This window comes from Oncorhynchus clarkii, chromosome 12 (genome assembly GCF_045791955.1).
Source record: "Oncorhynchus clarkii lewisi isolate Uvic-CL-2024 chromosome 12, UVic_Ocla_1.0, whole genome shotgun sequence".
Lineage (NCBI taxonomy): Eukaryota > Metazoa > Chordata > Actinopteri > Salmoniformes > Salmonidae > Oncorhynchus > Oncorhynchus clarkii.
This window is the reverse complement of record NC_092158.1, coordinates 87986291-88115510: the sequence shown is the minus strand read 5'-3', so window position 1 is coordinate 88115510 and position 129220 is coordinate 87986291. Positions and strand designations below refer to the sequence as shown.

The 129220-nt window shown below is 43.9% G+C and overlaps 6 protein-coding genes across 13 annotated transcripts in view; 3 read left to right on the top strand and 3 right to left on the bottom strand.

Annotated features, from left to right (window-relative positions):
- Positions 1 to 13853: 13853 nt before the first annotated feature.
- On the bottom strand, positions 13854 to 14815 carry LOC139421592 (RING finger protein 222-like). Its single transcript, XM_071172643.1, has one exon. The coding sequence runs from the start codon at positions 14660 to 14662 to the stop codon at positions 13967 to 13969; it is 696 nt and encodes a 231-aa protein (XP_071028744.1). The 5' UTR covers positions 14663 to 14815; the 3' UTR covers positions 13854 to 13966.
- Positions 14816 to 15816: 1001 nt separating this feature from the next.
- LOC139421591 (nuclear distribution protein nudE-like 1-B) lies at positions 15817 to 34800 on the top strand. Of its 2 annotated transcripts, none has more exons than XM_071172642.1 (9): positions 15817 to 15939; positions 21271 to 21367; positions 26012 to 26165; positions 28004 to 28152; positions 29069 to 29205; positions 29820 to 29993; positions 30334 to 30431; positions 30672 to 30838; positions 31094 to 34800. In XM_071172642.1, the coding sequence occupies exons 2-9, from the start codon at positions 21282 to 21284 to the stop codon at positions 31182 to 31184; spliced, it is 1056 nt and encodes a 351-aa protein (XP_071028743.1). In that variant the 5' UTR covers positions 15817 to 15939; positions 21271 to 21281; the 3' UTR covers positions 31185 to 34800. The 2 variants fall into 2 exon arrangements, with proteins under 2 accessions (XP_071028743.1, XP_071028742.1); XM_071172641.1 differs by lacking the exon at positions 15817 to 15939 and adding an exon at positions 17030 to 17085 and having other exon boundaries at positions 31094 to 32640.
- A 2222-nt stretch (positions 34801 to 37022) lies between these two features.
- LOC139421589 (medium-chain acyl-CoA ligase ACSF2, mitochondrial-like) lies at positions 37023 to 51804 on the top strand. Of its 4 annotated transcripts, none has more exons than XR_011635646.1 (18): positions 37023 to 37182; positions 38399 to 38570; positions 41464 to 41659; positions 42950 to 43078; positions 43176 to 43229; positions 43438 to 43556; positions 44648 to 44810; positions 45053 to 45148; positions 45261 to 45409; positions 45581 to 45672; positions 49313 to 49389; positions 49478 to 49585; positions 49769 to 49920; positions 50039 to 50180; positions 50519 to 50629; positions 50750 to 50818; positions 50966 to 51606; positions 51652 to 51804. XR_011635646.1 is itself a non-coding variant. In XM_071172634.1 (17 exons), the coding sequence occupies exons 2-17, from the start codon at positions 38413 to 38415 to the stop codon at positions 51014 to 51016; spliced, it is 1866 nt and encodes a 621-aa protein (XP_071028735.1). In that variant the 5' UTR covers positions 37023 to 37182; positions 38399 to 38412; the 3' UTR covers positions 51017 to 51804. The 4 variants fall into 4 exon arrangements, 2 of the variants coding, with proteins under 2 accessions (XP_071028735.1, XP_071028736.1); XR_011635647.1 differs by having other exon boundaries at positions 37163 to 37257; XM_071172634.1 differs by having other exon boundaries at positions 50966 to 51804.
- Positions 51805 to 53838: 2034 nt separating this feature from the next.
- Positions 53839 to 76027, bottom strand: LOC139421590 (medium-chain acyl-CoA ligase ACSF2, mitochondrial-like). 3 transcript variants are annotated; one of them, XM_071172636.1, is made up of 17 exons: positions 75918 to 76027; positions 74518 to 74689; positions 72257 to 72452; positions 71632 to 71760; positions 71481 to 71534; positions 70940 to 71058; positions 68673 to 68835; positions 60838 to 60933; positions 60593 to 60741; positions 60326 to 60417; positions 56886 to 56962; positions 56684 to 56791; positions 56356 to 56507; positions 56078 to 56219; positions 55857 to 55967; positions 54115 to 54183; positions 53839 to 54008 (listed from the first exon to the last, which is right to left on the bottom strand). In XM_071172636.1, the coding sequence occupies exons 2-17, from the start codon at positions 74673 to 74675 to the stop codon at positions 53958 to 53960; spliced, it is 1866 nt and encodes a 621-aa protein (XP_071028737.1). In that variant the 5' UTR covers positions 74676 to 74689; positions 75918 to 76027; the 3' UTR covers positions 53839 to 53957. The 3 variants fall into 3 exon arrangements, with proteins under 3 accessions (XP_071028737.1, XP_071028738.1, XP_071028741.1); XM_071172637.1 differs by having other exon boundaries at positions 75844 to 75937; XM_071172640.1 differs by having other exon boundaries at positions 75335 to 75919.
- A 14393-nt stretch (positions 76028 to 90420) lies between these two features.
- On the bottom strand, positions 90421 to 107287 carry LOC139421588 (monocarboxylate transporter 6-like). 2 transcript variants are annotated; one of them, XM_071172632.1, is made up of 6 exons: positions 107137 to 107287; positions 104936 to 105578; positions 96767 to 96907; positions 96038 to 96653; positions 95620 to 95876; positions 90421 to 91298 (listed from the first exon to the last, which is right to left on the bottom strand). In XM_071172632.1, exons 1-6 carry the CDS (start codon positions 107203 to 107205, stop codon positions 90781 to 90783), a joined length of 2244 nt encoding a protein of 747 aa, XP_071028733.1. In that variant the 5' UTR covers positions 107206 to 107287; the 3' UTR covers positions 90421 to 90780. The 2 variants fall into 2 exon arrangements, with proteins under 2 accessions (XP_071028733.1, XP_071028734.1); XM_071172633.1 differs by lacking the exon at positions 107137 to 107287 and adding an exon at positions 106572 to 106733.
- Positions 107288 to 120632: 13345 nt separating this feature from the next.
- The window catches only part of LOC139421585 (NACHT, LRR and PYD domains-containing protein 12-like), a 219466-nt gene continuing 210878 nt past the window's right edge, over positions 120633 to 129220 (top strand). The window contains exon 1 of the mRNA XM_071172628.1: positions 120633 to 120942. The gene's annotated coding sequence lies outside the window, so the exon portion shown is untranslated. The remainder of the gene's footprint in view (positions 120943 to 129220) is intronic.

Sequence of the window (129220 nt, the reverse complement as noted above, 5' to 3'; positions counted from 1 at the left end):
TGCCTCTCCTTCTCTGCAAATATGCATGGCAGACCATACACATCCTCCTATAGAGAACATACACATCCTCCTATAGAGACCATACACATCCTCCTATAGAGACCATACACATCCTCCTATAGAGACCATGCACATCCTCCTATAGAGACCAGACACATCCTCCTATAGAGACCATACACATCCTCCTATAGAGACCATACCCATCCTCCTATAGAGAACATACACATCCTCCTATAGAGACCATACACATCCTCCTATAGAGAACATGCACATCCTCCTATAGAGAACATACACATCAACAATCATACCCATCCTCCTATAGAGAACATACACATCCTCCTATAGAGACCATGCACATCCTCCTATAGAGACCAGACACATCCTCCTATAGAGACCTACTGCAGAGTGCATACCATGTCCAGCCAGTGAGTCATCTGGTCTCGTGTTTATTTTAATTTTATTTAACCTTTATTTAACTAGGCAAGTCAGTTAAGAACAAATTCTTATTTACAATGACGGCCTACCTCGGACAAACCCGGACGACACTGGGCCAATTGTACTATGGGACTGTGATTCAGCCTGGATTCGAACCATTGACTGAAGTGACGCCTCCTGCACTGAAATACAGTGCCTTAGAACGCTGCACAACTCGGGAGCCCAACAAAGTGTCACACCAACCAGCCAGTCAGCCAGTCAGTCAGTCAACCAGCCAACCAACCAGTCAGTCAGCCAACCAGCCAACCAACCAGCCAACCAACCAGCCAGCCAGTCAGTCAGTCAGTCAGTCAGCCAACCAGCCAACCAACCAGCCAGTCAGTCAGTCAGTCAGTCAGCCAACCAGCCAACCAACCAGTCAGTCAGTCAGCCAACCAGCCAACCAACCAGTCAGTCAGCCAACCAACCAGCCAGTCAGTCAGTCAGTCAGCCAACCAGCCAACCAGCCAGTCAGTCAGTCAACCAGCCAACCAACCAGTCAGTCAGCCAACCAACCAGCCAGTCAGTCAGTCAGCCAACCAGCCAGTCAGTCAGTCAACCAACCAGCCAACCAGTCAGTCAGTCAGTCAGTCAGTCAGCCAACCAACCAGTCAGTCAGCCAACCAGCCAACCAACCAGCCAGTCAGTCAGTCAGCCAACCAGCCAGTCAGTCAGTCAGTCAGTCAGTCAGTCAGCCAGCCAGTCAGCAAAGCAACCAGCCAGTCAGCCAACCAGCCAACCAACCAGCCAGTCAGCCAGCCAGCCAGCCAACCAGCCAGTCAGTCAGTCAGTCAGTCAGCCAGCCAGTCAGCAAAGCAACCAGCCAGTCAGCCAGCCAGTCAGCCAAACAGCCAATCAGCCAAACAACCAGCCAGCCAGCCAGCCAGTCACCCAGTCAGCCAGCCAGCCAGAAGGCCAGCCAGTCAGCATAGGACAGGCCTGCTCCAGTTATCTTGAGAAATGCTGACACAGCACACATGGACCAGCCCCCTCCCCCACTAGTGAGGGTGGACCTTCCTCCCTCTCCTCCTCCTCCTCCCCCTCTCCTTATATTAACCAGTAGGAGGCTGTCACTGCAGAGGAGAGGGAGAGGAAGGAGGGGGGAGAGGGAGGGGAGGAGATGAAATGAAATGAAATGAATACAATGACTGAGAATAATTACAAAAAATATAATGACTGAGAATGATTCCTGAAATGAAATGTGTGTAATTACAGTCACCTACAACTTCCAGTTCTTAACACCAGGAAGCTGCTGACTGAACCACATTGGGGCGGCCGGGTAGCCTAGTGGTTAGAGTGTAGAGGCGGCAGGGTAGCCTAGTGGTTAGAGTGTAGAGGCGGCAGGGTAGCCTAGTGGTTAGAGTGTTGGACTAGTAACCGGAAGTTTGCGAGTTCAAACCCCCGAGCTGACAAGGGAACAAATCTGTCGTTCTGCCCCTGAACAGGCAGTAAACCCACTGTTCCTAGACCAGTTAACCCACTGTTCCTAGACCAGTTAACCCACTGTTCCTAGACCAGTTAACCCACTGTTCCTAGACCAGTTAACCCACTGTTCCTAGACCAGTTAACCCCCTGTTCCTAGACCAGTTAACCCACTGTTCCTAGACCAGTTAACCCACTGTTCCTAGGCCGTCATTGAAAATAAGAATGTGTTCTTAACTGACTTGCCTGGTTAAATAAAAATCAGGACCAGACCATTTTATGTTCCAGAGAGCAGCATTCTATAGCCTGGAATCCAAACAGAATATCACTCTGTTTCAATGTTGTTTCATTGAATCAGTGAAGTGGAACAATAGGGAAACAGTCATATTCAGTGTGGATTCCAGGCTAAACAGAAATTAATTTGGATGTAAATGACTCCCTGGGGGCAGCAGTCAGGGGTCAAGGAGGTCAACTGTCCCCAGTGTGTCCTCTGTCACCTGGCCTATAGAGTCTGGCCTATAGACCTTGTCCTGTAGACAGTACCAGAGTCTGTCCTCTGGCCTGTAGACCTTGTCCTGTAGACAGTACCAGAGTCTGTCCTCTGACCTCTGGCCTATAGACCTTGTCCTGTATACAGTACCAGAGTCTGTCCTCTGGCCTGTATACCTTGTCCTGTATACAGTACCAGAGTCTGTCCTCTGTCCTCTGGCCTGTAGACCTTGTCCTGTAGACAGTACCAGAGTCTGTCCTCTGTCCTCTGGCCTATAGACCTTGTCCTGTATACAGTACCAGAGTCTGTCCTCTGACCTCTGGCCTGTAGACCTTGTCCTGTAGACAGTACCAGAGTCTGTCCTCTGTCCTCTGGCCTATAGACCTTGTCCTGTATACAGTACCAGAGTCTGTCCTCTGTCCTCTGGCCTATAGACCTTGTCCTGTATACAGTACCAGAGTCTATCCTCTGACCTCTGGCCTGTAGACCTTGTCCTGTAGACAGTACCAGAGTCTGTCCTCTGTCCTCTGGCCTATAGACCTTGTCCTGTATACAGTACCAGAGTCTGTCCTCTGTCCTCTGGCCTATAGACCTTGTCCTGTAGACAGTACCAGAGTCTGTCCTCTGTCCTCTGACCTATAGACCTTGTCCTGTAGACAGTACCAGAGTCTGTCCTCTGTCCTCTGACCTATAGACCTTGTCCTGTAGACAGTACCAGAGTCTGTCCTCTGTCCTCTGGCCTATAGACCTTGTCCTGTAGACAGTACCAGAGTCTGTCCTCTGTCCTCTGGCCTGTAGACCTTGTCATGTAGACAGTACCAGAGTCTGTCCTCTGTCCTGTAGACAGTACCAGAGTCTGTCCTCTGTCCTCTGGCCTATAGACCTTGTCCTGTAGACAGTACCAGAGTCTGTCCTCTGTCCTCTGGCCTATAGACCTTGTCCTGTAGACAGACCAGAGTCTGTCCTCTGTCCTCTGGCCTGTAGACCTTGTCCTGTAGACAGTACCAGAGTCTGTCCTCTGTCCTCTGACCTATAGACCTATAGGCTGAATCTCAAACCGAACACTTCAAGCCCTTGATCACTCGATATATGCATTCACAAGTCAATCAAGTCAATCTCAAAGGCTAGTTGTCGAGTCATTGAGGGCTCCACTGTTTCCTTCGGAAGCCTCTTTATTGACTGGGCATCCTATGCCAACTCGGTTCCCTTGGCAGCAACGTCTTACGATGAATCTTATCATGTTACCTAGCAACAACTGTCCCTATTACATCGCCCTCAAAAAAATTCAGAATAAATCAAGATATATCAAGAAATCTGGAATTAATTTTGAAGTTTAATTTCGAGGTCTTAGTCACGCGATTTTACATCTAGCTAAGGAGTTTAGTGTATTTCTGAAGTTTTGTCACGTACACCAAAACCGTCCATTATTAACTAGCTAGCTAAGCCTGAGCCCGTCACTTCATTTGAAACCAAACAGAATCTAACCAACCAGCTAGCTAGTGCAACACTAAATTCTATGCTCCTTCCATAAGCAAGCTAGCTAGTTAGCTAGCTACTGTAGTAATTTAGTTAGCTAGCTACTGTAGTAATTTAGTTAGTTAGCTACTGTAGTAATTTAGTTAGTTAGCTACTGTAGTAATTTAGTTAGCTAGCTACTGTAGTAATTTAGTTAGCTAGCTACTGTAGTAATTTAGTTAGCTAGCTACTGTAGTAATTTAGTTAGCTAGCTACTGTAGTAATTTAGTTAGCTAGCTACTGTAGTAATTTAGTTAGCTAGCTCCTGTAGTAATTTAGTTAGCTAGTTACTGTAGTAATTTAGTTAGCTAGCTACTGTAGTAATTTGTTTTTATCACATTAACATGTTTTAATGATACAGCATCTGCCTGTTCTACCCAGAATCAGTACAGTTTTGAGTCAGCTGCTGCTGCCCCAACGTTACAACGTAGCGATTGGTGCTTTGGAAATATGCTGAAGTACGGACTGACTGCTGGGAACATGTCTACAACTTCATCAGAAAGCTGTCAGACTATCCTAAATAAGTGATAAGCTACATAATGTTTATCAGTGCAGTGCCCAACATCCTTAGCGAGCTAGCTAACATTACATCCCTGTGTTTAACAGTGCAGTGCCCAACATCCTTAGCTAGCTAGCTAACATTACATCCCTATGTTTAACAGTGCAGTGCCCAACATCCTTAGCGAGCTAGCTAACATTACATCACCGTGTTTATCAGTGCAGTGCCCAACATCCTTAGCTAGCTAGCTAACATTACATCCCTGTGTTTATCAGTGCAGTGCCCAACATCCTTAGCTAGCTAGCTAACATTACATCACTGTGTTTAACAGTGCAGTGCCCAACATCCTTAGCGAGCTAGCTAACATTACATCCCTGTGTTTAACAGTGCAGTGCCCAACATCCTTAGCGAGCTAGCTAACATTACATCCCTGTGTTTAACAGTGCAGTGCCCAACATCCTTAGCGAGCTAGCTAACATTACATCCCTGTGTTTATCAGTGAAGCTAGCTAGCAGCAGGCAGGCTACAACAAGCTAAAACCAGCTGATGGAATCAATGGTGACCAATATACTTGCAAATATTTTGTGCATGAGTAACATTAGAGAGATGTAATTTTGTTGTCACTGTCAATGGGAGTATGTGTCTGTGTCTGCTGGAGGTCCCCAGTACCCGTGTTTCATAGCAAGTGAGTCATGCTACAAGACAGGTCGCGGGAGACAATGCTCGCAAATGATTTTCGAATTTTGGAATATTGATAAGGGACAGTCGGGACATTGTACTTACATCGTCTCAATGCTCATTTTGGCCTAAACACTGTCAGACTGGAGTGATCACTATCGAACACAACAGCAAGAGGCCACTCAATAAAGGGCTTTAGGGACCAAGTGTTGGGTTTGACATTCAGCCCTCGTCCTGTAGTATTATTAATGACCAGACCACTGGGCTGTTTAGGAAACATGTTGTAGCTCATTATGACTGTGGTGCAGCGGACAGAACAGAGAGAGACACAGCGGGTTGCTGCCACAGCTCCCTGCCCAGCCTCCCTCTGAACAGCAGTACACTGTGAAGAGAATACTTGACTAGTACACACACACACACACACACACACACACACACACACACACACACTCACACACCTACACACAGATAGGGAGATTTAAAACACAATCAAATGCACACACACACTAAATGATTAACACTGAAGAGACAAGGTCAGCTAGGACCCAGCAGTATGTAGGTGATGGACATCTTTTCAGATACTGCACTAACGCTGGCCACCGAGGATGGGGGTGATAACAGCGTCTGTAAGGTAATGTAGGCTACCCCCTTAGTGGCGTGCTGAACAGCATAGGACGTGATATGATGACCACTACCCTGTGTTATAATCCCCCAGTAAGGACCAGCATGGAGCTGGGAGGAGAATGAAGAGGATGAGGAGGAGCAGCGAAGAGCGCCTTCTGGCCCGATTGATGCGATGCCTTCTGCAAGACAAGCTGCTCTGCTCTGCTCTCCCAGGAGGAGGGGAAGAAAACAGGGCGAGAGAGAGAGAGACGAGAGAGAGAGAGAGAGCGGGGGCTGAGAGCGGGGGAGAGAGAAATAAAGAGAGAGAGTGAGAGAAAGAGAGAGAGAGAGAGAGAGGCGAGAGAGTGGGAGACAGGTGAGAGAGGGAAGAGAGAGAGAGGCGAGAGAGTGGGAGACAGGTGAGAGAGGGAAGAGAGAGACAGAGAGAGAGAGAGAGAGAGAGGCGAGGGAGTGGGAGACAGGTGAGAGAGGGAAGAGAGAGAGAGGCGAGGGAGTGGGAGACAGGTGAGAGAGGGAAGAGAGAGAGAGGCGAGGGAGTGGGAGACAGGTGAGAGAGGGAAGAGAGAGAGAGAGAGAGAGAGAGAGAGGGAGAGAGAGAGAGAGAGAGAGAGGCGAGAGAGTGGGAGACAGGTGAGAGAGGGAAGAGAGAGAGAGAGAGAGGCGAGAGAGTGGGAGACAGGTGAGAGAGGGAAGAGAGAGAGAGAGAGAGAGAGGAGAGAGTGGGAGACAGGTGAGAGAGGGAAGAGAGAGATAGGGCGATGGGAGGAGTGATAAACACATAGCAGAGATGTTAAAGGTCAAATGTAACATATTCCTGTAATAGCAGGCTGTCTGTGGGAGGGGAGGGGGGGCACACCATATACACTAGTGCAGCAGCAGCTTAAGGAGGGGGATGTGAGAATCATGCTAATGTTGTTTTAATTACATGTGTATAAACAACATGATGTACCTGATATTACAGGTGGAAAAACAACATGATGTACCTGATATTACAGGTGGATAAACAACATGATGTACCTGACATTACATGTGTATAAACAACATGATGTACCTGATATTACAGGTGGAAAAACAACATGATGTACCTGATATTACAGGTGGATAAACAACATGATGTACCTGACATTTGATTGGGTTTGATTACAGGTATCCCAGCATGGGAGTAATAAGGACATATGTTGTTCAGGCATAGCAATATAAATAATTCCAAAATTAAAAAGCTTTCCATAGGTGATAATAAACACATTCCCGTGACACCAGATCCAGAACTCCTTTGCTAATTGAGTGGGGCAAAGTGTAGTTGCCAGGTAAACTATGTGGATTGTGGAGGAATATGGCACAGGCTACATCCATAGGGTTGAAGGTACCTGATGCAGTGATAAACGACCTTTCCCGGGGCATAGGAGACGATCATGATGCTGCACCTGCAATGTTTCTCATTTCTGACAGGAACCACAGCTCAGATAACTGCGTATTGAAAGCATTGCGAATTTTCCCCATTCCCCCTCGTGTCGCAGAGACATCTGTCCGCATCAGCAGTATCTAGCCTTCGGAAGGTGGGTGACAGGCATCATTTTACCCCTGATATGAAATGAGAGCGTTTAGCCCCAATTTACATGCCCCCCCCCCCCCCCCCCCCCCTTCCTCCTCGCCCAATAATAACCCCATATATTGTGACGCTGCTGAACTGAGGATATAAATATTATTATATCCAGTGGGCTGGGATAAGGGCAATGCGCCTACACGCTCTGCGGTATTCCAAATGGCCATTACGCAAAAGGAGACCACCGGCAATGCGAAATAAATGCATCCTATGCATTATCCCTGTTGGCTATATCAATTCGTTGCGGTGACTCTGTATGACAATAATCCTTATATGATTATGAATATTATCTGCTTGGTCCGGTTACCTATTCCCGTCCCATTGGAATGGGACCAAGCGCTGCTCAAGCAGATTTGCTAGGCTACGTTTCCTGCAAACTCTCACTCACTCTCACGTGCATAACAAGGTATGGAAAAGGAGGCAGTTAACCGGTTTCCCGGTTTGCTTACCTGCCCACCGTTTGGTTGGCGAGCTGTCGCATTCGATTGAATTGCTTCTTCATCTTGTATTTTCTGCGTTAACACCTATGAGGAAAAATACTCCGCATTTCTCTCAAGATAACGGCCCATACTCCGCAGCGGCACAAGAGAAAATCCACCCTCTCATACTTTCTTTCCCTCATCGCAATTGTTAAAACATTGAAAATGCGCCGAATTACATATTTTCACTGCATTTTCCCGTATCCATTCGCCCTATACACCCAGTGCAGAGATGCTGGATCAATTCGCCGCTATGGGCAGCAGAGAGTGACAGTGTCATGACACGATGCGCGGCAAAGCACTGTGGGAAGTGTAGTAAATCGTGAACAGTTCCAACTCATCTCACTCAGCATCAATTATTATGGATGACCAAGGGAATAAATAATGTTTCCAAATGAATTATCCTTAAATGACATGCTTACAGTTATGTTGTAGATAGGACATGGGTCAGTAGGTTATGATAAATGTCATAGGGCCAACTTTTCCTATGTTTAGCCTACATCAATGGGGGCAAAAATCAATGGCCAGCATGGAACAGGAAAGGCCTGACAACAAGTGTCCTATTCACATGGCTGTTTGTGTCCAACTTGGACTATTGTAATGTAACATTTTTGTTGCCTGGCACGACAAGAAACTCTGAGTGGTTCCCGAGGGGCACAAAGGTCTAAGGCACTCCATCTCAGTGCTAGAGGCGTAACTACAGACACTCTGGTTTGAATCCAGGCTGTATCACAACCAGCTGTGATTGGGAGTCCCATAGGGTGGTGCACAATTGGCCAAGCGTCGCCCGGGTTTGGCCGGTGTAGGCCGTCATTGTAAATATGAATTTGTTCTTAACTGACTTGCCTATTTAAAAAAAGGTTGAATAAAGGTTAAATTAAGGTTAAATGAAGGTTACATTTAAAATGTCAAAATAGAACTGAATCAGGATGTTACCGAGATTACACCACCATAATGTGGTTTCTGTGTGTCAGTACACCTCCATCATGTGGTTTCTATGTCAGTACACCACCATCATGTGGTTTCTATATCAGTACACCTCCATCATGTGGTTTCTATGTGTCAGTACACCTCCATCATGTGGTTTCTATGTGTCAGTACACCACCATCATGTGGTTTCTATGTGTCAGTACACCACCATCATGTGGTTTCTATGTGTCAGTACACCACCATCATGTGGTTTCTATGTGTCAGTACACCTCCATCATGTGGTTTCTATGTCAGTACACCACCATCATGTGGTTTCTATGTCAGTACACCACTATCATGTGGTTTCTATGTGTCAGTACACCTCCATCATGTGGTTTCTATGTCAGTACACCTCCATCATGTGGTTTCTATGTCAGTACACCACCATCATGTGGTTTCTATGTGTCAGTACACCTCCATCATGTGGTTTCTATGTGTCAGTACACCACCATCATGTGGTTTCTATGTCAGTACACCACCATCATGTGGTTTCTATGTCAGTACACCACCATCATGTGGTTTCTATGTCAGTACACCTCCATCATGTGGTTTCTATGTGTCAGTACACCTCCATCATGTGGTTTCTATGTGTCAGTACACCACCATCATGTGGTTTCTATGTCAGTACACCACCATCATGTGGTTTCTATGTCAGTACACCACTATCATGTGGTTTCTATGTGTCAGTACACCACTATCATGTGGTTTCTATGTGTCAGTACACCACCATCATGTGGTTTCTATGTGTCAGTACACCACTATCATGTGGTTTCTATGTGTCAGTACACCTCCATCATGTGGTTTCTATGTGTCAGTACACCACTATCATGTGGTTTCTATGTCAGTACACCACCATCATGTGGTTTCTATGTGTCAGTACACCACCATCATGTGGTTTCTATGTCAGTACACCACCATCATGTGGTTTCTATGTCAGTACACCACTATCATGTGGTTTCTATGTGTCAGTACACCTCCATCATGTGGTTTCTATGTGTCAGTACACCTCCATCATGTGGTTTCTATGTGTCAGTACACCACCATCATGTGGTTTCTATGTGTCAGTACACCACCATCATGTGGTTTCTATGTGTCAGTACACCACCATCATGTGGTTTCTATGTGTCAGTACACCACCATCATGTGGTTTCTATGTGTCAGTACACCACCATCATGTGGTTTCTATGTGTCAGTACACCTCCATCATGTGGTTTCTATGTGTCAGTACACCACCATCATGTGGTTTCTATGTGTCAGTACACCTCCATCATGTGGTTTCTATGTGTCAGTACACCACCATCATGTGGTTTCTATGTGTCAGTACACCACCATCATGTGGTTTCTATGTTTCAGCACACCTCCATCATGTGGTTTCTATGTGTCAGTACCCCTCCATCATGTGGTTTCTATGTGTCAGTACATCACCATCATGTGGTTTATATGTGTCAGTACACCTCCATCATGTGGTTTCTATGTGTCAGTACACCTCCATCATGTGGTTTCTATGTGTCAGTACACCACCATCATGTGGTTTCTATGTGTCAGTACACCTCCATCATGTGGTTTCTATGTGTCAGTACACCTCCATAATGTGGTATCTATGTGTCAGTACACCACCATCATGTGGTTTCTATGTCAGTACACCACCATCATGTGGTTTCTATGTGTCAGTACACCACCATCATGTGGTTTCTATGTGTCAGTACACCACCATCATGTGGTTTCTATGTGTCAGTACACCACCATCATGTGGTTTCTATGTGTCAGTACACCACCATCATGTGGTTTCTATGTCAGTACACCACCATCATGTGGTTTCTATGTGTCAGTACACCTCCATCATGTGGTTTCTATGTCAGTACACCACTATCATGTGGTTTCTATGTGTCAGTACACCTCCATCATGTGGTTTCTATGTGTCAGTCCACCACTATCATGTGGTTTCTATGTGTCAGTACACCTCCATCATGTGGTTTCTATGTCAGTACACCACCATCATGTGGTTTCTATGTCAGTACACCTCCATCATGTGGTTTCTATGTGTCAGTACACCACCATCATGTGGTTTCTATGTGTCAGTACACCTCCATCATGTGGTTTCTATGTGTCAGTACACCTCCATCATGTGGTTTCTATGTCAGTACACCACCATCATGTGGTTTCTATGTGTCAGTACACCACCATCATGTGGTTTCTATGTGTCAGTACACCACCATCATGTGGTTTGTATTCTTCCTAACAGCCGTTTTCCAGGAACCGTGTTTAGAGTAGTAGTGCTGATCTAGGATCAGATCCTCCTTGTCCATGTAATCTTATTAGTTATGATATAAAACAAAAACTGATCCTAGATCACCACCCGGAGAGACAATATAGAAAAATAGCCTGATATTTTCCAGGCTGCATCCCATCCGGGAGTGATTGGGAGTCCCATAGGGCGGTGCACAATTGGCCCAGCGTTGTCTGAGTTTGGCTGGGGTAGGCCGTCATTGTAAATAATAATTTGTTCTTTAACTGACTTGCCTAGTTAAATAAAGGTTAAATGAGATCACAGGTAACCTGGTCCCCAGGCTCCAGATAAAGAGCCAGGCTGGTTAATGAGATCACAGGTAACCAGTTTCTCAAGAGGGTGTGCCTGAGTAAATACTGAGAGGAACTATCCACCAGTATAACCAGTGGTATCAGAGTGGGAGAGACTTTCCACCAGTATAACCAGTGGTATCAGAGAGAGAGACTTTCCACCAGTATAACCAGTGGTATCAGAGAGAGAGACTTTCCACCAGTATAACCAGTGGTATCAGAGAGAGAGGGACTTTCCACCAGTATAACCAGTGGTATCAGAGAGAGAGAGACTTTCCACCAGTATAACCAGTGGTATCTGAGAGAGAGAGACTTTCCACCAGTATAACCAGTGGTATCAGAGAGAGAGACTTTCCACCAGTATAACCAGTGGTATCAGAGAGAGAGACTTTCCACCAGTATAACCAGTGTTATCTGAGAGAGTCTATTTAATTTATCTTGATTTCTATTTTCAAAATGTTTGAAAATGTGTTTTATAGTTTTATGCTCATTAATTCATCGTGGATTTATGGTAGAACTTTGAGAGTTGATTTTGATATGCCACATAATTTAATTTCTCACACAAGAACATTAATTAAGGGTCTGTAATAGAATGTCACTCAACCAGTCTCACAGTAAGAGTAGGTTTTATTACTCAATTATGCTGAGTCATTAACTGAAATTCATTATTACACTTCTCTACCCACCCTCCCCTCTCCCTCCCTCCCCCACCACCTCCCTCTCCCCTCTCCCTCTCCCCCTCCCTCGCTCCCTCCCATCTCCCTCTCACTGGGAAGAAAGAAGGGAGGGAGGATCCAGAACAGCTGAGGCGGTTGGTTGGTTGCTAACCAACCAGTTAAACAGGAACAACTAGACAAGCAGAGGAAAGAGAGGACACATGTAGGATGGAGACATGGATAAAGCACATTCCAGAAACCTTGTTTCTTACATAATAAACTAGTTAACATGTTACATTAAGTTTCTCTGTAACACTTTACTGTAAGTTGTTCTGTCACACTTTACTGTAAGTTGTTCTGTCACACTTTACTGTAAGTTGTTCTGTCACACTTTACTGTAAGTTGTTCTGTCACACTTTACTGTAAGTTGTTCTGTCACACTTTACTGTAAGTTGTTCTGTAACACTTTACTGTAAGTTGCTCTGTAACACTTTACTGTAAGTTGTTCTGTCACACTTTACTGTAAGTTGTTCTGTAACACTTTACTGTAAGTTGTTCTGTCACACTTTACTGTAAGTTGTTCTGTCACACTTTACTGTAAGTTGTTCTGTCACACTTTACTGTAAGTTGTTCTGTAACACTTTACTGTAAGTTGCTCTGTAACACTTTACTGTAAGTTGTTCTGTAACACTTTACTGTAAGTTGTTCTGTCACACTTTACTGTAAGTTGCTCTGTAACACTTTACTGTAAGTTGCTCTGTAACACTTTACTGTAAGTTGTTCTGTCACACTTTACTGTAAGTTGTTCTGTAACACTTTACTGTAAGTTGCTCTGTAACCCTTTACATTAAGAAGTGTATAACATTTTACTGTAAGTTGCTCTGTAGACATTGTTCCCTTCACAATAGAGAAAGCAGAGCTAACTCTCTCTCCCTGGTGTTGGTATAGCATGGCCTCTACGTGGTGTCAGTGGTAAGACAACACCTCAGTGTTCCCATGCCCCAAGTCTCTCTTTACAGCAATCAATCCCCGACCCATGCTCATCTTTACCTGCAAGTCGGTCTTGCTCCTTCAACCTGCCAGGGACTCACATGAATTATTTGCCGAGGATACTGAAGGCATTTGATAGTGCACTTTCTCTCTGTGTCTTGGTGTCTCTTTCTGTCTCTGTGCCTCTCATGTGTCTCTGTGTCAGTCTCTGTTTCTGTCTCCCTTTCTCTGTTTGCATTGTCAGAATGTACCACGTGCCGGTAGGACATAAAAAATACTTTGGCACATGATGTGTTGGTTATCTAGTCCTTCTAATGAAGTAACTGTAGCCTGTACTTGTAAATGTCACTGAAGTTCTCCTTAAACAGGTAAAACAACTTACAACCAGAAACACACAACAATGGTTTCCATGAGAGGTGCTGGGATTGCAAGCCTCACCATTCTTTATTCAGGACTTGTTGCCAACAACATATGGGGCAGTTATATGGTGAGCATCGGTCGTTATAGACCTATGGTAATGGGGTGAATATGGAGGCATGTTCACAGGGGCCTCTTTTTCTTTTGATCTTAGGACCAATATTTCAACCATTATTAACCAAACCACCATCATAAAGTGTATAAATGTAGGAAATAAGACAATGCCTTTTCCTCTCGGTCCATAAAGGATCACTTTATTTGCAGACACTGACTGAACCAGCCCTGTTTCCTTCAGTGACTTAATGAGATCCTGTCCAGGGCATTGAGTACAAACAGGAATACAAGGAACACACTGGACAAGTTCAAACTATATGGCACTACAATATATATATTGACAGAATGGACAAAGTGACACGTTTCAGTTAATTAAGTGCAATAAATTGTCTTCGTGAGAGCATGAGTGAAGAGAAAATTAGACCATACAATAACAAGAAATAGTGCGTAATGACGATCAAGTAGTGCGCAATGACGCACCATGCATATGCTCGAGCCATATGGCTCTGGCTTTGTGGGCTATGCCAATATAATCCAAGGAAGTGTGGCAGCTACCATTGCCATCAATGTGAATATCACAAGCAGAACGACCAAGCAACGTGCTGTTGTACAAATCTTGACGCGCCGTCTCCTGCGGTTGGGTTGGAGAACAACAGGCATAGTGTCCAGGCTCACCGCATCTTCATCAGCCATGGGTCGGCCCTGGGCACTGATGATGAAAATCTGAGAGTTTCTGTGGTCGGGAGTGATCAGTGACAGTATCCGTCGACTCCTGCATCTCTCTGAAATCCACCTAAAACGTCTCACAATCCAGCTCAGTCCACTTGAATCAGACGGTAAGCTACTATGCCCTGACGCGCGTCGTGCTTCATGGTGATGCTGTGGGTAACCAGGTGCTGGTGGAGGGACAGGAACCTTCAAGGTCTGCCCGCCTCCTTCCTCGCCCTCTTTCCCCGGGGCGAGAGGAACCCCAACCTCCTGTTGCTTCTTGATGAAAGTCAGGTGTCGGCAGACGGGACAGATGATGGTGTCTCTGATGACGCCGTCCCTGTTGATACTGACCAAGGTTTTGACCAGACAGTCGTGGCAGAAAACGTGTCCGCAGCTCAGGGTCCTCTCCGTGCCGGAGAGACTTTCATAACACACGGGACACTCTGAGTCCTCCTGGCTCTGCGAGTCCCGTTCCTCCGCTTGATGTCCGTCTAATGGTGTCATCCTGGAGCCTTTACGCGCTGCCTGGCAGTGCTATCCACACCGCTGGTGCACCATGGAATCACCAAAAATCCCAATAACAGCTGTGTGCGACACCACGGGATTTGACTATAGCTCCAACAGCGAGAATAAAGCTGATTTCATTAGGCTAAGATCCCGAACCTATCTGCCTGGAAGTCTGTTGCACTGGCTGAGTGAAACCAAAACACGTGCCACTCCTCCCGTACAGGGCAGTGTCTCCGTCTCAGGGAGGGCTGTCATCTATACCCATAGGCTACACCTGTGTGACTCGCTGCTCTTCTGGTGCGTTCAGTTTCCCCTGAGCGACAAAATCAGACAAACAGGATTTGGAATGTTTGAGAAAGAACACTGAAAATGTAAATCCGGTGACAGTCATGTCCCACCATTCTCCAAACCACGCAGTCTGACCCACAGAACAGATAAGCTATGTGTCATTGAGGTTGACTTCATAGAAATGCCTTGTAATTCATTGGTGCGCACCCTTACGAAAAAGATTGCAGTATAACTGCCATTGGAGTGAGTATAATTGCAGTATGCTGCAAATACTGTGTACAAAATAACACAGTTCTTCTACTGCAGTAATTCTTCCAGTGCAACTGCAGTTAGTTACAGTGCAGTATAACTCACTGCAGTTAGTTACAGTGCAGTATAACTCACTGCAGTTAGTTACAGTGCAGTATAACTCACTGCAGTTATTCTGCAATTACTGTGTCCAAAATACCAGAGTCAAATACACGTTTACTGCAGTTTCAAAACTGCAACCATTTTTTGTAAGGCCATAGCCAATAAGCTAAACATAAAATAAATACTGGCCCACTGAATACAACATTTTGGCTATATCCACTCAAATACGAAATACTCGCAACCGGCTACTATGGGAAGTGCAGTATTGCTACAACTATTAGACTATTAAATTCATTTCTAGGATGCCTGTGAATGAGGATTTGATAGGCTCTGTGCGGTCTCTATCGAGGCTACTGCCTACACATCATCTGACTTCACTGCATTACTAATTTCTCAGCATAATAGCGCCACCTTGTGGTCAGGACGAGGCAAATCAGAGGTCCAACCCTGGAGCGTCACATTTGACGTACGTATGATTTCATCACGTGCCACCGCGTCGGAAGTTACGTTACTTCCGAGAGTCGCGTTGGCGTTTTCTAAACAGAGACAGACATTTCGATGAAGACAGTCCAGGTCAGAAGATGTGGCGACTGTAACTGAATCTGGAGCCAGATACACGGATTGGACATGCCCAGGTTAGGACATTGATTTACATATTTACGTTGGTTACTTTACCAAAAGCTAGCTAGCTGGTTAACCTGTGTTTTCGACTTGAGCAGGCGGCTCACCAAACCAGTGACAGCTGAAAATAGGTTGTTGAACTTGCCGTTTGGTGCCATGTTAGTCTTGCTAGCTAATAATTGTGTATTTGATTTAGCGACACTGATGTTGACGAGCTAATGGTTTCCTTTTCTGGCATACTAGTTACACATGTTTTACTGTGTGGAAACAAACAGTCAGTATCAGACAGTGTTTGACATGTTGTGTTGTCTAGTGGTGGTTTCGTATGACAAGCAAAAAAAAGCCGGTTACTAGTAACGTTACCAGCCGGTCTCATCCCTGGAACCAGTTAGAGGTGATTAACGTTAGGACTGAGTGATTACCGGTCTCGTTGCCTGTGGATACCACGTCCTATTTATTCCGCCTCACCTTGTCCCTCACTGACCGTACATGGTCAGCCGACTACTGTAAACTAAATACAGTTGATCTTAGCTAATGTAATAATGTGGCATTTAGCCTATAATTTTTCTTACCACCAAATATTCAGGGAATGTAAATGTTGTTTATCATCATAGGGGTGGATGTGTCTTAATTCTACATAGAGTAAGAATTTCACCTAAATTGTAGCTACAGCTTTGTTCTGTGGCGTCTTAAGCTGCTGCTGTGAAAGCCAATGTAATGATGCCAGCCGGTAGCCACATGCAGTTAGCTAGTATTAAAAACGGTCTAAGATCTCTACCAAATAAGGCATTCCCCAGGGTCTCACAACCACCGTAACTCTGAGACTGGATGTCACAACAGGGAGTATGTCTGGTCTGCTGCACAGCCTGCCTACTATACACACTGCTACACACAGCGGAGCCCTGAACCCTCAAATAGCCTGTCCCAGACCTCTGGTGGAAGTGGGAGGATTTTAGTTTCCTGGAAATAACGTAACTCACAGAGAATTTGGTGTGAGCCCGCGTAGTGCGTCAGCCACTCTCACTCTGAGTAAACAGCCAGACAGAGATGTCATCTGCATCAGAGGGAAAGAGGAAGCCAAGAGGAGAGTGGACAGGAAAACCACAGACTCCACTACCTTCCTCTTTTGGCTAGTTAGCCTGCCCTGTTCTAAACCATGGGTAAATATAACCAGATGGTTCCTCTGCTGTTGGCTTGGTAGTAGAGTCTACATACTGTGGCCCAAATGGTACCCTATTCCCTATATAGTGTGCTTCTTTTGACCAGGGCTTCACTTCAGTGCACTTAATAGTGAGTAGGTTGCCATTTGGGACATGAGCCCATGTGTTCTGCACACCAGGATGCCACCCAACAAGCTGAGTCTTCTGTGCTGAAAATCACTGTCAGTGAGTGAACCTGGTATTGTCTTTCATATCCTGGTTTGTTGTTTGTAAATGAACACAAAACACTACTGCCAGCTGAGTGTAACCTAAAGATTTGTCTTATTTTTTTATCACCATGGAAACAACAGTTTGTATGTTATTGAGACTCACAATCCAGTCTTTTGCTTCTCTGTGATAAAGGGATGAATGGAGAGACTTGTGTTTTCAAACCTTCCTCTCTCATAGCTCCGACTGAGATTTCACCTCAGTGGACGTGTTGTTCACGTGGTAGCCTAATAACATTACATCATGTTGGCTATACTATCATTAGCACAGTTCAGCTACGTAGAGCTAACATGATGATCTATCATTAGCCCAGTTCAGCTAAGTATAGCTAACATGATGATCTATCATTAGCCCAGTTCAGCTAAGTATAGCTAACATGATGATCTATCATTAGCCCAGTTCAGCTACGTATAGCTAACATGATGCTCTATCATTAGCCCAGTTCAGCTAAGGTCATCATGTTAGCTATACTATCATTAGCCTAGTTCAGCTAGTATCTTAGACTAGGCTATGTTGACAGTATCAAAACCAATCCTAGTTCAGCTAGTATCTTAGACTAGGCTATGTTGACAGTATCAAAACCAGTCCTAGTTCAGCTAGAATCTTAGACTAGGCTATGTTGACAGTCTCAAAACCAATCCTAGTTCAGCTAGTATCTTAGACTAGGCTATGTTGACAGTATCAAAACCAATCCTAGTTCAGCTAGTATCTTAGACTAGGCTATGTTGACAGTATCAAAACCAGTCCTAGTTCAGCTAGAATCTTAGACTAGGCTATGTTGACAGTCTCAAAACCAATCCTAGTTCAGCTAGTATCTTAGACTAGCCTATGTTGACAGTATCAAAACCAGTCCTAGTTCATCTAGTATCTTAGACTAGGCTATGTTAACAGTATCAAAACCAGACTTCAGGACACAATCCAGTTATGTGCTAATAAATTGCATCACCATGCTTCAGTCTCCACCTTGGTGTTGTTGACATTTTCCTCAGGCCTCCTCAGTTTCCTGAATGAGTCCCAGTAGTAGTTGTGTAACGACACAGTTTCCTGAGTGAGTCCCAGTAGTGGTGTAACGACACAGTTTCCTGAGTGAGTCCCAGTAGTAGTGATGTAACGACACAGTTTCCTGAGTGAGTCCCAGTAGTAGTGGTGTAACGACACAGTTTACCGAGTGAGTCCCAGTAGTAGTGGTGTAACGACACAGTTTCCCGAGTGAATCCCAGTAGTAGTGATGTAACGACACAGTTTCCTGAGCTGCATAACACACACGCATGCTCTGCACACAATACCATACACACACCAAGAGTAATGTGAGAGAGAACAGCTATTCTCCCTTTGACCCCATGACCCCTGGGACCTGTCTAACTGACAGATGACTCTCCCTTGTTAACTGAATTAAAAGCCATTTGACATTCTGTTTAGCAGAGTGTAGTATGGAGGACGGTGCTGGTGTTGGGGTGGCTGACCCATCTGTCTGTTAGAGGGCTGGCCTGCTGTTGGTGTTGGGGTGGCTGACCCATCCGTCTGTTAGAGGGCTGGCCTGGTGTTGGGGTGGCTGACCAGACCGCTGACCCATCTGTCTGTTAGAGGGCTGGCCTGGTGTTGGGGTGGCTGACCAGACCGCTGACCCATCTGTCTGTTAGAGTGCTGGCCTGCTGTTGGGGTGGCTGACTCATCCGTCTGTTAGAGGGCTGGCCTGGTGTTGGGGTGGCTGACCAGACCGCTGACCCATCTGTCTGTTAGAGGGCTGGCCTGGTGTTGGGGTGGCTGACCAGACCGCTGACCCATCTGTCTGTTAGAGGGCTGGCCTGCTGTTGGTGTTGGGGTGGCTGACCCATCCGTCTGTTAGAGGGCTGGCCTGGTGTTGGTGTTGGGGTGGCTGACCCATCTGTCTGTTAGAGTGCTGGCCTGGTGTTGGTGTTGGGGTGGCTGACCCATCTGTCTGTTAGAGTGCTGGCCTGCTGTTGGTGTTGGGGTGGCTGACCAGACCGCTGACCCATCTGTCTGTTAGAGTGCTGGCCTGGTGCTGGTGTTGGGGTGGCTGACCAGACCGCTGACCCATCTGTCTGTTAGAATGCTGGCCTGGTGCTGGTGTTGGGGTGGCTGAACGCTGTGCTGACTCATCCGTCTGTTAAAGCTACAATATGTCACATAGCTACAACATTTTTTTTGGGGGGGGCGATCTGACCAAATTCACATAGAAATATGAGTTATACATCTGTCATTCCCATTGAAAGTCTAAGAAGCAGTGGGTCTGTTCTATCTGTGCCATTTCTATGCTTCCCGTTCTGCATTTTCGTTTATGCATCTTTTACTTTAGGTTTTGGACACCAGCTTCAAACAGACATGTATATACAATATTTTTGCTTACAGAAAATATATTTCACAGCGGTTTAGACAGTACAATGATTCTCTACACAACGACTGCTTGTTTTGTCATATAAACTGAAATTAGGCAAACTATTAGAATTTTAGCAACCAGGAAGTGGAGGAGCGATTTCTGCACAGTGTAACTTTAGAGTGCTGGTGTTGGGACGGGTTGACGCGACTGACCCATGCATGCTGGAGATCCCTCTAAACCAGAGATGATCACTAGTAGCCTTGTCTATTCCTGGAGCCACTGGGAGGGCTGGGGGACTCCCTGCTGTTCAACCTCACTCAGCACACACACACACTGGACCAAACAGACTTTAATCAGGGGTTTAATCACAGGGCAGACATCCTCCCTCTGAAGTGGCTTTGGCCCAACCACAGCTTCATTCATAACACTGCTGCTCAGGATTTCCACACTACTTCTGTTCCATGTGTTTATGATTGGCATTCAGCACAAAATGGCCGTGAATAGAAGTGAATGGAGCTTTTTGAGAACATGTCCAGTCCGCTGTGGCCCATGTAAAACACACAGGGTTAGATGTTTTAATGAGGAGGCCCTGGTCTGTATGAAGGGGTTCTGGGGGGGCCTGCTGGGGGCATCCTACATCTCCTCGCCGAGGAGTTGGTCTACCAAATGGCTGGTTGTCACCCAGGTGTTGCTGCTGGGTCAGTGTATCAGGCCCTGATTGTTAGAAGAGAGGTGGAGGGAGGCTGAATTGAAGTCAGTGGGTCTTGAATAACTGTGATGACAGCCAGGCCTCCTGACAGCCAGCCAGGCCTCCTGACAGCCAGCCAGGCCTCCTGACAGACAGCCAGCCATGCTCCTGACAGCCAGCCAGGCCTCCTGACAGCCAGCCAGGCCTCCTGACAGCCAGCCAGGCCTCCTGACAGCCAGCCAGGCCTCCTGACAGCCAGCCAGGCCTCCTGACAGACAGCCAGCCATGCTCCTGACAGCCAGCCAGGCCTCCTGACAGCCAGCCAGGCCTCCTGACAGCCAGCCAGGCCTCCTGACAGCCAGCCAGGCCTCCTGACAGCCAGCCAGGCCTCCTGACAGACAGCCAGACTCCAGCCAGGCCTCCTGACAGCCAGCCAGGCCTCCTGACAGCCAGCCAGGCCTCCTGACAGCCAGCCAGGCCTCCTGACAGCCAGCCAGGCCTCCTGACAGCCAGCCAGGCCTCCTGACAGACAGCCAGCCATGCTCCTGACAGCCAGCCAGGCCTCCTGACAGCCAGCCAGGCCTCCTGACAGCCAGCCAGGCCTCCTGACAGCCAGCCAGGCCTCCTGACAGCCAGCCAGGCCTCCTGACAGACAGCCAGACTCCTGACAGACAGCCAGACTCCAGCCAGGCCACCTAACTCCAGACAGATTTTTTTTTATCAGAAGTACTTTTTTAAATTTTTTTATTTTTGCAATGAATTAGTCTGCTACTTTTCTTGGGTAAGAATAAACCCAATGTTTTGGTTTTCTGCCATTCAAATGTTTCGACCTCCTTTCAGGATACGTCTGTCTTGAACTAGCTTCAGGTGATCATGTTGTTCTCCTCTTCAGGTTGTTCTACCATGGACACAGACATGATACCAACATTCACTTCAAAAGACCAGGAGATTGACTACTGGAAGACCTTATCCCTCAAGTATAAGAACAGGTATGTTCATGTCAGCTGATCTAGGCTACTCATAGCTCATTTAACAAAATCATTGAATGATTTCTACATGGTTAAACATTGAGTTTCAGAGGATTAGACTCAGCAGTTTGTCATTGTATCGGTTGAACTACTCTCCTCTACATACATGTTCCAAATTGAAACTCAAGCTAGTCTTCTCAGTAATATAATTATACATGACCAGAACAGCACATGGCTTGCTCTCGGCTCTGTTACATAAAGCAAGGCTTTTATGTTTGCTCATAACGCTGGAAGATGAACAACAAGGTTATGTCATAACAATCATGTGATCGTCTGACACGTGACCTGTTCCTCTATAGGCCTTTGTGTTCTAGAACACACACAGCCTATATCCAGCGGGGTGTTCTAGAACACACACAGCCTATATCCAGCGGGGTGTTCTAGAACACACACAGCCTATATCCAGCGGGGTGTTCTAGAACACACACAGCCTATATCCAGCGGGGTGTTCTAGAACACACACAGCCTATATCCAGCGGGGTGTTCTAGAACACACACAGCCTATATCCAGCGGGGTGTACTAGAACACACACAGCCTATATCCAGCGGGGTGTTCTAGAACACACACAGCCTATATCCAGCGGGGTGTTCTAGAACACACACAGCCTATATCCAGCATGGTGTTCTAGAACACACACAGCCTATATCCAGCAGGGTGTACTAGAACACACACAGCCTATATCCAGCAGGGTGTACTAGAACACACACAGCCTATATCCAGCAGGGTGTTCTAGAACACACACAGCCTATATCCAGCAGGGTGTACTAGAACACACACAGCCTATATCCAGCGGGGTGTTCTAGAACACACACAGCCTATATCCAGCAGGGTGTTCTAGAACACACACAGCCTATATCCAGCGGGGTGTTCTAGAACACACACAGCCTATATCCAGCGGGGTGTTCTAGAACACACACAGCCTATATCCAGCGGGGTGTTCTAGAACACACACACAGCCTATATCCAGCGGGGTGTTCTAGAACACACACACAGCCTATATCCAGCGGGGTGTTCTAGAACACACACACAGCCTATATCCAGCGGGGTGTTCTAGAACACACACACAGCCTATATCCAGCGGGGTGTTCTAGAACACACACACAGCCTATATCCAGCGGGGTGTTCTAGAACACACACACAGCCTATATCCAGCAGGGTGTTCTAGAACACACACAGCCTGTTACTAGATCAACATGATATAGTCCTACAGTATTAACTCTGTTACTAGATCACCATGATATAGTCCTACAGTATTAACTCTGTTACTAGATCAACATGATATAGTCCTACAGTCCTGCACATGTTCACGTGGTTGTTTTCCCAGGCTCTGTAGAGCCTGACCCTGTCAGTGTTGACACAACACATTCTAGAGTATTGGCCTAGTGTGTGTTCATGAGGACGTTCCAGATGGCACCGCTACGCTACACACACTCACACACACACAATAACACACATGCACACACACACACACAATCACATGCACACACACACACACACACACACACACACACAATAACATGCACACACACACAATAACATACACACACAAATCATTTTATATTCTAACTTACGCCTATTTAACACACACACACACACACACATAACATGCACGCTATGCACACACATGTACACATGGATTTTGTATTGTAGAGTAGTGAACTGAGTGAACACACTTAATGTGTTGCGAAATCTGGTGTGTATTGTAATGTGATGTTTTATTGTATATAACTGCCTTAATGTTGCTGGACCCCAGGAAGAGTAGCTGCTGCCTTGGCAGGAACTAATGAGGATCCATAATAAACCCCAGGAAGAGTAGCTGCTGCCTTGGCAGGAACTAATGGGGATCCATAATAAACCCCAGGAAGAGTAGCTGCTGCCTTGACAGGAACTAATGGGGATCCATAATAAACCCCAGGAAGAGTAGCTGCTGCCTTGGCAGGAACTAATGGGGATCCATAATAAACCCCAGGAAGAGTAGCTGCTGCCTTGGCAGGAACTAATGGGGATCCATAATAAACCCCAGGAAGAGTAGCTGCTGCCTTGGCAGGAACTAATGGGGATCCATAATAAACCCCAGGAAGAGTAGCTGCTGCCTTGGCAGGAACTAATGGGGATCCATAATAAACCCCAGGAAGAGTAGCTGCTGCCTTGACAGGAACTAATGGGGATCCATAATAAACCCCAGGAAGAGTAGCTGCTGCCTTGGCAGGAACTAATGGGGATCCATAATAAACCCCAGGAAGAGTAGCTGCTGCCTTGGCAGGAACTAATGGGGATCCATAATAAACCCCAGGAAGAGTAGCTGCTGCCTTGGCAGGAACTAATGGGGATCCATAATAAACCCCAGGAAGAGTAGCTGTTGCCTTGGCAGGAACTAATGGGGATCCATAATAAACCCCAGGAAGAGTAGCTGCTGCCTTGGCAGGAACCAATGAGGATCCATTATAAACCCCAGGAAGAGTAGATGCTGCCTTGGCAGGAACCAATGAGGATCCATTATAAATAGAATTACTTGTTTGTACATCGTGGTATTTTGGTCATATTGTCTGAAAACAGTGATGTTGTCAGAGCCAGAGAGAAGGTGACCGAAGTCATTCCAGTCAGAGACATAGTTGAACAGGGCTGTTCTGTGGCCCATCTGGCCATGTGTGCTTCTGGTACTGTAACTATGTGTGTTTTTGGTGTGGTAACTGTGTGGTAACTGTGTGTGGTAACTGTGTGTGGTTCTGGTACGATAACTGTGTGTTTTTGGTGTGGTAACTGTGTGTGGTTCTGGTACGATAACTATGTGTGTTTTTGGTGTGGTAACTGTGGTAACTGTGTGTGCTTCTGGTACGATAACTATGTGTGTTTTTGGTGTGGTAACTGTGTGTGGTAACTGTGTGTGCTTCTGGTACGATAACTATGTGTGTTTTGGTGCGGTAACTGTGTGTGCTTCTGGTACGATAACTATGTGTGTTTTGGTGCGGTAACTGTGTGTGCTTCTGGTACGATAACTATGTGTGTTTTGGTGCGATAACTGTGTGCGGTAACTGTGTGCGGTAACTGTGTGTGCTTCTGGTACGATAACTATGTGTGGAATGAGCAGGGAAACCCAGTGAGGCCAAGGATGGAGCAGTGGCTGCCGGTTAACTGACCCCAGAGCTGTCGAATCCTGTTAACGTGTGTGTGTCACTCAGACCTTTTCTGTTCAAGGGTCATCCCTGGTCAGTGGAACTATGTATCTGTAGCCTGGTCCCAGATCTGTTTGTGCGATCATCTCAACTCCTTGTCATGCCAAACAGTGGTCCTTTGTAGCTCAGTTGGTAGAGCATGGCACTTGTCATGCCACGGTAGTGGGTTTGATTCCTGGGACCACCCATGTGTACAATATATGCACACATGACTAAGTCACTTTAAGACAAGTGTCTGCTAAATGGCATGGTATTATTTTACATCACAAACAGATCGTGGTCCAGGCTAACATATCTGGCTACCAGGTTAGTATACCATGCCCTAGGTTCTCACACTTTAACCAACCATTCTAATTCAATTCAGTGGAGCCACCTGACTGAATGAATGGCATGGAAAGTCTGCATTCATTCAGCTCTAGCATGGCATTGGCCTTTGTCATGACAGATGAGTCAGGAGCCAGGCAGGACCATTCTAGTTGCATTACATCTATGACCAGACAGATGGTAAGTTCTAGGTGTTTTATGTCTATGGACAGACAGATGATAGACTGATATACAGCCACATGGGACAAGAGAAAGTGGTATGCTACAATCCAGGAGTCCAGCCCTTTCAGCCAGGCCCATCTGTAGATATTACTGGACTGTATTACTAGGTTGTATCTAGCACATACTGTGTGGGTCAGCAAGTCTGAACACAGTCCAGTGAGTCTGAATATAGACTGTACAGACTGGACTGAGGTCTGATATAGCTTAATGACAGAGACAGTACCTCAGCAGGTCTGATAGAGCTTAATGACAGAGGCCGTACCTCAGCAGGTCTGATAGAGCTTTATGACAGACACAGTACCTCAGCAGGTCTGATAGAGCTTTATGACAGAGACAGTACCTCAGCAGGTCTGATAGAGCTTTATGACAGACACAGTACCTCAGCAGGTCTGATAGAGCTTAATGACAGAGACAGTACCTCAGCAGGTCTGATAGAGCTTTATGACAGACACAGTACCTCAGCAGGTCTGATAGAGCTTTATGACAGAGACAGTACCTCAGGTCTGATAGAGCTTAATGACAGAGACAGGGGTTTGTCATTAGAGGATACAGATGGCTCCTATAGGCCTGCTGCTGTTCCGTGTGTTCTGAGAGGGGTGAGGGGTCAAGGGGTCTGGAGACAGGATATTATGAGTTAAGAGACCGGATGTGTTCAGACATGTTCCACTGACCACACAGGATAGTTCTAGGTCTGACTGTCCAGGGGATGTGACTACCACTCATTACTACCACAACTGATCATTAGGAGAGACCGTGTGACTGTGTGTAACAGTTCGTTCTCTCCCGTGTCTTCCTCAGTTACCATGAGGCCCAGGAGGAGCTGCTGGAGAGACCGTGTGGTAGTGTGTGTGTGTGACTGTGTGTAACAGTCCGTTCTCTCCTCAGTTACCATGAGGCCCAGGAGGAGCTGCTGGAGTTTCAGGAAGGGAGCAGAGAGCTGGAGGCAGAGTTAGAGGCCCAGCTAGGACAGGCTGAACATCGCCTCAGAGACCTGCACACAGAGAACCAAAGACTGAAGAGCGAGTTGGACAACCTCAAGGTAACATACGTAGGAACGGAGACACACACACACACAGACAGAGGGGTTAGAACCAAACAATGAAGTGCGAGCTGGATAACCTCAAGGTAAATGTACCTCTTGGTGTTGGAATTTAACAAATATGTGGAAGGGTTGGGGATTTGGTTCGGCAAACACTGTTCCTGAGGAATCTTTTCGGCAAACACTGTTCCTGGGGATTCGGTTCGGCAAACACTGTTCCTGGGGATTCGGTTCGGCAAACACTGTTCCTGAGGAATCGGTTCGGCAAACGCTGTTCCTGAGGAATCGGTTCGGCAAACGCTGTTCCTGAGGAATCGGTTCGGCAAACGCTGTCCCTGAGGAATCGGTTCGGCAAACGCTGTCCCTGAGGAATCGGTTCGGCAAACGCTGTTCCTGAGGAATCGGTTCGGCAAACGCTGTTCCTGAGGAATCGGTTCGGCAAACGCTGTTCCTGAGGAATCGGTTCGGCAAACGCTGTTCCTGAGGAATCGGTTCGGCAAACGCTCTTCCTGAGGAATCGGTTCGGCAAACGCTCTTCCTGAGGAATCGGTTCGGCAAACGCTCTTCCTGAGGAATCGGTTCGGCAAACGCTCTTCCTGAGGAATCGGTTCGGCAAACGCTCTTCCTGATGAATCGGTTCGGCAAACGCTCTTCCTGAGGAATCGGTTCGGCAAACGCTCTTCCTGAGGATTCGGTTCGGCAAACGCTCTTCCTGAGGATTCGGTTCGGCAAACGCTGTTCCTGAGGAATCGGTTCGGCAAACGCTCTTCCTGAGGATTCGGTTCGGCAAACGCTGGATTACGGTTCCCGGAACATCCGTTAACGTCACCCATTCACCAGGGACTGAAACGGGGATCAACAACTACATCTGGATGTCAGAGTAAAGCCACACTCCTGGATGCCCCTGCTGCCTGCCAGAGAGAGAGAGCTGCATATGTTGGCAGGCTGTCCAGCAGTTCCATGCTCTGGGCCCCGGCAGTCCAGCAGTGTACTGTAATAGGATGGCAGCAGGATCAATAGGAGAAAATAGACAACTAGAGGGATGTTTAACCCACACTGCTAATTCTAGCCAGGTATATCACTGGTTAGATCACTAGTGCTAGCCAGGTATATCACTGGTTAGATCACTAGTGCTAGCCAGGTATATCACTGGTTAGATCACTAGTGCTAGCCAGGTATGTCACTGTTTAGATCACTAGTGCTAGCTCGGGTATATCACTGGTTAGATCACTAGTGCTAGCCAGGTATATCACTGGTTAGATCACTAGTGCTAGCTCAGAGCTATAAGCAGGTCTATATGTTGTCTGAATGTTGTTCTCTCTCTCTCCCTGTAGGAGAAGTTGGAGCAGCAGTATTCTCAGAGCTATAAGCAGGTCTATATGTTGTCTGAATGTTGTTCTCTCTCTCTCCCTGTAGGAGAAGTTGGAGCAGCAGTATTCTCAGAGCTATAAGCAGGTCTATATGTTGTCTGAATGTTGTTCTCTCTCTCTCTCTCCCTGTAGGAGAAGTTGGAGCAGCAGTATTCTCAGAGCTATAAGCAGGTCTATATGTTGTCTGAATGTTGTTCTCTCTCTCTCTTCCTGTAGGAGAAGTTGGAGCAGCAGTATTCTCAGAGCTATAAGCAGGTCTATATGTTGTCTGAATGTTGTTCTCTCTCTCTCCCTGTAGGAGAAGTTGGAGCAGCAGTATTCTCAGAGCTATAAGCAGGTCTATATGTTGTCTGAATGTTGTTATCTCTCTCTCTCTCCCTGTAGGAGAAGTTGGAGCAGCAGTATTCTCAGAGCTATAAGCAGGTCTATATGTTGTCTGAATGTTGTTCTCTCTCTCTCTCCCTGTAGGAGAAGTTGGAGCAGCAGTATTCTCAGAGCTATAAGCAGGTCTCCATGTTAGAGGATGACCTGGGACAGACCAGAGGAATCAAGGAACAGCTTCATAAATACGTCAGAGAACTGGAGCAGGCCAACGATGACCTGGAGAGAGCCAAGAGGTCACTATATACCACAGTACAACTAAACTGACGTTACTAACACAGCCGTTCAAATGTTTTACTTGAGTTCAGGCCTCGGTTGTAGGCTAAGTGGATGCTGGTTGGTAGCTGTGCCTCAGCATCAAACGTATTGGTCACATACACGCATTTAGCTGATGTCATTGGTCACATACACACATTTAGCTGATGTCATTGGTCACATACACACATTTAACTGATGTCATTGGTCACATACACACATTTAGCTGATGTCATTGGTCACATACACACATTTAGCTGATGTCATTGGTCACATACACACATTTAGCTGATGTCATTGGTCACATACACACATTTAGCTGATGTCATTGGTCACATACACACATTTAGCTGATGTCATTGGTCACATACACACATTTAACTGATGTCATTGGTCACATACACACATTTAGCTGATGTCATTGGTCACATACTCACATTTAGCTGATGTCATTGGTCACATACACACATTTAGCTGATGTCATTGGTCACATACACACATTTAGCTGATGTCATTGGTCACATACACACATTTAGCTGATGTCATTGGTCACATACACACATTTAGCTGATGTCATTGGTCACATACACACATTTAGCTGATGTCATTGGTCACATACACACATTTAGCTGATGTCATTGGTCACATACACACATTTAGCTGATGTCATTGGTCACATACACACATTTAGCTGATGTCATTGGTCACATACACACATATTTAGCTGATGTCATTGTGGGCGTAGTGAAATGCTTGTATTGAGTGTTACTCCACTCAGTGTTAACCCAGTTATCCAAATCACACAGATACGGTACATTCTTCACCTGCTTCTGCTACTAACTGTTGTCCATCCCAACTCCTCTCCTCCCTCCCTCCCTCCCTCCCTCCCTCCCTCAGGGCGACCATCGTATCTCTGGAGGACTTTGAGGGTCGTCTGAACCAGGCCATAGAGAGGAATGCCTTCCTGGAGAGTGAGCTGGATGAGAAGGAGTCTCTACTGGTCTCAGTACAGCGACTAAAGGATGAAGCCAGAGGTATGAAGACATGAAACACCTACCTCTGTCTCAGACCTCTCCTTTCTGTTATGTCTAATACTGCTGTATTAAGTCAGGGGATGAGAAGGAGTCTACTGGTCTCAGTACAGTGGTTTGGACGGGGATGTCCCCCTGACTCTCTGTCCCCCTGACTCTCTGTCCCCCTGACTCTCTGTCCCCCTGACTCTCTGTCCCCCCTGACTCTCTGTTCCCCCTGACTCTCTGTTCCCCCTGACTCTCTGTTCCCCCTGACTCTCTGTTCCCCCTGACTCTCTGTTCCCCCTGACTCTCTGTTCCCCCTGACTCTCTGTTCCCCCTGACTCTCTGTTCCCCCTGACTCTCTGTTCCCCCTGTCCCCCCTGTCTCCCTGTCCCCCCTGTCTCCCTGTCCCCCCTGTCTCCCTGTCCCCCCTGTCTCCCTGTCTCCCTGTCCCCCCTGTCCCCTTGACTCCCCAGACTCCCTGTCCCCCCTGACACCCTGTCCCCTTGACTCCCCAGACTCCCTGTCCCCCCTGACACCCTGTCCCCCCTGTCTCCCTGTCCCCCTGTCCCCTTGACTCCCCAGACTCCCTGTCCCCCCTAACTCTCTCATGTCTGTCTATCTGCCCCCCCCAGACCTGAGACAGGAGATGGTGGTGAGGGAGAGGACTGCAGACAGGATGTCAGCCCCCAGCTCTCCTACCCTGGACATGGACAAGATGGACTCTGCTGTCCAGGCCTCCCTGTCCCTGCCTGTCACCCCTGTAGGGATGGGCATGGAACACCCGTTCATCAACCCTAAATCATCAGGTAGGTCCACAGCCGTGTCTTCTAACAGACCTGGGTGGAAATAGTGTTCCATTTCTGTCAACTACTTTGTGCTTTATTGAGCTGGCTGGGTCTAATGGAATCCATGGGAGAGTCTCAACAGTCCCTCCAGGCAGTCTCAATGAAATGCTCAGTGTTCTGAAAGTATGTAAATACTATTTGAACCCAGGTCTGTTATTTAGTTCCTTCACTTTTGGAGCTGTACCTCCAATGTCAAACAGTTTCTAGATATCTGTCATGTGCTAAACACTCTCCTCTCCCTCTCCTCTCCCTCTCCCTCTCCCTCTCCTCTCCCTCTCCTCTCCTCTCCTCTCCTCTACAGTGTTAACAAATGGCTGTGGGCCTGGCGGCTCACCTCTGACCCCATCAGCAAGAATCTCTGCTCTTAATATCGTTGGGGACCTTCTTAGAAAAGTGGGGGTAAATATCAGACTTCAGACTTCTTGTAGCAATGTTTTCCATTTCCATGTATCCATCCTCTGAAGCTGATGTTGACGACAAAACATTACAGAATGAATGAACCCAACAGTTTGGCTTCCGTCTCCTCTCTTGACAGCAGAGTATATTGGAATGGTGTCTGTGACCTGAATTAAAGGTTAAAGGTTACAACAGAATCCACAGCTTGTGAGTAGTCTTAATGTTGGCCGTGTCTGTCCTTAGGCGCTGGAGTCCAAGCTAGCTGCATGTAGGAACTTTGCCAAGGACCAGGCGGTGAGGAAAACCTACTCCACGTCGTCCACCAACATGATCACTGGGAACGGAAACCTCGTCAACAGCAACGCCACCAAGTTCTCCCACTCACTACACACCACCTACTACGACAAAACGTGAGTGCTTCTGTCTCTCTCGCAGGAGTGTTCCTACTGGTCCATCTATCTCTCTGCTTGACTTCCTGTCTGCGGTGTTGGTGTGACTCACTCCGAGACCGTAGAAGAAGAGACAGGCTGAATGAACTCTGTCCCATTTTGAATCAGAGTTGGTGTAACCAGAGTATGTAGAGACAAACAGCTTTCTATTTCATATTGTGGATGATCTAACTTCTGTCTTCTTGCTTTCTCTCTGTCTGGTGTTGTCCCCCACAGGGCTGTGAATGGACTGGACCCCAGCACCCTGAGTGCCCTGGCGTCGCCCCGGACTGTCTCCTCTCCTGGCATGCTGCCTCTCACCGTTTAGCATGGCCCCCACCTCTGTACAAGCTCCCCGCAGAACAAGGTTATCCTCATCCTTCACCCCAAACCCCACCCCCCCACACCAAATCTGTACAACTCCTGTACGCCCCGCAGAACACTGAGAGGAGAGAACACTTGAAGAACCGTGTGTGTGTGTGTGTGTGTGTGTGTGTGTGTGTAGGAGAGACACTTGACTGAATGATTGAAAAGGGCCTCACTCACCTATGAGTGGGTGGGGTTGGATGCTGGGTGTGTTTGTGTGTATTTAACAAACAGGCACATGCCTCTGCCTGAGCTGTTCTTTGCTCGTGTGGACGATGTGTTGGTGACCTCTGTGCTCTGGAGTGTCTCCATTTTGGCTCCGTCAGTTTGATCAGTTTCACTCTATAACAGCTATATAACAGCAACTGTACCTGACAAAGGTCCCCAACGGACTGCAGCTTCCTTCCTCGTAACCTTTTATTTACTTCTCTGATTGAATTGCACAATTACAAATTATTTATATTTACAATGTTGTATTTAAAAAAATGAAAGGGGACTTTTTGCAAAGTGAGATGATTTCATCATTACTGTATGTATGCTTTAAGATGCAATATTTCCTGTTTGTTTGTGTTTTATGTTATGGGGTCAGATGGAGTGGATGACCCTTAACCTCCATGTACCGAAGAATGACTGAATTAATGTTTACTGTGTTCAGGCTGTGATCAGAACCATGTTCTCTTATTGGGCTGCATCTCAATAGTCCAGTTATAATAGCCTCATCTCCTCATCTCCTTCCTCTCAGTAGCCCAGTTAGTCTTGGAGAGAATGATAAAACAGGATAAAACAGGACTGGTAAAAGCCACATGGATGATCTATCTCTACCAGAAATGAGCTTTCACCTGTAATTTCCTTCCCATCAGTGCAGAGGAGGGAAAGAAGAGAAGACGAGGAAACCACTTTATACTATTGAGATGCACCCCCCAAGTCCCTATTGTCCTGGGTGTGGGCTGGCCAGACAGAACAGACCGGTCAGCTGGTGGACCATCTGTAGTCTGAGAGGGAGGGAGGGAGGGAGGGACCTCCATGTTAAATAGCCTGGAAACATCAGCTGCTGTCCTCTTCATTAATGAAGTTAGGTCTGCTTCACCACAGTCTGTACCGTCCTAATGGCACCCTATTCACTATCTAGTGCACTCCTACTTTATATAAGCCTTGGATGGATGGCCGGTAATGTTCAGGGGAAGACTAAGCCCTTACTACTTTATATAAGCCTTGGATGGATGACCGGTGATGTTCAGGGGAAGACTAAGCCCTTACTACTTCATATAAGCCTTGGATGGATGGCTGTGTATTTATGAGGTTGGTACCATGTTATATTCATTGAATCCCCTTTCCCTATTCTGATGCGTAATTAGTATCAGACAAAACTGTTGCTTTATAGAAACAAACAAGTCAACCCTGAGCACTGCAGTGCGTCAGACAAAACGTACTTATTCACATTGAGAGATATATATATATACTGTACTGTGCACCTGTTGGTGGTTAAATCTTATCCAGCTAACATCCTGTCTACCATAACCTGCAGAACAGAATATCCAGCAACAATAACCCTGCAGTCCAACCATCTAACGGGTATAGGGGTGAAGTTGCCTTAGATGCTGACCCTGGGTCAGTTTTTCCATTTACCCCACTAATGGTTAAGGTTAGGATTGGGGAGGGGAAGCTGATCCTAGATCTGTACCTAGGGGAAACCTCACCCTAGAGCTATCTAACAGTGGGTCACGCTTATCCCTTTTTCTAGACTAGATCCTAGCCTGGTTAAACCAGACGGAATGCTGTGTTCACCATGAGAGGAGTGCTCAGTCTAGTTTTAATCAGGCTAAAAATGCTCGTCTTTGACTAATATGCAAATCGCTATTGGTGGCCATTTTGTCACGTTGGCTCCTGTCCTGTCGATGAAACGTTTGTAATAGAGAACCTCATCTCAGAATGACATGCCTCTTCCTGGTTTCTGTCGTTGATATTCATTTGTGGTGTATTTTCCATCCCCCATTCTGACTGTCTATCTTCATCTGGGGGTTAATAGTGCCCCTCTCCTATCACAGCCTGTCTATCTTCATCTGGGGGTTAATAGTGCCCCTCTCCTATCACAGCCTGTTTATCTTCATCTGGGGGTTAATAGTGCCCCTCTCCTATCACAGCCTTAAATGAAAAGCCTTAAGGCCAGTTTCCCAGACACAGATTAGAGCTGCAATGTGTAGCTTTTTGGGTGACCTGACCAAATTCACATAGAAATGTTGTAGATCTGTTATTTTCATTGAAAGCAAGTCTAAGAAGGTGGTAGATCTGTTATTTTTCTATGCTTCCTGTTTTATAGTTTTGTTTTTTGGGGTCTTTTACTTTTGGTTTTGTACACCAGCTTCAAATCAGCTGAAAATACAATGTTTTTGGTTATTGGACAATATATTTCACAGCGGTTTAGATGCTACGATGATTCTCTACACTATACATGCTTATTTTCTCACAAGTTGAAATTCGAATTCAAGCAACCAGGAAATGGCGGTGCGATATCTGCACAGTGCATCTTTTACGCCTAGTCTTGGACTCCATGGGGATTCTCCATTCAGCATGATTTAGAATCCAGCACTAGGCTTAATCTGTGTCTGGGAAACTGGTCCTAAAACTATTCCACCTATTCTAGAACTATCATTTGGAGTGCTTGCTGACTCCCATGGTCTATGATGTCACCCGCCTGTTGCTCTATTCCCAACTATTCCACCTATTCTAGAACTATCATTTGGAGTGCTTGCTGACTCCCATGGTCTATGATGTCACCCACCATGTCACTCTGAGTTCTATGTCAGCCTGTTGCTCTGTTCCCAACTATTCCACCTATTCTAGAACTATCATTTGGAGTGCTTGCTGACTCCCATGGTCTATGATGTCACCCACCTCTACCATGTCACTCTGAGTTCCATGTCAGCCTGTTGCTCTGTCCCCATATATACAGGTTTGGAACTAAGCATTGTAACTCTGACTATGATGTCACCCACCTTACCTCTACCATGTCACTCTGAGTTCCATGTCAGCCTGTTGCTCTGTCCCCATATATACAGGTCTGGAACTAAGCATTGTAACTTTGCCTAACAACACCTTTGTACATACCAACGTCTGGCATTATTACAGTTCTATTTATTTCAGATGTCTTTATGGCATGTTTAAAATGAAGAACCTGAGTTTTACTATTGTACATCCGTCCAAGATCACATATCACGATGTACAATTAGTTGTCCAGTCTGTTGGATAAAATGAAATAAAGATATTGAAAAATAAGTGCTGAAACTCTGTTTGTCCATCAGTCATGATGCAGCTTTATAAATCTCATGAGAAAGTGAACCTAAAGGTAATGCTTTCCTGACGTGTTGGTTTGAGAGGATAGAAGACCCATATTATAGGAGTTAGCCTCCCTCTGTGATTGGCTACAAACACACGACGCTGTCACTTTCCAGATGGACACACCCCCAACACACATACTGTACAGATCCGCTAAACACACGGGGACAATTGCAACCCCAAAATATATAAAGGGGAATGTCCAGAATACGGTTGTCACAGTTATCAAATAAAATGTTCTTGTAAACAGGCAATTGGCGTTCTGTGTTTATGTTCAGTCTCGCTCTCTCTCTGGTTGCTGTAGGCTCCTCTTGCTGTCATGTTAAAATCTGTACCGTCTTCGGTGAAATTACTGGGGGTGGGGGGGGGGTTACAAGCCGATGAGAGACGCAGTTAAAAGATTGATGCATAACCAGAGGAAGCGAGAGGGATAACAGACAAATGTCTTCTCCAGCAGGTGGCGCTGTTGCGTTTCGCTAACTAAGTGATTTTGTATAAAACCTTTGTATAAAGGTCAATAAGTGTCGAATTTGGTAAACATAAATTTGAATTGATTATTTGCTACATGAGGTTTATTTGATCCAATATTTGTTTCGTAATGCTTAGGTTAAGTGTACGGATATAATTAGGAAAATTTGAGGAAAAAACACTATCAGAGTTGTCACGAGATGGCTATGCATATCCATGATCTAGTGAACAAGTGATCAACAACCAATGGCCGTGACGGATAGAAGGAGTCACTACAGGTGTGATCAAGCCTTACGTCAAAGTTGCCTGAAGCTGATTGGAAAATGCTATGACCCGACCAGTTATTCAGAACAACCTCCTCGGGGACTCAGTCTAATTTACATAAGGTTGGTTAATTTACCAGTGTTGACCCTAAACAAACACATTTACAAACTACTTGTTTAAAGTGTTATTGCAACCATGGTGTTATTTTATTTTTACAGAAGCTCATAAATCAATGAACCTGATAATGATCCACATCCTATGGGAAGAAAAGGAATGTGTGGTGTGCAGCAAAACAGCTATATCTTTTTTAATGGCCCATCCTGTTCTGATCGAATGAGATGGATGTAGAATCTAGGCGTTTCCCAGTAATGAAGGACAGAAAGCTGCAGCTGTGCACCTCACTGCCGACCACGACTGTATTGGGGAAGGACGTGGTGCAGGGAGCCTCGTGGTGCAGGGAGCCTCGTGGTGCAGATTGCAGCCGTTCTCACTCAGTGGAGGCAGGCACGAAGATAGGCCTCTCTTGGCATTGATGAAGACTCCACTCAAGTTAGGGGTTAGAGGTTATATTTCATGGCAGCCTCTCCTATACCACTATTCCCAACATGTTATACACCAGAGGTTGTAAATAAAACCTCTAAAGGTTGGTCTGACTTGTATTGGTATGGTGGGGATCTGAAACCCATAGCCGAATGGATTCAGGTGAGCACTTCTCAGCATTTATATTCACGGAGAGCAATTTCCATTGAATAACAGGTCGTGTCCATTTCTTTATGTTGTAGTTGTGTTAATTATTGCTTTCTTCCGTGGAAACATAGAATGGATAACAATGGCAAATAAACCGAAAGCAAAATCAAGCAGAGATTGACGACTTTTTAACCCTGTTAATCATTGCTGAAACATGCAAACTACAAACATTTAACCAGTTAAAGATAATGAATACATGACCATGAAATACAAATATATTTTATTAAAAACAATTCATACAAAAGTGGCAAACAACGTTGAGTGTATGTATGTGTTACAGGGTGACGTAAAATCACTACTTTACGTACCCCAGGACATTGTGAAGCAGAATGACGCTCGTAGGTACCCCGTCTAACTGGGAGTGGGGACAGACAATTGTAAATGGTTTTAGACGGGGCTTTACTTTAATCAAAGTACAGTACAGATTCAAAGCTAAACAAATGATGTTCTACTTCAGTCGTGCTTCTACAAAAACTACAGATATAACTGGGTGATCAATAAATCATGGGACTTATGTCAGTTGCTAGGTCTTAGCAGGTGAAGGATTCCTTGTCTAATGATTATGCCAGCTAGCTATGTCTCTATACAGAAGAATCGAGCTAACTTTACAAATAGCTTGCAAAACAACTTACCTTAGGTGCTTCTACACCTGCATTGCTTGCTGTTTGGGGTTTTAGGCTGGGTTTCTGTACAGCACTTTGAGGTATCAGCTGATGTAAGAAGGGCTTTATAAATACATTTGATTTGAGCGTAATCGATTTCTGTAAATAGCATCAGACTACAAAGTTAGAGTTGTAGAAAACTCTTAATAACAGTGATTTGGACAATAGCTTCTAAAAACGTGTTCCAAAGAAGAAAATAGCTTGCTACCTAGCCAGAAAATAAAGACATTTTAATTTACCCGCCTTGACAGCTGGGTATTTATGTTGGATGTGCGCAATCAGGATGTGCCCAATCAGGACGTGCGCAAGCAGATTCCGCACGTCATGTTTCGTAACAGGTTGTACCAGGAAAGTCACTGCGGGCAAGTGAGCGGACGCTTCCAAAACGCGGTCAAGCCTAAACATCGTTCAGCCATCCGTTCTTCAGTTTCCTCCTGAATTTCTGTGCGCGAATACACAACACTTTACGGTATCGCGTGTTTTCTGGTAGGGAAACTTATGTTATACTTGAAAAGATCGGAGAAAAGTTTTCTGAAGTTAGAGCACATTTTGTCATTTACTGTAAGGATATGTTCATAAAAGTTACAATAGTTTATCATGCAAAGATGATAGGGCGCAGACAGCGGTATTATTCAAAGATCTAGAATTCCAGATATTGATTTCTTGAGGCCTGTAATTCGCGTCCGTCAGAGATGATCAACCCTTTTTCATTTTTTGATTGTCGTTCGTGATGTGACATGATGATGAAGCCTAACAGAGATTTGATGTAACAGAAACGTTTTGAAAGCGTTAATGTAAAATATAAACCAGTGCCAGTACTGTGTATTAACTCCTAATGTTACAGTAAGAAGTCGAGCCAACAATCAGGCCTGCAGCCAGATGGCTAAAATAACAAACACTAAATGATGATTACCTGATGATTATTCCCCAGTGACACGTTAATTGGGCCTAGTAAAAAGGTTTTGTTTGTCTATTCTGCAGTCTAACAAGAGTTTTCAAAGCAGCATGGAAGTTGTGTAACGACCTAGCGATAGCCTACCCATTACCAAGCCAAAATAAGAAAAAGTGCGAGTAATCTATTTTGTAATGACGTGTTATTCAGAAGTAACTGTTCACAGTAAATGTGTTGCATTGAGTATGCTATACAGCCGCGAAATGATTTTAGATAGATGTGCTTGCTGAAAGCAAGAACTGCTTTAGAAATTCGACATACTTATTAATGTGCTTGCGGGAAATCTGACACCTATTTGTCATGTGCATGCTGAAAGCACATACATTATCAAAAGTTATCCAACTTTAGAATGTGCAGGTTCCTGTTTGATACTATTCATACTTGTTGTACTGCAACCAATATTAGCTTAAAACCCAATGCATTTCAATGGTCATCGACTTTATAGATTCTAGATGGGTCATTCCACGAATAGAGTGCCTTTTGCTTTCCTTTGATATTTTACATAGGAATTGTGCACCAACATTGAATTTCAAAAACTTGTTACATTAATAGGTGCCTCTTTTAATAGAAACCACATGGGAAAATTAAATCATTTGTATAATATGAATAAAGACTTTCTAAAATGCCCAAAATCTGCATTTGTACATGTCCCTTCTCATGTTTTTCTGACTTCTAGGAAGATTTACAGCCAACATTTTTAACAAGGGTCTAAATGGGTTCAGAATATAATAAATCGGGTGTTATTTTCAGAGCTGACTGAGGCCATGTCAGCGGTGTGGATCAGCTCCTCGCTACTGAGGTCCAGGGCAACTCACCTCAGACAGCTCAGTGTGTTCTCTAGAAGGGCTGTGTTACAACCTCTACAGGTGGTCTCCTCACTACAGAAGACATGGACACCTGGGAACCCAACCTGGTGCTGTAGGTAGGTCAGCTCTCTTGACATCGTCATACATAAACAGACTAGCTGGATTATTTCTGTCATTTTGCAAGTTGTGTTTCCTTTCTAAAGCCCACCTCTGACCTTTGACATGGATTGTAGATGACATTTTGTCATTCAGACCTATAGAGCACACCACTAGTTGGGGTCAATCCCATTTCAATGTAGTCAATTACAGTTGCCGTGATCGCTATGATCCGTCAACTGTAGAGTATGGACCTGATGGCCTGTATGTGTCTTGACTAGTATTCAGACTGAGGGTAATGTATTTCAATGCCTGCTGAGCCATGCTCAGGTCACTGTCACTATAGAAACAATCCTTTTCAGAAACAGGTTTTTAAAATGTGTTTTTACTTGGATTGTCCAGCCCAGTTTCTGCTTTGTCTTGGCTGTAAGGAACAAGGTTCAGCGTGGTTGTCTTGGCTGTAAGGAACGGGGTTCAGCGTGGTTGTCTTGGCTGTAAGGAACGGGGTTCAGCGTGGTTGTCTTGGCTGTAAGGAACGGGGTTCAGCGTGGTTGTCTTGGCTGTAAGGAACGGGGTTCAGCGTGGTTGTCTTGGCTGTAAGGAACGGGGTTCAGCGTGGTTGTCTTGGCTGTAAGGAACAGGGTTCAGCGTGGTTGTCTTGGCTGTAAGGAACAGGGTTCAGCGTGGTTGTCTTGGCTGTAAGGAACGGGGTTCAGCGTGATTGTCTTGGCCGTAAGGAACAGGGCTCAGCGTGGTTGTCTTGGCTCAGCGTGGTTGTCTTGGCTCAGCGTGGTTGTGTTGGCCGTAAGGAACAGGGCTCAGCGTGGTTGTCTTGGCTCAGCGTGGTTGTCTTGGCCGTAAGGAACGGGGCTCAGCGTGGTTGTGTTGGCCGTAAGGAACCGGGCTCAGCGTGGTTGTCTTGGCTGTAAGGAACAGGGCTCAGCGTGGTTGTCTTGGCTCAGCGTGGTTGTCTTGGCCGTAAGGAACTGGGCTCAGCGTGGTTGTCTTGGCTGTAAGGAACAGGGCTCAGCGTGGTTGTCTTGGCTCAGCGTGGTTGTCTTGGCTGTAAGGAACGGGGCTCAGCGTGGTTGTCTTGGCTCAGCGTGGTTGTCTTGGCTGTAAGGAACGGGGTTGAGTGTGGTTGTCTTGGCCGTAAGGAACGGGGCTCAGCGTGGTTGTCTTGGCTGTAAGGAACAGGGTTCAGCGTGGTTGTCTTGGCTCAGCGTGATTGTCTTGGTTCAGCGTGGTTGTCTTGGCTGTAAGGAACGGGGTTCAGCGTGGTTGTCTTGGCTGTAAGGAACGGGGTTCAGCATGGTTGTCTTGGCTGTAAGGAACGGGGTTCAGCGTGGTTGTCTTGGCCGTAAGGAACGGGGTTCAGCGTGGTTGTCTTGGCTGTAAGGAACGGGGTTCAGCGTGGTTGTCCTGGCCGTAAGGAACGGGGTTCAGCGTGGTTGTCTTGGCTGTAAGGAACAGGGTTCAGCGTGGTTGTCTTGGCTCAGCGTGGTTGTCTTGGCTGTAAGGAACAGGGTTCAGCGTGGTTGTCTTGGCTGTAAGGGACGGGGTTCAGCGTGGTTGTCTTGGCTGTAAGGAACAGGGTTCAGCGTGGTTGTCTTGGCTGTAAGGAACGGCGCTCGGCGTGGTTGTCTTGGCTGTAAGGAACAGGGTTCAGCGTGGTTGTCTTGGCTCAGCGTGGTTGTCTTGGCTGTAAGGAACGGGGTTCAGCGTGGTTGTCTTGGCTGTAAGGAACAAGGCTCAGCGTGGTTGTCTTGGCACTGAACATGTTTGTCACGTATCCGTTATCTCTGGTTTCCCCTCTGAAAGACTTCACGTGTCCTGTGACCTGATGGGAGAATAGTGAGTGAGGTGGGCCGTATCTGTGCTGTTTCCCCAACGGCTCCTAAGAGAACCGTAGAGAGGGGTCCACTATGAAACCACAGTCAGGGAACACAACAGGAGGTTGGGTCTGAGATGAAGGGGGATTCCATCCAGAACCTTCTTCTGTTTCAAAAGATATTACTGTCATGGATAAAGAACACCCTCACAGTCAACTCTACAGTCTGTAAACCAAACCGATCCCTTTATTTCTTCTCCCTCTCTGTGTACCAACCCATCCCTCTGTGTCTGGGCGGCAGGTAGTCTAGTGGTTAAGAGCAATGGGCCAGTAAGCAAAAGGTATCTGGTTTGAATCCCAGAGCCGACTAGGTGATACATCTATCCATGTGCTCTTGAGCAAGGCATTTAGCCCTAATTGCTCCTGTGGGCCTCTCTGGATAAGAGTGTCTGCTAAATTACTAAAATGTAAATATCTACTGCCTCTCTGTTCCAACCCTTCTCTCTCTGTTCCAACCCTTCTCTCTCTGTTCCAACCCTTCTCTCTCTGTTCCAACCCATCTCTCTCTGTTCCAACCCATGTCTCTCTGTTCCAACCCATGTCTCTCTGTTCCAACCCATGTCTCTCTGTTCCAACCCATGTCTCTCTGTTCCAACCCATGTCTCTCTGTTCCAACCCATGTCTCTCTGTTCCAACCCATGTCTCTCTGTTCCAACCCATCTCTCTCTGTTCCAACCCATGTCTCTCTGTTCCAACCCATGTCTCTCTGTTCCAACCCATGTCTCTCTGTTCCAACCCATGTCTCTCTGTTCCAACCCATGTCTCTCTGTTCCAACCCATCTATCTGTGTTTATTCCCTCTTTATCTCTCTCTGTATCAGACTTTGGTCAACTACAGTATATATGTCAAATACTTGGTTGTGTTTACTGTAGTTTGCGTGGTACAATGGAACCAATTAAATAGTCCTCTATGTCCAAACTCCAAAGTGGTATCAAGTGCCCCTAAAAACAGCTTCCAACTATTTCCCTCATGTATTTGACCCAGGTCTACTCTGTCTACTGTTCATGTCTGTCCCTCAACAGATCCCTCCATGTGGACAGTCCCCCCATGGTCCCAGGGCAGAGCTTCAGCTACGTCCATGGGGCCTCCTCAGTGTCCCTGCTGGGCCAGACGGTGGGTCAGAGTTTGCAGGCGGCAGCTGACCGCTGGCCCCACAGAGAGGCCCTGGTGTTCCTGCAGGATGGAGTCCGTAAGACCTTCTCCCAGTTTCAGCAGGACGTAGGTCTTTCATCCACCCTCTCTTCTAATCTATTTCATCATATCTAGAGATCATTGTTAGGCCGTTACCTTTGTACCCACTCAAAGCACATTCAGCAGGACTATCTGTCAGTGCATCTGATTGGTGGTTTACCAAATAGTAACATAACTATTATGTGTCAGTGCACCTGATTGGTGGTTTACCAATAGTAACATAACTATTATCTGTCAGTGCATCTGATTGGTGGTTTACCAATAGTAACATAACTATTATGTGTCAGTGCATCTGATTGGTGGTTTACCAATAGTAACATAACTATTATGTGTCAGTGCATCTGATTGGTGGTTTACCAAATAGTAACATAGCTATTATGTGTCAGTATATTGTTGGGAAACTATTGATTACCACTAGTTAAACATCTAAGCAGACAGACAGTAACATGAAAGAAATAGGGAAAATCTGTCCCTGAGGCCTGCTAACTAGGACATCCATGGTGTAACACCCTGAGGCCTGCTAACTAGGACATCCATGGTGTAACACCCTGAGGCCTGCTAACTAGGACATCCATGGTGTAACACCCTGAGGCCTGCTAACTAGGACATCCATGGTGTAACACCCTGAGGCCTGCTAACTAGGACATCCATGGTGGAACACCCTGAGGCCTGCTAACTAGGACATCCATGGTGTAACACCCTGAGGCCTGCTAACTAGGACATCCATGGTGTAACACCCTGAGGCCTGCTAACTAGGACATCCATGGTGTAACACCCTGAGGCCTGCTAACTAGGACATCCATGGTGTAACACCCTGAGGCCTGCTAACTAGGACATCCATGGTGTAACACCCTGAGGCCTGCTAACTAGGACATACATGGTGGAACACCCTGAGGCCTGCTAACTAGGACATACATGGTGTAACACCCTGAGGCCTGCTGACTAGGACATCCATGGTGTAACACCCCAAGGCCTGCTAACTAGGAAATCCATGGTGTAACACCCCGAGGCCTGCTAACTAGGACATCCATGGTGTAACACCCTGAGGCCTGCTAACTAGGACATCCATGGTGTAACACCCTGAGGCCTGCTAACTAGGACATCCATGGTGTAACACCCTGAGGCCTGCTAACTAGGACATCCATGGTGTAACACCCTGAGGCCTGCTAACTAGGACATCCATGGTGTAACACCCTGAGGCCTGCTAACTAGGACATCCATGGTGTAACACCCTGAGGCCTGCTAACTAGGACATCCATGGTGAAACAACAGAGACATATAAACAGCTTCCTGGGTCATGGTCTCCCTCCTCCCCAGGTTGACCAGGCCGCTGCAGGTCTCCTGGCCCTGGGTCTGAAGAGAGGGGACAGACTAGGAGTCTGGGGGCCCAACACATACCACTGGATCCTGTTTCAGTTCGCCACTGCCAAGGCTGGCATCATACTGGTGAAGATGAGCTATTATATTAGATTCTAAAATGAACATGTATTATCTGTTAGGATCTATTGGTCCTAATATTAAAGTATTGTTCTAATCTCTACAGGTGTCGATAAACCCAGCCTATCAGCTGAAGGAGCTGGAGTTCACCCTGGGGAAGGTTTGTTCTTATCCAGAACCGTGTTGTTTTACACTTCCTGGATTGACTGAATGAATAGCTGAACTGATCCTGACCCAGGTGCTGTCTGTGTCCTTCCCAGTTTAAGACCCAGAGGTTCTGTTCTCTCTGTCTCTATAGGTGCAGTGTAAAGCTGTCTGTGTCCCACCCAGTTTAAGACCCAGAGGTTCTGTTATCTCTGTCTCTATAGGTGCAGTGTAAAGCTGTGGTGTGTCCCACCCAGTTTAAGACCCAGAGGTTCTGTGACACGCTGAGACAGATCTGCCCAGAGATGGACACAGCAGAGTCAGGGGTCTTCAGGAGCTCCAGGTATGTTAATATTGTATTGCTGCATCATGACTGAGTCAACAGACAGGTATGTTAATATTGTATTACTGCACCATGACTGAGTTAACAGACATATTGTATTGCTGCATCATGACTGAGTCAACAGACAGGTGTGTTAATATTGTATTACTGCACCATGAAGTAAACAAGTACCTAGCAGGATAGCTAACATCATAGATATAGAACCCTGAACAGGGTGGCTAACATATTTATAGCCATAGTAGAGATCCCATTCAATTACTAGAAGGGCTATGTCATAAACCCTCAAAGTTCCTGAATGGTATGATAATGGCAGCCATTTTGGCCAGGGACAAATCCAAACCAGCCTAATTGAAAGGAAAGGAAGTAGGGGCATAGGTGATGCACTTCCTGCTTTTACTGATGCACAAACATAAAAGTAAGGCATGTGATACTGTATATCAGAGATTGTGTGTTAGAATTATTGGCTAATGTGAAACACAGTAGAAGGGAACACAGGAACTCTGCTGGATCGACTCTGAATAAGAAATATTACCACCAGTGGATGTCTATTTACCTGTAAATGGAACCTCAGTGTCTGTGTATGGTGATGGTGACAGACAGGGACAGTAGAGGACCTAATGAAGGCTGTTACTGTAATGTTACTGTAATGTTACTATCATTGTGTTGCTGTAATGTTACTGCAATGTAGTGGTCATTGTGTTACTGTAATGTTACTGTAATGTAACGGTCATTGTGCTACTGTAATGTAGCGGTTATTGTGTTACTGTAATGTAATGGTCATTGTGTTACTGTAATGTAAAGCTCATTGTGTTACTGTAATGTAACTGTCATTGTGTTACTGTAATGTAACTGTCATTGTGTTACTGTAATGTAACTGTAATGTAACGGTCATTGTGTTACTGTAATGTAACGGACATTGTGTTACTGTAATGTTACTGTAATGTAATGGTCATTGTGTTACTGTAATGTTACTGTAATGTAACTGTCATTGTGTTACTGTAATGTTACTGTAATGTAATGGTCATTGTGTTACTGTAATGTAATGGTCATTGTGTTACTGTAATGTTAACCTACTGTGTTCCTCCTGCCAGACTACCAGACCTGCGTATGGTGATTGTGACAGACAGCAGACAGACAGGGACTGTACATGTAGAGGATGTGATGCAGGCTGGAAGCAGACAGCACCACCAGGAGCTGCAGGACCTGCAGACCAAACTGTCCTTCGACGACCCCATCAACATACAGTTCACATCCGTAGGTCTCCTGTTGAAAGAAGAAGAAGAATAATTTACGGCTGATTTCCTGGACACAGATTACCCTGTCTAGGACACAGATTACCCTGTCTAGGACACAGATTACCCTGTCTAGGACAGATTACCCTGTCTAGGACACAGATTACTCTGTCTAGGACACAGATTACCCTGTCTAGGACACACGTTCCGCTAACGGAATCCCCCCCAACAGTATTAGTCTGTCTGATGTCTACTGTTCTCTAGGGAACAACAGGAAATCCTAAAGGTGCCACCCTCTCCCACCACAACATCGTCAACAACGCTTATTTTGTGGGTCTTCGTCTGGGATTCAACTGGAAGGTCAGTGGAGACATGAGACTATTATCATCTCTCTCTGTCTCTCTGTCTCTGTGTTTCTCTCTCTCTCTCTACTTTTCTCATGTAACCTCTACTCTTGTTGCTTCCCCCTCAGCCTATAAGAGCGTGTGTTCCTGTTCCCCTGTACCACTGCATGGGCTCAGTGTTAGGAGCGATGTGTTTGGCACTGCATGGCATCACCCTGGTCTTCCCCTCTGCTGGGTACGACAGCCGTGCCAACCTGGAGGCCATTCAGAATGAAAGGTAGTAAAGTTTAGGAACCTCTTCCTTAAGTGACTTACACATCTTGGAGACTTACAATAGAGATATTTCATGTCAGTGTGTTGTAATAAGAATAATATAAATAGCTGCCACTGAGCACATTGAGAATGAACCTCTATAATACACTAAATACCTATATGTTCTCTGTTTCAGGTGTAATTTCCTCTACGGCACTCCTACCATGTACATTGACATGCTTGGACAGCCTGACCTACACAACTATGACCTGTCATCAGTTGAATCTGGTGAGAGATTTGAGGTTTGTTTGTGTAGACTGTTTGATGGCTGGAAATACATGAAAATAAACTGAATGGCTGTGGTAAAGTTTAAGCTGAAAGGGGTCATTTGCAGTTGCTACATCAATTTTTGGGATTTATATATTAAATTCATGTACCCATTGATTCTTGAAGATTATAACATACAAATACCTCTTGAGCTTCACTTTAGCTGTCGCACCAAAATATGAGCCTGTTTTACTCCAATGTTTGTAAACGGTGTAAATGTTAGTCTGGAGCCCTGTTTTAACCCTGTTTGAACCTGTTTTACTCCTGTTTTAACCCTGTTTTAACCCTGTTTTACTCCTGCTTTAACCCTGCTTTAACCCTGCTTTAACCCTGGTTTAACCCTGGTTTAACCCTGCTTTAACCCTGCTTTAACCCTGCCTCAACCCTGTTTTAACCCTGTTTTAACCTGTTTTAACCCTGCTTTAACCCTGTTTTAACCCTGTTTTAACCCTGTTTTAACCCTGCTTTACCCTGTTTTACCCTGTTTTAACCCTGTTTTAACCCTGTTTTAACCCTGTTTTAACCCTGCTTTAACCCTGCTTTAACCTGTTTTAACCTGTTTTAACCCTGTTTTACCCTGTTTTAACCCTGTTTTACCCTGTTTAACCCTGTTTTAACCATGTTTGAGGCTCTTTTTGTAAATATTTGAGTAAATATTTTCATGTGATAACACTGAAGAAATGACACTTTGCTACAATGTAAAGCATTGAGTGTACAACAGTGTACATTTGCTGTCCCCTCAAAATAACTCAACACACAGCCATTAATGTCTAAACCGCTGGCAACAAAAGTGAGTACACCCCTAAGTGAAAATGTTTTGAGGCTCTTGACTAACATTTTCGGTTGGTGTCGCTGGCTCCGCTATGGTTTTCAGTCGGGGTCTCTGGCTCCGCTATGGTTTTCAGTCAGGGTCTCTGGCTCCGCTATGGTTTTCAGTCAGGGTCTCTGGCTCCGCTATGGTTTTCAGTCGGGGTCTCTGGCTCCGCTATGGTTTTCAGTCGGGGTCTCTGGTGCCGCTATGGTTTTCAGTCAGGGTCTCTGGTGCCGCTATGGTTTTCAGTCGGGGTCTCTGGTGCCGCTATGGTTTTCAGTCGGGGTCTCTGGTGCCGCTATGGTTTTCAGTCAGGGTCTCTGGTGCTGCTATGGTTTTCAGTCAGGGTCTCTGGTGCCGCTATGGTTTTCAGTCAGGGTCTCTGGTGCCGCTATGGTTTTCAGTCAGGGTCTCTGGTGCTGCTATGGTTTTCAGTCAGGGTCTCTGGCGCCGCTATGGTTTTCAGTCAGGGTCTCTGGCGCTGCTATGGTTTTCAGTCAGGGTCTCTGGCGCTGCTATGGTTTTCAGCTGGTGGCACCAGTTCATGATTTGGTTGCACCAATATTTTGTTACTCAATAGAAACACTTTATAATCATCTTATAAAGTAATTCACTGTGGATTAAAAAGGTGGTATGATTAAATAAATACATTTTTCAATCAAACATGTCCAAGCAGTAATGCATGATTCAGGTCATTTTGATCTGCAACCTAAACCATTCGCTAAGCCCCCCCCCCCCAAACCGCTGACATAAATTAAACACAGATGACCCTTACTAATTAGGAAGCTCTCTGATATGTTGTGATGGACTGTCATTATAAATGCTTCACGGGGAACCTGGTCAAATTAGGTTTGTAGTGTGGCTAGCCACTGAATGGCTCTGAATTCACTGTCAGTAGGCAGTCAAAGCTACCAACCACTTTTGGACATAACTAGTGTTCTCAAATCGTATCCTGATGTCGACAACAGATATGAGTTGAATTCATAATATGGCAAACTTTGCTGGCTTACATACATTTAGAGAAAACAAGTTATATAAAGTAGCTAGCTAGCATTAGCAATGTTTGGTGGTCAATGAGACAGAGCTAGCTAACCAGCTGAGTTAGCAAACAATGTAAGAAAATAATCACTTAGAAAGATCCTCCAAAAGGCTCTGCATTTCAGGAATCACAGTAATAAGCATTGGAACGCTGCGATTGGTTGCCCAACATTCTGGGGCGAGGCTTTAGCGAATCGTCAATTAGCTGATTGTTGCTATATTTTTATTTTGTCAAACTAGGGCTCTGGAAATGTCAGATTTGTTTTTGCTCAATAGAGATCCATTGGCCTACATGTTTGTGTGCACTAGCTAATAGGCTAATTCATTTGGGACTAATTCACCACTAACTCAAAACACATTAGCTAGATCGCAGTGGTCTAAGGCATCGCAGTGCTAGCTGTGCCACCAGAGATTCTGGGTTCGCGCACAGGCTCTGTCACAGCCGGCCGGGACCGGGAGGCCCATGGGACGGCGCACAATTGGCCCGGGTTAGGGAGGGTTTGGCCGGCAGGGATATCCTTGTCTCATCGCTCACTAGCGACTCTTGTGGCGGGCCGGGCGCAGTGCACGCAGTGTTTCCTTCGACACATTGGTGCGGCTGGCTTCCAGGTTGGATGGGCATTGTGTCAAGAAGCAGTGTGGCTGGGTTGTGTTTCGGAGGACGCATGGTTCTCGACCGTCGCCTCTTCCAAGTCCGTATGGGAGTTGCAGCGATGAGACAAGACTGTAACTACCAATTGGATACCACGAAATTGGGGAGAAAAAGGGGTCAAATAAAAAATAATTAAATTTGGAAATGGAAATGTCAGATTTGTTTTGCTCATGTTTGTGTGCCGTCATTTGTGGCTAATTCACCACTAAATTAAAACACATTAGCTAGATCGCTAACTGTGAATATGGCTGATGTTTAGCTGTGTAATTGATTAATTGCAGTAAATTGAATGCCCTAAAAACAATCCATCTACTCAGAGCCAACGTGTACCTCACGCTCTCTGCTTCTCAAAGACAGAACAGAAATGTTGTTTTTTTAAAACAGTGCCTGTCGCTCAATATTGAAAGCTGAGACCCTTCCCCTCTTCAACTAACAACATGTTTTCAAAACTTGTGTTTTTCCTGCAACTGCATTTTGAAAGAAATCATTTTTCTCTTCCACTAAATAGATATTTGGAAGGAGAGGGCGTGGCTGGCTCATCACAGCAGCTGGCCCTGGTGAAATGGACACTTTCATGGCAGGACTCAATTCACTTTAGGCGTACTGCTTGACCAAATCAGGATTTTATCCGGCCAAAACAATAAGAAGTTGTGAGTGAGGTGACCAGCAGTTTTTCTCCATCCACAGCCAAGTCAAAGGGTCACAACCTGCAACTAAATGGTCTCTGTCTGGTGCCCTCCTAAAACAATCATTTGTATATTATGGATCGCTCCTAAAACAATCATTTGTATATTATGGATTGCTCCTAAAACAATCATTTGTATATTATGGATTGACGGTCCTTTCATCCATAGCTCTATGAATTTGAGAGTGGTTACATGTCTCTGCCCCCATCCCTCAGATTTTTACCAAAACAGTGGCGGGGTGTCAATTTGTTTTATTTTTCAACTGCAGATTGCCCCTTTAATAGTAATATAATGTATTGGTAATACAGTTATAGTATTTGTGAAGGGTGGTGGGTGATTAATATGCTGTATAAAGCAGCAGTATAGTATTTGTGCCCAGGAAGGATGGTTGTGATTTCTGTTGTTGTGTTCCAGGGTTTATGAGTGGGTCTCTTTGTCCTCCTGAAGTCATGAGGAAACTCAGAACTGATATGAATGTCAAGGATATGATAGTAAGTCCTTCCCATCTTTTTCTCTGTCTGTGTGTAATATACTTTATAATCTGTATGGGGTAACACAACGCTCCCTTGGTAACATCAGATAGGCTATGGGACCACAGAGAACAGCCCTGTAACATTCCTTGGTTTCCTGCGAGACAACGAGGAACTGAAGAACGAGACGGTGGGATGTATCCTGAACCACACTGAGGTATCAAACCTGTGTGTGTGTGTGTGTGTGTGTGTGTGTGTGTGTGTGTGAGAGGAGAGAGACAGAGAAGCGATAGTCATGTGTCTAATGTCAGGGTCCTAATTCATCTACATGCAGTATGTGTAACGTTTATATTCCTCCTTTAAAACACACATGAAACCCTACCTGTGTTCTCCTGGCCAGGCGAAGGTGGTGGATGTGTCCTCTGGAGAGGTGGTTCCTCTGGGGGATCCAGGAGAGCTGCTGATCAGAGCTTACTCTGTTATGCTGGAGTACTGGGACGACCCAGACAAGACCAGTGAGGCTATCGCCAAAGACCGCTGGTACAGAACCGGGTAAGAAATGAGATGGAGAGAGCGAGCGAGAGATAAAGACACACAGAGAATCAAACAGAGACCCAGACAGCAACAGATGAAAAGTGAGCGCGAGCATCAACTGTGAATGTCTCCACAGTGACATAGCCAGTCTGGACAGGTTTGGGTACTGCCGTATAGTGGGACGTATAAAGGACATGATTATACGTGGAGGAGAGAACATCTACCCTGCTGAGATAGAGAAGTTCCTTCACACCCATCCCAACGTACAGGAGGCCCAGGTGAGAACCATCCCAACGTACAGGAGGCCCAGGACTCAGCACCACTAGAGGGCATCCGAGAATAGAACAGCACCACAGTAACCATACCATACAACCAAGTTACACAAATCTATCCAGGAAATGTTAGTACCAGAATCTTTAATTTCCTGTCTTCATTTCTCAATACTCATGTCACCATATGATGTCCATACACAGATGTCAACAGTAGGTATGGTTGGGTCAGTTTTCTGATTCCAGTGTATCCAGGTGTTTATTTTCTCTCCCTGTCCTGTCCACCTCTCTTTCTCCCCAGGTGTTTATATTCTCTCCCTGTCCTGTCCACCTCTCTTTCTCCCCAGGTGATTGGCGTGAGAGATGAGAGGTTGGGGGAACAGGTGTGTGCCTGTATCAGACTGAAGGAGGGACTGGACTGTAGCAGAGAGGAGATCAGAGACTTCTGCAAGGGACAGGTGACACAGAGACAGGAAGTGACATGACCTGTAATTCGATCATTGTCAGGTTTAGAACTTCTGTTATATACTATGTTAAATTGTGTTTATAGCTACAGGCATCTGCTTCTACTGTTCTAGATTTCTCACTTCAAGATCCCCCACTATGTGGTGTTTGTGGACAGCTATCCACTGACTGCCTCTGGAAAGGTAGGATGGCTTCATGACAGCGTATTTTCTCTGTCTTCATTCAGATCAGCAGCGGAACCAATGTTCTGTATCATGAATTTCATAATCAGAGTAATTATACCAGAACAGACGACTGTGGTGATCACCTCTGTGTTTGTCCTTTCCTAGATCCAGAAGAATAAACTGAGGGAGGAGATGGAGAAGAAGCTGGGTCTGTGATGGACAGAGGGACCTAGACAGACTGGGCTAATAGCAACCCACATTGAGCACCGGTTACACCCGAGGTGATCTCTTGTTTAAACCATCAATACGCACATAGATCATCCGCACAGTGAATCTGAATTACAACCACTGACATTTAGTTGTGGCTGCTGCCAACATTTTCATTTTTTACTATTTTGTCCTCTGGTGGGTAATATCTTCAGATTAATCACTTAACTATTTGACAATCATTTTGTTCAAATGAAATGAGGCATTTCCTTGTTTACCACAGAGAATCTACTGTGGCAATTGACCCACATGTTATGAATGGAAAGGTCATGTTGGTGTACGTACTTGTATTTCCAATGTATGTAATCCATTAATGAGAAATCCATCCATTAATGAGTAATCCATCCATTAATGTAATCCATTAATGAGTAATCCATCCATTAATGAGTAATCCATTAATGAGTAATCCATCCATTAACTTGCCTTTATAATCAAAAGGGGAACATACAATATCCCTGAACTGTCCACATCTAACAGTGGTAACTAAATCAAGCCAATCATGATTTGAGTTAATATAATCTGTTTTCATTAAGGACAATGTGTCTGCTTTAAGGGTTGAGTTAATATAATCTGTTTTCATTAAGGACAATGTGTCTGCTTTAAGGGTTGAGTTACTATAATCTATGTAAAATGGCCGACTGTGTGTCTGCTTTAAGGGTTGAGTTAATATAATCTATGTAAAATGGCCGACTGTGTGTCTGCTTTAAGGGTTGAGTTAATATAATCTATGTAAAATGGCCCGACTGTGTGTCTTCTTTAGAACCACTAATGTTTTCTGTTCATTGCTTGTAGTCCTTCACCAACACACGATTCAACATAAACAATAGATGCCTATACTTTTCAGTCTCAGCCATGTTTAGCTGAATCAGGTTAAAGAGGCCAGCCGGGATCTTAAACTGCCTGCGTTTTTCAACGTTCCGTTTTGAACTCACACATGGATAAAACACCGCCTGTAACGTTCTTCTGCTGGAGAAAGCCACGCTATCCTGACATTCACCGCTTGACCTAGGCTTAATCTGTGTCCAGGAAACTGGCCTTAAAACTGTTCCACCTCTTCCAGAACTCTAGAACTATCATTTGGAGTGCTTGCTTTATCACATGGTCTATGATGTCACGAACCGGCTCGAAGTTCCTAACAAAATGGAGACAAGGAATGACTTAATATAGTCAACTGAATACAATTAACAATGGTGTGTGTAATCAGTAGTGTGGGTGTTTTGCATGCATACATGTGATAATGCTGGGTGTTGAAAGGTGCCAAAGCAAACAACAAAATCTATAAAGGTGTCTGCATGGAGTCTCCTCCATGAATGGGGAAATGATGTATACATTTCAATCAGGACTGACTAATCAGAATACTATTATGTTACTGTATGGATCTTATTATAATCCTAGTACTGAATATAACGTGTGTAAATATAATCAAGAATTAGAACAATGACTTGTCTGTTCCTTGGTAGAAACTAATTAACTTATCGTCAGACTGGCTGGAATGCTTATCTACACAGGGAGACCTTGGGCTGGTAGTAAATTATCTAAACCGATGTGGGAAGGCTTGTGAACTATACTGCCATGGTATCAGAGTGGAGGAGGGTAGGAAAGCTTGTGAACTATACTGCCATGGTATCGGAGTGGAGGAGGGACAGTTTAAAACCTATGACGTCACTTTTAATTTATAAACTGTACCATGATCAGTACTCTCGAGAATAAACGCTATATGATTGATTTTGAGACTGGCCTGTGTCCATTTTATGTAAATAAGTATCTTAGGAATGGGCAGAGTGTTTAATTGAATTGGTTAAATAAACGTATAGGAATTTAATTCCTTTAACATGATCCTGGGACACACCCGGGCCCCACGTCGCTGACGACTCTCCTGGCTCCGCCCACCGGCATCCTAATAAGGAAAACGAGAGCAGAGAGAGAATACGGCAAACAAGAGTGGGAGGGGTCGTCACATGTCACCCACCTGTTCCCAACTATTCCACCTATTCTAGAACTATCATTTGGAGTGCTTGCTTACTCCCATGGTCTATGATGTCACCCACCTCTACCATGTCACTCTGAGTTCCATGTCAGCCTGTTGCTCTGTCCCCATATATACAGGTCTGGAACTAAGCATTGCTCTATGTCAGCCTGTTGCTCTGTCCCCATATATACAGGTTTGGAACTAAGCATTGCTCTATGTCAGCCTGTTGCTCTGTCCCCATATATACAGGTCTGGAACTAAGCATTGCTCTATGTCAGCCTGTTGCTCTGTCCCCATATATACAGGTCTGGAACTAAGCATTGCTCTATGTCCCCATATATACAGGTTTGGAACTAAGCATTGCTCTATGTCAGCCTGTTGCTCTGTCCCCATATATACAGGTCTGGAACTAAGCATTGCTCTGTCAGCCTGTTGCTCTGTCCCCATATATACAGGTCTGGAACTAAGCATTGCTCTATGTCCCCATATATACAGGTTTGGAACTAAGCATTGCTCTATGTCAGCCTGTTGCTCTGTCCCCATATATACAGGTTTGGAACTAAGCATTGTAACTCTGCCTAACAACACATTTGTACATACCAACGTTTGTCATTATTACAGTTCTATTTATTTCAGATGTCTATATGGCATGTTTAAAATGAAGAACCTGAGTTTTACTATTGTACATCAGTCCAAGATCACATATCAGGATGTACAATTAGTTGTCCAGTCTGTTCGATGAAAAATAAGTGCTGAAAGAGTTGTTGCACATCACTCGTGAACCGTAACATTGAGCTTAGACTTTATTTTTGCTCTTGGTTTTATTGAAATATAGCAATATATTGCTGTAACAGACACAGAGCCTTTGTAACCAATCTCTCTCCAACTGGAACCAATAGTCTGTCTAGGTCCCTCTGTCCATCACAGACCCAGCTTCTTCTCCATCTCCTCCCTCAGTTTGATCTTTTGGACCTAGGAAAGGACAAACAGAAGTGATCAACACAGTCGTCTGTGCTGGTATTAATATCATTAACCTGGATAACCTGATTTGTTTAGTGTTGTCATGAAGCCATCCTACCTTTCCAGAGGCAGTCAGTGGATAGCTGTCCACAAACACCACATAGTGGGGGATCTTGAAGTGAGAAATCTGGAGCAAGTATAAATAGTTAATCTTCTCATTCACATAAGACATGTTGCCGATGCTTGGTAATGATGGACTGACCGAAAGACTAGTTAAAACGACTTCAACCCAGTGGGATAACCATCTGGTTAACACGACTTCAACCCAGTGGGATAACCATCTGGTTAAAACGACTTCAACCCAGTGGGATAACCATCTGGTTAAAACGACTTCAACCCAGTGGGATAACCATCTGGTTAAAATGACTTCAACCCAGTGGGATAACCATCTGGTTAAAACGACTTCAACCCAGTGGGATAACCATCTGGTTAAAACGACTTCAACCCAGTGGGATAACCATCTGGTTAACACGACTTCAACCCAGCGGGATAAACATCTGGTTAACACGACTTCAACTCAGTGGGATAAACATCTGGTTAAAACGACTTCAACCCAGTGGGATAACCATCTGGGATAACCATCTGGTTAAAACAACTTCAACCCAGTGGGATAACACGACTTCAACTCAGTGGGATAAACATCTGGTTAACACGACTTCAACCCAGTGGGATAACCATCTGGTTAACACGACTTCAACCCAGTGGGATAACCATCTGGTTAAAACGACTTCAACCCAGTGGGATAACCATCTGGTTAAAACGACTTCAACCCAGTGGGATAACCATCTGGTTAAAACGACTTCAACCCAGTGGGATAACCATCTGGTTAAAACGACTTCAACCCAGTGGGATAACCATCTGGTTAAAACGACTTCAACCCAGTGGGATAACCATCTGGTTAAAACGACTTCAACCCAGTGGGATAACCATCTGGTTAAAACGACTTCAACCCAGTGGGATAACCATCTGGTTAAAACGACTTCAACCCAGTGGGATAACCATCTGGTTAAAACGACTTCAACCCAGTGGGATAACCATCTGGTTAAAACGACTTCAACCCAGTGGGATAACCATCTGGTTAAAACGACTTCAACCCAGTGGGATAACCATCTGGTTAAAACGACTTCAACCCAGTGGGATAACCATCTGGTTAAAACGACTTCAACCCAGTGGGATAACCATCTGGTTAAAACGACTTCAACCCAGTGGGATAACCATCTGGTTAAAACGACTTCAACCCAGTGGGATAACCATCTGGTTAAAACGACTTCAACCCAGTGGGATAACCATCTGGTTAAAACGACTTCAACCCAGTGGGATAACCATCTGGTTAAAACGACTTCAACCCAGTGGGATAACCATCTGGTTAAAACGACTTCAACCCAGTGGGATAACCATCTGGTTAAAACGACTTCAACCCAGTGGGATAACCATCTGGTTAAAACGACTTCAACCCAGTGGGATAACCATCTGGTTAAAACGACTTCAACCCAGTGGGATAACCATCTGGTTAAAACGACTTCAACCCAGTGGGATAACCATCTGGTTAAAACGACTTCAACCCAGTGGGATAACCATCTGGTTAAAACGACTTCAACCCAGTGGGATAACCATCTGGTTAAAACGACTTCAACCCAGTGGGATAACCATCTGGTTAAAACGACTTCCACCCAGTGGGATAACCATCTGGTTAAAACGACTTCCACCCAGTGGGATAACCATCTGGTTAAAACGACTTCCACCCAGTGGGATAACTATCTTGTGTTCAATCCCCAGGTGACTTGTTCCTTTCTGTCTCACCTGTCCCTTGCAGAAGTTTCTGATCTCCTCTCTGCTACAGTCCAGTCCCTCCTTCAGTCTGATACAGGCACACACCTGTTCCCCCAACCTCTCATCTCTCACGCCAATCACCTGGGGAGAAAGAGAGGTGGACAGGACAGGGAGAGAATATAAACACCTGGGCCTCCTGTACGTTGGGATGGTTCTCACCTGGGCCTCCTGTACGTTGGGATGGTTCTCACCTGGGCCTCCTGTACGTTGGGATGGGTGTGAAGGAACTTCTCTATCTCAGCAGGGTAGATGTTCTCTCCTCCACGTATAATCATGTCCTTTATACGTCCCACTATACGGCAGTACCCAAACCTGTCCAGACTGGCTATGTCACTGTGGAGACATTCACAGTTGATGCTCGCGCTCACTTTTCATCTGTTGCTGTCTGGGTCTCTGTTTGTTTCTCTGTGTGTCTTTATCTCTCGCTCGCTCCCTCCATCTCTTTCTCTCTCTCCATCTCATTTCTTACCCGGTTCTGTACCAGCGGTCTTTGGCGATAGCCTCACTGGTCTTGTCTGGGTCGTCCCAGTACTCCAGCATAACAGAGTAAGCTCTGATCAGCAGCTCTCCTGGATCCCCCAGAGGAACCACCTCTCCAGAGGACACATCCACCACCTTCGCCTGGCCAGGAGAACACAGGTAGGGTTTCATGTGTGTTTTAAAGAAGGAGGAATATAAACATTACACATACTGCATGTAGATGAATTAGGACCCTGACATTAGACACATGACTCTCTCTCCTCTCACTTGCTCGCTCACACACACACACACGTCTGGTGTCAGTTAAGGTTTGATACCTCAGCGTGGTTCAGGATACATCCCACTGTCTCGGTCTTCAGTTCCTCGTTGTCTCGTGGGTAACCAACAAATGCCGCAGGGCTGTTCTCTGTGGTCCCATAGCCTATCTGATGTTACCAAGGGAGCGTTGTGTTACCCCATACAGATTATAAAGTATATTATACACACACACAGACAGAGAAAAAGATGGGAAGGACTTACTATCATATCCTTGACATTCATATCAGTTCTGAGTTTCCTCATGACTTCAGGAGGACAAAGAGACCCACCCGTAAACCCTGGAACACAACAACATAAATCACAACCACCCTTCCTGGGCACAAATACTATTACTGTATTACTAATACATTATACTATTGCAATCTGCAGTTGAAAAATAAAACAAATTGACACCCCGCCACTGTTTTGGTAAAAATCTGAGGGATGGGGGCGGAGACATGTAACCACTCTCACATTCATAGAAAGAGCTATGGATGAAAGGACCGACAATCCATAATATACAAATGATTGTTTTAGGAGCGATCCATAATATACAAATGATTGTTTTAGGAGCAATCCATAATATACAAATGATTGTTTTAGGAGCAATCCATAATATACAAATGATTGTTTTAGGAGGGCACCAGACAGAGACCATTTAGTTGCAGTTTGTGACCCTTTGACTTGGCTGTGGATGGAGAAAAACTGCTGGTCACCTCACTCACAACTTCTTATTGTTTTGGATAAAATCCTGATTTGGTCAAGCAGTACGCCTAAAGTGAATTGAGTCCTGCCATGAAAGTGTCCATTTCACCAGGGCCAGCTGCTGTGATGAGCCAGCCACGCCCTCTCCTTCCAAATATCTATTTAGTGGAAGAGAAAAATGATTTCTTTCAAAATGCAGTTGTGGGAAAAACACAAGTTTTGAAAACATGTTAGTTGAAGAGGGGAAGGGTCTCAGCTTTCTATGGGTATGATCACTATTTCTCAACTCTCAACATAGAGCGACAGGCACTGTTTTAAAAAACGACATTTCTGTTCTGTCTTTGAGAAGCAGAGAGCGTGAGATACACGTTGGCGCCGAGTCCTAGTAGATGGATTGTTTTTAGGGCATTCAATTTACTGCAATTAATCAATTACACAGCTAACCATCAGCAATATTCACAGTTAGCGATCTAGCTAATGTGTTTTGAGTTAGTGGTGAAACTCCCAAATGAATTAGCCTATTAGCTAGTGCACACAAACATGTAGGCCAATGGATCTCTATTGAGCAAAAACCAATCTGACATTTCCAGAGCCCTAGTTTGACAATAAAATAAAAATATAGCAACAATCAGCTAATTGACGCTTCGCTAAGCCTCGCCCCAGAATGTTGGGCAACCAATCGCAGCGTTCCAATGCTTGCTACTGTGATTCCTGAAATGCGGAGCCTTTTGGAGGATCTTTCTAAGTGATTATTTTCTTACATTGTTTGCTAACTCAGCTGGTTAGCTAGCTCTGTCTCATTGACCACCAAACATTGCTAATGCTAGCTAGCTACTTTATATAACTTGTTTTCTCTAAATGTATGTAAGCCAGCAAAGTTTGCCATATTATGAATTCAACTCATATCTGTTGTCGACATCAGGATACGATTTGAGAACACTAGTTATGTCCAAAAGTGGTTGGTAGCTTTGACTGCCTACTGACAGTGAATTCAGAGCCATTCAGTGGCTAGCCACACTACAAACCTAATTTGACCAGGTTCCCCGTGAAGCATTTATAATGACAGTCCATCACAACATATCAGAGAGCTTCCTAATTAGTAAGGGTCATCTGTGTTTAATTTATGTCAGCGGTTTGGGGGGGGGGGCTTAGCGAATGGTTTAGGTTGCAGATCAAAATGACCTGAATCATGCATTACTGCTTGGACATGTTTGATTGAAAAATGTATTTATTTAATCATACCACCTTTTTAATCCACAGTGAATTACTTTATAAGATGATTATAAAGTGTTTCTATTGAGTAACAAAATATTGGTGCAACCAAATCATGAACTGGTGCCACCAGCTGAAAACCATAGCAGCGCCAGAGACCCTGACTGAAAACCATAGCAGCGCCAGAGACCCTGACTGAAAACCATAGCAGCGCCAGAGACCCTGACTGAAAACCATAGCGGCACCAGAGACCCTGACTGAAAACCATAGCGGCACCAGAGACCCTGACTGAAAACCATAGCGGCACCAGAGACCCTGACTGAAAACCATAGCGGCACCAGAGACCCTGACTGAAAACCATAGCGGCACCAGAGACCCTGACTGAAAACCATAGCGGCACCAGAGACCCTGACTGAAAACCATAGCGGCACCAGAGACCCTGACTGAAAACCATAGCAGCACCAGAGACCCTGACTGAAAACCATAGCAGCACCAGAGACCCTGACTGAAAACCATAGCGGCACCAGAGACCCTGACTGAAAACCATAGCAGCACCAGAGACCCTGACTGAAAACCATAGCGGCACCAGAGACCCTGACTGAAAACCATAGCGGCACCAGAGACCCCGACTGAAAACCATAGCGGCACCAGAGACCCCGACTGAAAACCATAGCGGCGCCAGAGACCCCGACTGAAAACCATAGCGGAGCCAGAGACCCCGACTGAAAACCATAGCGGAGCCAGAGACCCTGACTGAAAACCATAGCGGCACCAGAGACCCCGACTGAAAACCATAGCGGAGCCAGAGACCCCGACTGAAAACCATAGCGGAGCCAGAGACCCCGACTGAAAACCATAGCGGAGCCAGAGACCCTGACTGAAAACCATAGCGGAGCCAGAGACCCTGACTGAAAACCATAGCGGAGCCAGAGACCCCGACTGAAAACCATAGCGGAGCCAGCGACACCAACCGAAAATGTTAGTCAAGAGCCTCAAAACATTTTCACTTAGGGGTGTACTCACTTTTGTTGCCAGCGGTTTAGACATTAATGGCTGTGTGTTGAGTTATTTTGAGGGGACAGCAAATGTACACTGTTGTACACTCAATGCTTTACATTGTAGCAAAGTGTCATTTCTTCAGTGTTATCACATGAAAATATTTACTCAAATATTTACAAAAAGAGCCTCAAACATGGTTAAAACAGGGTTAAAACAGGGTAAAACAGGGTTAAAACAGGGTTAAAACAGGGTTAAAACAGGGTAAAACAGGGTAAAACAGGGTAAAGCAGGGTTAAAGCAGGGTTAAAGCAGGGTTAAAGCAGGTTAAAGCAGGGTTAAAGCAGGGTTAAAGCAGGGTTAAAGCAGGGTTAAAGCAGGGTTAAAACAGGGTTAAAGCAGGGTTAAAACAGGAGTAAAACAGGGTTAAAACAGGAGTAAAACAGGTTCAAACAGGGTTAAAACAGGGCTCCAGACTAACATTTACACCGTTTACAAACATTGGAGTAAAACAGGCTCATATTTTGGTGTGACAGCTAAAGTGAAGCTCAAGAGGTATTTGTATGTTATAATCTTCAAGAATCAATGGGTACATGAATTTAATATAATATTTAATACGTCCAAAAAATGGATGTAGCAACTGCAAATGACCCCTTTCAGCTTAAACTTTACCACAGTAATCCAGTTTATTTTAATGTATTTCCAGCCATCCAACAACAGTCTACACAAACAAACCTCAAATCTCTCACCAGATTCAACTGATGACAGGTCATAGTTGTGTAGGTCAGGCTGTCCAAGCATGTCAATGTACATGGTAGGAGTTCCGTAGAGGAAATTACACCTGAAACAGAGAACATATAGAGAGGTATTTAGTGTAATATAGAGGTTCATTCTCAATGTGCTCAGTGGCAGCTATTTATATTATTCTTATTACAACACACTGACATGAAATATCTCTATTGTAAGTCTCCAGGATGTGTAAGTCACTTAAGGAAGAGGTTCCTAAACTTTACTACCTTTCATTCTGAATGGCCTCCAGGTTGGCACGGCTGTCATACCCAGCAGAGGGGAAGACCAGGGTGATGCCATGCAGTGCCATGCACATCCCTCCGATCACTGAGCCTATGCAGTGGTACAGAGGAACAGGAACACACGCTCTTATAGGCTGAGGGGGAAGCAACAAGAGTAGAGGTTACATGAGAAAAGTAGAGAGAGAGCCACAGCGAGAGAGAGATGATAATAGTCTCATGTCTCCACTGACCTTCCAGTTGAATCCCAGACGAAGACCCACAAAATAGGCGTTGTTGACGATGTTGTGGTGGGAGAGGGTGGCACCTTTAGGATTTCCTGTTGTTCCCTAGAGAACAGTAGACATCAGACAGACTAATACTGTTGTTCTCTACAGACCAGTAGACATCAGACAGACTAATACTGTTGTTCTCTACAGACCAGTAGACATCAGACAGACTAATACTGTTGTTCTCTACAGACCAGTAGACAGACTAATACTGTTGTTCCCTACAGACCAGTAGACATCAGACAGACTAATACTGTTGTTCTCTACAGACCAGTAGACATCAGACAGACTAATACTGTTGTTCTCTACAGACCAGTAGACAGACTAATACTATTGTTCTCTACAGACCAGTAGACATCAGACAGACTGATACTGTTGTTCCCTACAGACCAGTAGACAGACTGATACTGTTGTTCCCTACAGACCAGTAGACATCAGACAGACTAATACTGTTGTTCTCTACAGACCAGTAGACAGACTAATACTGTTGTTCTCTACAGACCAGTAGACATCAGACAGACTAATACTGTTGTTCTCTACAGACCAGTAGACATCAGACAGACTAATACTGTTGTTCTCTACAGACCAGTAGACATCAGACAGACTAATACTGTTGTTCTCTACAGACCAGTAGACATCACAGACTAATACTGTTGTTCTCTACAGACCAGTAGACATCAGACAGACTAATACTGTTGTTCTCTACAGACCAGTAGACATCGGACAGACTGATACTGTTGTTCTCTACAGACCAGTAGACATCAGACAGACTAATACTGTTGTTCCCTACAGACCAGTAGACATCAGACAGACTGATACTGTTGTTCTCTACAGACCAGTAGACAGACTAATACTGTTGTTCTCTACAGACCAGTAGACAGACTAATACTGTTGTTCCCTACAGACCAGTAGACATCAGACAGACTAATACTGTTGTTCTCTACAGACCAGTAGGCATCAGACAGACTGATACTGTTGTTCTCTACAGACCAGTAGACATCAGACAGACTAATACTGTTGTTCTCTACAGACCAGTAGACATCAGACAGACTGATACTTTTGTTCCCTACAGACCAGTAGACAGACTGATACTGTTGTTCTCTACAGACCAGTAGACAGACTAATACTGTTGTTCTCTACAGACCAGTAGACAGACTAATACTGTTGTTCCCTCCAGACCAGTAGACATCAGACAGACTGATACTGTTGTTCCCTACAGACCAGTAGACATCAGACAGACTAATACTGTTGTTCCCTACAGACCAGTAGACATCAGACAGACTGATACTGTTGTTCTCTACAGACCAGTAGACATCAGACAGACTGATACTGTTGTTCCCTACAGACCAGTAGACATCAGACAGACTAATACTGTTGTTCTCTACAGATCAGTAGACATCAGACAGACTGATACTGTTGTTCCCTCCAGACCAGTAGACATCAGACAGACTGATACTGTTGTTCCCTACAGACCAGTAGACATCAGACAGACTAATACTGTTGTTCCCTACAGACCAGTAGACAGACTGATACTGTTGTTCCCTACAGACATCAGACAGACTAATACTGTTGTTCTCTACAGACCAGTAGACATCAGACAGACTAATACTGTTGTTCCCTACAGACCAGTAGACATCAGACAGACTAATACTGTTGTTCTCTACAGACCAGTAGACATCAGACAGACTGATACTGTTGTTCTCTACAGACCAGTAGACATCAGACAGACTAATACTGTTGTTCTCTACAGACCAGTAGACATCAGACAGACTAATACTGTTGTTCCCTACAGATCAGTAGACATCAGACAGACTGATACTGTTGTTCTCTACAGACCAGTAGACATCAGACAGACTGATACTTTTGTTCCCTACAGACCAGTAGACAGACTGATACTGTTGTTCTCTACAGACCAGTAGACAGACTAATACTGTTGTTCTCTACAGACCAGTAGACAGACTAATACTGTTGTTCCCTCCAGACCAGTAGACATCAGACAGACTGATACTGTTGTTCCCTACAGACCAGTAGACATCAGACAGACTAATACTGTTGTTCCCTACAGACCAGTAGACATCAGACAGACTGATACTGTTGTTCTCTACAGACCAGTAGACATCAGACAGACTGATACTGTTGTTCCCTACAGACCAGTAGACATCAGACAGACTAATACTGTTGTTCTCTACAGATCAGTAGACATCAGACAGACTGATACTGTTGTTCCCTCCAGACCAGTAGACATCAGACAGACTGATACTGTTGTTCCCTACAGACCAGTAGACATCAGACAGACTAATACTGTTGTTCCCTACAGACCAGTAGACAGACTGATACTGTTGTTCCCTACAGACATCAGACAGACTAATACTGTTGTTCTCTACAGACCAGTAGACATCAGACAGACTGATACTGTTGTTCTCTACAGACCAGTAGACATCAGACAGACTGATACTGTTGTTCCCTACAGACCAGTAGACATCAGACAGACTAATACTGTTGTTCTCTACAGATCAGTAGACATCAGACAGACTGATACTGTTGTTCCCTCCAGACCAGTAGACATCAGACAGACTGATACTGTTGTTCCCTACAGACCAGTAGACATCAGACAGACTAATACTGTTGTTCCCTACAGACCAGTAGACAGACTGATACTGTTGTTCCCTACAGACATCAGACAGACTAATACTGTTGTTCTCTACAGACCAGTAGACATCAGACAGACTAATACTGTTGTTCCCTACAGACCAGTAGACATCAGACAGACTAATACTGTTGTTCTCTACAGACCAGTAGACATCAGACAGACTGATACTGTTGTTCTCTACAGACCAGTAGACATCAGACAGACTAATACTGTTGTTCTCTACAGACCAGTAGACATCAGACAGACTAATACTGTTGTTCCCTACAGATCAGTAGACATCAGACAGACTGATACTGTTGTTCTCTACAGACCAGTAGACATCAGACAGACTAATACTGTTGTTCTCTACAGACCAGTAGACAGACTAATACTGTTGTTCTCTACAGACCAGTAGACAGACTAATATTGTTGTTCCCTACAGACCAGTAGACATCAGACTAATACTGTTGTTCCCTACAGACCAGTAGACATCAGACAGACTAATACTGTTGTTCTCTACAGACCAGTAGACATCAGACAGACTGATACTGTTGTTCTCTACAGACCAGTAGACATCAGACAGACTGATACTGTTGTTCTCTACAGACCAGTAGACATCAGACTAATACTGTTGTTCCCTACAGACCAGTAGACATCAGACAGACTAATACTGTTGTTCCCTACAGACCAGTAGACATCAGACAGACTAATACTGTTGTTCTCTACAGACCAGTAGACATCAGACAGACTAATACTGTTGTTCCCTACAGACCAGTAGACATCAGACAGACTGATACTGTTGTTCCCTACAGACCAGTAGACATCAGACAGACTAATACTGTTGTTCTCTACAGACCAGTAGACATCAGACTAATACTGTTGTTCCCTACAGACCAGTAGACATCAGACAGACTAATACTGTTGTTCTCTACAGACCAGTAGACATCAGACAGACTAATACTGTTGTTCCCTACAGACCAGTAGACATCAGACAGACTAATACTGTTGTTCTCTACAGACCAGTAGACATCAGACAGACTAATACTGTTGTTCCCTACAGATCAGTAGACATCAGACAGACTAATACTGTTGTTCCCTACAGATCAGTAGACATCAGACAGACTAATACTGTTGTTCTCTACAGACATCTGATAGACTGATACTGTTGTTCCCTACAGACCAGTAGACAGACTAATACTGTTGTTCCCTACAGACCAGTAGACATCAGACAGACTGATACTGTTGTTCTCTACAGACCAGTAGACAGACTAATACTGTTGTTCCCTACAGACCAGTAGACAGACTAATACTGTTGTTCCCTACAGACCAGTAGACATCAGACAGAATAATACTGTTGTTCCCTACAGACCAGTAGACAGACTAATACTGTTGTTCTCTACAGACCAGTAGACAGACTAATACTGTTGTTCCCTACAGACCAGTAGACAGACTAATACTGTTGTTCCCTACAGACCAGTAGACATACTAATACTGTTGTTCTCTACAGACCAGTAGACATCAGACAGACTAATACTGTTGTTCTCTACAGACCAGTAGACAGACTGATACTGTTGTTCTCTACAGACCAGTAGACATCAGACAGACTAATACTGTTGTTCCCTACAGACCAGTAGACATCAGACAGACTAATACTGTTGTTCCCTACAGACCAGTAGACATCAGACAGACTGATACTGTTGTTCTCTACAGACCAGTAGACAGACTGATACTGTTGTTCTCTACAGACCAGTAGACATCAGACAGACTAATACTGTTGTTCTCTACAGACCAGTAGACAGACTAATACTGTTGTTCCCTACAGACCAGTAGACATCAGACAGACTAATACTGTTGTTCCCTACAGACCAGTAGACAGACTAATACTGTTGTTCTCTACAGACCAGTAGACATCAGACAGACTAATACTGTTGTTCTCTACAGACCAGTAGACAGACTAATACTGTTGTTCTCTACAGACCAGTAGACAGACTAATATTGTTGTTCCCTACAGACCAGTAGACATCAGACTAATACTGTTGTTCCCTACAGACCAGTAGACATCAGACAGACTAATACTGTTGTTCTCTACAGACCAGTAGACATCAGACAGACTGATACTGTTGTTCTCTACAGACCAGTAGACATCAGACAGACTGATACTGTTGTTCTCTACAGACCAGTAGACATCAGACTAATACTGTTGTTCCCTACAGACCAGTAGACATCAGACAGACTAATACTGTTGTTCCCTACAGACCAGTAGACATCAGACAGACTAATACTGTTGTTCTCTACAGACCAGTAGACATCAGACAGACTAATACTGTTGTTCCCTACAGACCAGTAGACAGACTGATACTGTTGTTCCCTACAGACATCAGACAGACTAATACTGTTGTTCTCTACAGACCAGTAGACATCAGACAGACTAATACTGTTGTTCCCTACAGACCAGTAGACATCAGACAGACTAATACTGTTGTTCTCTACAGACCAGTAGACATCAGACAGACTGATACTGTTGTTCTCTACAGACCAGTAGACATCAGACAGACTAATACTGTTGTTCTCTACAGACCAGTAGACATCAGACAGACTAATACTGTTGTTCCCTACAGATCAGTAGACATCAGACAGACTGATACTGTTGTTCTCTACAGACCAGTAGACATCAGACAGACTAATACTGTTGTTCTCTACAGACCAGTAGACAGACTAATACTGTTGTTCTCTACAGACCAGTAGACAGACTAATATTGTTGTTCCCTACAGACCAGTAGACATCAGACTAATACTGTTGTTCCCTACAGACCAGTAGACATCAGACAGACTAATACTGTTGTTCTCTACAGACCAGTAGACATCAGACAGACTGATACTGTTGTTCTCTACAGACCAGTAGACATCAGACAGACTGATACTGTTGTTCTCTACAGACCAGTAGACATCAGACTAATACTGTTGTTCCCTACAGACCAGTAGACATCAGACAGACTAATACTGTTGTTCCCTACAGACCAGTAGACATCAGACAGACTAATACTGTTGTTCTCTACAGACCAGTAGACATCAGACAGACTAATACTGTTGTTCCCTACAGACCAGTAGACATCAGACAGACTGATACTGTTGTTCCCTACAGACCAGTAGACATCAGACAGACTAATACTGTTGTTCTCTACAGACCAGTAGACATCAGACTAATACTGTTGTTCCCTACAGACCAGTAGACATCAGACAGACTAATACTGTTGTTCTCTACAGACCAGTAGACATCAGACAGACTAATACTGTTGTTCCCTACAGACCAGTAGACATCAGACAGACTAATACTGTTGTTCTCTACAGACCAGTAGACATCAGACAGACTAATACTGTTGTTCCCTACAGATCAGTAGACATCAGACAGACTAATACTGTTGTTCCCTACAGATCAGTAGACATCAGACAGACTAATACTGTTGTTCTCTACAGACATCTGATAGACTGATACTGTTGTTCCCTACAGACCAGTAGACAGACTAATACTGTTGTTCCCTACAGACCAGTAGACATCAGACAGACTGATACTGTTGTTCTCTACAGACCAGTAGACAGACTAATACTGTTGTTCCCTACAGACCAGTAGACAGACTAATACTGTTGTTCCCTACAGACCAGTAGACATCAGACAGAATAATACTGTTGTTCCCTACAGACCAGTAGACAGACTAATACTGTTGTTCTCTACAGACCAGTAGACAGACTAATACTGTTGTTCCCTACAGACCAGTAGACAGACTAATACTGTTGTTCCCTACAGACCAGTAGACATACTAATACTGTTGTTCTCTACAGACCAGTAGACATCAGACAGACTAATACTGTTGTTCTCTACAGACCAGTAGACAGACTGATACTGTTGTTCTCTACAGACCAGTAGACATCAGACAGACTAATACTGTTGTTCCCTACAGACCAGTAGACATCAGACAGACTAATACTGTTGTTCCCTACAGACCAGTAGACATCAGACAGACTGATACTGTTGTTCCCTACAGACCAGTAGACATCAGACAGACTGATACTGTTGTTCTCTACAGACCAGTAGACAGACTGATACTGTTGTTCTCTACAGACCAGTAGACATCAGACAGACTAATACTGTTGTTCTCTACAGACCAGTAGACAGACTAATACTGTTGTTCCCTACAGACCAGTAGACATCAGACAGACTAATACTGTTGTTCCCTACAGACCAGTAGACAGACTAATACTGTTGTTCTCTACAGACCAGTAGACATCAGACAGACTATTACTGTTGTTCCCTACAGACCAGTAGACATCAGACAGACTAATACTGTTGTTCCCTACAGACATCAGACAGACTAATACTGTTGTTCTCTACAGACCAGTAGACATCAGACAGACTAATACTGTTGTTCCCTACAGACCAGTAGACAGACTAATACTGTTGTTCTCTACAGACCAGTAGACAGACTAATACTGTTGTTCCCTACAGACCAGTAGACAGACTAATACTGTTGTTCCCTACAGACCAGTAGACATCAGACAGACTAATACTGTTGTTCTCTACAGACCAGTAGACATCAGACAGACTAATACTGTTGTTCTCTACAGACCAGTAGACATCAGACAGACTAATACTGTTGTTCCCTACAGACCAGTAGACATCAGACAGACTAATACTGTTGTTCTCTACAGACCAGTAGACATCAGACAGACTAATACTGTTGTTCCCTACAGACCAGTAGACATCAGACAGACTAATACTGTTGTTCTCTACAGACCAGTAGACAGACTAATACTCAGACATAAACAATGAATACCTGTTGGTGTGTTTTGTGTGTCGGTGAGGGTAATGACATACTGTGTTAATAATGTATTGATATGTGTGAGCTGTGCAGTACAGTATTACTGCTCCAGGGGGCGCTGCACTGCAGCTGATCCTGTTCTTCCATTACCTCGTGTGTGTGTGTGTGTGTTTGTGTGTGTGTTTGTGTGTGTGTTTGTGTGTGTGTGTGTGTATGGGGTTGTGGGCTGATTTCCCAGACACAGATTAAGCCTAGTCCAATGGAGATCACTATGGAAAGTGCTTTGTCCAAGACTTGGTTTAATCTGTGTCCAGGAAATCAGCCGTAAAGTATTCTTCTTTCAACAGGAGACCTACGGATGTGAACTGTATGTTGATGGGGTCGTCGAAGGACAGTTTGGTCTGCAGGTCCTGCAGCTCCTGGTGGTGCTGTCTGCTTCCAGCCTGCATCACATCCTCTACATGTACAGTCCCTGTCTGTCTGCTGTCTGTCACAATCACCATACGCAGGTCTGGTAGTCTGCCAGGAGGAACACAGTAGGTTAACATTACAGTAACACAATGACCTTTACATTACAGTAACATTACAGTAACACAATGACCATTACATTACAGTAACACAATGACCATTACATTACAGTAACATTACAGTAACACTGTCAGTAACGTTACAGTAACACAATGACCATTACATTACAGCAACACAATGATAGTAACATTACAGTAACAGCCTTCATTAGGTCCTCTACTGTCCCTGTCTGTCACCATCACCATACACAGACACTGAGGTTCCATTTACAGGTAAATAGACATCCACTGGTGGTAATATTTCTTATTCAGAGTCGATCCAGCAGAGTTCCTGTGTTCCCTTCTACTGTGTTTCACATTAGCCAATAATTATAATACACAATTTCTGATATACAGTATCACATGCCTTACTTTTATGCTCCTGCATCAGTAAGCAGGAAGTGCATCACCTATGTCTCTACTTCCTTTCCTTTCAATTAGGCTGGTTTGGATTTGTCCCTGGCCAAAATGGCTGCCATTATCATACCATTCAGGAACTTTGAGGGTTTATGACATAGCCCTTCTAGTAATTTAATGGGATCTCTACTATGGCTATAAATATGTTAGCCAACCTGTTCAGGGTTCTATATCTATGATGTTAGCTATCCTGCTAGGTACTTGTTTACTTCATGGTGCAGTAATACAATATTAACACACCTGTCTGTTGACTCAGTCATGATGCAGCAATACAATATGTCTGTTAACTCAGTCATGATGCAGTAATACAATATGTCTGTTGACTCAGTCATGATGCAGTAATACAATATGTCTGTTAACTCAGTCATGATGCAGTAATACAATATGTCTGTTGACTCAGTCATGATGCAGTAATACAATATGTCTGTTGACTCAGTCATGATGCAGTAGTACAATATGTCTGTTGACTCAGTCATGATGCAGTAGTACAATATGTCTGTTGACTCAGTCATGATGCAGTAATACAATATTAACATACCTGTCTGTTGACTCAGCCATGATGCAGTAATACAATATGTCTGTTAACTCAGTCATGATGCAGTAATACAATATGTCTGTTGACTCAGTCATGATGCAGTAATACAATATGTCTGTTAACTCAGTCATGATGCAGTAGTACAATATTAACATACCTGTCTGTTAACTCAGTCATGATGCAGTAATACAATATTAACATACCTGTCTGTTGACTCAGTCATGATGCAGTAATACAATATTAACATACCTGTCTGTTGACTCAGTCATGATGCAGTAATACAATATTAACATACCTGTCTGTTAACTCAGTCATGATGCAGTAATACAATATGTCTGTTGACTCAGTCATGATGCAGTAATACAATATGTCTGTTGACTCAGCCATGATGCAGTAATACAATATTAACATACCTGTCTGTTGACTCAGTCATGATGCAGTAGTACAATATTAACATACCTGTCTGTTGACTCAGTCATGATGCAGTAGTACAATATTAACATACCTGTCTGTTGACTCAGTCATGATGCAGTAATACAATATTAACATACCTGTCTGTTAACTCAGTCATGATGCAGTAGTACAATATGTCTGTTAACTCAGTCATGATGCAGTAGTACAATATGTCTGTTGACTCAGTCATGATGCAGTAATACAATATGTCTGTTAACTCAGTCATGATGCAGTAGTACAATATTAACATACCTGTCTGTTGACTCAGCCATGATGCAGTAATACAATATGTCTGTTGACTCAGTCATGATGCAGTAGTACAATATTAACATACCTGTCTGTTAACTCAGCCATGATGCAGTAGTACAATATGTCTGTTGACTCAGTCATGATGCAGTAGTACAATATGTCTGTTGACTCAGTCATGATGCAGTAATACAATATGTCTGTTAACTCAGTCATGATGCAGTAATACAATATGTCTGTTGACTCAGTCATGATGCAGTAATACAATATTAACATACCTGTCTGTTAACTCAGTCATGATGCAGTAATACAATATTAACATACCTGTCTGTTAACTCAGCCATGATGCAGTAGTACAATATGTCTGTTAACTCAGCCATGATGCAGTAATACAATATTAACATACCTGGAGCTCCTGAAGACCCCTGACTCTGCTGTGTCCATCTCTGGGCAGATCTGTCTCAGCGTGTCACAGAACCTCTGGGTCTTAAACTGGTTGGGACACACCACAGCATTACACTGCACCTACAGAGACAGAGAGAACAGAACCTCTGGGTCTTAAACTGGGTGGGACACACCACAGCTTTACACTGCACCTACAGAGACAGAGAGAACAGAACCTCTGGGTCATAAACTGGGTGGGACACACCACAGCTTTACACTGCACCTACAGAGACAGAGAGAACAGAACCTCTGGGTCATAAACTGGGTGGGACACACCACAGCTTTACACTGCACCTACAGAGACAGAGAGAACAGAACCTCTGGGTCTTAAACTGGGTGGGACACACCACAGCATTACACTGCACCTACAGAGACAGAGAGAACAGAACCTCTGGGTCTTAAACTGGGAAGGACACAGACAGCACCAGGGTCAGGATCAGTTCAGCTATTCATTCAGTCAATCCAGGAAGTGTAAAACAACGCGGTTCTGGATAAGAACAAACCTTCCCCAGGGTGAACTCCAGCTCCTTCAGCTGATAGGCTGGGTTTATCGACACCTGTAGAGATTAGAACAATACTTTAATATTAGGACCAATAGATCCTAACAGATAATACATGTTCATTTTAGAATCTAATATAATAGCTCATCTTCACCAGTATGATGCCAGCCTTGGCTGTGGCGAACTGAAACAGGATCCAGTGGTATGTGTTGGGCCCCCAGACTCCTAGTCTGTCCCCTCTCTTCAGACCCAGGGCCAGGAGACCTGCAGCGGCCTGGTCAACCTGGGGAGGAGGGAGACCATGACCCAGGAAGCTGTTTATATGTCTCTGTTGTTTCACCATGGATGTCCTAGTTAGCAGGCCTCAGGGTGTTACACCATGGATGTCCTAGTTAGCAGGCCTCAGGGTGTTACACCATGGATGTCCTAGTTAGCAGACCTCACGGTGTTACACCATGGATGTCCTAGTTAGCAGGCCTCAGGGACAGATTTTCCCTATTTCCTCCATGTTACTGTCTGTCTGCTTAGATGTTTAACTAGTGGTAATCAATTGTTTCCCAACAATACACTGACACATAATGGTTATGTTACTATTGGTAAACCACCAATCAGATGCACTGACAGATAATAGTTATGTTACTATTTGGTAAACCACCAATCAGATGCACTGACAGATAGTCCTGCTGAATGTGCTTTGAGTGGGTACAAAGGTAACGGCCTAACAATGATCTCTAGATATGATGAAATAGATTAGAAGAGAGGGTGGATGGAAGACCTACGTCCTGCTGAAACTGGGAGAAGGTCTTACGGACTCCATCCTGCACGAACACCAGGGCCTCTCTGTGGGGCCAGCGGTCAGCTGCCGCCTGCAAACTCTGACCCACCGTCTGGCTCAGCAGGGACACTGAGGAGGCCCCATGGACGTAGCTGAAGCTCTGCCCTGGGACCATGGGGGGACTGTCCACATGGAGGGATCTGTTGAGGGACAGACATGAACAGTAGACAGAGGTCAAATACATGAGGGAAATAGTTGGAAGCTGTTTTTAGGGGCACTTGATAACACGGAGTTTGGACATAGAGGACTATTTAATTGGTTCCATTGTACCAGGCAAACTACAGTAGACTGTAGTTGACCAAAGTCTGATACAGAGAGAGACAAAGAGGGAATAAAAACAGAGAGATGGGTTGGAACAGAGAGATGGGTTGGAACAGAGAGAGATGGGTTGGTACACAGAGAAACATGGGTTGGTATACAGAGAGACATGGGTTGGTATACAGAGAGAGATGGGTTGGTACACAGAGAGACATGGGTTAGTACAGAGTGACATGGGTTGGTACACAGAGACATGGGTTGGAACAGAGAGACATGGGTTGGAACAGAGAGACATGGGTTGGAACAGAGAGACATGGGTTGGTACACAGAGAGACATGGGTTGGAACAGGGAGACATGGGTTGGTACACAGAGAGATGGGTTGGAACAGAGACACATGGGTTGGTACACAGAGACACATGGGTTGGTACACAGAGACACATGGGTTGGTACACAGAGACACATGGGTTGGAACACAGAGACACATGGGTTGGAACAGAGAGAGATGGGTTGGAACTAGAGGTCGACCGATTAATCGGAATGGCCGATTTCAAGTTCATAACAATCAGACATTTTTGGACACCGATTTTGATTTATTTTTTTTACACCTTTATTTAATCTTTATTTAACTAGGCAAGTCAGTTAAGAACACATTCTTATTTTCAATGAAAGCCTAGGAACTGTGGGTTAACTGCCTCGTTCAGGGGCAGAACGACAGATTTTCACCTTGTCAGCTCGGGGGATCCAATCTTGCAACCTTACAGTTAACTAGTTCTTGTGCACTCCACAAGGATACTGCCTGTTACGCGAATGCAGTAAGCCAAGGTAAGTTGCTAGCTAGCATTAAACTTATCTTGTAAAAACAATCAATCAACCAATCATAATCACTATTGCTCCTCGCTCCTCCCTGGGCTCGAACCAGGAACACGACGACAACAGCCACCATCAAAGCAGCGTTACCCATGCAGAGCAAGGGGAACAACTACTAGAAGGCTCAGAGCGAGTGATGTTTGAAATGCTATTAGCGTGCGCTAACTAGCTAGCCATTTTCACTTCGGTTACATGAGCCTCATCTCGGGAGTTGATAGGCTTGAAGTGATACAGCGCAAGAAGAGCTGCCGGTAAAACGCACGAAAGTGCTGTTTGAATGAATGTTTACATGCCTGCTTCTGCCTACCACCGCTCAGTCAGATACTTAGATACTTGTATGCTTAGTCAGATTATATGCAACTCAAGGCACGCTAGATCATATCTAGTAATATCATCAACCATGTGTAGCTAACTAGTGATTATGATTGATTGTTTTTTATAAGAAATGTAATGCTAGCTAGCAACTTACCTTGGTTTACTGCATTCACGTAACAGGCAGTCTCCTTGTGGAGTGCAACGAGAGAGGCAGGTCGTTATTGCGTTGGACTAGTTAACTGTAAGGTTGCAAGATGGGATTCCCCAGGCTGACAAGGTACAAATCTGTCGTTCAGTTAACCCACTGTTCCTAGGCCGTCATTGAAAATAAGAATGTATTCTTAACTGACTTACCTAGTTAAATAAAATTATAAAAATATATATATATTTGTTTTTAAATCAGCAAATCGGCACCCAAAAATATCGATTTCCGATTGTTATGAAAACTTGAAATCGGCCCCAATTAATCAGCCATTCCGATGAATCGGTCGACCTCTAGTCTGAATACTAGTCAAGACACAGGCCATCAGGTCCATACTCTACAGTTGACGGATCATAACGATCACTGCAACTGTAATTGACTACATTGAAATGGGATTGACCCCAACTAGTGGTGTGCTCTATAGGTCTGAATGACAAAATGTAATCTACAATCTATGTCAAAGGTCAGAGGTGGGCTTTAGAAAGGAAACACAACTTGCAAAATGACAGAAATAATCCAGCTAGTCTGTTTATGTCTGACAATGTGAAGAGAGCTGACCTACCTACAGCACAAGGTTGGGTTCCCAGGTGTCCATGTCTTCTGTAGTGAGGAGACCACCTGTACAGGTTGTAACACAGCCCTTCTAGAGAACACACTGAGCTGTCTGAGGCGAGTTGCCCTGGACCTCAGTAGCGAGGAGCTGATCCACACCGCTGACATGGCCTCAGTCAGCTCTGAAAATAACACCCAATTTATTATGTTCTGAATCCATTTAGACCCTTGTTAAAAATGTTGGCATAAAATCTTCCTAGAATTCAGAAAAACATGAGAAGGGACATGTACAAATGCAGATTTTGGGCATTTTAGAAAGTCTTTATTCATATTATAAAAGTCATTTATTAGATTTTTCCATGTGGTTTCTATTAAGAGGGGCACTTATAAATGTAACAGGTTTTTGAAATTCAATATTGGGGCACAATTATTATGTAAAATATCAAAGGAAAGCAAAAGGCACTCTATTCGTGGAATGACCCATCTAGAATCTATAAAGTCGATGACCATTGAAATGCATTGGGTTTTAAGCTAATATTGGTTGCAGTACAACAAGTATGAATAGTATCAAAACAGGAACCTGCACATTCTAAAGTTGGATAACTTTTGATAACTTATGTGCTTTCAGCATGCACATGACAAATAGGTGTCAGATTTCCCGCAAGCACATTAATAAGAAGTATGTCGAATTTCTAAATCAGTTCTTTCTTTCAGCAAGCGCATCTATCTAAAATCATTTCGCGGCTGTATAGCAAACTCAATGCAACACATTTACTGTGAACATTTACTTCTGAATAACACGTCATTACAAAATAGATTACTCGCACTTTTTCTTATTTTGGCTTGGTAATGGGTAGGCTATCGCTAGGTCGTTACACATAACTTCCATGCTGGTTTGAAAACTCTTGTTAGACTGCAGAATAGACAAACAAAACCTTTTTACTAGGCCCAATTAGCGTGTCACTGGGGAATAATCATCAGGTAATCATCATTTAGTGTTTGTTATTTTAGCCATCTGGCCGCAGGCCTGATTGTTGGCTCGACATCTTACTGTAACATTAGGAGTTAATACACCGTACTGGCACTGGTTTATATTATTAAATTAACGCTTTCAAAATGTTTCTGTTACATCAAATCTCTGTTAGGCTTCATCATCATGTCACATCACGAACGACAATCAAAAAATGAAAAAGGATTGATCATCTCTGACCGACGCGATTTACAGGCCTCAAGAAATCAATCACTCTGGAATTCTAGATCTTTGGATAATACCGCTGTCTGCGCCCTATCATCTTTGCATGATAAACTATTGTAACTTTTATGAACATATCCTTACAGTAAATTACAAAATGTGCTCTAACTTCAGAAAACTTTTCTCCGATCATTCAAGTATAACATAAGTTTCCCTACCAGAAAACACGCAATACCGTAAAGTGTTGTGTATTCGCGCACAGAAATTCAGGAGGAAACTGAAGAACGGATGGCTGAACGATGTTTAGGCTTGACCGCGTTTTGGAAGTGTCCGCTCACTTGCCCGCAGTGACTTTCCTGGTACAACCTGTTACGAAACATGACGTGCGGAATCTGCTTGCGCACGTCCTGATTGCGCACATCCTGATTGCGCACATCCAACATAAATACCCAGCTGTCAAGGCGGGTAGATTAAAATGTCTTTATTTTCTGGCTAGGTAGCAAGCTATTTTCTTATTTGGAATATGTTTTTAGAAGCTATTGTCCAAATCACTGTTATTAAGAGTTTTCTACAACTCTAACTTTGTAGTCTGATGCTATTTACAGAAATCGATTACGCTCAAATCAAATGTATTTATAAAGCCCTTCTTACATCAGCTGATACCTCAAAGTGCTATACAGAAACCCAGCCTAAAACCCCAAACAGCAAGCAATGCAGGTGTAGAAGCACCTAAGCTACGCTAAGTTGTTTTGCAAGCTATTTTTAAGTTAGCTCGATTCTTCTGTATAGAGACATAGCTAGCTGGCATAATCATTAGACAAGGAATCCTTCACCTGCTAAGACCTAGCAACTGACATAAATCTCAGTATTTATTGATCACCCAGTTATATCTGTAGTTTTTGTAGAAGCACGACTGAAGTAGAACATAATTTGTTTAGCTTTTGCATTGCCTGCATTCTTTGAATCTGTACTGCACTTTGATTAAAGTAAAGCCCGTCTAAAACCATTTACAATTGTCTGTCCCCACTCCCAGTTAGACGGGGTACCTACGAGCGTCATTCTGCTTCACAATACCCTTGGGTACGTAAAGTAGTGATTTTACGTCACGCTGTAAAACATACATCCACTCACTTTAGGTTTGAGGGAAAGATGAACGGAGCAAAGTAGAGAGAGATCCTTGATTGAAACCCTTCTCCAGAGCGCTCAGGACCTCAGACTGGGGCAAAGGTTCACCTTCTAACAGGACAACAACCCTAAGCACACAGCCAAGACAACACAGGAGTGGCTTCGGGATAAGTCTCTGAATGTCCTTGAGTGGCCCTGCCAGAGCCCGGGCTTGAACCTGTTCTAACATCTCTGGAGAGACCTGACAGAGCTTGAGAGGATCTGCAGAGCAGAATGGGAGAAACTCCCAAATATAGGTGTGCCAAACTTGTAGTGTCATACCCAAGAAGACTTGAGGCTGTAATCAAAGGATAACATGCTAATTAACAGGGATGTTAACCGTTTTGTGCACACAGTTTGAAAGAAATAAGCTTTTTGTGCATCTGGAACATTTCTGGGATCTTTTTTTCAGCGCATGAAAGATGGGACCAACACTTTAGATGCTGCATTTATATTTTATTTCAGTATAATATAATCATAGTACATGTATGTTACCCCTCCTAAACCTCTACAGTCCTGTTATGTTACCCCTCCTAAACCTCTACAGTCCTGTTGTTATGTTACCCCTCCTAAACCTCTACAGTCCTGTTGTTATGTTACCCCTCCTAAACCTCTACAGTCCTATTGTTATGTTACCCCTCCTAAACCTCTACAGTCCTGTTATGTTACCCCTCCTAAACATCTACAATCCTGTTATGTTACCCCTCCTAAACCTCTACAGTCCTGTTGTTATGTTACCCCTCCTAAACCTCTACAGTCCTGTTATGTTACCCCTCCTAAACCTCTACAGTCCTGTTATGTTACCCCTCCTAAACCTCTACAGTCCTGTTATGTTACCCCTCCTAAACCTCTACAGTCCTGTTATGTTACCCCTCCTAAACCTCTACAGTCCTGTTGTTATGTTACCCCTCCTAAACATCTACAGTCCTGTTGTTATGTTACCCCTCCTAAACCTCTACAGTCCTGTTATGTTACCCCTCTTAAACCTCTACAATCCTGTTATGTTACCCCTCCTAAACCTCTACAGTCCTGTTGTTATGTTACCCCTCCTAAACCTCTACAGTCCTGTTATGTTACCCCTCCTAAACCTTTACAGTCCTGTTATGTTACCCCTCCTAAACCTTTACAGTCCTGTTATGTTACCCCTCCTAAACCTCTACAGTCCTGTTATGTTACCCCTCCTAAACCTCTACAGTCCTGTTGTTATGTTACCCCTCCTAAACCTCTACAGTCCTGTTATGTTACCCCTCCTAAACCTCTACAATCCTGTTATGTTACCCCTCCTAAACCTCTACAATCCTGTTATGTTACCCCTCCTAAACCTCTACAATCCTGTTATGTTACCCCTCCTAAACCTCTACAGTCCTGTTATGTTACCCCTCCTAAACCTCTACAGTCCTGTTATGTTACCCCTCCTAAACCTCTACAATCCTGTTATGTTACCCCTCCTAAACCTCTACAATCCTGTTATGTTACCCCTCCTAAACCTCTACAATCCTGTTATGTTACCCCTCCTAAACCTCTACAATCCTGTTATGTTACCCCTCCTAAACCTCTACAGTCCTGTTATGTTACCCCTCCTCCTAAACCTCTACAGTCCTGTTATGTTACCCCTCCTAAACCTCTACAGTCCTGTTGTTATGTTACCCCTCCTAAACCTCTACAGTCCTGTTGTTATGTTACCCCTCCTAAACCTCTACAGTCCTATTGTTATGTTACCCCTCCTAAACCTCTACAGTCCTGTTATGTTACCCCTCCTAAACATCTACAATCCTGTTATGTTACCCCTCCTAAACCTCTACAGTCCTGTTATGTTACCCCTCCTAAACCTCTACAATCCTGTTATGTTACCCCTCCTAAACCTCTACAATCCTGTTATGTTACCCCTCCTAAACCTCTACAATCCTGTTATGTTACCCCTCCTAAATCTCTACAGTCCTGTTATGTTACCCCTCCTAAACCTCTACAGTCCTGTTATGTTACCCCTCCTAAACCTCTACAATCCTGTTATGTTACCCCTCCTAAACCTCTACAATCCTGTTATGTTACCCCTCCTAAACCTCTACAATCCTGTTATGTTACCCCTCCTAAACCTCTACAGTCCTGTTATGTTACCCCTCCTAAACCTCTACAGTCCTGTTGTTATGTTACCCCTCCTAAACCTCTACAGTCCTGTTGTTATGTTACCCCTCCTAAACCTCTACAGTCCTGTTGTTATGTTACCCCTCCTAAACCTCTACAGTCCTGTTATGTTACCCCTCCTAAACCTCTACAGTACTGTTATGTTACCCCTCCTAAACCTCTACAGTCCTGTTGTTATGTTACCCCTCCTAAACATCTACAGTCCTGTTGTTATGTTACCCCTCCTAAACCTCTACAGTCCTGTTGTTATGTTACCCCTCCTAAACCTCTACAGTCCTGTTATGTTACCCCTCCTAAACCTCTACAGTCCTGTTATGTTACCCCTCCTAAACCTCTACAGTCCTGTTATGTTACCCCTCCTAAACCTCTACAGTCCTGTTGTTATGTTACCCCTCCTAAACATCTACAGTCCTGTTGTTATGTTACCCCTCCCAAACCTCTACAGTCCTGTTATGTTACCCCTCTTAAACCTCTACAATCCTGTTATGTTACCCCTCCTAAACCTCTACAGTCCTGTTGTTATGTTACCCCTCCTAAACCTCTACAGTCCTGTTATGTTACCCCTCCTAAACCTTTACAGTCCTGTTATGTTACCCCTCCTAAACCTTTACAGTCCTGTTATGTTACCCCTCCTAAACCTCTACAGTCCTGTTATGTTACCCCTCCTAAACCTCTACAGTCCTGTTATGTTACCCCTCCTAAACCTCTACAATCCTGTTATGTTACCCCTCCTAAACCTCTACAATCCTGTTATGTTACCCCTCCTAAACCTCTACAATCCTGTTATGTTACCCCTCCTAAACCTCTACAGTCCTGTTATGTTACCCCTCCTAAACCTCTACAGTCCTGTTATGTTACCCCTCCTAAACCTCTACAATCCTGTTATGTTACCCCTCCTAAACCTCTACAATCCTGTTATGTTACCCCTCCTAAACCTCTACAATCCTGTTATGTTACCCCTCCTAAACCTCTACAGTCCTGTTATGTTACCCCTCCTAAACCTCTACAGTCCTGTTGTTATGTTACCCCTCCTAAACCTCTACAGTCCTGTTGTTATGTTACCCCTCCTAAACCTCTACAGTCCTGTTGTTATGTTACCCCTCCTAAACCTCTACAGTCCTGTTATGTTACCCCTCCTAAACCTCTACAGTCCTGTTGTTATGTTACCCCTCCTAAACCTCTACAGTCCTGTTGTTATGTTACCCCTCCTAAACCTCTACAGTCCTGTTGTTATGTTACCCCTCCTAAACCTCTACAGTCCTGTTGTTATGTTACCCCTCCTAAACCTCTACAGTCCTATTGTTATATTACCCCTCCTAAACCTCTACAGTCCTGTTATGTTACCCCTCCTAAACATCTACAATCCTGTTATGTTACCCCTCCTAAACCTCTACAGTCCTGTTATGTTACCCCTCCTAAACCTCTACAGTCCTGTTGTTATGTTACCCCTCCTAAACCTCTACAGTCCTGTTATGTTACCCCTCCTAAACCTCTACAATCCTGTTATGTTACCCCTCCTAAACCTCTACAATCCTGTTATGTTACCCCTCCTAAACCTCTACAATCCTGTTATGTTACCCCTCCTAAACCTCTACAGTCCTGTTATGTTACCCCTCCTAAACCTCTACAGTCCTGTTATGTTACCCCTCCTAAACCTCTACAGTCCTGTTGTTATGTTACCCCTCCTAAACCTCTACAGTCCTGTTATGTTACCCCTCCTAAACCTCTACAGTCCTGTTGTTATGTTACCCCTCCTAAACCTCTACAGTCCTGTTATGTTACCCCTCCTAAACCTCTACAATCCTGTTATGTTACCCCTCCTAAACCTCTACAATCCTGTTATGTTACCCCTCCTAAACCTCTACAATCCTGTTATGTTACCCCTCCTAAACCTCTACAATCCTGTTATGTTACCCCTCCTAAACCTCTACAGTCCTGTTATGTTACCCCTCCTAAACCTCTACAGTCCTGTTGTTATGTTACCCCTCCTAAACCTCTACAGTCCTGTTGTTATGTTACCCCTCCTAAACCTCTACAGTCCTGTTGTTATGTTACCCCTCCTAAACCTCTACAGTCCTGTTATGTTACCCCTCCTAAACCTCTACAGTCCTGTTGTTATGTTACCCCTCCTAAACCTCTACAGTCCTATTGTTATGTTACCCCTCCTAAACCTCTACAGTCCTGTTATGTTACCCCTCCTAAACCTCTACAGTCCTGTTATGTTACCCCTCCTAAACCTCTACAGTCCTGTTGTTATGTTACCCCTCCTAAACATCTACAGTCCTGTTGTTATGTTACCCCTCCTAAACCTCTACAGTCCTGTTGTTATGTTACCCCTCTTAAACCTCTACAATCCTGTTATGTTACCCCTCCTAAACCTCTACAGTCCTGTTGTTATGTTACCCCTCCTAAACCTCTACAGTCTTGTTATGTTACCCCTCCTAAACCTTTACAGTCCTGTTATGTTACCCCTCCTAAACCTTTACAGTCCTGTTATGTTACCCCTCCTAAACCTCTACAGTCCTGTTATGTTACCCCTCCTAAACCTCTACAGTCCTGTTATGTTACCCCTCCTAAACCTCTACAGTCCTGTTGTTATGTTACCCCTCCTAAACCTCTACAATCCTGTTATGTTACCCCTCCTAAACCTCTACAGTCCTGTTATGTTACCCCTCCTAAACCTCTACAGTCCTATTGTTATGTTACCCCTCCTAAACCTCTACAGTCCTGTTGTTATGTTACCCCTCCTAAACCTCTACAGTGTTGTTATGTTACCCCTCCTAAACCTCTACAGTCCTGTTATGTTACCCCTCCTAAACCTCTACAGTCCTGTTGTTATGTTACCCCTCCTAAACCTCTACAGTCCTGTTGTTATGTTACCCCTCCTAAACCTCTACAGTCCTGTTATGTTACCCCTCCTAAACCTCTACAGTCCTGTTATGTTACCCCTCCTAAACCTCTACAGTCATGTTGTTATGTTACCCCTCCTAAACCTCTACAGTCCTGTTGTTATGTTACCCCTCCTAAACCTCTACAGTCCTGTTGTTATGTTACCCCTCCTAAACCTCTACAGTCCTGTTATGTTACCCCTCCTAAACCTCTACAGTCCTGTTATGTTACCCCTCCTAAACCTCTACAATCCTGTCATGTTACCCCTCCTAAACCTCTACAGTCCTGTTATATTACCCCTCCTAAACCTCTACAGTCCTGTTATGTTACCCCTCCTAAACCTCTACAGTCCTGTTATGTTAAGATATGATGAAATAGATTAGAAGAGAGGGTGGATGAAAGACCTACGTCCTCCTGAAACTGGGAGAAGGTCTTACGGACTCCATCCTGCAGGAACACCAGGGCCTCTCTGTGGGGCCAGCGGTCAGCTGCCGCCTGCAAACTCTGACCCACCGTCTGGCCCAGCAGGGACACTGAGGAGGCCCCATGGACGTAGCTGAAGCTCTGCCCTGGGACCAGGGGGGGACTGTCCACATGGAGGGATCTGTTGAGGGACAGACGTAACGTTTTATAAGCCTTTATAAGACATTATGATGAAGATGTTATAAAGGACCAGCAGTGTCACTGAAGAGGTTCTATGGCTGTAGCTACAAGCTCAAATAGGTGTACCGCTTATAAATGTGATATGCCGTGGTTATAAATGTATTAGGAACGTGGAAAGATACTACGCCTTGCAAAATAGTATTCATACCCCTTTGGATTTCATTCCTGTCCTGCAGCTCAGTTCAGTAGCTCTGATGTGTCTGGGGTGTTTAATACATCATCCACGGCATAATGATTAACTTGGCCGTGCTCATAGAGGTATCCAAGTGTGATTGGTTGTTGTTACCCATCTACCAATCCCTGCTCTTCTTTATAAATGCTTTCAAAAAGCTCCCTGGTCTTTGTAGTTGAATCTGTGCTTGAAATGTAGTACTTGACTGAGGGACCTTCCAGATGTTGTATATATGGGGGACAGAGGAAAGGTTAGTCAATCAAATATCTTGTCAAGCCCTTTTATTTCACACAGAGTCCATGTAACTTATTATGTGATTTGTTAAACCACATTTTACTCTCAAACTAATTTAGGCTGTCCTGGACAAAGGGGCTGAATACTTCTGCAATGATTATAGTGTAATCCTGTAATTTTTATTACTCTTAAAAGATAAAAACATGTTTTCTTACACTTTAACATTAGAGTATTTTGAGTAGCCCGACCTCCTGTGGACCCTAACCCGACCTAACCCGACCTCCTGTGGACCCTAACCCGACCTCCTGTGGGCCCTAACCCGACCTCCTGTGGACCCTAACCCGACCTCCTGTGGAGTTCTGTGGGCTGTGGTTTCATAGTCGACCTCTCTCGGCTGTTCTGTTGGGAGCCTACATAAACAGCAAGCCTCTATTAGAACAAATATGGCCCACCTCGCTCACTCAATATTATTCCCATCAGGTCACAGGACATGTGAAGTCTTTCAGAGGGGAAACTGGACTTAATGGATATGTGAGAAAAACAAACATGCTCAGTGCCAAGACATCCACGCTGAACCCCGTTCCTTACAGCCAGGACAACCACGCTGAACCCCGTCCCTTACAGCCAGGACAACCACGCTGAACCCCGTTCCTTACAGCCAGGACAACCACGCTGAGCCTTGTTCCTTACTGCCAAGACAACCACGCTGAACCTTGTTCCTTACAGCCAAGACAACCACGCTGAACCCCGTTCCTTACAGCCAAGACAACCACGCTGAACCCTGTTCCTTACAGCCAGGACAACCACGCTGAACCCTGTTCCTTACAGCCAAGACAACCACGCTGAACCCTGTTCCTTACAGCCAAGACAACCACGCTGAACCCTGTTCCTTACAGCCAAGACAACCACGCTGAACCCTGTTCCTTACAGCCAAGACAACCACGCTGAACCCTGTTCCTTACAGCCAAGACAACCACGCTGAACCTTGTTCCTTACAGCCAAGACAACCACGCTGAACCCTGTTCCTTACAGCCAAGACAACCACGCTGAACCCTGTTCCTTACAGCCAAGACAACCACGGTGAACCCTGTTCCTTACAGCCAGGACAAAGCAGAAACTGGGCTGGACAATCCAAGTAAAAACATATTTGATTTGTAAAAAAAAACATGTTTCTGAAAAGGAAATCTCACAAGGAAGCATTGAAAGACATACCTTCAGTCTCAATAAGTCCAGTCACATACAGGTCATTTAGTTTGTACTCTACAGTTGGTAAATCAAATAAAAAACATGTGGTTTGCCGAATAAAGTTGAATAAAGAGAAATAATTCAACTAGTCCAACTCTGGATACTCTTTGCACCCAACACCAAATGAGCTAGGCTGTGATAAGAGACTAGTGTGTATGACAATGGTAAGAGAGTTAACCTACCTACCGCACCAGAGCCAGGTTGGGTTCCCAGGTGTCCATGTCTTCTGTAGTGAGGAGACCACCTGTAGAGGTTGTAACAAACCCCTTCTAGAGAACACACTCAGCTGTCTGAGGAGGTGAGTAGCCAGGGTCTGAGGTACCAGAAGAACAGGACAGAGCAGGAGAGAAGAGGAGACTGGAGGGACCTTTGACCGAAGGCTTCAGGAGAGAGAATCACAGTGTGTGTAGTGATATGTTTAACTCTTATCTAAACTGGTCTGATTGGGTATTTACAGGTTGCAGGCTATATAGCCCACAGTCATGTAGAGGCAACGGGTTTAGCTTGGTATGTCAGGGTGGGTTGTTTGGTGAAAAAAAGAGGGTAGTCAGTAAACAAAATGTCCATTTTAAAACAAAAATTTAAGTATATACTTATTTACATTTTTCTGGCTTGCACGGTGATGTGTGTGGAAATGTGTGTTGGTGCATGTTAGAGTAAGCATGCTGTGAAAAACTGAAAATAATAAGTTCATTTACTTTTAACCCTCAAGCTTCCAAAATGCTTCACATACTCATTGTTGTCAACAACAATGACAGAAGGAAGTGAACAGGGTCGCCATGGTATCCCCTCACCGAAGACTGAACAGGGCCCTTCATGGTATCCCCTCACCGAAGACTGAACAGGGCCCTTCATGGTATCCCCTCACTGAAGACTGAACAGGGCCCTTCATGGTATCCCCTCACCAAAGACTGAACAGGGCCCTTCATGGTATCCCCTCACTGAAGACTGAACAGGGCCCTTCATGGTAGACCGTCACCGAAGACTGAACAGGGCCTCCATATTAGCCCTTCATCGAAGACTGAACAGGGCCTCCATGTTAGCCCTTCATCGAAGACTGAACAGGGCCTCCATGTTAGCCCTTCATCGAAGACTGAACAGGGCCTCCATGTTAGCCCTTCATCGAAGACTGAACAGGGCCTCCATATTAGCCCTTCATCGAAGACTGAACAGGGCCTCCATATTAGCCCTTCATCGAAGACTGAAGAAGATACTTGACAACATGATTGAGTGGTCAGGGCTATCACTGTTTGGCTCAGGTTGGGGGAAGGAAACTGTGAAAAAGGAATTGAATTAGTTTATTTACTTTCAAACCTCAAGCTACCAACATTCTTCATCAGCCATCATAGGAGCCGTCTCACTGAAAGGCCAAAGATGACAATTGATCTGGTAATTTATCAGATAATTGACCAAGTAATTGGTCAGATAATTGATCAGGTAATTTATAATTGATCAGGTAATTTTTAGATAATTGATCAGTTAATTGATCAGGTAATTTATAATTGATCAGGTAATTTTTAGATAATTGATCAGTTAATTGATCAGATCTTTGACTGATCAGGGCTTTCACTGGACACAGTCTTCAGTATTACGTGTTTACCAGAAAATAAAAGTAGAAAAACTGGTCAGGTTAAAAAAGACTCAGATAAGACATGACAAGAATCTGGGTTGTGAGTGACAGGACACGCTAATGGAGGCACGTCTTATACAGTATGTGGCAGAGTCTGGACAATATCTTAAAAAGTACACAAAATTTGACAAATAGGCTTCATTGGTAATTTTCAAAACTGTCATGATTATTAAAACAACTGTACATCACACATTCCACAAGGTGGCGATAAAGGTGAGTGGAAGGAAATGAGAAAATAGCAGGAAGTGAATGACATCAGAGCTGTGTTAACAAGAACTGTCGTATTAAAATTGAAGACCTATTTAATCCGATCCGTCCTCAAATTCAGATTATTATTATACAGTGATAATAAAACAAGACTGACACAATGAACACAAATCAACTTACTTTTATTGAAAACGTTTAATATTCTGTAAACATTCAATATTAAATCTTCAGAAATAAGTTGACTAAAATACAAAATATTTGTATATCCTTTCATACATAAGGCTATGGTTTCATTTCCAGTTATATCAAGGCATCTAAGAAGTCACAGAGGATATTCAAGAAGGTGCAGGAATACATTCATAGCCATACTCAGTGTTGTCACGGTGACAGTGTACAAAACAACCATAATCTCCTCCTAAAGCCTAACAGTTAAAGCACTAAATAGTTAGGTCGCCCATGTTATTGGCAGTACAATTGCCGCAATTCGTGACTCATTTTGCTCTGCGGGCCGCATTCAGTCTTCACCAAGGGCCGGAGTGCCGCACTTAAAATGTGTATGTATTGTCTTGGCGTCAAAATGTGCAAAAATGTGCAAAATGTCCTCTATCCATCGGTTTGGGAATTTTTGATGCTCCCTGACTATCTAGCTTTCATTATGATGACTGTTAGCTAGCTGGACAGAGTGAAGAAACTATAAATGTAGCTTTCATTATGATGACTGTTAGCTAGCTGGACAGAGTGAAGAGACTATAAATGTAGCTTTCATTATGATGACTGTTAGCTAGCTGGACAGAGTGAAGAGACTATAAATGTAGCTTTCATTATGTTGACTGTTAGCTAGCTGGACAGAGTGTAGAGACTATAAATGTAGCTTTCATTATGACGACTGTTAGCTAGCTGGACAGAGTGAAGAAACTATAAATGTAGCTTTCATTATGATGACTGTTAGCTAGCTGGACAGAGTGTAGAGACTATAAATGTAGCTTTCATTATGACGACTGTTAGCTAGCTGGACAGAGTGAAGAAACTATAAATGTAGCTTTCATTATGATGACTGTTAGCTAGCTGGACAGAGTGTAGAGACTATAAATGTAGCTTTCATTATGATGACTGTTAGCTAGCTGGACAGAGTGAAGAAACTATAAATGTAGCTTTCATTATGATGACTGTTAGCTAGCTGGACAGAGTGAAGAAACTATAAATGTAGCTTTCATTATGATGACTGTTAGCTAGCTGGACAGAGTGAAGAGACTATAAATGTAGCTTTCATTATGATGACTGTTAGCTAGCTGGACAGAGTGAAGAAACTATAAATGTAGCTTTCATTATGATGACTGTTAGCTAGCTGGACAGAGTGAAGAGACTATAAATGTTGCTTTCATTATGATGACTGTTAGCTAGCTGGACAGAGTGAAGAAACTATAAATGTAGCTTTCATTATGATGACTGTTAGCTAGCTGGACAGAGTGAAGAAACTATAAATGTAGCTTTCATTATGATGACTGTTAGCTAGCTGGACAGAGTGAAGAAACTATAAATGTAGCTTTCATTATGATGACTGTTAGCTAGCTGGACAGAGTGAAGAGACTATAAATGTAGCTTTCATTATGATGACTGTTAGCTAGCTGGACAGAGTGAAGAGACTATAAATGTAGCTTTCATTATGATGACTGTTAGCTAGCTGGACAGAGTGAAGACACTATAAATGTAGCTTTCATTATGATGACTGTTAGCTAGCTGGACAGAGTGAAGTAAACTATAAATGTAGCTTTCATTATGATGACTGTTAGCTAGCTGGACAGAGTGTAGAGACTATAAATGTAGCTTTCATTATGACGACTGTTAGCTAGCTGGACAGAGTGAAGAAACTATAAATGTAGCTTTCATTATGATGACTGTTAGCTAGCTGGACAGAGTGTAGAGACTATAAATGTAGCTTTCATTATGATGACTGTTAGCTAGCTGGACAGAGTGAAGAAACTATAAATGTAGCTTTCATTATGATGACTGTTAGCTAGCTGGACAGAGTGAAGAAACTATAAATGTAGCTTTCATTATGATGACTGTTAGCTAGCTGGACAGAGTGAAGAGACTATAAATGTAGCTTTCATTATGATGACTGTTAGCTAGCTGGACAGAGTGAAGAAACTATAAATGTAGCTTTCATTATGATGACTGTTAGCTAGCTGGACAGAGTGAAGAGACTATAAATGTTGCTTTCATTATGATGACTGTTAGCTAGCTGGACAGAGTGAAGAAACTATAAATGTAGCTTTCATTATGATGACTGTTAGCTAGCTGGACAGAGTGAAGAAACTATAAATGTAGCTTTCATTATGATGACTGTTAGCTAGCTGGACAGAGTGAAGAAACTATAAATGTAGCTTTCATTATGATGACTGTTAGCTAGCTGGACAGAGTGAAGAGACTATAAATGTAGCTTTCATTATGATGACTGTTAGCTAGCTGGACAGAGTGAAGAGACTATAAATGTAGCTTTCATTATGATGACTGTTAGCTAGCTGGACAGAGTGAAGACACTATAAATGTAGCTTTCATTATGATGACTGTTAGCTAGCTGGACAGAGTGAAGTAAACTATAAATGTAGCTTTCATTATGATGACTGTTAGCTAGCTGGACAGAGTGAAGAAACTATAAATGTAGCTTTCATTATGATGACTGTTAGCTAGCTGGACAGAGTGAAGAGACTATAAATGTAGCTTTCATTATGATGACTGTTAGCTAGCTGGACAGAGTGAAGTAAACTATAAATGTAGCTTTCATTATGATGACTGTTAGCTAGCTGGACAGAGTGAAGTAAACTATAAATGTAGCTTTCATTATGATGACTGTTAGCTAGCTGGACAGAGTGAAGAGACTATAAATGTAGCTTTCATTATGATGACTGTTAGCTAGCTGGACAGAGTGAAGAGACTATAAATGTAGCTTTCATTATGATGACTGTTAGCTAGCTGGACAGAGTGAAGAGACTATAAATGTAGCTTTCATTATGATGACTGTTAGCTAGCTGGACAGAGTGAAGAGACTATAAATGTAGCTTTCATTATGATGACTGTTAGCTAGCTGGACAGAGTGAAGAGACTATAAATGTAGCTTTCATTATGATGACTGTTAGCTAGCTGGACAGAGTGAAGAGACTATAAATGTAGCTTTCATTATGATGACTGTTAGCTAGCTGGACAGAGTGAAGAGACTATAAATGTAGCTTTCATTATGATGACTGTTAGCTAGCTGGACAGAGTGAAGAGACTATAAATGTAGCTTTCATTATGATGACTGTTAGCTAGCTGGACAGAGTGAAGAAACTATAAATGTAGCTTTCATTATGATGACTGTTAGCTAGCTGGACAGAGTGAAGAGACTATAAATGTTGCTTTCATTATGATGACTGTTAGCTAGCTGGACAGAGTGAAGAAACTATAAATGTAGCTTTCATTATGATGACTGTTAGCTAGCTGGACAGAGTGAAGAAACTATAAATGTAGCTTTCATTATGATGACTGTTAGCTAGCTGGACAGAGTGAAGAAACTATAAATGTAGCTTTCATTATGATGACTGTTAGCTAGCTGGACAGAGTGAAGAGACTATAAATGTAGCTTTCATTATGATGACTGTTAGCTAGCTGGACAGAGTGAAGAGACTATAAATGTAGCTTTCATTATGATGACTGTTAGCTAGCTGGACAGAGTGAAGAGACTATAAATGTTGCTTTCATTATGATGACTGTTAGCTAGCTGGACAGAGTGAAGATACTATAAATGTAGCTTTCATTATGATGACTGTTAGCTAGCTGGACAGAGTGAAGAGACTATAAATGTTGCTTTCATTATGATGACTGTTAGCTAGCTGGACAGAGTGAAGAGACTACATTTAGGTCCATTATAATTTCTAAATAGTTATGGGTTGGTTTTAATAATTTAAATGTCGATTGAGATTGTTGTTAGTACTGTAGCGTCTACTAGTGGACCGTATGTTATACAGTCCTACTGTAGCGTCTACTAGTGGGGGCCGTATGTTATACAGTCCTACTGTAGCGTCTACTAGTGGGCCGTATGTTAGACAGTTCTACTGTAGCGTCTACTAGTGGGCCGTATGTTATACAGTCCTACTGTAGCGTCTACTAGTGGGCCGTATGTTAGACAGTCCTACTGTAGCCTCTACTAGTGGGCCGTATGTTAGACAGTTCTACTGTAGCGTCTACTAGTGGGCCGTATGTTAGACAGTCCTACTGTAGCGTCTACTAGTGGGTCTGAATGAAACAGGGATGTTGTGTCATTCAGCCTCATGTGTCTGTTGATGAAAACGAGAGAGAGAGAGAGAGAGAGAGAGAGAGAGAGAGAGAGAGAGAGAGAGAGAGAGAGAGAGAGAGAGAGAGACTTCCAAATCCAGACTAAATCTGTGTGCAAACCCTGTGTTGTGAATGCCTGTGTACGTACATACGTACATACATAGGAATCACAGTGATGATAACAGTAGTGTATGTGTAACCTCCCAGTTCTTCCCTCTGAAGACAGCAGACACCACAGAGATCCTTCATTGATTCATCATAGTGAGGCGTTACACAGTGAGCAGTTCCTGTGATATGCTGCAGCTCCTACAGGCCAAGGCTCATGGAAGGCTACCTCCTTATTTCATTCTCATTCTAGATGTAATTCTAAGGCAGGCAGGTAGACAGTTTGTCTTACTGGGTTACACACGTGCATATTAGTAAGTCACACGTTGCTGACACAAACAGTGTCCGCTGATCTCCCTCCCTGTGTAGAAGGAACATGGCTGTACTGGCAGTCAGGGACTAGGCTGATAGCAGGCTTCCCTCTCTGTGTAGAAGGAACATGGTTGTACTGGCAGTCAGGGACTAGGCTGATAGCAGGCTTCCCTCCCTGTGTAGAAGGAACATGGCTGTACTGGCAGTCAGGGACTAGGCTGATAGCAGGCTTCCCTCCCTGTGTAGAAGGAACATGGCTGTACTGGCAGTCAGGGACTAGGCTGATAGCAGGCTTCCCTCCCTGTGTAGAAGGAACATGGCTGTACTGGCAGTCAGGGACTAGGCTGATAGCAGGCTTCTGTTGGTACGCAGCAGCAGCAGGACCTGCTCTCTTCTTCTCTTCCCTTTTCTTCTGTCTGTCCAGATAGTAGAACGATGCGATGAGGAAGAGGCCAGAGGAGGAGACAGTCACACTGCAGGCATAGAACACATAAGAGTAGTGTCCTGTACTGTCCACCAACATGCCTGGAAGAGAGGGACATGGCAACAGGCACAGCGTTAGGAAAGACTTGGGGAACACTTCATTTGAAGGGTACCTACATTACCATGTCATGGCACGTTCATAACCACACAAAACAGTTCATAAGCAGGACATAAAAGCATTTCCTAGAAGGCTTGTATCAACAACCACACGTGGTGCTACGACAGTGAAAGAACAGCTATATATATATATATATTTAAGCGTGTCGGTGTGTGTCCTCATAACACATTCCTCTGTACTGGATGCTAGTTCAGTACAGCTCTGCCAGGACCCACTGAGCACAGGGCTAGTCGGCTACTACCAGGCGTTGACATTAGAGTTGCCATGGCGCTGGAAACCAGAGACCACCTTAGGAGCTCAGCAGGGGAACACTAGGCCACGCCCTCCTCCAGTCAGCCTGCCCCAGAGCCGTTCCCTGTCGACCCAGACCTTCCTACCCGCCTGACGCACGCACGCACGCACGCACAGACACACGCGCAAACATACTCCCACGCACACACAGACACACACGCACATTGTGGAAACCAGAGCACATGACCCGTTCACATCCCGAGCTAGACATGGGAATCCAGCAGAAAGAACATTCCATTTCCCCGTGTGACAAAACTCATAGTCTCCCCAGTCCTCACATAACAGGTTATTACTGGGCATAACTCATACCCTCCCCAGTCCTCATATAACAGGTTTATACCCTCCCCAGTCCTCACATACCAGGTTTATACTGGGCATAACTCATACCCTCCCCAGTCCTCACATAACAGGTTTATACCCTCCCCAGTCCTCATATAACAGGTTTATACTGGGCATAACTCATACCCTCCCCAGTCCTCATATAACAGGTTTATACTGGGCATAACTCATACCCTCCCCAGTCCTCATATACCAGGTTTATACTGGGCATAACTCATACCCTCCCCAGTCCTCACATAACAGGTTTATACCCTCCCCAGTCCTCACATAACAGGTTAATACTGGGCTTAACTCATACCCTCCCCAGTCCTCACATACCAGGTTTATACTGGGCACAACTCATACCCTCCCCAGTCCTCACATAACAGGTTTATACCCTCCCCAGTCCTCATATAACAGGTTTATACTGGGCATAACTCATACCCTCCCCAGTCCTCATATACCAGGTTTATACTGGGCATAACTCATACCCTCCTCAGTCCTCATATACCAGGTTTATACTGGGCATAACTCATACCCTCCCCAGTCCTCACATAACAGGTTTATACCCTCCCCAGTCCTCATATAATAGGTTAATACTGGGCATAACTCATACCCTCCCCAGTCCTCATATACCAGGTTTATACTGGGCTTAACTCATACCCTCCCCAGTCCTCACATAACATAACAGGTTATTACTGGGCATAACTCATACCCTCCCCAGTCCTCATATAACAGGTTAATACTGGGCATAACTCATACCCTCCCCAGTCCTCATATAACAGGTTATTACTGGGCATAACTCATACCCTCCCCAGTCCTCACATAACAGGTTTATACCCTCCCCAGTCCTAACATAACAGGTTAATACTTGGCATAACTCATACCCTCCCCAGTCCTCATATAACAGGTTTATACTGGGCTTAACTCATACCCTCCCCAGTCCTCACATACCAGGTTTATACTGGGCATAACTCATACCCTCCCCAGTCCTCACATAACAGGTTTATACCCTCCCCAGTCCTCACATAACAGGTTAATACTTGGCATAACTCATACCCTCCCCAGTCCTCACATACCAGGTTTATACTGGGCATAACTCATACCCTCTCCAGTCCTCATATAACAGGTTTATACTGGGCATAACTCATACCCTCCCCAGTCCTCATATAACAGGTTTATACTGGGCATAACTCATACCCTCCCCAGTCCTCATATAACAGGTTTATACTGGGCATTACTCATACCCTCCCCAGTCCTCATATAACAGGTTTATACTGGGCATAACTCATACCCTCCCCAGTCCTCATATAACAGGTTTATACTGGGCATAACTCATACCCTCCCCAGTCCTCATATAACATAACGGGTTTATACTGGGCTTAACTCATACCCTCCCCAGTCCTCACATAACAGGCTTATACTGGGCTTAACTCATACCCTCCCCAGTCCTCACATAACAGGTTGATACTGGGCATAACTCATACCCTCCCCAGTCCTCATATAACAGGTTTATACTGGGCATAACTCATACCCTCCCCAGTCCTCATATAACATAATGGGTTTATACTGGGCTTAACTCATACCCTCCCCAGTCCTCACATAACATAACAGGTTTATACTGGGCATAACTCATACCCTCCCCAGTCCTCATATAACAGGTTTATACTGGGCATAACTCATACCCTCCCCAGTCCTCATATAACATAACAGGTTTATACTGGGCATAACTTGACAAGAACCTTAACATGTATGTCTATATGAGTCACTGTGTCCACCACACCTGTTGTTGTGCTGACCACCTGCTGACCAACAATGACTGTAGATAACATGTAGTAGGGGAAGTCATTGATTCGGTACCACAGACAAATAATCCACACATAGGACTTGAACAGATGCCATAGACTAGAAGACCATACTGTCCCAAACACTTTATTACTTTTGGCGTACCACACCCCCCTATAGCCCCACAGTGGCGTACCACACCCCCCTATAGCCCCCACAGTGGCGTACCACACCCCCCTATAGCCCCCACAGTGGTGTACCACACCCCCCTATAGCCCCCACAGTGGTGTACCACACACCCCTATAGCCCCACAGTGGTGTACCACACGCCCCAATTGCCCCCACAGTGGCGTACCACACCCCCCTATAGCCCCACAACCCCCCACTCCCCCCTATAGCCCCCACAACCCCCCACTCCCCCCTATAGCCCCCCACCCCCCCTATAGCCCCCAACCCCCCACTCCTCCCTATAGCCCCCACAACCCCCCACTCCCCCCTATAGCCCCCCCCCCCCCCCCCCCTATAGCCCCCAACCCCCCACTCCCCCCTATAGCCCCCACAGTGGTGTACCACACCCCCCTATAGCCCCCCACCCCCCACTCCCCAGATAGCATATGAACATGTCATAAGCCATGTAAAGAATATATACATAATTCAAGAAAATGAGCTGTAAACCTGAAAATTTTTATCTTTGTCTGATGGCATAGCCCCCACAGTGGCGTACCACACCCCCCTATAGCCCCCACAGTGGCGTACCACACCCCCCTATAGTCCCCACAGTGGTGTCCCACACCCCCCTATAGCCCCCACAGTGGTGTACCACACACCCCTATAGCCCCACAGTGGTGTACCACACGCCCCTATTGCCCCCACAGTGGCGTACCACACCCCCCACAACCCCCCACTCCCCAGATAGCCCCCACAGTGGCCTACCACACCCCCCTATAGCCCCCACAGTGGTGTACCACACCCCCCTATAGCCCCCACAGTGGTGTACCACACCCCCCTATAGCCCCCACAACCCCCCACTCCCCCACAACCCCCCACTCCCCCCTATAGCCCCCCACCCCCCCTATAGCCCCCAACCCCCCACTCCTCCCTATAGCCCCCACAACCCCCCACTCCCCCCTATAGCCCCCCACCCCCCCTATAGCCCCCAACCCCCCACTCCTCCCTATAGCCCCCACAACCCCCCACTCCCCCCTATAGCCCCCAACCCCCCACCCCACCCCATAGCCCCCCACCCCCCCCTATAGCCCCCAACCCCCCACTCCCCCCTATAGCCCCCACAGTGGTGTACCACACCCCCCTATAGCCCCCACAGTGGTGTACCACACCCCCCTATAGCCCCCCACCCCCCACTCCCCAGATAGCATATGAACATGTCATAAGCCATGTAAAGAATATATACATAATTCAAGAAAATGAGCTGTAAACCTGAAAATGTTTATCTTTGTCTGATGGCATAGCCCCCACAGTGGCGTACCACACCCCCCTATAGCCCCCACAGTGGTGTACCACACCCCCCTATAGCCCCCACAGTGGCGTACCACACCCCCCTATAGCCCCCAGTGGCGTACCACACCCCCCCTATAGCCCCCACAACCCCCCACCCCCTCCTATAGCCCCCCCCCCCCCCCCTATAGCCCCCAACCCCCCACACCCCCCTATAGCCCCCACAGTGGTGTACCACACCCCCCTATAGTGGGGTACCACACCCCCCCATAGCCCACACAGTGGTGTACCACACCCCCCTATAGCCCCCACAGTGGCGTACCACAGCCCTCTATTGCCCCCCCCATGGCATAATGTGTAGCGGTACAATCCTGACAGGAGCGGCACACACAGTACCTGCGAGCGGCGGTCCAATCAGCAGTGTTCCACTCTCTAACATACTGATGAGACCCAGGGCAGAGGGGAACCGGCTCATCTCCACCGTCTCCATCAGCACCGTGAAGAGCAGAGAGCCAATCACAGACATGGACAGACCAAAGATGACCACGTAGATCAGGAGCACGGGGAAGGTGGCGGCCGCACCACAGATACTGTTACTCAGCCCGTTGACCAGGAGGGCTACCGCAAACACATACACAAAACAGCCACTGCCCCTGAGAGGAGGAGGAGGAGGAAGAGAACCAATTTATTATCCATATTAGTTTTCAGATCACATCATTTTCTATTAAATGTTTTCTTGCTTGGGATTCGAACCAGCAACCCTCGGGTCCAGTTGCTGACCCACTCCTAACCTCTAACATCCAGGCTACAGTACCTGAAGCGCGGCAGGCCGAAGAAGACAGCCGCCACGGGTCTCACAGCAATGTTAACCAGGCCCAGTACGGCCATCAGTAGCGCGGCTCGGTCCTGTTCCATACCATTGGCTGTAGCATAGGGCACCAGGTAGACCAGGGGAACTACAAACCCCAACATCATCCACGTCACTCCCAGGGCGTAGGCACGGTAACGAGGGTTACTGACCAACAGGTCAAAGGCCATGTGTCTCCGTAGGAACACGACAAGGTCACTGAACGCTGTCCTAAGTCTTGTCTTAATTCCCTCCTTCTCCTGTTGGAGAGGACCTTTGATTGGTTGCTTGCTGAGCCCCTGGGCAGCCTTGTTAGTGAGTGTCCTCTGGGCTCCACTGTGTTTGGCCCCCAGGGGCCTCATGACAGCCCCACACACGCAGCAGTTCAGCAGCAGCCCTCCCAGGACCAGGAAGCTGCCTCTCCAGCCAAACTGGCCCAGCAGGAAGTTGGCCAGCAGGGGTAAGGTGCTGAGGCCCAGGGCCGTGCCGGTGGACGACATGGCGTTGGCAAATGCCCGCCGCCTCAAAAAGTAGTGGCCCATCATGGTCACAGAGGGCTGGAAGGACAGGCAGAACCCCAACCCTGTATGAGGAGGACAGAGGAACTGATGAGGATGACTCATAATGCCCCATAGAAAGAAGGAGACATCTTATATTGGGGGGTTATAGTGTGTGTGTGTGTGTGTACCCTCTGACCTGCGATGATGCTGGTGATGTAGAGTTCTGTGATGGTTCTGACCAGGGCACTGACCACCATGCCTAGTCCACTCAGAACCCCTCCCACCATCACCGTTACCCGGCAACCAAAGCGTTCCACGAGCACACTGCATAGTGGACCTGGAGAGACAGGAAAACAACGTTCAATCACAACACACACACACACACACACACACACACACACACACACACACACACACACACATACACACATACACACACACACACACAGGAAAACAATGTTCAATCACAATACACACACACACACACACACACACCTGGAGAGTGGAGAGACAAGAAAACAATGTTCAATCACAATACACACATTAACACACCACACACTCCCCAAAAGCATACAATGGACTGATTAGCATATCAGATCACAATAATTAGCATCATCAATGCATTATCCCTGAACATGGAACAATAGTCTGCAAATAGAGGACAGGACGCTGTTCGTTTCCACTAAAACACAGCTGCTGAAACCCACTCTGAAACGTCGTTCAGCAGACACTACCTCCCCATGCCGGGAGCGTCTGGTGGACCACAGCTTCAAACTATATAACTACAAATCAGTTCACTCCCCAGTCGGCCAGACTTGTTAGTTGGTGTTACAGGCTTATGTGCATGTGCTAACCACAATTAGCCTGGGAATAGGTCATGAGTTTACCCAGACAGGGACAGGTGTCTAAGTGTACAGGCTCTTACAATAATGTGATCAGAAACACATGATCTGAATGATCATCTTCCAGCTCTTCAATCCAACTCTCCAAGACAGACCAAAGCTAACAGGAGTACCTATCAGGCTAATTGATTCAAACGAACATGAGATTCAGAGTACTAAGAACTGAGAACTCTTGGTACTGTCTTTGATGTGGGAATAATGAGTCCATTCTTTGTGCCGTCTCATCTGTGCTCTTGTCATGATAATGTCTGCTCCAGTCATGTGGTCTAGTCTGGTCTCTGTCATGATAATGTCTGCTCCAGTCATGTGGTCTAGTCTGGTCTCTAAGAATGTTCCTCAGTCCTTGGTGAACCCTATCCCCCCCTCCAGCTCTTTCTTAGTCTCCCTAGGCAGATGGGTTGCCTCCCACATGAACAGTGTTCTGACATACGCTTTGGCCCTAGGTCTGGGACTTCCGAGACTATTTCTGAAACTATCTCTCCATCTATTTTTCCCTCCATTTCCGTCTCTCCTTCCATCTCTCCCTCTGTCCCTACAACCATCCCTCCCTTTCATCTCTCCCTCAGTGTCCTCCAGATTAATTTGGTTAAAACCAAATCCTGTCCACTGGAAAATCGTTGCAGCCTTAAAAATCATACTATCTTGGTCCAACTGAGAGAGAAAAATCTCCAGTTTGCCACACAGGCACTACATTCATTTTCCCAATATGACACATGATGCTGGTTCTCATCAGTTGTTGACTAAAAGCACTGCTAGCCAAGAACACATACTTACAATTGACTCATTTAGCAGACACTCTTATCCAGAGCAACTTACAGTAGTGAGAGCATATATTTTCATACTGGTCCCCCGTGGGAATCAAACCTACAACCCTGGAGTTGCAAGCACCATGCTCTACCAACTGAGCCACACCAGACCACACACCTATTTAACCTTTGACAACTAGAAATGAAGAACACTGACATTACGCAACAATAATTACACGAATTCAGAATCTACAGTCATGACATTGGATCAACTGGAGGTTTAATATCGATGGATCAACAGGAGGTTTAATATCGATGGATCAACAGGAGGTTTAATATCGATGGATCAACAGGAGGTTTAATATAGATGGATCAACAGGAGGTTTAATATCGATGGATCAACTGGAGGTTTAATATAGATGGATCAACTGGAGGTTTAATATAGATGGATCAACAGGAGGTTTAATATCGATGGATCAACAGGAGGTTTAATATAGATGGATCAACAGGAGGTTTAATATCGATGGATCAACTGGAGGTTTAATATCGATGGATCAACAGGAGGTTTAATATCGATGGATCAACTGGAGGTTTAATATAGATGGATCAACAGGAGGTTTAATATCGATGGATCAACAGGAGGTTTAATATCGATGGATCAACAGGAGGTTTAATATAGATGGATCAACTGGAGGTTTAATATAGATGGATCAACAGGAGGTTTAATATCGATGGATCAACAGGAGGTTTAATATCGATGGATCAACAGGAGGTTTAATATAGATGGAACAGGAGGTTTAATATCGATGGATCAACAGGAGGTTTAATATAGATGGATCAACAGGAGGTTTAATATAGATGGATCAAGTGTAGGTTTAATATAGATGGATCAACTGGAGGTTTAATATAGATGGATCAACTGGAGGTCTAATATAGATGGATCAACAGGAGGTTTAATATAGATGGATCAACAGGAGGTTTAATATCGATGGATCAACAGGAGGTCTAATATCGATGGATCAACTGGAGGTTTAATATAGATGGATCAACTGGAGGTTTAATATAGATGGATCAACTGGAGGTTTAATATAGATGGATCAACTGGAGGTTTAATATAGATGGATCAACTGGAGGTTTAATATAGATGGATCAACTGGAGGTTTAATATAGATGGATCAACAGGAGGTTTACTATAGATGGATCAACTGGAGGATTAATATAGATGGATCAAGTGGAGGTTTAATATAGATGGATCAACAGGAGGTTTAATATAGATGGATCAACAGGAGGTTTAATATAGATGGATCAACAGGAGGTTTAATATTGATGGATCAAGTGGAGGTTTAATATAGATGGATCAACTGGAGGTTTAATATAGATGGATCAACTGGAGGTTTAATATAGATGGATCAACAGGAGGTTTAATATAGATGGATCAACTGGAGGTTTAATATAGATGGATCAACTGGAGGTTTAATATAGATGGATCAACTGGAGGTTTAATATAGATGGATCAACTGGAGGTTTAATATAGATGGATCAACAGGAGGTTTAATATAGATGGAACAGGAGGTTTAATATAGATGGATCAACAGGAGGTTTAATATCGATGGATCAACTGGAGGTTTAATATAGATGGAACAGGAGGTTTAATATAGATGGATCAACTGGAGGTTATAATAAATAAACTTGTTATAATCTCCACCCGGCACAGCCAGAAGAGGACTGGCCACCCCACATAGCCTGGTTCCTCTCTAGGTTTCTTCCTAGGTTTTGGCCTTTCTAGGGAGTTTTTCCTAGCCACCGTGCTTCTACACCTGCATTGCTTGCTGTTTGGGGTTTTAGGCTGGGTTTCTGTACAGCACTTTGAGATATCAGCTGATGTACGAAGGGCTATATAAATAAATTTGATTTGATTTGAGGTTTAATATAGATGGAACAGGAGGTTTAATATCGATGGATCAACAGGAGGTTTAATATAGATGGATCAACTGGAGGTTTAATATAGATGGATCAAGTGTAGGTTTAATATAGATGGATCAACTGGAGGTTTAATATAGATGGATCAACTGGAGGTCTAATATAGATGGATCAACAGGAGGTTTAATATAGATGGATCAACAGGAGGTTTAATATCGATGGATCAACAGGAGGTCTAATATCGATGGATCAACTGGAGGTTTAATATAGATGGATCAACTGGAGGTTTAATATAGATGGATCAACTGGAGGTTTAATATAGATGGATCAACTGGAGGTTTAATATAGATGGATCAACTGGAGGTTTAATATAGATGGATCAACAGGAGGTCTAATATCAATGGATCAACTGGAGGTTTAATATAGATGGATCAACTGGAGGTTTAATATAGATGGATCAACTGGAGGTTTAATATCGATGGATCAACAGGAGGTTTAATATCGATGGATCAACTGGAGGTTTAATATCGATGGATCAACAGGAGGTTTAATATCGATGCATCAACTGGAGGTTTAATATAGATGGATCAAATGGAGGTTTAATATAGATGGATCAACAGGAGGTTTAATATCGATGGATCAACAGGAGGTCTAATATAGATGGATCAACTGGAGGTTTAATATCGATGGATCAACAGGAGGTTTAATATAGATGGATCAACTGGAGGTTTAATATAGATGGATCAACTGGAGGTTTAATATCGATGGATCAACTGGAGGTTTAATATCGATGGATCAACAGGAGGTTTAATATCGATGCATCAACTGGAGGTTTAATATAGATGGATCAAGTGGAGGTTTAATATAGATGGATCAACAGGAGGTTTAATATCGATGGATCAACAGGAGGTCTAATATAGATGGATCAACAGGAGGTTTAATATCGATGGATCAACAGGAGGTTTAATATAGATGGATCAACTGGAGGTTTAATATAGATGGATCAACTGGAGGTTTAATATCGATGGATCAACTGGAGGTTTAATATCGATGGATCAACAGGAGGTTTAATATCGATGGATCAACAGGAGGTTTAATATAGATGGATCAAGTGGAGATTTAATATCGATGGATCAACAGGAGGTTTAATATCGATGGATCAACAGGAGGTTTAATATCGATGGATCAACAGGAGGTTTAATATCGATGGATCAACAGGAGGTTTAATATCGATGGATCAACAGGAGGTTTAATATCGATGGATCAACAGGAGGTTTAATATAGATGGATCAACAGGAGGTTTAATATCGATGGATCAACTGGAGGTTTAATATCGATGGATCAACAGGAGGTTTAATATCGATGCATCAACTGGAGGTTTAATATAGATGGATCAACTGGAGGTTTAATATAGATGGATCAACTGGAGGTTTAATATAGATGGATCAACAGGAGGTTTAATATTGATGGATCAACAGGAGGTCTAATATAGATGGATCAACTGGAGGTTTAATATCGATGGATCAACAGGAGGTTTAATATCGATGGATCAACAGGAGGTTTAATATAGATGGATCAACTGGAGGTTTAATATCGATGGATCAACTGGAGGTTTAATATCGATGGATCAACTGGAGGTTTAATATCGATGGATCAACAGGAGGTTTAATATCGATGGATCAACAGGAGGTTTAATATCGATGGATCAACTGGAGGTTTAATATAGATGGATCAACAGGAGGTTTAATATAGATGGATCAACAGGAGGTTTAATATAGATGGATCAACAGGAGGTTTAATATCGATGGATCAACAGGAGGTTTAATATCGATGGATCAACAGGAGGTTTAATATCGATGGATCAACAGGAGGTTTAATATCGATGGATCAACAGGAGGTTTAATATCGATGGATCAACAGGAGGTTTAATATCGATGGATCAACAGGAGGTTTAATATAGATGGATCAACAGGAGGTTTAATATAGATGGATCAACTGGAGGTTTAATATCGATGGATCAACAGGAGGTTTAATATAGATGGATCAACTGGAGGTTTAATATAGATGGATCAACTGGAGGTTTAATATCGATGGATCAACTGGAGGTTTAATATCGATGGATCAACAGGAGGTTTAATATCGATGGATCAACAGGAGGTTTAATATAGATGGATCAAGTGGAGATTTAATATCGATGGATCAACAGGAGGTTTAATATCGATGGATCAACAGGAGGTTTAATATCGATGGATCAACAGGAGGTTTAATATCGATGGATCAACAGGAGGTTTAATATCGATGGATCAACAGGAGGTTTAATATCAATGGATCAACAGGAGGTTTAATATAGATGGATCAACAGGAGGTTTAATATCGATGGATCAACTGGAGGTTTAATATCGATGGATCAACAGCAGGTTTAATATCGATGCATCAACTGGAGGTTTAATATAGATGGATCAACTGGAGGTTTAATATAGATGGATCAACTGGAGGTTTAATATAGATGGATCAACAGGAGGTTTAATATCGATGGATCAACAGGAGGTCTAATATAGATGGATCAACAGGAGGTTTAATATCGATGGATCAACAGGAGGTTTAATATAGATGGATCAACTGGAGGTTTAATATCGATGGATCAACTGGAGGTTTAATATCGATGGATCAACTGGAGGTTTAATATCGATGGATCAACAGGAGGTTTAATATCGATGGATCAACAGGAGGTTTAATATAGATGGATCAACTGGAGGTTTAATATAGATGGATCAACAGGAGGTTTAATATAGATGGATCAACTGGAGGTTTAATATCGATGGATCAACAGGAGGTTTAATATCGATGGATCAAGTGGAGATTTAATATCGATGGATCAACAGGAGGTTTAATATCGATGGATCAACAGGAGGTTTAATATCGATGGATCAACAGGAGGTTTAATATCGATGGATCAACTGGAGGTTTAATATAGATGGATCAACAGGAGGTTTAATATAGATGGATCAACAGGAGGTTTAATTATAGATGGATCAACAGGAGGTTTAATATCGATGGATCAACAGGAGGTTTAATATAGATGGATCAACAGGAGGTTTAATATCGATGGATCAACAGGAGGTTTAATATCGATGGATCAACAGGAGGTTTAATATAGATGGATCAACAGGAGGTTTAATATAGATGGATCAACAGGAGGTTTAATATAGATGGATCAACAGGAGGTTTAATATAGATGGATCAACAGGAGGTTTAATATCGATGGATCAACTGGAGGTCTAATATCGATGGATCAAGTGGAGATTTCCACTATCATATTACTTCAGTGAATCACCATTTAATGTTCCTCTTGGCTTTAGTTCTCCTCAGCAGGAAGAGAAAGATGAGGAACAGGAGGGAGGGTCAGGGTGATAGAAAGAGGAGGAATGAGAGGGAGGGAGGGTCAGGGTGATAGAAAGAGGAGGGAGGGAGGGTCAGGGTGATAGAAAGAGGAGGAATGAGAGGGAGGGAGGGTCAGGTTGATAGAAAGAGGAGGAAGGGGAGAGAGGGAGGGTCAGGGTGATAGAGGAGGAATGAGAGGGAGGGAGGGTCAGGTTGATAGAAAGAGGAGGAATGAGAGGGAGAGAGGGTCAGGGTGATAGAAAGAGGAGGAATGAGAGGGAAGGAGGGTCAGGGTGATAGAAAGAGGAGGAATGAGAGGGAGGGGGGAGGGTCAGGGTGATAGAAAGAGGAGGAATGAGAGGGAGGGAGGGTCAGGGAGGGAGATAGATAAATAAACAGTGGGCCACCAGAACAATGGACTACTGGTCCTGTCTGGCCCGTCTGGCCCTGAGCTACCGCCCTGTAATAACAAACAGAGGCTGAGTCATACACAACCCAACACACAAAAACACCGCGGCACGTCTGAACCTGGGCCGTCCGTTCTCACACACACGCACACACCCGGGCCCGAACAGAAAGCATCCGCACTGTTACCAGAACTCTTCGCCTAACCTCTCACCCTTACTCTAAACACACAGCCTGCAAGGAAACACCCTATACTCCCCCTGTGTGTCCAGTTAGTGTCCAGTGTGTGTATGGTACATCTGAACCTGGGCCGTTCCCACAGGCGCAGGGTCACGGAAAGAGAGTTACCAGAACTCTTCACCTTAACCCCTCACATTTACTGTAAATCTACAGCCTGCCAGAAAAACTGACTAACACTTCATCTGTGTGTGTCCTGTGGGTTTGTGTCGAGTGTGTGTGTGTGTGTCCTGTGGGTTTGTGTCGAGTGTGTGTGTGTGTGTGTATTTCTGTGTCAACATACATTGAGGTGAAAGATAACACACAGTGAATCATTAACCTGTAGTACTGTTTCATTGAAACAGACTGTTATGTATAGGAAGTACTTCAATCAGCCAAATAAAGACACGACAACAAATGTGTACAATCCTACAATGACAACGACAGGTAGCATCGCTACCACCAGTGTGTGTGTGTGTGTGTGTGGGTGTGTGAGTGAGAGAGGGTGAGAGGGTGAGAGAGAGAGAGGGTGAGAGAGAGAGAGAGAGAGAGAGAGAGGGTGAGAGAGGGTGAGAGAGAGAGAAGCAGCAGCAAGATTTGTGACCTGTTGCCACAAGAAAAGGGCAACCAGTGAAGAACAAACACCATTGTAAATACAACCCATATTTTTTTAATTTAATTGAGAGAGGGTGATAGAGAGAGAAGGTGATAGAGAGAGAGGGTGATAGAGAGAGAGATGGTATGTGTTCAATCATGCAACAATGCCTCAATGTACAATGACAGAAGCATCCTCACCACCAGCGTGCAGCACAGCAGTCATGATAGCAGGCACCCAGGACGTCTCTGTGTTGCTGGAGCTGAACTCAGCCTGTAGCTCCGTGTAAAAGATGCCAATACAGGAAGGGAAGGCCAGCGTTAGAGCCAGGACCAGGATAGTAGCCACCAGGACTACCCAGCCCCAGCCCCCATCCGGGGCCACCTGTTGGGCATACCCGTTCCCAGACAGCCCAGCCCCTGGTTCTCCAGTTGGGCCATTGTGGGGTGGTAACCCAGTAAGGTGGTGGTGTTGGAGGGAACCATTCTCCTCCTCGTTTTCCTCCTGCTCCTCTGAGTCACTGTCTGTGCTCCTCCTCACAGTACTGTGGTTCACCCCGGTCCAGTCCTGAGACGTCCGTGTCTCTACCACATCCTCTGACCCACTGGACCCCTCTGCTCCAACTTTGGAACCCCTGGACCCCTCTGCCCTAACCTCGGGTCCCTTAGGCCCCTGGGGGCCCTCTCCTCCACTACCCCTCCTCAGCAGGACTGTGTCGCCCTGGTTATGGTTCTGTCTGGTCCTCTGGGTCCTGTGGGACTGGTTCTGTCTGGCCTCCAACTCCACCCCCTCTGTCATCCTGCCTAGCTGGCTGTGGACTGGGCCTTCTGCTAGATCAGCTTCCTGTGTGGAGGGTGACAGGGAGGGAAGGAGAGATAGATGAGATGGAGGGAAGGAGAGTGGGATGAGAGAGAGAGAGGTAGAGAGAGAGAGAGAGAGAGAGAGAGAGAGAGGTCTGATGTTGTTAGTTACTCAGAGGCAGCAGCAGCCCTGGCTGGCTGTGGTATTGGCTCTGTGTCTAAACAGCCACTGATAATGGATGCAGAGGGACAAAGCAAAGCAGCCTCACTGGCTGAAGATATATTGTAAATGGATCAACTTGAGTAAATGTTCTCCATGAATACCCCAAAAATAGGCTATTAGACAGATCCTTTCTACCAATGCATAAAGGGTGTATAAGAGATCCACCTTTCTTTGTCTCCACTCACTTTTCAGCACCAGTATCTCTACCTGCACATCATCATCTGCACATCTATCACTCCAGTGTTCATTTGCTAAATTGTAATTACTTCACTACTATGGCCTATTTATTGCCTTTCTATTGTGTTATTGACTGTACGTTTGTTTATTCCATGTAATTCCACACCTCAGCAATTTCAAACATTTTTTTCTCAGAAAGGTGAGTTCCAGACATTTCTAAAATTATGCAACATTACCTGTTATTGTTTATGGCCGTCATGAAAAATGGTAACTATGTTGTTGTTTGTGTCGCACTGCTTTGCTTTATGTTGGCCAGGTCACTGTTGTAAATGAGAACTTATTCTCAACTGGCCTACCTGGCTAAATAAAGGTGAAATAAAAATAAATATAATTACATTTTTTTTTAAATCACCAATTAGCCTCAAAGACTACCTACCATATACATGGTAGATAGGATAATAACAAGGATGCACAGTCTATTGCTATAGCTGTAATAAAGTCATATGCAATTGTACATTTAAATAGATTTGAACAGATAAGCAATCTAAATACAAGTAATGTGGCACTCACATTGATTTTAAAATAAATGCATAATGGCTGTAACCTATCCTACACAAATCCCGTTGGTTTTCCTACCTGGAGTGTCCCTGGTCAGCCCGTCAAAAACCCGGCGAGATATTTTACCATTATCATGTCGATGAAGTCAGTGGGTGTTAGCATAATTAATTTACCATGAATACGATTATATCACATTTCACAATTACCCTAAATCGCGCGGCAACACCAATGTTTTCTCGTTGTCCATGTCGGGGCGTCAACACAGAACGCGTTAAATCGCCCGCGGTACGACAGGATGTGTGTGCAGACAGAAAACATATGCCTCTCAATCAGGTAGCGTTGCGTACACTCGCAGTTCTTTCAAAAAACGCTGTCAAACCAAATCCTGGAGAACACCGGAGGATTCAATCGCCTCTCTTGTTCTCAACTTTCATTTGCCGGTCTGCCTGGCAGAAAGCCATCAAACCCAGTCACAGCACTGGATAGGACAAATCTCTCCGGCACCAATATTATCCAATCAGTTTGCCTACAGACAAGCCGTCAACAAAAATCCCCCTTTGTCATTATTGTAATCCCCAGGACTCGTGTTCACTTAATCTAAACTACTTCATAATAAATACAGAATTATCAAGATTAGGTTTACCATATAAAGCCCGGTTGGCTGTTTAACGTATAGTTTCTCGTCAGAGGTCCCTTGCGAATTTGTCTCCATGGGAACAGAACGGCCCGGGTTTCTGGTTTGCACCTGCAGCTCTACAGGATATCAGACCGCAATAAATCTAGAATAATGTAACAATCATTGGCCATTTTGGAAATTAACATAACCTATTACACAATATGTTGCAATAGGTCTAGGCTAAATAATGATATTAACATTATCAGATGACATTTGTCATTGCCTATCCTCGATGATGCAATGTACAATCAGTTGCGGTTCTAGCTTGTATGGTTTTCCCTGGGCGAAACCCCCCGACATTTGGAACAACACAAATAAATAATCATAACATTTAAAACTATATGAATATAAAAAATATATATTAGTAACAAAGTCAAATAGAAACAAATGTTAGTATATAAATAAAAAATATAATCAAATTATTACACTATTCATTTACTACCTTGTCTGCAAGGGGATTCGATCCAGCAACTTTTCGGATACTGGCCCAACCACGAGCCTACCTGCCGCCCTAGGCGTAAGACACCACAAAAGACTGCATATATTACAAAATATCAGCATACTATAGACGTTTTTTTAAGTAGCTGTATACCTTTATCTTTAGCGTGTTTCTCCTCTTTCCACTTTTCCCTGATGGCTTAGACATTTTCTTGTCCATTTGTGTTGAATTGGCACTCGAGCATCAATACATTACCCATCCTCCAACACTGTCAACCAAGAGTCAAGACTACATTACCCATCCTCCAACACTGTTAACCAAGAGTCAAGACTACATTACCCATCCTCCAACACTGTTAACCAAGAGTCAAGACTACATTACCCATCCTCCAACACTGTTAACCAAGAGTCAAGACTACATTACCCATCCTCCAACACTGTCAACCAAGAGTCAAGACTACATTACCCATCCCCCAACACTGTCAACCAAGAGTCAAGACTACATTACGCATCCTCCAACACTGTCAACCAAGAGTCAAGACTACATTACCCATCCTCCAACACTGTCAACCAAGAGTCAAGACTACATTACCCATCCTCCAACACTGTCAACCAAGAGTCAAGACTACATTACCCATCCTCCAACACTGTCAACCAAGAGTCAAGACTACATTACCCATCCTCCAACACTGTCAACCAAGAGTCAAGACTACATTACCCATCCTCCAACACTGTCAACCAAGAGTCAAGACTACATTACCCATCCTCCAACACTGTCAACAAAGAGTCAAGACTACATTACGCATCCTCCAACACTGTCAACCAAGAGTCAAGACTACATTACCCATCCTCCAACACTGTCAACCAAGAGTCAAGACTAAACCAATTCACCTTGGTGGTGTGCAGACTGGTTTTATATTATTCTTAATTTCGCACAAACTAGGGAAAAAATGCAACAATATGTCTGTGAAACTATACATTCACAGTATTATAAATTGTGGTTTATTTGGTAGCATTTCGTAGTGTGACGGATTTTATTAATTGCATTAGTACTGTATAAAGTTAGAGGTGCTCTATTTGATAGATTGCCCGGCACCCTCTACCTCTGGCTTCCAGTGGAGAGACCAGAGGTCAACCTACATCCACCCCCCTCCCCATCTCGTACTTCTGAGTGGGAGACCTTCCCAGGCAGTAGCCTGCCTAGCTCCCAAACTAGAACCAGGGCTCCCACTCCGGCAAGGTTAATTGACCCACAGTCCCACACGGTGACATGATATCATTGACTTGACATGCAAATGAGCGATAGAAAACCGATCACGCAAATGTCACCTTTCAGCATTTTTTGCAAGATGCCGCCCTGGGCGGCTGCCCATGTCACCCATACCTAAGTCCGCTACTGTTTACAATAATTAGGCCTCAATAAGCCATACCAAAAAAATATATTAACCTAGTGATGCAAAATGCAACAATTTCAAAGATTTTACTGAGTTACTGTTCATATAAGGAAATCAGTCAATTGAAATAAATTAATTAGGCCTTAATCTATGGATTTTACATGACTGGGAATACAGACAGATACGCATCTGTTGGGTCACAGAACAAAAAGTAGGGGCATGGATCAGAAAACCAGTCAGTATCTGGTGAGACCATTGGCCTCATGCAGCACAACACATCTCATTTGAATAGAGTTGATCAGGCTGTTGATTGTGGCCTGTGAAATGTTGTCCCACTCCTCTTCGATGGTTGTGCGAATATGTTGGATATTGGTTGGAACTGGAACATCCTGTCCTACAAGCCTATTCAGAACACCCCAAACATGCTCAATGGGTATGTTACCCTGGTGAGTATGCAGGCAATGGAAGAACTGGGACCGTTTACGCTTCCAGGAATTGTGTACAGATCCTTGCGACATGGGGCCGTGCATTATCATGCTGAAACATGAGGTGATGGCGGAGGCTGACTGGCACGACAATGGGCCTCAGGATGTGGTCACGGTGTCTCTGTGCATTCAACGTGCCATCGATAAAATGCAATTGTGTTCGTTGTCCGTAGCTTATGTCTGCCCATACCATAACCCCACCGCCACCACGGGGACCTCTGTTCACAACGTTGACATCAGCAAACCACTCGCCCACACGATGCCATTGACGTGGTCTGCGGTTGTGAGGCTGGTTGGACGCACTGCCAAATTCTCTAAAACTACGTTGGAGGCAGTTTATGGTAGAGTAATTAACAACAGCTCTGGTGGACATTCCTGAAGTCAACATGCCAATTGCAGTCTCCCACAAAACTCTGTGGCGTCGTGTCGTGTGGCAAAACTGCACCTTTTATGATTATTATTCCTTTATCTCAACAAGGAACACAGACAGACCTCTTTTACAGCTGGGCCCTGCGTATACATGTCTATACATACAGTTTAGGTACAATGATTAATAAACTAAACAAGACGAACAAAACCAAAAATAAATAAACATACAACAGATTTCATTTCCACATCGGGTATTCTACTAACAGCACAAGAACATTACCCGAAACAGTTACAAGCAACACAAAACCCAAAATAAAATGCTCCAATAAATAATTAAAATGAGCAACAGGGGGACAAGAGTCTCACGTTGAAGTTTAGTCTGCAGGCTATTCCATAGGCGAGGAGCGTAACAGGAACAGGCAGCCATACCCAACTCTGTGGAAACCGCATGGGCCTCAAGTGTAATCCGACGCTTGAGACCTGGTGTTAGGAATTATAATTCTAATATTGATGAGTGATGATAAATAAGAAGGTAGTTTATTCACAAGTGTTTTATAGACAAACACGAGAGCATGTTGTTCTCGTCTCACGGACAGCGAAGTCCAACCCACATTTTGATATAAAACACAGCGGTGAGTTCTGTAGCTAGCACCCGTAATAAACCCCCTAATAAACCTAAGTGCGCAACGATAAGTAGCCTCCAGCGATTTAAGCATGGATGCCGTAGCATGCATGTAGATAATATCCCCATAATCTATAACAGACATAAAAGTAGCTTGCACAATTAGTCATCTATTTGTAGAGGACAAGCATGTCCTGTTTCTATAGAGGAAGCCTAGCTTGATTTTTAGCCGTTTACAAAGTTCGTCAATATGCATTTTAATAGACAGTTAATCATCCCTAAGTATTTATATGCAGAGACCTGATTCATTTTAGTGGCCTTTTATTGTCTCCAGCACCTGTGTAATGATCATGCTGTTTAATCAGCTTGTTGATATGCCACACCTGACAGGTGGATGGATTATCTTGGCAAAGGACACATTCTCACTAACAGGGATTTGAAAATAAATGTGTGCACAACATTTTAGAGAAATAAGCTTTTTTGAGTTTATGGAAAAATTCTGGGATATTTTATTTCAGCTCTTGAAACATGGGAACCAACACTTTACATGTTACGTTTTAGTTCGGTGTAGAATAAAACAGCTACCAGCTGACTTTTCCTGCGCTGCTGCCAGAAAGAACAGACATCCTGAAGTTTCCGTCAGACTCAGTGTTGTGACACATCTCAGAGGAATTCACAGCTTTAGTTGACAGTAGGTATCATTTCCCATTGTTCTGATGCCTATTCAATCTGTCCTTGCGACCTTGGGGGCTCAAGTGGTCAGGAAGCAGACAGTATACCTGAGTATTCCACACGGTTCCACTCTGAAACAATGTAGACGCCCTGAGGTATCGCTTTCCTGCAGTCAAATGACCAAATCGCCCTCTAGTGGCCTCATGGGTGGAATTTGATTGTTTTTCATAATTTAATAATTAACACTTCTTTATTTCTGGTGTTTCTATGGCAAACTGTCTTGCTAAATTACTGTATTCTGTGATGTATACAAAGTTTAATATTGGGATGCAAACTCAAACTTGAATACATTTCAACTCTACTGTATATCTGACATGGAAGAGGTGTCATCTTTTTGAAGCCCATAACCATGTGTGTGAGGTGTATGCTTTTGTTTCAAAGTAAATTTGTTTAAGACTACCCAGAAAACACACTGTGTGACCCTGATTTAGCCCACTGCAGTAAAAGGTTAACTCACTTGTTGCTGAGAGTAGTCTACACTCAGGTGACTGTAGTGTCATGGCAACCACTCACACAACGTCATGTGTAATCCAGTAGTCTCTGTATAGACCTATAATATAAAGGAGTGCTAGTTCATTTCAAGAGTTGATGAAATCCTTGTTTTTCTTTCTAGGTCAGTGATATAGGCCTGCCATGTTATTGTAAAACCTCTTCATGGGCTAACCCCACTTACTGAGGACCAGAGAATCAAACATTTCACCAGGATATTTTTGACAAGAGGACTTTTTATTATTAGTCAACACAGCTCCACCCTGTTCACTTCCCATCAAGCACAGGGATGACATCAGCTACTCCGCTAAATGTCTAGTTTCCGTGGAAATGAGTGGGCTTACATTCAAGTCTACCTGTCCGTCAGGTACAGGTTTAGTCTTAGCAGACAGGTCTGTGTAAACTGAGGCAGATGCTGGCTAACCAAAGAAGTAACCCAAGTAATCTGTTTACGTTACTAATTTACTAATGACTGAGTTACTAATTACTTTGGCATTTAATCTGATTACAAATCTGAAGTAATCAGCCCAAACCCGTTGGTTGACCACATCCCATCAGGCCCATGTGGACTCTGAGAGGGGGTGTTTTGTCTAGTCTACCTTTGGCAGACCTTGAGCTACTCAGCTACCACTTATTGTCTTGGCTGATCTGTTCAGGATTCAGGATACAGTCTGTGGGGTCCCACCCTGACCTCCACATTACTGGCAGTAGCGAAGGAAAACGTTCTTCTTATTGTCTTCACCATAAATACTTTTTTTTAGATTTGAAACAAACACAGGAATCAAGAGAATCACAACCCTCAGATCATTTAGGGTCAGGGGTCACCAACCTTTTCTGGAATCAAGATCACTTTGAGTCAAAATGCAAGCCGAGGTCTAACACTCAGATTGTTTTTAAAAACAAGACTTAAAAAAAACACAAGTTTCTGCAACATTAATCTATTCAAAACAGTTCTGGTAGCAATGAGGTTTGTGCAGTAGGCTTTAGGCCCAATGCAGTAGGCTTTAGGCCCAATGCAGTAGGCTTTAGGCCCAATGCAGTAGGCTTTAGGCCCAATGCAGTAGGCTTTAGGCCCAATGCAGTAGGCTTTAGGCCCAATGCAGTAGGCTTTAGGCCCAATGCAGTAGGCTTTAGGCCCAATACATTATCACTGCATATTGGCTATGCTTGAATTGCCCTGTCAATGTTGCTCTTCTCAGACCATTTTGAAATGACATTTCAACATTTTAAGTATATGATCGCACTGGTAATACATCGTTTGTTGTATTGTGAGGCACAGCTGAATGAGCATAATCATGTGTTTTATTTTAATTTACTGGACTGATGGCCTGCATCTGATTGTCAGTCTGAGGGGACGGAGGGAGCAGCAGTGAGGCTGCCTGTCACCAGACTAACCAACCCTCCCCTACTGTCCCAATACCCATAACAGTCTACTAATGCCACTTTCAAGACAACTGGGAACTCGGAAAGGTCCGACTTCAGTGCCTTCAAGACAACTGGGAACTCGAAAATGTCCGACTTCAGTGCCTTCAAGACAACTGGGAACTCGGAAATGTCCGACTTCAGTGCCTTCAAGACAACTGGGAACTCGGAAATGTCCGACTTCAGTGCCTTCAAGACAACTGGGAACTCGGAAATATCTGTCTTCCGACTTCAGTGCGTTCAAGACACACAAAAAACGAGCTCCGACTGTGAAAATCGTTTTGAACAGTCATCCAACTCAGACTTCCGTGTCGGATACTCTGGCACCTTTCTAGAACTCTGATGTTACTACCTGAAAATCAATGATGTCATCATTTGACCTATTTTTTATTTTTTTATAGAGTTCCCAGTTGTCTTGAAAGCACCATAAATAGTATGCGATCTGTCAATGATTTTCGAGGCCAGTATAATGAAGATTTAAATTTACCATCCAGATGTGTTTACACTTGATTAATATCAAGACATAAAGCGTGCCTGGCTACCTACATGTGGTCACGCAGATCAGATCACAATGTGTTTTTTTTAATCGTCTACACCTGTCTAAAAATGTGGGCACAATCAGAACGTGGACACGATCAGGACAAAGGGAGCATGTTAGCATGCGTCAGAAGGCACAGCACAGTAGCTCTCTCCAGGACCAGTTTCAGAGAACACCTATGACTCGCTGTTAATAGTGTAACACCTGGAAGGACAACGGATTCACTAGAATCATATTTAGTGGGTTTTATTGCAGGGTTTTATTGACACTAGTGTGCATCATGTTGTGTGCAGAAGAGGTCTTGGCCTTCTGGGATGGTTCGATGACAAGACCATCATGGAAAGAGTTGTTCAGCTGTAGAGACACAACACCACAGTAATTCAGTATGTCTGGTCCTCCATCATGTTGTTCAGCTGTAGAGACACAACACAGTAATTCAGTATGTCTGGTCCTCCATCATGTTGTTCAGCTGTAGAGACACAACAGCACAGTAATTCAGTATGTCTGGTCCTCCATCATGTTGTTCAGCTGTAGAGACACAACAACACAGTAATTCAGTATGTCTGGTCCTCCGTCATGTTGTTCAGCTGTAGAGACACAACAACACAGTAATTCAGTATGTCTGGTCCTCCGTCATGTTGTTCAGCTGTAGAGACACAACACAGTAATTCAGTATGTCTGGTCCTCCATCATGTTGTTCAGCTGTAGAGACACAACAACACAGTAATTCAGTATGTCTGGTCCTCCATCATGTTGTTCAGCTGTAGAGACACAACACAGTAATTCAGTATGTCTGGTCCTCCATCATGTTGTTCAGCTGTAGAGACACAACACAGTAATTCAGTATGTCTGGTCCTCCATCATGTTGTTCAGCTGTAGAGACACAACACAGTAATTCAGTATGTCTGGTCCTCCATCATGTTGATCAGCTGTAGAGACACAACACAGTAATTCAGTATGTCTGGTCCTCCATCATGTTGTTCAGCTGTAGAGACACAACACAGTAATTCAGTATGTCTGGTCCTCCATCATGTTGTTCAGCTGTAGAGACAACACAGTAATTCAGTATGTCTGGTCCTCCATCATGTTGTTCAGCTGTAGAAACACAAAACAGTAATTCAGTATGCCTGGTCCTAGTTGCCATAGTTACAGTAGGGATTTAACATTTTACACAAATGAGGAAAAACACAATGCCCATTTCAATGAGGATAAAAGTATCCTGTTTCAGGTTAGCTCTACCTTTATCTGTGAAAACCAAATGGAATGTTCTGAGGGCCCTGAAATCATAGCCTCATACCAGACTTGGGTAAAGGTCACATCATTGTAAGTATTTGAGGTGAACTTGATTTCCACTGATCATTAAACATTTGGGACTATTCCATTCCCTTTCAACAACAACTTGAAGTTGTGGTAAGAATAAATCATGGAGTGACAGTGACACTCTGCCTCCACCTAGTGGTGTCCTCACAGAGTTCTACAGGGGTCCACCTAGTGGTATCCACACAGTTATATAGGGGTCCACCTAGTGGTATCCACACAGAGTTCTATAGGGGTCCACCTAGTGGTATCCACACAGAGTTCTACAGGGGTCCACCTAGTGGTATCCACACAGAGTTATATAGGGGTCCACCTAGTGGTATCCACACAGAGTTCTACAGGGGTCCACCTAGTGGTATCCACACAGAGTTCTATAGGGGGAACCCTGCACACCTGCCATGTCATATCAACACATATGGTTTAGGGTTTAGATCTGTCATCATTGGGTTCACTCAGGTGCTGTAATACAGGAAGTGTCCTGCATCTCTTTCTACTCTGAGGACAGTCATAGTCTCCTGAAGGAGCAGGTTTCTCCCAGTATCTGGTGATGCGCTGTCTGCAGAACCTGTGTCCACAGGTGATAGAGACTGGATCCCTCAGCACCTACTATAAAGAGTCACACACACCATGGGAGACACACACTTCCTTGATCGAACATATACTTACTAGTGTGTAACAGGCTCGTAAAGACATGCAGTACTACACAGATTGACACATGATACCTCCATCAAACACCCATCTAATAATAACACAAGTTGTCCCTTACTTCAGGTATTCACTCTCTCTGCTTTCTCTGTTACATTACTGTTCTGAAATACAATACTGTACTGCCCTCTCCAGCTTAGTTTATATAATATCCTGCTCTGTCCTCTCCAGTTTAGTTTATAGAATATCCTGCTCTGTCCTCTCCAGTTTAGTTTATAGAATATCCTGCTCTGTCCTCTGTCCAGTTTAGTTTATAGAATAGCCTGCTCTGTCCTCTCTCCAGTTTAGTTTATAGAATAGCCTGCTCTGTCCTCTCTCCAGTTTAGTTTATAGAATATCCTGCTCTGTCCTCTCCAGTTTAGTTTATAGAATATCCTGCTCTGTCCTCTCTCCAGTTTAGTTTATAGAATATCCTGCTCTGTCCTCTGTCCAGTTTAGTTTATAGAATAGCCTGCTCTGTCCTCTCTCCAGTTTAGTTTATAGAATATCCTGCTCTGTCCTCTCCAGTTTAGTTTATAGAATATCCTGCTCTGTCCTCTCTCCAGTTTAGTTTATAGAATATCCTGCTCTGTCCTCTCCAGTTTAGTTTATAGAATATACTGCTCTGTCCTCTGTCCAGTTTAGTTTATAGAATATCCTGCTCTGTCCTCTCTCCAGTTTAGTTTATAGAATATCCTGCTCTGTCCTCTGTCCAGTTTAGTTTATAGAATAGCCTGCTCTGTCCTCTCTCCAGTTTAGTTTATAGAATATCCTGCTCTGTCCTCTCCAGTTTAGTTTATAGAATATCCTGCTCTGTCCTCTCTCCAGTTTAGTTTATAGAATATCCTGCTCTGTCCTCTCCAGTTTAGTTTATAGAATATACTGCTCTGTCCTCTGTCCAGTTTAGTTTATAGAATATCCTGCTCTGTCCTCTCCAGTTTAGTTTATAGAATATCCTGCTCTGTCCTCTGTCCAGTTTAGTTTATAGAATATCCTGCTCTGTCCTCTGTTTAGTTTATAGAATAGCCTGCTCTGTCCTCTGTCCAGTTTAGTTTATAGAATAGCCTGCTCTGTCCTCTCTCCAGTTTAGTTTATAGAATAGCCTGCTCTGTCCTCTCCAGTTTAGAGTTGATAGGATATTTTGCTCTGACCTGAAAATAGCTGTACAGCGACACTCCCCATCCAACCTGACAGAGCTTGAGAGGATCTGTAGAGAAGAATGGGAGAAACTCCCCAAATACAGGTGTGCCAACTTTGTAGCTTCATACCCAAGAAGACTCGAGGCTGTAATCGCTGCCAAAGATGCTTCAACAAAGTACTGAGTAAAGGGTCTGAATACTTATGTAAATGTGATCAACTGAAAATGCTTATTATTGTACAGGAATTCATGTAAAGTGTTAATTATGTTAAATATGTAAATCCAAAAACTGTCAGGGATGCTATTTTGTCCCCTGGTGGACTCCTATGGTTCACCTGTAAGTCTAGAGAATGGAGGGTTATGGGTAAAGATGGCGTCAGTAACTCATTAGGACAGGTGATTGACCTGATGGAAGACACCTAGTAGAGATACAGGGTGCTACCGTTTCTTTTGGGATTTAATTATCCTGTTGCTACTTATCATTTTGTACTTATGGATTTGACCTTTTTGCCATTCATGTCACATGGAACCTGTTTAACCTCATCTGGATCACAATGCTTTCTTTCACCAACCTGGAATCTGTGTGACAAACTATGGACCATTAACTTGTGAGTAATAAATACATTTGAACTGCGACAGAAATTCTCCTTTCATCTATGGAAACATGTAAGGAACCATATCCAGGCTGCTTGACATCCGACCGTGATTTGGAGTCCAATAGGGCGGATTGGGAGTCCCATAGGGCGGGATTGGGAGTCCCATAGGGCGGGATTGGGAGTCCCATAGGGCGGGATTGGGAGTCCCATAGGGCGGAATTGGAGTCCCATAGGGCGGGATTGGGAGTCCCATAGGGCGGATTTGGAGTCCCATAGGGCGGATTGGGAGTCCCATAGGGCGGATTGGGAGTCCCATAGGGCGGATTGGGAGTCCAATAGGGCGGATTGGGAGTCCCATAGGGCGGATTGGGAGTGGAGTCCCATAGGGCGGGATTGGGAGTCCCATAGGGCGGAATTGGAGTCCCATAGGGCGGATTGGGAGTCCCATAGGGCGGATTGGGAGTCCCATAGGGCGGATTGGGAGTCCAATAGGGCGGATTGGGAGTCCCATAGGGCGGATTGGGAGTCCCATAGGGCGGATTGGGAGTCCAATAGGGCGGATTGGGAGTCCCATAGGGCGGATTGGGAGTCCCATAGGGCGGATTGGGAGTCCCATAGGGCGGATTGGGAGTCCCATAGGGCGGATTGGGAGTCCCATAGGGCGGATTGGGAGTCACATAGGGCGGTGCGCAATTGGCCCAGCGTCGTCCGGGTTTGGCCCGGGGGACGCTGACATTGTAAATAAGAATTTGTTCTTTATCTGACATGCCTAGTTAAATAAAGGTTACATAAACATTTAAACAATAGATATGTACACCTGTATTTATCTGTTTATTGAAGTAGCCTTTAGTATCTGTGAGTTTAGACACTTGTTTACCTCAAGTAAAGTTGATATGTCAATCATTCATACACTTATTGACATTATTTCAGTTGCTTGAAGAGAATATTATGAAATGAACAACGAGCTGAAGATGTTCAAGATGATTCTGAGATCAGAACTCCCACAAGGCTTTGAGAGTCAGAAGCAGGAAGTGGTGGATGCTGAAGATGAGAAGCAGGAGAGCAGTGCCAGAGAGGGGGCTCTGAAGATCACACTGCACGTCCTGAGGAAAATGAACCAGAAGGAGCTTGCTGACACACTGGAGAAAAGTAAGAGCTGTCTACCTCATGTTGAATGCTGTTTTATAACGTTTAAAAGCTGTAGCTAAAGTACAGCTAAAGTATTGCAATTGTGCAAGTTCTCCCACTTAAAAAGATGTGAGAGGCCTGTAATTTTCATCATAGGTACACTTCAACTATGACAGACAAAATGAGAAAAAAAATCCAGACAATCACATTGTAGGATTTTTAATGAATTTATTTGCAAATTATGGTGGAAAATAAGTATTTGGTCACCCACAAACAAGCAAGATTTCTGGCTCTCACAGACCTGTAACTTCTTCTTTAAGAGGCTCCTCTGTCCTCCACTCGTTACCTGTATTAATGGCACCAGTTTGAACTTGTTATCAGTTTAAAATCTGTAGCTAAAGTAGCCGTGTAACTCAATGATATTGTAGCAGCCTTAACACATTTAATCCTACCAGTCACATCCCACCACTCAGTGAGAGAAAAAAGTTTATACTTTACAGGCTCTAGAGAAGTTAAAGTTGTACTTATCAGCAAACAAGTAATATATTCTGCATAATGAAGGTGTGATTCAAATAAGTTTCATATGATTTCTCAGAATGGTCACAACAGGGCGATTGGTTTACTGCCTCAATGTTAGGTCCCTTAAAATTTGTTGGGGATAGGGGGCAGTATTTTCACTTTGGATGAATTGCGTGCCCATAGTGAACTGCATCCTACTCTGTCCTAGATTGCTAATATATGCATATTGTTATTACTATTGGATAGAAAACACTCTGAAGTTTCTAAAACTGTTTTAATAGTGTCTGTGAGTGTAACAGCACTCATAGGACAGGCAAACCCGACTAGCATCACCACCCTGGATGGTTCCGACCTAGAATATGTGGACATCTATAAGTACCTAGGTGTCTGGCTAGACTGCAAACTCTCCTTCCAGACTCATATCAAACATCTCCAATCGAAAATCAAATCAAGAGTCGGCTTTCTATTCCGCAACAAAGCCTCCTTCACTCACGCCGCCAAGCTTACTCTAGTAAAACTGACTATCCTACCGATCCTCGACTTCGGCGATGTCATCTACAAAATGGCTTCCAACACTCTACTCAGCAAACTGGATGCAGTCTATCACAGTGCCATCCGTTTTGTCACTAAAGCACCTTATACCACCCACCACTGCGACTTGTATGCTCTAGTCGGCTGGCCCTCGCTACATATTCGTCGCCAGACCCACTGGCTCCAGGTCATCTACAAGTCCATGCTAGGTAAAGCTCCGCCTTATCTCAGCTCACTGGTCACGATGGCAACACCCATCCGTAGCACGCGCTCCAGCAGGTGTATCTCACTGATCATCCCTAAAGCCAACACCTCATTTGGCCGCCTTTCGTTCCAGTACTCTGCTGCCTGTGACTGGAACGAATTGCAAAAATCGCTGAAGTTGGAGACTTTTATCTCCCTCACCAACTTCAAACATCAGCTATCTGAGCAGCTAACCGATCGCTGCAGCTGTACATAGTCTATTGGTAAATAGCCCACCCATTTTCACCTACCTCATCCCCATACTGTTTTTATTTATTTACTTTTCTGCTCTTTTGCACACCAATATCTCTACCTGTACATGACCATCTGATCATTTATCACTCCAGTGTTAATCTGCAAAATTGTAATTATTCGCCTACCTCCTCATGCCTTTTGCACACATTGTATATAGACTCCCCCTTTGTTTTCTACTGTGTTATTGACTTGTTAATTGTTTACTCCATGTGTAACTCTGTGTTGTCTGCTCACACTGCTATGCTTTATCTTGGCCAGGTCGCAGTTGTAAATGAGAACTTGTTCTCAACTAGCCTCCCTGGTTAAATAAAGGTGAAATAAAAAATAAAAAAATCTTCCAAACAGGAAGTGAAAATCTGTATGCGGGTCTAATTTTAAGTCATCGCCTCTCCACTTCCAAATAAGATATGGATCTGTTAGCACTTCCTACGCCTTCCACTACTAGATGTCATCATTCAGTAGAACGTGGATTGGAGCCTCTGGTATGAACTTTGACCGAATGGGAGGGGAAATAGTCACTGTCTTGGCAGAATGCCATTTCCCTGTGGCGCATTTGTCTGTGGGTGTCACCATCTTTCCATTTGGCTGCAGATGAAAAGGTATGCTCCGGTTGGAACGTTATAGGATATATGAAAATAACATCCTGAAGATTGATTCTCTACTTAGTTTGACCAGTTTATTCGACCTGGAATATATATTTTTGAAGTTTTCGTCCGAGTTCTCCTGGACCAGCGTCAGCTTTTGGGCACGTGAGCTGAAAGTGATAGCAAATGCAGCTAATTGGACACTAGTATTGGACATTATGGAACAAAACAACGATGTATTGTGGAACTAGGACTCCTTGCACTGCCTTCTGATGAAAGATCATCAAAGGTAAGGGAATATTTATGATGTAATTTCGTATTTCTGTTGACTCCAACATGGCGGAGAAATATATTTATGTCTGGGCACTGTCAGTTTATTGCACGATAGGCTTTTTTCGTAACGTTTAAAAATAATCTGACACAGCGGTTGCATTAAGAACCAGTGTATGTATCTTGAATTATATGTAGAACATGTATCTTTAGTCAAAGTTTGTGATGAGTATTTCTGTTATCTGGCGTAGCGCTCTGTAATTACTCCGGGTATTTTGGTGGCATTTCTGAATATGGCGTCAATGTAAACCGAGATTTGTGGATATAAATATGCATATTATCGAAATATTAGGTGTGTCAACTTGGAAAAAATGAATGATCCTCAACAGCTCTCTCTCTCTCTGTCTGTGGTTGATGCTTATTTATAAAACCCTCTTAGGCCTCACTCCCCCCTATCTGAGATATCTAATACAACACCTGTTCTGCCAGTCACATTCTGTTAAAGGTCCCCAAAGCACACACATCCCTGGGTCGCTCGTCTTTTCAGTTCGCTCCAGCTAACGACTGGAACGAGCTGCAACAAACACTCAAACTGGGCAGTTTTATCTCCATCTCTTCATTCAAAGACTCAATCATGGACACTCTTACTGACAGTTGTGGCTGCTTTGCGTGATGTATTGTTGTCTCTACCTTCTTGCCCTTTGTGCTGTTGTCTGTGCCCAATAATGTTTGTACCCTGTTTTGTTGCTACCATGTTGTTGTCATGTTGTGTTGCTACCATGCTGTGTTGTCATGTTGTGTTGCTACCATGTTGTTGTCATGTTGTGTTACTACCATGTTGTCATGTTGTGTTGCTACCATGTTGTTGTCATGTTGTGTTGCTACCATGTTGTTGTCATGTTGTGTTGCTACCATGTTGTGTTGCTACCATGTTGTTGTCATGTTGTGTTGCTACCATGTTGTCATGTTGTGTTGCTACCATGTTGTTGTCATGTTGTGTTGCTACCATGCTGTGTTGTCATGTTGTGTTGCTACCATGTTGATGTCATGTTGTGTTGCTACCATGTTGTTGTCATGTTGTGTTGCTACCATGTTGTCATGTTGTGTTGCTACCATGTTGTTGTCATGTTGTGTTGCTACCATGTTGTGTTGCTACCATGTTGTTGTTGTGTTGCTACCATGTTGTTGTTGTGTTGCTACCATGTTGTTGTCATGTTGTGTTGCTACCATGTTGTTGTCATGTTGTGTTGCTACCATGCTGTGTTGTCATGTTGTGTTGCTACCATGTTGTGTTGTCATGTTGTGTTGCTACCATGTTGTTGTCATGTTGTGTTGCTACCATGTTGTTGTCATGTTGTGTTGCTACCATGTTGTTGTCATGTTGTGTTGCTACCATGCTGTGTTGTCATGTGGTGCTGCCATGCTGTGTTGTCTTAGTTCTCTCTTCATGTAGTGTTGTGTTGTCTCTCTTGTCGTGTTGTGTGATTTGTCCTACATATTTTTTATTTATTTATTTATATTTTGCACGCCCAATTTTTCAGTTTTTGATTTGTTAAAAAAGTTTGAAATATCCAATAAATGTCGTTCCACTTCATAATTGTGTCCCACTTGTTGTTGATTCTTCACAAAAAAATACAGTTTTATATCTTTATGTTTGAAGCCTGAAATGTGGCAAAAGGTCGCAAAGTTCAAGGGGGCCGAATACTTTCGCAAGGCACTGTATGTATGATGTTGGTAGAATGTTGAAGTTGGGATAGTAGTAAGGATCCTACCAGGGATTATTCATGTATGATGTTGGTAGAATGTTGAAGTTGGGATAGTAGTAAGGATCCTACCAGGGAGTATTTATGTATGATGTTGGTAGAACGTTGATAGTCGGGATAGTAGTAAGGATCCTACCAGGGATTATTTATGTATGATATGATGTTGATAGAACGTTGAAGTTGGGATAGTAGTAAGGATCCTACCAGGGATTATTTATGTATGATATGATGTTGGTAGAATGTTGAAGTTGGGATAGTAGTAAGGATCCTACCAGGGATTATTTATGTATGATGTTGGTAGAACGTTGAAGTTGGGATAGTAGTAAGGATCCTACCAGGGATTATTCATGTATGATGTTGGTAGAACGTTGAAGTTGGGATAGTAGTAAGGATCCTACCAGGGAGTATTTATGTATGATGTTGGTAGAACGTTGAAGTTGGGATAGTAGTAAGGATCCTACCAGGGATTATTTATGTATGATGTTGGTAGAACGTTGAAGTTGGGATAGTAGTAAGGATCCTACCAGGGATTATTTATGTATGATGTTGATAGAACGTTGAAGTTGGGATAGTAGTAAGGATCCTACCAGTGATTATTTATGTATGATGTTGGTAGAACGTTGAAGTTGGGATAGTAGTAAGGATCCTACCAGGGATTATTTATGTATGATGTTGGTAGAACGTTGAAGTTGGGATAGTAGTAAGGATCCTACCAGGGATTATTTATGTATGATGTGATGTTGGTAGAATGTTGAAGTTGGGATAGTAGTAAGGATCCTACCAGGGATTATTAATGTATGATGTTGGTAGAACGTTGAAGTTGGGATAGTAGTAAGGATCCTACCAGTGATTATTTATGTATGATGTTGGTAGAACGTTGAAGTTGGGATAGTAGTAAGGATCCTACCAGGGATTATTTATGTATGATGTTGGTAGAACGTTGAAGTTGGGATAGTAGTAAGGATCCTACCAGGGATTATTTATGTATGATGTGATGTTGGTAGAATGTTGAAGTTGGGATAGTAGTAAGGATCCTACCAGGGATTATTCATGTATGATGTTGGTAGAACGTTGAAGTTGGGATAGTAGTAAGGATCCTACCAGGGATTATTTATGTATGATGTGATGTTGGTAGAATGTTGAAGTTGGGATAGTAGTAAAAGGCTGGTGTGTAAATGACTAAGATTAAAACCTCCCGTCAATTAGGGAACTTTGTTTCATTATTGTGTGTTTATTTTTTATCTTCCTGCAGTTTTTAAGGATTCTGTATGGAGGAATGGTCTAAAATCACTCCCAAAGTATTCTCCAAAAAGGCTCAGTGCCGTCATGACTACATGTTCATGTGATTGCCTAAAATAACCTGAATGTTTTTGTCTGTTAGTAATGTTTTATTTCTAAGAGATAATGAATAAAATAGAACCAAAAGACATTCAATAATGAATTGTCACTGTGTTAATAACCACAACCAACATGTTGGATCTCTGTTTAGTTGTCACTGTGTTAATAACCACAACCAACATGTTGGATCTCTGTTTAGTTGTCACTGTGTTAATAACCACAACCAACATGTTGGATCTCTGTTTAGTTGTCACTGTGTTAACCACAACCAACATGTTGGATCTCTGTTTAGTTGTCACTGTGTTAATAACCACAACCAACATGTTGGATCTCTGTTTAGTTGTCACTGTGTTAATAACCACAACCAACATGTTGGATCTCTGTTTAGTTGTCACTGTGTTAACCACAACCAACATGTTGGATCTCTGTTTAGTTGTCACTGTGTTAATAACCACAACCAACATGTTGGATCTCTGTTTAGTTGTCACTGTGTTAATAACCACAACCAACATGTTGGATCTCTGTTTAGTTGTCACTGTGTTAATAACCACAACCAACATGTTGGATCTCTGTTTAGTTGTCACTGTGTTAATAACCACAACCAACATGTTGGATCTCTGTTTAGTTGTCACTGTGTTAACCACAACCAACATGTTGGATCTCTGTTTAGTTGTCACTGTGTTAATAACCACAACCAACATGTTGGATCTCTGTTTAGTTGTCACTGTGTTAACCACAACCAACATGTTGGATCTCTGTTTAGTTGTCACTGTGTTAATAACCACAACCAACATGTTGGATCTCTGTTTAGTTGTCACTGTGTTAATAACCACAACCAACATGTTGGATCTCTGTTTAGTTGTCACTGTGTTAATAACCACAACCAACATGTTGGATCTCTGTTTAGTTGTCACTGTGTTAATAACCACAACCAACATGTTGGATCTCTGTTTAGTTGTCACTGTGTTAACCACAACCAACATGTTGGATCTCTGTTTAGTTGTCACTGTGTTAATAACCACAACCAACATGTTGGATCTCTGTTTAGTTGTCACTGTGTTAACCACAACCAACATGTTGGATCTCTGTTTAGTTGTCACTGTGTTAACCACAACCAACACGTTGGATCTCTGTTTAGTTGTCACTGTGTTAATAACCACAACCAACATGTTGGATCTCTGTTTAGTTGTCACTGTGTTAATAACCACAACCAACATGTTGGATCTCTGTTTAGTTGTCACTGTGTTAATAACCACAACCAACATGTTGGATCTCTGTTTAGTTGTCACTGTGTTAATAACCACAACCAACATGTTGGATCTCTGTTTAGTTGTCACTGTGTTAACCACAACCAACATGTTGGATCTCTGTTTAGTTGTCACTGTGTTAACCACAACCAACACGTTGGATCTCTGTTTAGTTGTCACTGTGTTAATAACCACAACCAACATGTTGGATCTCTGTTTAGTTGTCACTGTGTTAATAACCACAACCAACATGTTGGATCTCTGTTTAGTTGTCACTGTGTTAATAACCACAACCAACATGTTGGATCTCTGTTTAGTTGTCACTGTGTTAATAACCACAACCAACATGTTGGATCTCTGTTTAGTTGTCACTGTGTTAATAACCACAACCAACATGTTGGATCTCTGTTTAGTTGTCACTGTGTTAATAACCACAACCAACATGTTGGATCTCTGTTTAGTTGTCACTGTGTTAATAACCACAACCAACATGTTGGATCTCTGTTTAGTTGTCACTGTGTTAATAACCACAACCAACATGTTGGATCTCTGTTTAGTTGTCACTGTGTTAATAACCACAACCAACATGTTGGATCTCTGTTTAGTTGTCACTGTGTTAATAACCACAACCAACATGTTGGATCTCTGTTTAGTTGTCACTGTGTTAATAACCACAACCAACATGTTGGATCTCTGTTTAGTTGTCACTGTGTTAATAACCACAACCAACATGTTGGATCTCTGTTTAGTTGTCACTGTGTTAATAACCACAACCAACATGTTGGAGCTCTGTTTAGTTGTCACTGTGTTAATAACCACAACCAACATGTTGGATCTCTGTTTAGTTGTCACTGTGTTAATAACCACAACCAACATGTTGGATCTCTGTTTAGTTGTCACTGTGTTAATAACCACAACCAACATGTTGGATCTCTGTTTAGTTGTCACTGTGTTAATAACCACAACCAACATGTTGGATCTCTGTTTAGTTGTCACTGTGTTAATAACCACAACCAACATGTTGGATCTCTGTTTAGTTGTCACTATGTTAACCACAACCAACATGTTGGATCTCTGTTTAGTTGTCACTGTGTTAATAACCACAACCAACATGTTGGATCTCTGTTTAGTTGTCACTGTGTTAATAACCACAACCAACATGTTGGATCTCTGTTTAGTTGTCACTGTGTTAATAACCACAACCAACATGTTGGATCTCTGTTTAGTTGTCACTGTGTTAACCACAACCAACATGTTGGATCTCTGTTTAGTTGTCACTGTGTTAATAACCACAACCAACATGTTGGATCTCTGTTTAGTTGTCACTGTGTTAATAACCACAACCAACATGTTGGATCTCTGTTTAGTTGTCACTGTGTTAATAACCACAACCAACATGTTGGATCTCTGTTTAGTTGTCACTGTGTTAATAACCACAACCAACATGTTGGATCTCTGTTTAGTTGTCACTGTGTTAATAACCACAACCAACATGTTGGATCTCTGTTTAGTTGTCACTGTGTTAATAACCACAACCAACATGTTGGATCTCTGTTTAGTTGTCACTGTGTTAATAACCACAACCAACATGTTGGATCTCTGTTTAGTTGTCACTGTGTTAATAACCACAACCAACATGTTGGATCTCTGTTTAGTTGTCACTGTGTTAATAACCACAACCAACATGTTGGATCTCTGTTTAGTTGTCACTGTAGTTGTCAATAACCACAACCAACATGTTGGATCTCTGTTTAGTTGTCACTGTGTTAATAACCACAACCAACATGTTGGATCTCTGTTTAGTTGTCACTGTGTTAATAACCACAACCAACATGTTGGATCTCTGTTTAGTTGTCACTGTGTTAATAACCACAACCAACATGTTGGATCTCTGTTTAGTTGTCACTGTGTTAATAACCACAACCAACATGTTGGATCTCTGTTTAGTTGTCACTGTGTTAATAACCACAACCAACATGTTGGATCTCTGTTTAGTTGTCACTGTGTTAATAACCACAACCAACATGTTGGATCTCTGTTTAGTTGTCACTGTGTTAATAACCACAACCAACATGTTGGATCTCTGTTTAGTTGTCACTGTGTTAATAACCACAACCAACATGTTGGATCTCTGTTTAGTTGATAACCACAACCAACATGTTGGATCTCTGTTTAGTTGTCACTGTGTTAATAACCACAACCAACATGTTGGATCTCTGTTTAGTTGTCACTGTGTTAATAACCACAACCAACATGTTGGATCTCTGTTTAGTTGTCACTGTGTTAATAACCACAACCAACATGTTGGATCTCTGTTTAGTTGTCACTGTGTTAATAACCACAACCAACATGTTGGATCTCTGTTTAGTTGTCACTGTGTTAATAACCACAACCAACATGTTGGATCTCTGTTTAGTTGTCACTGTGTTAATAACCACAACCAACATGTTGGATCTCTGTTTAGTTGTCACTGTGTTAATAACCACAACCAACATGTTGGATCTCTGTTTAGTTGTCACTGTGTTAATAACCACAACCAACATGTTGGATCTCTGTTTAGTTGTCACTGTGTTAATAACCACAACCAACATGTTGGATCTCTGTTTAGTTGTCACTGTGTTAACCACAACCAACATGTTGGATCTCTGTTTAGTTGTCACTGTGTTAATAACCACAACCAACATGTTGGATCTCTGTTTAGTTGTCACTGTGTTAATAACCACAACCAACATGTTGGATCTCTGTTTAGTTGTCACTGTGTTAATAACCACAACCAACATGTTGGATCTCTGTTTAGTTGTCACTGTGTTAACCACAACCAACATGTTGGATCTCTGTTTAGTTGTCACTTGTCACTGTGTCACTGTTAATAACCACAACCAACATGTTGGATCTCTGTTTAGTTGTCACTGTGTTAATAACCACAACCAACATGTTGGATCTCTGTTTAGTTGTCACTGTGTTAATAACCACAACCAACATGTTGGATCTCTGTTTAGTTGTCACTGTGTTAATAACCACAACCAACATGTTGGATCTCTGTTTAATAACCACAACCAACATGTTGGATCTCTGTTTAGTTGTCACTGTGTTAATAACCACAACCAACATGTTGGATCTCTGTTTAGTTGTCACTGTGTTAATAACCACAACCAACATGTTGGATCTCTGTTTAGTTGTCACTGTGTTAATAACCACAACCAACATGTTGGATCTCTGTTTAGTTGTCACTGTGTTAATAACCACAACCAACATGTTGGATCTCTGTTTAGTTGTCACTGTGTTAATAACCACAACCAACATGTTGGATCTCTGTTTAGTTGTCACTGTGTTAACCACAACCAACATGTTGGATCTCTGTTTAGTTGTCACTGTGTTAATAACCACAACCAACATGTTGGATCTCTGTTTAGTTGTCACTGTGTTAATAACCACAACCAACATGTTGGATCTCTGTTTAGTTGTCACTGTGTTAATAACCACAACCAACATGTTGGATCTCTGTTTAGTTGTCACTGTGTTAATAACCACAACCAACATGTTGGATCTCTGTTTAGTTGTCACTGTGTTAATAACCACAACCAACATGTTGGATCTCTGTTTAGTTGTCACTGTGTTAATAACCACAACCAACATGTTGGATCTCTGTTTAGTTGTCACTGTGTTAATAACCACAACCAACATGTTGGATCTCTGTTTAGTTGTCACTGTGTTAATAACCACAACCAACATGTTGGATCTCTGTTTAGTTGTCACTGTGTTAATAACCACAACCAACATGTTGGATCTCTGTTTAGTTGTCACTGTGTTAATAACCACAACCAACATGTTGGATCTCTGTTTAGTTGTCACTCACTGTGTTAATAACCACAACCAACATGTTGGATCTCTGTTTAGTTGTCACTGTGTTAATAACCACAACCAACATGTTGGATCTCTGTTTAGTTGT

Coding starts and splice junctions, on each gene's coding strand:
- LOC139421592 (XM_071172643.1), bottom strand. CDS start 14,662: ATGACACCATTAGACGGACATCAAGCGGAGGAACGGGACTCGCAGAGC.
- LOC139421591 (XM_071172641.1), top strand. Junction 28,153..29,068: donor GACCTGGAGAGAGCCAAGAG/GTCACTATATAC, acceptor TCCCTCCCTCAG/GGCGACCATCGTATCTCTGG. Junction 30,432..30,671: donor ACCTTCTTAGAAAAGTGGGG/GTAAATATCAGA, acceptor GTCTGTCCTTAG/GCGCTGGAGTCCAAGCTAGC.
- LOC139421589 (XM_071172634.1), top strand. CDS start 38,413: ATGTCAGCGGTGTGGATCAGCTCCTCGCTACTGAGGTCCAGGGCAACT. Junction 43,230..43,437: donor TGGAGTTCACCCTGGGGAAG/GTTTGTTCTTAT, acceptor CTGTCTCTATAG/GTGCAGTGTAAAGCTGTGGT. Junction 44,811..45,052: donor TCAACATACAGTTCACATCC/GTAGGTCTCCTG, acceptor ACTGTTCTCTAG/GGAACAACAGGAAATCCTAA.
- LOC139421590 (XM_071172636.1), bottom strand. CDS start 74,675: ATGTCAGCGGTGTGGATCAGCTCCTCGCTACTGAGGTCCAGGGCAACT. Junction 71,535..71,631: donor CCAAGGCTGGCATCATACTG/GTGAAGATGAGC, acceptor TAATCTCTACAG/GTGTCGATAAACCCAGCCTA. Junction 56,508..56,683: donor GTATCCTGAACCACGCTGAG/GTATCAAACCTT, acceptor TCTCCTGGCCAG/GCGAAGGTGGTGGATGTGTC.
- LOC139421588 (XM_071172632.1), bottom strand. CDS start 107,205: ATGGAGACAAATTCGCAAGGGACCTCTGACGAGAAACTATACGTTAAA. Junction 96,908..104,935: donor TGCTGTGCTGCACGCTGGTG/GTGAGGATGCTT, acceptor CTGTCTCTCCAG/GTCCACTATGCAGTGTGCTC. Junction 96,654..96,766: donor CATCACCAGCATCATCGCAG/GTCAGAGGGTAC, acceptor CTCCTCATACAG/GGTTGGGGTTCTGCCTGTCC.